The sequence below is a fragment of the Heteronotia binoei genome, chromosome 1 (genome assembly GCF_032191835.1).
Source record: "Heteronotia binoei isolate CCM8104 ecotype False Entrance Well chromosome 1, APGP_CSIRO_Hbin_v1, whole genome shotgun sequence".
Classification (NCBI taxonomy): domain Eukaryota; kingdom Metazoa; phylum Chordata; class Lepidosauria; order Squamata; family Gekkonidae; genus Heteronotia; species Heteronotia binoei.
Genome location: NC_083223.1, coordinates 42,065,162 through 42,209,340, shown reverse-complemented (window position 1 = coordinate 42,209,340; position 144,179 = coordinate 42,065,162). Strand labels below are relative to the sequence as shown.

The 144,179-nt window shown below is 43.6% G+C and overlaps 1 protein-coding gene across 1 annotated transcript; it reads right to left on the bottom strand.

The window, feature by feature from the left end:
* Positions 1 to 64,989: 64,989 nt before the first annotated feature.
* CYRIA (CYFIP related Rac1 interactor A) lies at positions 64,990 to 131,576 on the bottom strand. The gene is made up of 12 exons (XM_060233669.1): positions 131,523 to 131,576; positions 127,310 to 127,345; positions 94,418 to 94,497; positions 87,596 to 87,717; positions 86,512 to 86,617; positions 85,509 to 85,645; positions 85,331 to 85,408; positions 84,241 to 84,357; positions 84,067 to 84,146; positions 77,025 to 77,151; positions 75,206 to 75,276; positions 64,990 to 65,363 (listed from the first exon to the last, which is right to left on the bottom strand). The coding sequence occupies exons 3-12, from the start codon at positions 94,485 to 94,487 to the stop codon at positions 65,300 to 65,302; spliced, it is 972 nt and encodes a 323-aa protein (XP_060089652.1). The 5' UTR covers positions 94,488 to 94,497; positions 127,310 to 127,345; positions 131,523 to 131,576; the 3' UTR covers positions 64,990 to 65,299.
* Between the last annotated feature and the right edge of the window lie 12,603 nt (positions 131,577 to 144,179).

Below are 144,179 nucleotides of genomic sequence, written 5' to 3'. Positions count from 1 at the left end.
AATTTCCGTCGCACAATTTGCAAGTTTGACTACCAAGTTCAGAAGGTCTAAATTTTCTCTCTCAATTAAACTTTGTTCTGTTTTCTTCTGAGCTTCCCAGGCCCAGATATAAATTTTTGAAGAATTTTTCCCCTTTAAAAAAATGACGAAATTTTTGACCTCACCAATTTAAAATCTGACAGTCAGGTTCAATAGAGCAGGGCTTGCCCTTTCCAGCAAGCCCAATTTCGCTGGTTTCTGAGCCCCCAAAGCAAAGATATTTAACAAAAAAGTCTTTAAAAAATCCAAAATGGCGGCCGCGATTTTTTCTCCTTTTAAAGATTTTTTTTCCCCTTTTAAAATCACCCCAGGAGCCCACCAATAATGTAGTCAATAGTTCTTATCTTCTTACCCTTTTCCCTGTCGTTTCTGTCACTTTTTAAAGTCCCAAATCTTTTTAAAACGATGTTTTAAATTGGACCTCCCAGCAATGGCTGCCGATGTTTCTCTATGATGTAGAGTAGGCTTTTTTCTTTACTGCTTCCTGTCTCTGTCACCTTCAACCTTATAGATTGCTTGACGCACTTCCTGTCTTGCTCAGTAGAGTTAGAGGACTGTTCCAGTATATTCCTGCGCAGTATGGTTGTTTACATTCCACAAATCGTAAGTAGACACAACAATGATTTCTCTTCAATTTTTAGCAGTTTTTAACACTGTCTTTTATGTCAAAATAGTCCAAACTTCACCCTTCCCTTCTTCTACTTGCAAGTTTTATATTTTCCCCTTATTTCCACCTTTAAAACGTCTCTTTAGTCTGTAAATAGCTCCGGAGTGAAAGAAGAGTTTCTGTACCTTTTTTCCTCTGTTTATCCAAGTTCCACTGGTCTTCCAAGACTTTAGTTGTTTAAAAATGTCCCAGAAGGTTAGGATCGTGACGAGCTTATGCCAAATCCATGGCTCTGAGAGATCTTGCAGACGATAATTTTGCAAACTTCTGAGACTCCTCAAAGCCTCAAAGGACCCTTCTCCAAAGCTCCTTTTCAGCCAAGGTAAATCTCTTCTAAAGTTTTTAGTGCAAGTCTTGGACCTTTCTCTCACTGAGAAAGGTAGGCAGTGGGCTTTGGTTTGCCCTCCACTACCCCGAACAAGACCTTCAGCTTGCTCCCGTTACGAGAGACAACTCAGCTCGCCATTTTCCTCCCCGGAAGTCTAGCATAGCCAGCTTCAAGAGGGGGTTAGATAAAAATATGGAGCAGAGGTCCATCAGTGGCTATTAGCCACAGTGTGTATATGTATGTGTATATATATAAAAAATGTTGGCCACTGTGTGACAGAGTGTTGGACTGGATGGGCCATTGGCCTGATCCAACATGGCTTCTCTTATGTTCTTATGTTTAAGTTGGACACAGGGTGGGAGACCGAGATGTAAGGAAGTGAGAAGCAGAGAGGGAAAGAAGTGGAACTGAAGTTTGTAGCAAGGGAAGGGAGAAACAGGAGTCAATCTGAGTGATGGAGGAAATGGGTGAGATGGGATTTTTGCTCTGCTATATATCTTCAGGATTCCTCATGTCTTTCCCAATTGATTTGGGATGTGTCCAGGCTGACAGCAGGCCTTGCTGCTTATTTATTCAGAAGAGCCAACAGTTCCCATTAAGAGTGTTCAGGACCAACAAATGTAGACTGGTTTTAGTTAGTTGCTATGGGCTTCCTGAAAGAACTCTGGACTGTAGTTGGCCAAGGATGCAGAGTCTTGCATTACCATTCCATGCTCCTATTGTTCAACAGCCAATAGGAATAATAGCCACTCTTTAAAGATGGGCTTTGAAGAGGTGAGTGATCTCAGTAGGGTATAATACCACACAGTCTATCTTCCAAAGCAGCCATTTTATCCAGGGGAGGAGGAGGAGGAAGTTGGTTTCATATCCCACCCTTCACTACTCAAAAGGAGTCTCTCAGTGGCTTACAATCGCTTTCCCTTCCTCTCCCCACAGCAGACATCCTGTAAGATAGGTGGGACTGAGAGACCTCTGAGAGAACTGTGACTGACCCAACATCACCCAGCTGACTTCAGGTAGTAGAGGAGGAGGGTATTGAACCTGTTTCTCCAGATTAGAGTCCTGCCACTCTTAATCACTGGACAAAACTGGCTCTCTCAAGTGATCTCTAGTCTGAAGATGAGTTGTAATTCTGGAAAATTTCCTGGCCAAAACTGGAGGTTGGTAACCTTAATGATCCCATAAAGTATGAATTGGGCAATGTGTGAATTTTCAATGTGGGTTCTGCTTCCATACACTCAAACAAGAATGCTGTTTTTCAAGACTTTGCTATTTTTGTGACAAGTGCAGATTTCAACCCAGGTTTCCCTCCAATACACCAAACTACTAGCTATCTCAGTGGAAATCTTAAAAGGTTGGGCCCCATTATGTATTAAGTGTGTTATGTGTTACTGTTGTTGAGCTTGAGGAAGGTGCCCATTACTTTCTAGGATCATGATGCCTACATTCCAACTGGCTGTTTTCTTGGAACTGGCCATATGGGATGAGAGGTAATTCTCCAGGAAATGCAAATGAAGGATCCTGGAGAGCAAAATGGGATTGGCTGGCACCTGTCTGGACTCACTATTTAACAGGCCCTATGTACCAAAAGCTTGCGGCACTGAGAGAAGCAGATATAACCATCTTCTTTCCTTCCCTCAGCATCCATCTGTGAATCTTGAAGAGGCAATGACAGACATTGTGAAATTTATTGGTGGCTGCACTGGTGGCTGCACTGAAAAGGGCAAGGGAGTAAAATCAGCTCTCCTGCTTATTCTGCCTCCAGTGTTTCCATTTGTGCAAGAGGTTATGTTCACTTTTCCCTCCTCAGCGCAGCCACACACACTGCAGGGCTTCATCTGCACACATCCTCTAGCCCTTGATGTCACTGTTTTGAAGTTCACAGGAAGCTGATGGGGAAATGGGAAGGGGAGTGTAAGCAAGGTCAGCCTCTACCAGCACCTTCCATCAGTGATATATAGACTGCAACTCATTATAATGTGTATTGTCCCCCACCCCCCAAAAAATCACATTTGCTATTAGTCACATGGTAACTTCAAATATATGACACACTTTGGGGCATGGCCAGAGTTTGGTATTAGACCAACTTCCAGATAATTTCACTAGGAAGCAATTTCAGGTATCTGCACAGGGAGATAGCAAATGGTTATTGAATTTCTGAAACTCATGTTTCACTACAGAAAAGACTGCCTTTTTTCATACTTGGTGCAATTAAAAGTTTATTTTTAAAAAAAAATGCTTGTAGGGTTCCTATAACTGAAAACCAGCACCAGAACTCCCACAGATTTTAATGCATTTAGGCCAGGCTTCCATTGCATCCCCAAGATAAAATATTTCCTCTTGAGAAATATTTGAGAGAAGTGCATCCCATAGGTGAAAGCCATCTATAGATAAGTTGATGCAGAAATGTACAGAAAGGTTGAATTTATCCTAAATGACTATTTGATGGGAAAGGGGAACCATAATAAAAAATGCTCTGTCCAAATAACTAGAGATTTAATGTTAAGGAAATACAATTGCTCTGAGCCAAAGCCCTGCTTTCTGCTTCCCATCATGTTTTGTAGGGAGCTGAAAGCAGGGGTCATGAACTGATATGAACTGCTTTGGTTTGCGAACCAACCTCTGGGTTCATATTGGTTTGTAATTTGGTTCGTGGGTCAGCCACGAACCATGAACTGAACTGCAAAAAGGTGGTTCATGTCCATCCCTATTTCTGTAAAGTATCATTTCAGTAGGAGTTTCATATATGCAAGGGTCTGATTTGCATCTCCCATCTCAAAGAGATGGTAACAGTGCTTTTTTAAAGTCAAATGCAGTGAACAAATGTACTGCTCTCACTGTTTTTGTCCCTGACCACTAAGAGCCATGGGGGGGGGGTGTGGAAACTTGGCCACACCTATAACATTTATAGTCCATTGAGACAATTCCCGCACAATATATCTGAGAACTGTGGCTGTCAAGATGAATCAAACTGAACCAGGAATGAATCTCTCCTTTTTAAAAAATCTCACAATACAGGGCATTTGCACAGACCAAATGAAGGGGAGTCTGGGTTTCAAGCCATAAGGGTTGGCAATTTATCTAAAACACATTCCCTGCCTTTTAAAGGTATTAATATTTAGCCTACCCAAGTGATTTCAGTGACTGTATATTTAACAATTCAATTAGTCATTCCCAAGTGAAGCATGCTAATTGATTACTTTGCAGCATCCAGTGGTGATAAAGTTAATGGATATTTTTGTTGAGTAAATTGGCTTCTGCTCTTAATATCACTTTCTGGATATCTGCTCTCAAGCAAATGGCCAGGCAAATTTCTATAAATAGACCAGTGCCTGGCAAAACGAAGGGATGGGTGTTTCCTGATATTGTAGATTTCTACTGGTTTTAATCTTGGCAAGTGTATGCCCTTTGAGCCACCCTTGTGCTTTGCAGGTCAGAAGAAATAACTTGGGAATTAAGGTACTGGACATAAAGCACAGAAATAGAAACTCATAAAAAATGACCTAGATAAATACCATTGGTTTATCATTTTGGGGAACTGACACTGTCCAAAAGCAGCTGAAATATATGTTCCAACTTCTGGCACATGCTTTTTACAATTAACGTGCCATCAATTCTGACTCTTTAGCTAGGATGCTGAAAAATGCACACTAAGCCATACTGACTGAAGGGATCATTGCAGGAACTGAAGACTTATGAATTGTTGTTTTTTGAAGGACTGCGTATGGTTGCACTGCTCCCCACATAGGGGCAAAAAGCAAAGAGAGGAGTCAGGAATTGCCTTAAATTCCTGTTTGGCTCCCATTTCTGTCCATCCATGACAAAGAGTTCATTAATTCTGATGAACACTCCTCCATCACCTATACAGTCTTCCAGAGCTTTTTTTGTAGAAAAAGCCGAGCAGGAACCTATTTGCATATTAGGCCCACACCCCCTGACATTACCATTGTTTCACACAGGATGTTTTTGTAGTAAAAGCTCAGCAGAGACTTATTTGCATATTAGACCACACCCCCTGACACCAATCCAGTCGGAACTGTGTTCCTGTGTGTTCCTGCTAAAAAAAAAGCTTTGCAGTCTTCCTACATATCACAGGAACATTAGATGCAGGGCTTTTTTCCTGGGGAAACACAGTGGAATGGAGTTCCGGAACCTCTTTGTGGAAACAAAATCTTCAAGCAATGCTTAAAAGTTCATGAGGGGCATCCATGTGTTTCTTCTTCATTTCCTTCTTGAGAGTTCTGGCACCTCTTTTTCCAGAAAAAAAGCCCTGACTAGCTGTGATAACTATTGCAAAGCAACTGGCCGCTTTTGGCTCTTTGCCAGTTCTGCAGTGGATGGAAGGACTTTGGCCTTTTGCCAAGTATATCTGCAATACTGTTTGGAAGCAAAAAGCTGAATGAAATCTTGGCTTTTGTACCTGTTTCATCCTTTCTCCTTCCTGCAAGAGAATTGCAGCTGATGTGAATCTGAAGAAAATTCCAAGATAGGTCTATTGAACTGTTTCCATAACATACAAGTCCTACTGGATCAGACCAAAGCATCATATAACGCAGCCACCAACCAGGCATTACCAGGGGTTTTTCATAGCCCAAGTGAACCATGGTGGTCCCCATTCAATACACAAACATAATGAAACATCAGTTGGCTCATTCCAAGAGCTACAGTCCTTATGTTTACCTAGGAGAGAACCCCACTGAACATAGTGGAACTTAATTCCCAATAAGCATGGTAGAAGTGCATACATGGAATACAGTTTTAACTCTCTCCTGCAGCCTGGATCCCAGCCCCACCCCCCACTCTAGTGCCATGGGTGATCGCCTAGGTTTGTCTAATGGGTGCGTGTTTTCGGTATGCATGTGAATATGGAAGTTCTGTTTAGCAATCATGGCACATAGTTATTGGTAGATTTATTTTCCATTAATTTATCGTCCTATTTTATAATCAAAATCTGTAGCCATCACAAAATCTTGTGTCGACAAATTCTGTAAGTAAATTATAAGCATGCTGCAAAGTTTGATACAAACTTGTTTGGAGATCAGATGAAACATGTTTCTTACTGTGTCTCTCAGATACGAGCAAATTATACAAACCGAACAACGATACAAACTGAACAACTTGAGTGCCTGCCAAACAGGTCACATGGGGAATTTCCAAAGCTCTGCACGTGGGAAAATACAGCCGAAACAAACAGACTAGTAGCCATCAATGTTGTGAACAACTACTGAGATAAACACTGAATTGTATGAATTTTTACAAACATTGTTTATTTTTTACTGCTATGTATCATTAGTGGCTGATGTGCTGATTATTTTAAACAGTTTTCTGCTGCAAAAAGGGGAAAGGGAAACTCAGCTGAGCTGGGTGAGAACATGCATTGCCAGAAAGCCAATTGTGCTGTACCACAGCATTACAAATATATTGAAGAAACCTGTCAAACATCCACAAATGGCTTGATGATCAGTCTGTCAAAAAAAAAAAATCCTGTTCATGGCAAACAAGACATAAGCCAAGCCAATGGGGTTTTGACCATCCCTAATTAATTATGAATTGTGTGCAGAATTACTAGATTTTCATCTTCTAAATCTACTGACAATCAAATCTGCAAATGGGAGATGGGGAAAAATTCTCTCAATCCACTTTCTTGGCATCATGAATAACAGTATAACCTCTGTCTTTTCTTCCCTTAAGGCTATGTATAAACTTAATTCCCAGGTATGTGGAGCCCAAAATCAGATCAGGACCACAGGGAAAGGGAACCAGAAATTGCCTCAGAGAGCCACTATGTGATCCAGTGGTGCAAATAGTGGCTCTCCAGCAATCTCCAGGCTTCAGGAGAAGGCTTGTCCCTAGTCTCACATACCACAAAACCTCCACATGCCTGAAAATTGTTTGTCAACATAGATGCCCCAGAACACTTCTGGTAAAGGACACACAGGGCAGACATGGATGAGACCTGCAAACAGTGGTTTAAATAGTTAGGTCCTTAGATGCCATTGTAGAAATTCTCTGGTCATGGAAATCCTCAGCACACTTTCTTTACTACATGGCACTAAAGAACAAAATGTGCACAAGATCATGCTGCTACCCACAGGATGGATATAAATGCAGTCCTGCAGTTTTTGAACATTATATGAGACACAAACATCCTGATGTACCTTTCTTCCTTCTTTGCCTTCCAGATTTACTACTGGTTCCACATGTATTCTGTGATACCTCAGCTTCCCTCTGGTCTTGAAAATAATATTGCTCCTCCAGAAACAGGGGCATGAAAGATGATAAATCTTTTCCTAAAAGCATGACTAGGCTGCAGCAATCATTCACTTCACCATTTATATTTCTTGGTTCTAGAGGCTTTTTTATTTCTTGTTTTTGTGTCATACAAATGTAAACTAAATTATGTGCCAGATGGAACATAGGTGGGGTAAATCACTCTGCTATGCCCAGCCTTCTAATTTATGTTACCACATCCTCACAAGAACATTTTAACTATGTTGTTATACATCTTTCTCTTTTTTTGCCAGTCGGCTAAGCTAGCAGGTATAGAAGGCCCAGGAGGAGCCACAAGTCAAAAGGGAAATAAAAACAAAAGAGAACCGTTGTGGCGCTTTGCTCAAACATGCAAAGAATTCCAGCTTACAGAAGAGAACCTCAAACAATGTGTGTGAACAAGTTACCTCATCCCTGAGGCAAACCCAGCTTGTGTGGCAAATTATAAATGGGAGTCCTGATAATGACCACACAGACTACTGGGGTCAGTTTTTACTAAAGTAGCTGTGATTATATTGGATTTTTCCCCCTGTGAGAGGGATAGAAGAGGCTCTCCAGCCTACTGTGTATTCTGTCCATATGATTATTGATGTCATCACAAAACTAGATTGTGTGAGGCCTTTGAAAGAAAGAGGGTTCTTTCAGTTAATGTAGCAGAGAAGGGTTGAAGGGTCCCTGGAAGAATTAAACCACTTTGTTAGAGGCATCCACCATTCTGTGTCTTGATCTGGGGAGGTCGCGTATAGCTACAATTCTTCCTCTTTCTGCCAAAATATGGGTAGCAACATCATCTCGAGGGAGGAAGCACCAGGATTCCCTGGTGTAGCTCATGCTATAGCTGACATATGTGAGAAACCTGGAAGTACCACCTTTTCCCAAAAGGAAAGGATAGAATGAAAGGAGATAGTATTTACTGAGTTGCAATTAAGAGGCCTCCCCATTGTTATGGGAACTGACTGCAACAATAACACCAGAGGGATTGTGGCAACCCAAGTGTTTTTAACAAGACTAGCGTTATTTTTAAAAGTCCCACATAAATTTCAGCAATGTTTATTATTGCCTAATTATTGTTTGGATTCTTTGGGTTGGATCCAGACTCAATTTTCTGCTAATGTAGTGAATGCAGTAATTTCTACCAATTCCCCCTTCCTGCTGAAGACAGAAATTTGGCCTCATGCTCCTCTGAGGGATCCCTATCTCCCAGGAGAAACATTTCAGGGACATTAGTGGTCTGCAATGAAGGAAGGGGGCTGCTCCATTGGCAGGAAAGCCTTACTGTCACGTTCTCAGGGTGCAGGCAGGCAGGAGTCCAAAGCCAGTCCAAGGTCAAAGTCCAGAAAGCCAAGCAGGAGCCAAGTCACCAATGCAGAATCACAAACTGGAATCAGAAGTCAATGTCCAAAAGCCAAAAGGTCAGGGTGCCAAGGAAATCAAGCGGATTAGGAAGGCACATGGATGCAAGCCAGAGAATAGACTTGTTGTTTCCACAAGGTTACCAGGTCCTGGGTGGGAGCTATATGGGAGTCTCAATTAGTCTGCTCCCTGGGTGGCAGTGACTCTGCTAGAACTCAGGGCTGAGAGATCTGAAGCATCGGCATGCCTCATGTCTTTGCTCTGAAAGTTCTTTCCAGAGCCTGCTTCAAACTCTTGATATGGGAAGAGGAGACCTTGGAGGAGATTGATCCTCAACAGCTGACATTGGTGCCTGGAGAGTGATTGATGGGCCAGCTGCTGTTTGTTCAGCTGAGGAACTGGCTGGTAACTCTTCCAGGTCTGTTAACCCTTCCAGCTCCTGCTCATCAGGGCTCATGACACTTACTTGCAGGGCTTTTTTTGAGCAGGAACGCACAAGAACACAGTTCTGGCTGGCTTGGCATCAGGGGTGTGGCCTAATATGCAAATGAGTTCCTGCTGGGCTTTTTCTATTAAAAAGGGCCTGCTACATGAATGGAAAATTTCATCTGGATCCAACCCTTTATCTGTTACTGAGATAGTAGAACCCACTTCTCCTCCATTTCCAAACAGTTAATGGTTGTTTATTTAAAATTAAATGCCCAGGGTTGCTGCATCACCATTGGCCTTAGATAAACATTCCCTCAGTAGCCCTCTTGCCTCTGATACCCAACACAAACATTATATTACAAAAAATATATATATCATCTGCCTTGCTTCATGGACTCTCAGGGTCACCAGAGTTTTGTCACCCAAATTCCCACACTTTTTGTCTACCATGCCCTGATGGATCCTGAAGGCACCAGGGAACTACCTTGTTCCTAAGCAGACTAACACCAGAGCAGTCAAGATGTGAATTAGCATAAGGGATGGAAACCTCAGCTTAGGCCTATTATGCACATGTGTTTTGCTTTGCTTTCACCTGTTGGGTTTTCTTTTTGATTCTGTATTTTTTCCACTCTCTTCAGCACTCAGTTTGTTTCCTGTTTGCTGCTTCTTTGGGTTTTCGAAGGTGCTTTTTTGCTGGTTATTTCCCTTGCTTCACTTCCAAGCCAAAGGTAAGTCAAAAGCATACAGATTCCCTTGGACTTCCCCCACCCTGTCCCCACTTCTTGTAGGCCACCCCTCAGCTCACATCACTAGTTTCATGCTGCTTGTAAAAAAAATGGCTCCCTACTGCTGCCTGGTTTGAACTGGATATCATGAAAAAGCAGTGCAGAGCTGTCCCCGCAGAGAGCCATCAGCTGGGAAGGAGTCTTCAAGGGCATGCTGGCATTGTGGGAGTCCTGGGACAGGGCAGGTATATGTCTGAAACGACCATCCAGGGAAGTCTGAAAAGTCATTATGAGCAGGGAGGCTCTCTCAGGACTGGAGGTGTGCTGGCAGGAATGGTAGGGGGTGGGGTCCTGCTTGGAGATTTCCTGATGTGGTGGAGCTGCAGCCCAAGCTGAGGAGGTGGGGAGCTGAGCCTGTCAGTGTGCCTTTCTTTTTGTCTGCACCAAGTTCATGGTGCCCGACAGTTGCAGCATGCTAGGCAGGTTGTGCTTGGCCATGGGACAACTGGCCAGGGGCCTGGGGGGAGGAGGAGAAAGCAGAAGCTGCCCAAACATGCAGCCCACCATGGCCTCTTCACCATCACTTCCACCACCACCTCCAAAGGTGGTGCCTATTCCACCTGCTCCCTCCCAGCCCAGCTCCACCAAATCCAGCAAGGGTAGCAGCTCTTGCCAGAAGCCACCCCAAGACAGCTTTTCCAGACCCATTTTCCTGCAGCACAGAGGAACTCCAAGTGGCCAATGATCACACAGGCAGAGCTGTCCAGAGCCCCTGTGAGTACCAGGTATTCCAAGTAGGAGAATGGGGAGTCAGTAATTGGAGGAGGGGCGGTGGCTGCAGGAGGGGGAGCAGAAGCAAAGAACTTATTGAATGATCCCCCCTCCCATTTCTGACCTGTGACCAGTGATGCCATGAAGAGCACCTCTGAGCGTGTGCAGACTACTTTCCCATCTAGCTATAATCTGCCCGTGAACAGAGTTAAGCAGTTTCAGAACTGAGGGAGAGGGGTGATGTTGAGGCTGACTTCAGCCTCCTTGCTACCATTTAAACAGAGCTGGAAGATGATTATACCTACGTAGGTGGTGGGGTAGAAAAGTGAGAGTGTGATCAGGTGGTGGGGTAGAAAAGTGAGAGTGTGATGCCTAGTGCCAAGGCCAATTGGTTGGAGAGAGACTGGAAACTGGTTTCGCCAAGGTAAGCCATTCCAAATCCATACATGGCAGAATGAATTCACCAGAGGAAAAAGAATGGTGCGTAAGGCAGGAACAGAATCCAAAGTCAAGCTTAAAGGCTTATTGCTCAGAAAATCTGCAGTAAACTGTGCATACATAATGGGCCTTAGATAGGGCTGCCGGATCCAATTCAAGAAATAGCTGGGGACATTGGGGGTGGAGCCAGGAGACTTTGGGGGTGGAGCCAGGAGTAAGGTTGTGACAAGCATAACTGAACTCCAAAGGGAGTTCTGGACATCGCATTTAAAAGGGACCTCACACCTTTTAAATTCCTTCCCTCTACTGGAAATAATGAAAGATAGGGGCACCTTCTTTTGGGGTTCATAAAACTGGACCCCCTGGTCCAATCTTTTTGAAATTTGGAGGGTGTTCTGAGGAGAGGTACCAGATGCTATGCTGAAGATTTGATGCCTCTACATCAGAAAACACTCCCCCCTCCCGAGCCTCAGATATCCGTGGATCAATTATCTCTATGGAGAATCAGTCTCCATAGGGAATAATGGGGTACCCAGCTTTCTGATGACCCTGAAGCGGTGGGGGGGGGGCGTGTCTCCAAATTGGGGGGTCCCCTGCCCCCACCTGGAGATTGGTAGCCTTACCTTGAACACTACAAATTCTAATTATTGCTATAATTGTGGAGGGCCAAGACACCATAGAGTTTGTGTTGAAATGCTTTGGAAAAAAGACTAAATGCTTACTCTGCATCTTATGGAGAACCACATTCACAATTACTCTCAGCATTTACTTCCATCACTGACATGAAGCCTGCATCTCAGGGAGGCTCAGTTTACCCATTCTTCTACAGTAGCTGTTTCTAGGGGGGAAACAACTTGAAAGCCACACTGAGCAAGGGCCTTGCCACTGTCCTGAAATATGTGAGGGAAATCATATAGGTTGCCAAGCCTGGTCTGACAACCAATTGGGAGACTGGTGGGGAAGAAACATGGGGGCAGCCATCAGCAATGGCATAATGTAACTGCCAGGGAAATCTGGAAGTGACATCAGTCCTCTCTAGGAATTGTTTTACATGAGAAAAGCCAGAACTCACATCACATTATAACTCATGGCCATTAAAAAAAATCTTTCACAAGCTGTGGGAGTGTCAGTGGGCAAATGGCAACTCTAGGCAGGTGGCATGTGACATGTCAAAGAGCCACATGTGGCTTCTGAGCTACTGAGTACCACTGAACTGGTGAAACATGTACTCTTAAAAATGTAGTCCTTTACACAAAGAATCACATCATGCTAAATAATCTTGCTAAACTTTAATTATGTTGTCTTTCTATTTACAATAAAATATTTCTTTGAGTAAGAAGGGTCTCAAGCTTACACACTTGCATAAAGACTCCCGGAAGGAAATGCTTTGGAGATCTCCAGGAAAAGCCTGTTTGACCTGGTCAGTGAGTGGAGAAACAGATATGATAAAAACTCCTGGCAGCCAGAAGGAGATCTCTTTTACCGCGATGCTGACTCCAAGAGAAGATGCAGACCTCTCCTCTGGGAAGGCAGCAGTTTTTGACCGTGTGCTGGTCTAAAGGGCTAGAGGGAGCTTCGAGGTATTAGCAACTTTGTGGAAATCAGTAACTACCTAATCTCCTATACTTTAACGTCTGATAGGGCATGTATAGAGAGAGGGACGGAGGAATTGCATTTTTCCCTATTTGTATCCTTCCTTTCATCCTTCGTATTTGTATCTCTTGCTCACTTTGGTGTTGTGCTAAAAGTATGTTTGGAAACATTTTCTTTTAAATAAATACTTTATAACTTTTGATACTGACAATGGCTCTCTGTACGACATAGACCTCCACCGTAATTTGACAAGTGGCTATTCCTCCAGGGGCACACAAGGCAGTAAACTGTTCCTATGGTGACCAGTCACTAAACTGCAGGAGATACAGAGGCAAGGCCTCAGGACCTGGAAAGGAAGCTAGAAGTCCTGACCTTCCCAGAGGGCAATTCTGCACAAAGGTTAGGTGGTGGTGGTGAGCCACCCAAGAGTGGAAGAAAAGCCTCTCCAAGTGTGGAGGAATGCTGAGGAGGGCAGGGTGGAATAGGGCCTGCAGGCCAGAGCAGGCATGTTCTGCCACACGCTCATTATTACAGCCTTCATTCATATGCCTTTTGTTCATACAGGTCTCATCATCCACAAAATACAGGGTTACCAGATCCAACTCAGAAAATATCTGGGGACTTGGGGGTGGATCTGAGAGACTTTGGAGGTAGAACCAGGATACTTTCCCATTCCCTAAAATAAATACATAAAAATACAGCAGTGTAGTTCCCCTGAATACAATCTTCATTTCCTCATTCCCCAGCAGTTAAACTTCCACTAAATGAAAGTGAACACACACATCCTCACACAGCAGCCAAAATAAACACAGTTAGCAAGCACACACTTTTGTGATCTCACTGGAGCAATTTATTCACGTTGCTGAATATAACCATTTGCTGTATTTCAACCAACTTCTTCAAGCTAATAGAAAAATGAAAGAACAGCCTAGAAGGTGGAGTTTTCCTTCAAACAGAGGGGCTAAAAGCAATGTGACTCTGTCTACTCGCTGCACCCCCCTGCAGCTTTCTTCTTGATGAGATTTAAAGCACACACACATTCAGAAACACAAACAGTTGCAAGCCTCTTCTAAACCTGCTGAGATTTGAAGGTAAATTGTGACTGTTGGGGCAGGTCTCCCCCCTCTGGCCAGCTGGTGGGCAGCAAGGAAGAACCTGAAAAAGCAGAGGATCTGGACCTGTGGCATGGCAAGCTTAGCAAAATAGCCTCCCTTTTTAACTGGGGAAAACCCAATTGGATCTAACCCAGTGCATGCAGAAACACAGCACAAACTGGATTAGACCCAATCTGTTTTTTTCCAATTGCCCTGGGCCTATTCATTTAAAATATTGAGAAGATAATCATAATCCTTTAAAATTTTTGCATTATAAAGGCATCCCTCTGCCCCCATAGCAATCCTCTTGTCACTTACATTTAACTAGGGTTGCCAACCTCCAGGTGGTAGCTGGAGAGTCCCCAGGATCACAGTTGATTTCCAGGCAACAGAGGTCAGTTAACCTGAAGAAAATGGCTGCTTTGGAAGGTGGGGTCCATGGCATTATACCTCTTTGAAGTTCTTCCCCTCCCCCATCCCTGCCCTCCTCACACACACACACATCCAAATCTCCAGGTATTTCCCAACCCGGTGCTGGAAACCCTGCTTCCAACACACCCCATTATTCTCTCTTCTTCCCTAAACAAACACAGTCCTTCTGCATCCACCTTTGGGTACCCTTGCTGATCACGGTGCATAAAGTGTGTCAGCTGGGTAAGGAAACAAGCAACAGCAAGGCTTAACTAGGCAGGAGACACACTGACAGCACATACATACTAGCACAGATATATACACGGTTTAGCAACCCCCTCTGTCTTATCAGCAGAATATCGATTGTCACATTTTACGCACACAAAAAGAGCCTTTTGTTGATGAACGCAATGCAGACATCACCACCACCTGGCCAGACAGAGGAACAGGAGACTAAATCCAAGGAAGACTGCTGCTAGATAAATGGGAACAGTAGCTTGGTGGAGCGATTGCTTCCTTCTTCACAAAAGGGAAATATATATGGTTCAAGTTTACCAGCAGGGGAAATGATTACACAGACTATGTGACTGGAATGTATATTTAGACTGCTCTAAGGGTATTACTGCAGATTCACAACCAAAAGAAGCAAAGGAGATCGGCAAAAAGGTTCTTAGAGGAGTCTGATGTGCTCATAATATCTGTATAAGGTTCTGTGTACTCTAAAAAACGATTATCTGAACAAAAAAAAGACCACCAAAATCATATGCGTTATGCTGATTAAGAAAACATATTATGTTTAATTCTATTTATATTATCTATCTCACTAGCTACAGAGGAGGGACAAAGAAGGAATTTTTATGTGCTCACTGTAATTTTCTTTTAATAAATTATATTACTCATCCACTCTTCCCCAGAAAGTTCTAAGGTGCTTATACAAGTCGAATTAAGGTCTCCCATTCTACAAGCAGTTAGTTTTTAGAACAATGCTGCAACTCCAGGTGCTCCCAACCTACTAGGGAATATGTTTGCATGGTATGAAAGGGGCATACCCCAATTATGAAAGTAATGCAACAGGAGCTTAATTTCTGAAGCAAGAGGCAGGAAGACTCAGACATCCTCGGAAGAAATTGTCCTAGATCTGGGAGTCCTGAACTCACTGTGGCTACACAGAATTAAACTAGACAAGACAAGGTCTCCAGGTTCATGCCAGGCATGCACCTTCATTCTGTAGACTGAATTCCCACTGGGGAACTCCTTTCAACAGCACTTCCGGGCCCCACTTCCTGACAGGGTAACAGTGGCATGGGGAAGGAGTGGCTCCTTCCTTTCCTGTGCTGTTTTTTCCTGTCCAGAACAGAACAGGCCAGGGGAGGAGCTGGTCCTCAGGGATGAAGAAAAGCACTGTCCACTGTTTCATGTTTTTCCTTTAAAAGACCCCCCCCCCCACAAATCCACAAACAGACACATCTGGGCCGCGGTCAGACGTCCCAAAAACCCCGCTACGGGCATGAGTTGAGCCCGCAAGCATGTCGGATTTTACCCGGACGTTCACACGCCCACATCTGTGAAGCGTGCTTAGCCCGTGCCCGTCCCACGCTGATGCGCCTTGCTCGCGGATTAATTTGCTACTGCTTTTAATCCGGAACAAGACGCTTCCTGAGCGCTTCCTGAGCGCTCTGGAGCATCTGAACGGGCAATCGTTGGTGAGTCGCAACAGCGCTTCCTGCCTCCTGCTTCCCGCCACAAACAAAATGCATATCACTGCGCCATCGAAGGAAGGAAGGGGGCCTTCCGAAACGGCCTTTTTTTTTTTTAATATTTAGTTTATTGCGTAATAGCGATATATCGATATATCGAAATATCAGTAATGGCCACAGACACAAGATTTATTGCTCGACAAATTGTTACTTCCTTCCCGCTCTCGGAGTTCCTTTCGCCTCTTGTAAATAACCGACGGCGAGGCTCAAGAGGCCGAAAGGCCGCGGCGGGCGGGCGGGGAGGGGCAGCGTTTTGGAAGCAGGGCGCCGGTGGGCACCAAAGGCCGAGCCCGAGCATGGCAAGATGAGCCAGACGGGCAACGAAACTTTCCCCTAAGCCGCCCAACAAGTCGAAAAGGGGCGCGGGGAGGGGGGGGGCGGGCGGAGAGAGTTGCTATTTCTCCATTTCTTTTTCAAGGGTGCCGGCGTGTACCGCGTTACCCGAGGCAAAAGCCCCGCTTCCAGAACAAAGATCCAAGTGGGCCGCCGTGTTGGTCTGAAGCAGTAGAACAAAGCAGGAGTCGCGTTGCACCCTTAAGACCAACAAAGGTTTGTTCAGAACGTAAGCTTTCGTGTCCTCGAAGCACACTTCGTCATACGAGGAGCATACGAAAGCTTACATTCGGAATAAAACTATGTTGGTGCCGCTTGACTCCTACTTTGTTCTTCTTCCCGACCAAAGTTGCAGGCATCCCTCCCGTCTGCAGCCCAGCCACCGGAGGGTGCTCTTGGGAACGGTGGCCCTTTGAAGGCACGACGCCTCGCTTCGAAGCGGGCCCGAAAGCGCTCCTACTGCCCCTTTCCAAGTGGGACTGCCCGGGACCTTTTCGTAGCAGGACCTTGGGAATGCGTCGCGTCTGCCTGTCACCTCCAAGAGTAGACCCTTCCCTAGAAGCAAGCCCGCTCCGTGGCTGGGCTGCTCAGGTTCCACTGTGGACCTCAAGTCCTCTGCCGTGGAAGCTCACTGGGTACCACTGGGTCGGTGCCGCTCTCCCGGGATTGCCTCGGGGCAGGGCTGAAATGGAGGCGAGAAGAACGATGTAAAACCAGGGGGGTGTTGGGGGGGGCTTCATTGGACCGCCTCTGAAGCAAAAACGCCAGAAGGTACCTGCCCTTCCTCTCTGCTGCCGCGGAAGCCAAGGAGAGTTTACTCCCAGGTAGACTATTTGGGATCAAGAACCGAAATCGTCTACCTGGAAGGGGCGGGGATGTGAGGACAGCTCTAGCCGCGCTCTGCAGTGCTTCCCCAGTGGGGCCCTGTGCATCCCGGCGACGAGCTCTCCTTCCAACTGCCCGTTGTCCGTGGGCTGAATGGATGACTGGGGAGTTGCGGTTTTCCGTGAGGCCGCCGGGCAGCGCGCTCTGCAGCCACCTCCTCCTCCTCCTCCTCGTCCAGATCAAGCCCCAGCCTCAAAGGGCTCTCTGATTAATACTTTGGGGCCACCAAAAGCTCGGGGGCATAATTAGAAAAAATGTTCTCAGAAAGAATCGCTCGACCACATCTGACGTCCCGCCCTCGGTTCGAAGCAGACCACATGAAAGGGCCTGCCGATATATCGATATATCGATATATCGATAGAGCAGCCGGGGAAACAAAAAAAAAAAGGTTTAAATAGTTGGAAACCCCGCTATTGCAAACGCGGACCCACTGCAGCACGCATCAGTGCGCCTGCGCAAATAGAGAACCCGCCCAGCACTGCGCCTGCGCTTATCCGGATTGTCGCCATCTGAAAGAAGTTCCGGTAGAGCTGTGTGATCGAGCAGGGGACAGGATCAATACGGCATGGCATCGGAACTCCATGCTGTCTGATCGGGAAACAGGATGCGGCGGATTATCTGAGATACGAAATAACGGCGCTTTAAAGATGGGTTGCTGATGGATTTAATGTAAGTGTGACCGCACCCCTGCAAAGGCTGAACCTCCAGTCACTGCTTGACAGGTTTGGTTCACATGTCCCATTCTGGAAAGCAAACTCTTATGTTCACAGCCTCATTCTGGGTTCTGCTTGTTAGAAACAAAGGACAGCGGGATAGAAATACTTGGAACTGGTTGTAAAGCTATTATAGGAGCAGGGGGTTTTTTGAACAGGAGCGCACAGGAATGCAGTTCTGGCTGGCTTGGAGTCAGGGTGTGTGATTTAATATGCAAATAAGTTCCTGATAGGCTTTTTCTACAAAAAAAGTCCTGTGTGAAACAATGGTGATGTCAGGAGATGTGGCCTAATATGCAAATAAGTCCCTGCTGGGCTTTTTCTACCAAAAAAGCCCTGGATAGAAGCAGAGCAGAACATAAAATAGAGGGTACCTCCTCCATGATCTCAACATGCCAACACCATGTTTTTTTCCATTCCCAGCAAAATGCCATGGCTTGAAATATTTCACTGTTCCACATGTGTGCAAGATGGAGAGGAAAACAGTCTTAGAATTTTAAGGAAGGCAGCATGGCATGATAATATAGGGGGGGGGGATGGAAAGGCTTCAAGGCCACATGCTGTGTTTTGTGTGTTTAAGTGTTGTAAGATGATGCTCCTTCTTTAGGGATGAGCACAAAAACATTTATTAATTTTCAATTTAAATGTTCATACCTTTAAAAAAAAACATTGTTCCTACTTTGATTTCCTCACTCCCCTTTCAAATGGGATGAAATTGCTAGAGCTTTTACTCTTTACCCAAATTATAAAGAGGTTAGAGAAAGTCTTCCTATTAAAATTAAAAGTCTCACTTGCAGACCGTAGCCTTAGACAGGCTAACTCAAAAAAACAGATGGGCATAAGTCATGTATAATAGGGAGATCATGGTGTATGACTCTTCACCTATTAATACTTAAGTGTAGCGGGGAAGCATTTGCTCTCATCTTTCTCCAGTCTGCAGGGCCGCCTGTGTGTATGCCAGCACATGAGAGCAAAACACGTTTCTTGCTGTACCCGGTAGGTGCAGCCTAAGAAAACAGAATGGCAATCTTACAGGCGCTACCACACTCACCGAGAATCAAAATACAGCTCTTCTCTCAAGCCAAAACTTGATGTAAACAAGTAAAGATACACCTATCAGCACAATTTTCTTTTGTGGCAAGAATTGTGTATTACTCAGCAGATTAGTAAAGGTCCATCTTTCTTACATATCCCCAGGCACATTGTTTCCCAGGCTGTCTCTTCCTCTGACCTTCTTGAATGCTAAACCAGATAGCCAGGCACCAGAATAGAGCCCAAATCCAAAGTTTTCCAAATATTGCTGAACGTAATTAACGGGTTATTCATCTTCATTTTTCTCACACACCATCTGCTAATTGTTTATTTGATGTCCATCTGTTACCTGAGATTTTGCTTCCGTAGTTTTTTTTTAAACAATATATTATAAAAAACCAGGCACATGATGCACCCACAACAAAATGTACATTTAGTACCAAAGTATTTTTAGACTTAACCACACTTCCTATAACAATTTCATTTTTTATTTCATTCCCTCTTGTTTGAAGTAATTAAGTATATTTGTATGTGGTGATCTTCTGTTTGCTTATTTATCACTCCTGTTCCTTCTCCATGCTTCACTGCACTGCACTGGTATAATAGATCATTCATCCAGTCCCATTTCTAGATGACCGGACTGTATCCAAAACATCTGGACGCTTTTTGCTTATGTGTGTATACAAAACAGGCCTGAGATGCTATCCTGCTTTTCCATTATGTGCAGTTACAGAGTGAGCAGCTTGCAAAGTGGGTCCCTGTAGGAGACAAATTGAACCCTTCCTCCTTGTTTCCCCAAGCAAGCAAAAATTGTGCCTCTTTGCTCTGTTGCCCCCAGGCATATTACATATGCAGGCCCATTCTGCAATCTGTTCTCTCCGTATCTCTATATTGTTTTGTCACTTGACCTTCAAAAACATTGGACATCACTAGTTCTAATAGTAGTAGACTGAATGGCGTCTCTGTGGGGGATTAACCATACATTCCTAAATAGGTTCCATCAGAATCCTATTCAAGTCAACTCAGTGGGGCTTTTGCCCAAGAAAGAGAATTGCACTAGAAACCTACAAGAGAGCCACCCCACAGACAAGGTAGAGAATCAACTGGGGACTCCCCAGGTATTAAAAACAAAACAAAATGTTATAAATTAACCAAAAAAGAAGAACCATAGAAAACTAGTCTGATGAGGACTGAGAATGCTCCTGCAGGGGTAGAATGTTAAGAACAGCTGAGCATGAGTTCAGATCAACAGTGGATCCATTTTTCTGCAGACCTTTTAATGCTGAGCCACAAATGGAATTATTATGGTGGAGTCACAATAATAAACCCAGTGGGGTAGCCTGCTGCAGCAAAATTCAACAGTAATCTGGTTATTACTCTGGAGTTGGTGTAAAATATTAATGAAATAAAATCCAGTAATTTGAACCCATTAGAGCCCTATAGCAATGTGAAGAACTGCATTTTTGGGGTAAGTGCTTTACCAGGGGGCAGGACCGGATCTACATGCTTTTGTTTTTTTGGGGGGGGGGTGGGGGCAAAATTAAAAAATGATGCCCCCTTGTGGGCCCATTCTATCTTATGGGCCCATGGAATAGAATGGACTCCATACCCAATTTGGCACCCCCTCTCCGATGACGCCCGGGGCCAGAACCATCCTCTGCCCCTCCCTAGATCCAGCCCTGCCAGGGTGGTTTAAAAGTTTTTCTGTCTGGGCAGAGAACAGGCAGGAAGGTGAAAGTTGGTTCAGTTGCTTTCCAGACAGACTTACCTCAGCTCACCTTTATACATATGCTAATAGATCTAGCAGGAGAGATAATGGGTGGATTAAGCTCTCCCCCTTCTCCAAGCAGGGATTGGACACACTATGTTAAAAGGAGCACCAGGGGGAAGGCAAGCAGTTGGCAAGTGGCTTTTCCTCCTTTGGTGGACAAGGCAGTAAACAGTCTAGGGTTGTCAATCCCCAGGTGGGGGCAGGGGATCCCCCAGTTTGGAGGCCCTCCCCCCGCTTCAGTGTCGTCAGAAAGCGGGGGGAGGGGAGGGAAATGTCTGCTGGGAATTCTATTATTCCCTATGGAGATTTATTTCCATAGAAAATAATGGAGAATTGATCTGCTGGTATCTGGGGCTCTGGGGGGGGCTGTTTTTTGATGTAGAGGCACCAAATTTTCAGTACAGCATCTAGTGCCTCTCCCCAAAATATCCCCCAAGTTTCAAAACGATTGGACCAGGGGGTCCAATTCTATGAGCCCCCAAAGAAGGTGCCCCTATCCTTCATTATTTCCTATGGAAGGAAGGCATTGAAAAGGTGTGCCGTCCCTTTAAATGTGATGGCCAGAACTCCCTTTGGAGTTCAATGATGCTTGTCACAGCCTTGATCTTGGCTCCACCCCCCAAAGTCTCCTGGCTCCACCCCCAAAGTCTCCTGGCTCCACCCCCAAAGTCCCCAGATATTTCTTAAATTGGACTTGGCAACCCTGAAACAGTCCCCATGGTAACCAGGCATTAGACAGTGGGAGACTCAAAGGCAAGGCCTTAGAACTTGGATGGGAAGCTGGGAGTCCTGGCCCTCCCAGTGGGCAATTTCTTACAAAGGTCAGGTGTTGGCAGTGGTTATCCAAGAGAGAAAGAAAAGCCTCTCCAGGTGTTGGGAAAACCTTGGAGGGCAGGGTGGGCCTGCAAGCCTGAGCAGGTCTGTTCCACCACTTTTGGGCCGCACAGTGGGATAAGAACAGAGAATTTGACTGGCCAGAGATCGTGAATTTGGCATGCACATGCACAGAGAGAGCAACTGAAGATTTGTGTTTTGGGGGGGGGGGTGGAGCCGGGTTGACTGAAACAGGGTCAGATCAGACTAGCTAGGATGGAGTTAGCAGAGCAAGTTAGAATACTGAAGCTGACAAAGCAAGAGCTGTGATAAGAACGCCAGAAGCAGCAGATAGAATGATTGTGGGCGTTTTCGCACTGACCTTAATCAGCAGCAACGCCCCTCTTCACCGTGCAGGATCGGCGTGGATTTCGCACTAATTGCCACGGAGCACCCGGAAGAGCCAGAAAGTCCCGCGGCTTTTGCGGCGCAAATGGAAACTGGTTTTTGGCGGTTTCCATTTGCGCTGCAAAAGCCGCGGGACTTTCCGGCTCTTCCGGGTGCTCCACGGCAATTAGTGCAAAATCCGTGCCGATCCAGCGCGGTGAAGAGGGGCGTCGCTGCTGATTAAGGTCAGTGCGAAAACAGCCTGTGAGAAAAGGGCTGCTATGAGACGGCTTTCCTGCTAAGTGGTGGCAAGTCAATGGAGGTGGCTGCAGCTGAGTGTCCAAGCTGTCAGGACAAGGTCTGTCTTCAGGAGCTAGAGTTGGAGAAGTTGCATTTGCAGGCAGAGAAGGAGAGTAGGACCAGGAGACAGAAATCCAGAAACTGAAGATGTGAGAATAGCAGTGGAAGGAGAGAGAAACCTGCAGGCAAGAGAGGGAAGAAAAGCTGCAGGAGAGAAGGAAGAAGATGCAGCAAGAGCAGTGGATGTTCCTGCAGGCCAAGCAAAGCAGGGAAATAAAATTTACCCCAAAAGGGAAATAAAAGTTACCCCATACAAGGATGGGGAACACCCTTCAGTATATTTTTCAACTTTTGAAAAAGCAGCTATGCAGTGGGGGGTATCAGAGGTGGACTACGTTTCCTACTTCTGTAGCATTCTAACTGGGGAGCAAGCTGCTATCTACAAGAGCATGCCCAAGGTGATTTCTCCTGTGTCATGGATGGCTGTGGAATGGAGAAAACTGTGGTTATGAAGAACCAGTCCTACTCTGTGATAATTGGCCAAGATCTCCTTGGCAGCCAGTATTCGGTGAACATGGTAACAATCCACCTCACCCCACTTCAACCGGTGAACATGGTAACAGCCAAAGCCTAGAAGTGGGGTTGGGGGAGGAAAGCATCTTTGTGAAGACCAGCTCTCCACTGGTCAGAAGGGAGAAAGTGGCTCAGGTTATTGCTGGTGAAGGGGGAGCCCAGGTGACCCAGGAGCAGGAGGGCCAGCCCATCTCAAACTCTGAGGGGGGTGTCTCCCAAGCAGGGGAAAGGTGCAGCAGGGGGCTGTGGAGCTGCCCGGTGAGGAAGAGGATCCATCTTGCTACAGTGAAGTGCAGACAGAGGAAGCAGAGGGAGAGGGTGAAGATTTCATGGGAGTTCTTGAAAGCAGTAGGACTAGTGTTGGTTCAGAGGAACAAACCCATCTGACCTAAAATTGCAGCTACTACTGAGAGCTCACTTATATAGCATCATCCAAGGCAAGCCAGATTGTGGGTGGAGCCAGATCAGAAAGCATTTTGTGTTGTTCAGTGGGAGAAAACTGGTTGTCAAAATCCAGGCAGAACATTTTTGTTTAGATTGGTGCTTGGTGGCAGCAGCAGCAAGTTTTAATTACAAATATAGCATGACAATCAAGAGATTTCTTGCCTCCACCCCACCCTGTGAGCTGTTCTAAATGACACAAAAAATGGGGGAGGGGGTTACCAGATAAACAATCTGATAAATGCCAAAATCTGGCTGTTCAGAATGATCCTTTAGGTTTTGCGACACAAAAGTAAAGGCAAGTGTCAGTTAATACCTGATAAAGATCTGAACCATGTCCTGTCTTACACACCTCAGCACAATTCCCACAGAATACAGGATTCCATCAGCAGCTTGTACAGCAGTTTACTTCCAATGTTAAACACCACTAAATAGGTAAGGGGACCCAGAGCCCTCCCCAGAGAGCATCAGGAGATGATTACTCCCATTGGGGACCATGGCTGAGTGCCTGCAGAAGGTCCCAGGCATCTTCAAGTAAAGGGATTAGGCAGAATACAAGGTGAAAGACCCCACCACCACCACCACCTGTGACTCTGGAAAACCACTGTCAGTCAGAGGAGATGTTGACAGAAATGGCCTGACTCAGTATAAGGCAGCTTTGTGGGTCATATTGCAAGGAATCAGGGCTGCTGCCCTCAATACCATACAGGCCCATGGATGCTGAGTACATAGCACCACCTCCTGAGGGGAACGGGTGATGACATTGTGGCCAGCAGCAGGGACTCTTCACCAACCAGCCATTTGCTTGTTTACTACTGAGGTAGGATCCCTGGGGCTTCCATGGGCCCCTCACAACTTTTCCAACTTTTCCACCCCTCACAATTTTTCCAGCAGGGGCTGTTTCAAGGCAAGTGGGGCAGCTCATTGCTTATCTTTCCACTGTACCACCATCACCAAGTGAAAGCTGATCTAGCAGCACAAATTCTGTAATGCAGTGCATCACTCAAAGAAGAGACAGGGCAATCCTAAATATGCAGTTGAATCTGTTTTAAGCACTGAGTCTGCCATGAAAAGTCATGATGTGATGTCACCCCAGAGTCGGGAATGACTGGTGCTTGTACAGGGGACTACCTTTACCTTTTTACTGGTTTTATCCAGTTGAACAAAACAAGTACATTTCAAAATCATTTCAACCTCATTTTTCCTTGCTTCTAATGAATGATTATTGTCCCCATTTTTTTTTCTTACAGAACACAGCCATGAGAGGGCTACAATTTAAAGAGGAGACTGGTGGGGAGGGAACAACTTAGTTGTCCCTTTGTGTTGTTTTTCCACTAAAAATTGTCACACGCACACATCCCAACTGCTTGTACACACACTGTGGAAAAAATAGGGTGGTGTGTAGTTCCGCTATAAGCAAAAGCAAGAATGCTTTAAAAAAAAATCCTTCCTTGAACATTTTTCTGCCCACCTCTAACAAATGTTTAACTGTTAACATAGCTTTTAGATTATGTCTTACTTCTTCAGGAAAAGTCACCTCAGAATTCACACAGCTGACCTCTCTAGCATTCCTCACATTGCTTCCATCAAGCCTCTCTGGCAGGGATCCATAAACAGTCAATTTACCGGACATGAAGAAGGTTTTCTATGACACCTCAGGTTAGAATTCAGCCTAGGTTTAGCTAAGCTAGGCCATAAAACATTTTCTTAGCTTGTTGTTCTTAAAATTGAGGACAGTGATTTCCCCTTCCTGCCTGATGGATGGTATCAGGCTGCTTGATCAGAAGAGTCAAAGGAGGGAGCGTTTTCTATACATTGTTTGTGATGGTGAAAGAGGTTTTATTTGATCATTGTTCTCTTTTTCAGTATGAATAGCTATTTTTCTTCATTAGCCATAGTCAGGTGGGTCCCCCCCCCCCCCGCTTGGCACATGAGATTTAGATTTTTCAAAGTTCTTCCTTCTGGTCTGGGCTTCTTTGCAGCATTTTGGTGCTAGAGATATATAATCTTATATGCCGTCTCTTCTAATCCTGACAAGAATACAATAAATTAGCTGCCATTTTCCTGGCCTTTAATATTGCTCTAAAAAGGCCCACCTCATTGGAGGTCTGGTCCTGCTAGTGAGTCATTTTTATCTTCTATGTAGAAATTATTTGAAGGATCATGTACAGTCATAAAAAGCATGATTTAATTTATGTTCACCAAGAAACGTAAAGACAATTCATTAGCTACAAATTCTTCTCCCGGGTTATCAGCATCTTAAAGAGAATCGCAAAATATAAAAAGAGAAACTTAGAATGTCTATCATATAGACATAGAGGTTTTAAACAGTCTTCTTTCTTTCCAAAGAACACAGAGAATGATAGTTCTGTGAGAGATGTCTTAGCATCCCTAATAGAAACATCTTTATTCAGTCTCAGTTCCCATAATTCATCGAGGGAAAGCAAGGACAGCTAAACCAATATAAAACCAGTATACTGCATAAGATGGGTATGTTTAACCTTCACAATTTCAGCAAAAAAACCACTGCTACTCATCTAGAGGGCTGTAAAATCATAACTATAAACTTTACATTCTGGTTAGTCACATGGTATCCTAGAATCTATATGATGAAGAGTAATTTCATGGGCAATAACTGCAAGTACCATATAATAACAGGTAGGAAATGTTTCTCAGACCCATTATCTCAAATGTGACCAATAAAACATATTTTTTTTAAAGCAGGAACAGCAAAAATTTTAAATAGTTCACTTGAGGAATACCAACAACTGATTTTGTGAACGGCCCTGTTAAGATAATGTGCTGTATAAGGATAACCTCAGTCATTTATTTAACTTTAATTTTAGGCATACCTAGTTACCTTTTAGAACAAAATAGGAGTCAAGGAGCACCTTTAAGACCAACTTAGTTTTATTCAGAACGTAAGCTTTCGTGTGCTCTCTAAGCTCTCCTTGTCTGATGAAGTATGCTTAGAGAGCACACGAAAGCTTCCGTTCTGAATAAAACTAAGTTGGTCTTAAAGGGGCAACTTGACTCCTATTTGTTCTGCTATTTCAGACCAACACAGCTGACTACTTGGATCTAGTTACCTTTTAGTTACAATATTGTGAGAATGCATATATGAGCAGAATTTAGGAGGTACAGAATTCCAATTTCCAGTGCATATTCTCCTACAGACTGACAAACTCCCAAACTCCCATATGCTAATGTTGTTACCCTTTAACCATAAACCTTTATTCATACTACACTTCACTGATGGCAGTAACACCAGACGTTGTCAACAGCATATTCCTGCTTCTGTGGTCCCAGGGAAGCTGCATGTGTAATTGCCCTATAGCAAGTCAGACCACTGATCTTCAAGGTCACTAGATGTCTGCTGTGACGGGTTGTAGAAGAGGGATTTGACTGCTAACAGTAAGGCTTCATCCCCTTCAGAATATTAAAGCCCTGATGTTCTGGTTCAAACAATTCACCATTAATACCATCAGCAGCAACAAATCATCATCAATATAACTAATTCTCAGCATGGCTCCTGCTGTGGATACTTAAATGCAAAGATTGGAGCCATGAACAAAAAAGACAGATTTTTCTAAAACTCCAGGTTTACAGAAATACCTGAAATCTCAAAACTAAATAAATAAGTAAATGGGTGAGTTAACACTCTACACCCCCCCCCCCCAATAATAGAAGCAGTGCCAGTAGCTTTAATAAATATATATGCTAGGCAACTGCAGAAGTGTTACCAGCATTCAAATCTGTTTCCCTCAGTAAAAGGCAGGGCCCTTTCAAGGGCAGTTTTGTCCTTTGAGGGAGGTTTTTTTTGGGGGGGGGGGGGTGGAATCGGTTTTGTCCTTTGAGGGAGGTCTTTTGGGGAACAGATCTGACAGCAGCCACCAGGTAAATTGATACCATAAGACTTATATGAATTAAGTAAAGGTAAAGGTGCAAGCACCTGTCCTGTGCAAGCACCAGTCGTTTTCAACTCTGATGTGACGTTGCTTTCACAATTACTTGCTACTTTTCAACAGCAGCCCCCCTCCCACAAAAGCCAGTGTGGAGCAATGATTAGAGTTTCACATTAAAATCTGTGAGACCCAAGTTGAAATAAATACTGTGGTCTGCTATGGCAGGTTGCTGTGTGAGGAGCCAATCACATACTCTCTCAGCCTAACCTGCCACTCACAGTATGATTGGGAAGATAAAACGGAGAAGAATGGTGTAAGCCGCTCTGGGTTCCTATTGTGAAGAAAGGTATAGAGCATAAATGAAGTAAAAAATAATAAATATAACTGAAGATGGGGGATAAAAGTTTAGGTAGGTTGGTGGTTGGGTAGGAAGAATAGAAAGAAGAAAGCATGATAAAGGGAAGGGCTATGGTGGCTGTCAGGAGATGGGAAAGAGGTGGCTGTCAAGAGGACAGAAAGAGTAATTAGTGTGGGGAGGGGAATACAGGGGAAAATGAATATCCCTCCACAAGTTCTTATGTTCTGATACACAGCTTTAAAAAGGGATTAGGCAGATTCAATGAGGAGAGATCCAACAGGGGCTACTAACTTCTATCTACAGAGGCAGCAGATTTCTGAATACCAGTGCTGGGAGAAAGCAATAGGGGAGGGCTTCCATGCCCTGTTTGTTTGGCCCTCCAGGACAACTGCTTGGCAGCTGTGTGAAACAGTACATTGGACTAGATGGAGCCAACAGGCTGTTTTAATTTAATTTAATTTTATGAATTTATATTCTGCCCTTCCCGCAAGCAGGCCCAGGGTGGATTACAGACCAATATTTAAGCCATTCGGCTTCACAGCAGTACACAGATAAATAGCTAAAACACATTAACGCAAATAAATTTAAAAACAAATTGCACAGTTGTCATGTGCACAGTTTCCAGAACATATGCTGCTGGACTCTATTTGATCTGGGCCGCAACAGAGTAGCATCTTCAGCGGGGGAGGGGGGCAACTTTTTTGTTGGATACCTGCCATCTCAGCCAGTGGCCTTGCAGTACAGCTCCATTTTACAGACCCCGTGGAATGGTGGTTTGTTCTTATATTGTTACACCACAGCACTATTGAACATATGAAGCTGCCTTATATTGAATCAAACCCTTGGTCCATCAAAGTCAGTATTTTCTACTCAGATTGGCAGCAGCTCTCCACGGTCTCAAGCTGAGGTTTTTCACACCTATTTGCTTGGGCCCTTTTTTGTTGGAGATGCTGGGGATTGAACCTGGGACCTTCTGTTTACCAAGCAGATGTTCTACCACTGAGCCACCGTCCCTCCTTTTAAATTGGGTTTCGTGGAGCTGCCATGGCCAGAAAGTGGAGCTGCCATGACCAGGCAGAAGATGCTGCTTGCTGCTGCTCTCCTTTTTCACTGTAGTGGCAGTGCCCAGCAACCAGTGGAGCCACTCACCACAAGGAGCAGCCAGGCAATAGACCACCACTGAGTGAACAGGAGGCAGGGGAAGTGCTCCTTTAAGGCCAGGGAGGAAACATAGATCCATTTTATATATTGCCTAATGAGTTCATTTGTGTTGCCTTTTGCATCAGCCTTGTAGACTCTGGTTGCAGCCATGCTGGCCTCAGGCAGCCCCTTGACCAATACTCCCTCTAAGCAGTGGAGTCTTGTGAGCAAAACTTCTACTTTGTGAGCTACTGGCATTAAAGTTGTGAGCAACTGCAAAAATTAGTTTGCTCTGGGGCCATTTTTTCCTGAGCTAAGATAAAAATGTGTGAGCCAGAGGCTAAAAAACTGTGAGCTAGCTCACACTAACTCAGCTTAGAGGGGACACTGTCCCTGACCCTACCAAACAAAAATTGTGTCTGTGGGCAACTCTAATCTTCAAATTCTGGCTATGGCCCTGCAGCCAGAGTGTTCCTGGCTATCAGGTAGACTGAAAGTTGAAGATGGGGAGGAGATAAAGGTAGATTGGCTGGTGGGTGGGAAGGAAAGAAGAAAGCAGGAAAAAGGGAGTGAGTATGGGGGATTTCAGGGAAGGGACTCAGGAAAAAGTGGATGAGTCTCTCCATAAATCATTGCTTGTCCTATTTCTAATTATGAGCCTGGCCTGTATATGGATTAATAGATGCAGATAATGGGCTCAGTTACAGACAGGAGTAATTTTTCTACAAATTCAGGGGTCAGCAGCTCAAACTCTTGCTGTTGTAGGTTCTTTTCTTTAAGGAAGTGACATGTCACTAAGTACATACGCACAAGAGCAACTTGAATTATTGTTTTAGCATTCTGACATAAATCTGCACTTGGTTTGCATTTGGATCACTGGCACCTGTTCAAAGCATCTCTAAGACCATTCGTGCTGTAGATACCTTTGCCTGATGTTCTGTTTACATCCTACTTGCTCCTTCAATACATCATAACATAAAGTTCTGTGCACAGAAACTCATTTGGTTCTGGAGCCATAGGCTGCAGACCTCTCTCTCTCGGCTTGACTTCGCGAACGAAGATTTAAGAAGGGTGCAGTAGTCCATGTCTGCTGCAGGCTCGCTGGTGGCTGACAAGACCAATGCGGGACAGGCAGATCCGGCCACAGTGGCTGCAGGGAAAAGTCTGATTTGGGGTTGGTGCTGTAGCAGTGCGATTCTTCCTCAATCTCCTTTTGTCCTCAAGACCAGCTATGCATGCGTTCTCAAAGGAAGAGACAGCCTGGTGGATGGTGTGCCTCCATGCTTTGTGATCTGAGGCTAGGTCAGACCACTGGTGATGGTTGATGCGACAGGTGCCAAGGGATTTCTTCAAGGAGTCCTTGTACCTCTTCTTTGGTGCCCCTCTATTTCGATGGCCGGTGGAAAGTTCACCATACAGAGCAATCTTGGGAAGGCGGTGGTTTTCCATCCTAGAAATATGCCCTGCCCAGCGCAGCTGCATCTTCAACAGCAGTGCCTCGATGCTTGTAACCTCCGCCCTCTTGAGGACTTCAGTGTTGGTCACAAAGTCACTCCAGTGGATGTTGAGGATGGTGCGAAGGCAGCGCTGATGAAAGCGCTCAAGGAGTCGCAGGTGATGATGGTATAAAACCCACGATTCGTAGCCGTAGATGAGGGTTGTCATCACAACCGCTTTGTAAACATTGATCTTTGTGCCTTTTTTCAGATGCTTGTTGCTCCACACTCTTTTGTGCAGTCGGCCAAATGCACGGTTTGCCTTTGCCAGCCTGTTGTCAATCTCCTTGTCGATCTTGGCATCTGAGGAGATGATGCACCCCAGGTAGCTGAACTGCTGGACTGTCTTCAGAACTGATTCACCCACAGTGATGCAGGGAGGGTGATAATCTTCCTGGGGTGCAGGCTGGTGGAGAACTTCTGTCTTCTTCAGACTAACTTCTAGGCCGAATAGCTTGGCAGCCTCTGCAAAGCAGGACGTCATATGCTGCAGAGCTGATACCGAGTGGGAGACGAGTGCAGCATCATCAGCAAACAGTAGCTCTCGGATAAGTTTTTCCATTGTCTTGGAGTGAGCCTTTAGTCGCCTCAGGTTGAACAGGCTGCCATCGGTGCGATAGCAGATGTAGACACCATCGTCATCATCTAGATCTACTGCGGCTCTTTGAAGCATCATGCTAAAGAAGATCATAAAGAGAGCTGGCGCGAGATCGCAGCCTTGCTTTACACCTGTGCCTATTGGGAAGGGCTCAGAGAGGTCGTTGCAGTGTCTGCTGCAGACCTAAGCAACCCTGAAATAACCCTACGTGACCCATAGAAATAATTTCTACTCTTTCCATTCGTGGCTAAAGAAGCCAAGAGAGTGGGCCTCAAAGCTGAGAGTCAACCAAGCTACTCTACTGATAACAGGGCCTGTAATGTACTGAGTTCGAAGCATGAGGATGCCAGGAGAAAGTTAATTCAGCTCTTTATTCAGTGATTCAGCATAGCAAAGTAAAAACAGAACTGGCTTTCAGGGCCAACGGCCATGCTTATATGCATGCAAATAACACCACCCAAAAACCCATTACAAACAACTGCATGAGTGGCCAACGGTAGCTCTCCAGATGTTTTTTGCCTACAACTCCCATCAGCCCCAGACAGCATGGCCAATGACTGGGGCTGATGGGAGTTGTAGGCAAAAAACATCTGGAGAGCTACTGTTGGCCACCCCTGAGCTATAGGTTAACAGCTGGCCCAACGATCCCTGATAGGCCTCCTTCCTGCATCCAGGTGGCTATTGTTCTGGGGTCTCAAGCTCAGCCAAGTCTCTGCTTGCTCTAAGGCCAAATTCCAGTCCCAATACATAACGCTCCTCCCCTCATAGTTTCCCAACACCTAACAAACAGAGTCTCTGAGATGTGCTGGTTTCCGCCGCTCCTGGTTGGACCTACAAACCACACTGGGTACGGCCGAGGAGTCAGGTTCCCTTGTTGGAGTTGCTAGTGGAAGGCTGTGGCAGTGGACTTGTTGAAGGGTCCCCAATGTCAGAGGTACCCAGTGTGGTTCCTCCGATTCCTGGCAGCCTGGCTGGCCGGGGCATGGAGAGCAAAGCGCAGTGGCTGGGGGCAAGGCGAGGCAGGGGAGGCGAGGTAAGGGGGGCCGGCCGGCCGGCCGGAGCAGCGGTGGCAGCCAGAGGATGAGTGGTGTCGGGACATCAAGAGTGCAGCAGCAGGTGGCCCTGCAGGGCCCGGGGCCGTGGGGCTTCCGGCTGGTGGACAGTAAGGACTTCGAGCAGCTGCTCACCATCTCATGAGTAAGGCAGCCCCAGTGCGCATGCAGAGCACCAGACACCCGCCTGCTGTCCCCCCAACCCACCGGGATGCCTCCTTTCTCAGGGGAGGGGTGCGGTGCTCTGGCATGTTACCGTGGGGGAGCCAGAGGACAGCTGGGTGGGCAGGAGGGGAGTACAGCTTCAGGGAACTCCGGCGCTGCCTGCCCCAAACCCATGTGTGGCTGGCTGGCTTGGTGGCAGATGGGCCTCCGCAGTGAACTTGTTCACTGCTTCAGTGGCGAGAGCCTCTTCCATCGCAACCTGGAAAGTGGGATCCTTCTTGGCGAGGAGCCTCCATTGTATTCTTGCATCCCGGAGGCTGCACACTAGCCAGTCCTGGTGGGCTTTCTCCAGATTGCTGAAGTTGCAGTGGCGGGCTGCCCTTCGGAGAGCCATAACGAATGCCATAATCGACTCCCCCACTGCCTGGTTCTTTCCGTAGAACGCATGGCAGGCCACTATAATGGAGGGTTTGGGCGCGAAGTGCTTTTGAAACCAGTCCAAGATGGTCCAGTATGGCGTGTCTTTGAAGTTGGCCGGTGCCAGCAGGAATGGGTGATCTCGAATGTTGAGCAACAGCAGATGTGGAAGAAAGTGGCCCACTTCTTCGCATCATCCGTTATGTCCGCAGACTCCAGGAAGAAAGCGAAGCGGGAGGCATAGGATTCCCAGTCCTTGGTGGTGGCATCAAACTCATCGAAGTGTCCTGGAGCGGCAGCCATGTTATTCGGCAGTGGTGATGCGATGTGCGGTGCTGGATGCAGGGTTCAGCGATACACAGTGCGGTGCCGATGGCCGGGACTTCTCACTCACCAGGATCCCACCTTCATTGCCAGTGTAATCTACTGAGTTTGAAGCATGAGGACGCCAGGAGATAGTGAATTCAGCTCTTTATTCAGTGATTCAGCATAGCAAGGTAAAAACAGAACTGGCTTGCATGCTTATATGCATGGAAATAACCCCACCCAAAACCCCATTACAAACAAGTATAGGTTAACAGCTGGCCCAAGGATCCCTGATAGGCCTCTTTCCTGCATTCAGGTGGCTATTGTTCTGAGGTCTCAAGCTCAGCCAAGTCTCTGCTGGCCCTAAGGCCAAACTCCAGTCCCAATACATAACAGGGCCATAGTCAGGATTTTAGAAGCCGGTGGGGGGGGGGCGCTTTTAAAAAAGTCAGGGGGCACCCTTTCCCATCCACTGTGGGGCTTGCTGCTTCTCAGAAGCTTTCTGGGGTGGGGGCAAAGCTAGAGGCTCTGAATGTGTCAGTCAACCCTAAAACTTTGGAGTCAAGAAGAGACTACACCTTGCGTGCAAGCAGGGGGGTTTCTTCCACCTCCCTCTCCCCACTCCACTTTGCAGCCAGCAGCTCCATCCATCCCCCCTCCGTAGCCAATTCCATGTGGCTTCCTCCACCTCCCTCCTCTCCACCTGCTGCTTTTGCTGCTGCAGTGCACTGTGCCCTGCTCAGCTTTCCCAGCTCCAGCTGCCACTGATGCTGCTTCGCTGGCTCAGCCATGGCAAAAAATAAAACAAAAAAAGCAAGCTGTGACTCCGGAGGGCCCCCTGGGGGTCAGAGGGCCTTGTCAGTGGCTACAGGCCTGGCAGATAAACTGGAAGTTACACTCAGGACAAACACAAATCATCTCTCTACCGTTCACATTATATCTCTATAGTTCTGCTCACCCTATTTCATTGCTGAGAGACAGCCAAGAGAATTTTATAATCTCTTACAGTAGAAAGATGTTGACACATTCTTCGCATATATCATACAACACCCAAAGGCCATGCAACAGAAAATGAGTCAAGACAGATTATTACACTGCAATCAAGCTTTTTTTTTGCTGGGGGGGGAGGACACGCTGCCCACATCTGTAATCAATGCATCGACAAAACCGATAAGCGGAGCCCTTAGCAGAACCGGGGAAATAAACCAGCCCTGAACATAAATAGTTTCATTCTGTAAAGCTTACTACTGTAACAGGCTGGCAAGAAGCAATAATTAACTGTAGACATTCAAATAGTGCAAAGACCTTCAGAATATATAAACTCTAATTTACAGGCAGAATGGAAGCACAACAAGAGACAGAAACTAAAGGAAGCAGTCTCTGAGTTCTAAACAGCAGAAAACACACATCACAGATCCCCTTAGAATTCAGATGGACTAAACACAGGCCTCAGATTCAGCAGGAGCTCACAGGAACACAGCTCCGGAACCTTTCTGACACCACAATCCTCCTCATCCCCACCTACCTACCTTGTGCATTAAATAGTAGGTGCAGTTGCATAACAATCCCTGGATTAGGAAAGTGGGCAGCCAGCCAGCCAACAGGGGATTTGCCATGCCTCCAGCAGCCCTCATTAACCCCTGGAGAAGCCTGCACCATCCTTTCTCATGTGATTTTGGGCAGCAGGTGGCTTGCTGGCCTTTTGACTGGGGCGGGGTGGCCCAGGAGAGCCCCAGGCAAGTGAGGTCTGCTTGGGCTGGCTGAATCTCTAGCCAGCCCAAGCAGGCCTTGCTTGCCAGGGTTCTCCTTTCTTGCATTGGGTTGCTTTTGGCTGGGGGGGGGGGCAGCATATACTAATGAGTTATGCTAATGAGCTCCACCATCTATTTTTCTACAAAATGACCCCTGACTAAACATACCATATATCAGTATTTACATTTTAAAAAATGGCTTGCAAGATCACTTCAAGGCTGAAGTCCACTTACTGTTGTCTTCATTTCTCCCAGAAAGCCAGATGGTTCAGTCTTAAAGGGGCAGTAGCACATAAACAATAGATATAAAAGCCTAACTGTATTGCGGGTAATACACCCGCCCTCCTTTTGGCTGAGCTGCATATAGCTCAAAGAGCAACCCCACCCTACAGTCCCAGGACAGATGAAAACTGGGCCACAGGGGAAGCTGCTAGGGAGTGGCTGTTGCTAGGCAATCAAGCTTGATTCTGTCAGTAAAAGGCAGGAGAGGAAACCCTTTCCAGACCTATTTTGGCCTTTGAGGGAGAACTCATTGGGGTCAGTCCTGACTTGGGTTGCCAGCTCCAGGTTGGGAAATTCCTGAATATTTTGTGGTGGAGTCTATGGAAGCCAGAGATTAGGGAGGGGAGAGGCCTCAGCTGAATATAATGCTACAGAGTCCACCCTCCAAAGCTGAAATTAGATCAATTCTCCTACAGAAAACTGCCACCTTGATGTGTATACTTTATGGTATATCATAACATAACCATGCCAGGCAAAAAAAAAAAAAGATTGCTCCACAAGCTCACACTGATGCTAAATGCTGTAAGGCTGAATATGACAGGAAAAGGTGGCAACAATGCACTACAAACAAAAGGAATGCTGAGCTTCAGCATTTGTGTGACCATGCCCCTCATAATTATTCTTCATTATCTCCATTGTGGGCCTCTTACAGGGCTTTGAGCCACCACGGACATGGGGACGAACACACAAACACATTGTGGTGGTGGTGGGGAGCCAGCATCTGTTTCAGCTGCAGGGTGGGTGGGAAGAAAGCAGGTGTGTGCATGTGTGGAGGGGTGAGTGAATGCCAAGGGTGGGTGGGTGAGAAGGCAGCAAGTGGGGGGGGGGGGTGAGTGAAGGGCAAGGGTGGGTAGGTAGATGGGAAAACAGCAAGGGTGAGGGGGGTGAGTGGATGTCATGGGTGGGGGAGTAGTGGAGTGCCAAGGGTGCAGGGGTTGTTGAGAGGAAGAGGTGGGTGAGGGGTGGGGGCTAGTTGGAGGAGGTGGGAAGTTGTGGGTTGTGGGTGGGAAGATACCAAGTGTGGGGAGATTGAATGCCTTTCTTTGCATGGGTGGGCAGGAAGACAGCAAGGGGACGGGGTCTTTGCCCAGAGCCTCTTTCTAGAGCCTATTTTATTTCCCTTCACAACAGGCCTTATTCCTAGTATATTCATAAATCCACAGATTCCTGGAAATATATATACATTCAAAAAATCCTGTTAGAAGTCCATAAATAGGAGCTGATATAAAGAATTGTGAAACAAAGTTTCGTTCTAAACAGAAATTAATCCGTGCTTCAGGAACTTCACCCTTCCAAAATAAACCGGTAGAAATACCAAACAGTCCTTCAATGGGACAATGTTGTGTCCAGATTCTTGTACCTGTTTTATAAAGAGAGGCACCCTGTCTCTTCTCTGTCCCGGCCAATGAACCTGTTGGCCTAAAATGTTCGTTTCCCCAGTGGCTTTATCCAGGTTGGGACAGACCAACATAATTCACTGAAGCTTAAAATTCATATTAATCATAAACCAAACCAGCTATTTTTCCTTGCTTGTCAGTTTCTTGTCAATTTCAGTAGCCATAAAGCTATGGGGGAAAGGAATACTTTCCAAAATTGTAATTTCTTCTGTCATCTGGAGATCAGTTGTAATTCTGGGAGTACTCCAGGCCCCAACTGGAGGTTGGTAACCCTGGTTTACCTATAAGAATTGTCCTGCATAAAGGTCTCTGGAACAGCAGTTCCATGGGGCTCTGGGACTAGTGGTTGTTGTGCAGGAGAATTCTTGTAGGTAAGGCTTGAAGGCCCAATGAAGATGCACCCTTTCACTGTTTACTGCTAAGACATAAATTTTGAGAGGAAGGAAGGAAGCACAGAGCTCTCAAACAAGCTGGGAAAGTCTCTAGGCATACCTCAGTATAAGACGTACTAAAATGAATGACAAGATGGTCCATAGGAGCAGAACTTGGATGGTCCATAGGTTATAATGGGAGAGAAGATTGTCCATTGGCTTGCATGGGCTTCATTGACATACAAGTCAATGGACAATCTTCTCTCCCATTATATCCTATGGACCATCCAGGCTCTGCTATTGTTTCCTATGGACCATCTTGTCATTCGTTTTAGTACGTCCTCCTCAGTATACCAAGGCTCTGTGGGGGGTGATCTTTAAAATGATTTATCTGAATAGAGTCCTAATGAGCTGGTTTTCGGAGACCTCATTTAAAAGGAAATCTTAATTAGCAGCACGTAAGAAATTTACAACCTAAAGCACACACAGAATTGTCAGATGTATTCTTTAAGGTTTTAACTTTGTCAGCAGCGATACTGAGGAGAAATAGCAGCTAGAGCCTAATGGTGCCTATTACACAGAAGTAAGTTCCATTGATTCTCAATAGGACTCAACTTCTCTAAAGACGTTTGCTCTGCTTCGCAGACTTATTGTCACAAAAATATTGGCCAGGAAGGTGAAGCTGGATTTTTTTCTTCCCTGAGTGATCCAGGGCATACAGGATTCAGTGTTAGCTGTATTGTTCCCTTGGGCCAAAGATGGTGTGTATGTCAGTTACTGGATAGGAAAAGCCCTGGGTTAAAATAATAATGGTGAAGAGGAAAAACTCCATGGGTCACAGCGCCAGAACATGGCTTACATTTCCAAGCTGTCTCGCCTCTGTGCTAAATGGAACCTTTTGCTGTGTGTCTTCGGAACTTCAGAGTTGTGCCCCCCCCAAACCTTTCAGGAAGTTATGTGAAGCTTTTTCACAGTCCATAATTTAAACGATCCCATTGGGGGTGCCTGTGTGTGAGCGGAGGACAGAGAGAGCGCATGCCCTAGCTGCCCTGCCGTTGATGGGGAAGAGATTAGGCCTGCTGGCTGAGACGCCCGAGCAACATGATAGTGAAGATAACTCAGCGGAGAGCGGATCCCTGAAATGATTTCCCCCCCCCCCCGCTCTCTCCTCTCTCCCTTTTTTACAAAATTGCAGCAGTTAAAAGGAATGTTTTCCTTGACAGCCCCCCTACTAAACTGGGATTAACTTCAAGGCTCCAAAGTGGGAACAGCTCCAGAGTGACCAGTAACCAAGACAATAGACAATGCTGCTTTCTTTAATCTTGGGCCTGCTGAAACAGCCCCTTGACAGGTGATGGATTAGCAGAAACTAACACAACTTCCTAATGTCTTCATAGAAACACTGTATGGTTTATCTTCAGGCACACTGTGGCCATTCTTTTGCCTCCTGCAAGGCCTGCTTTCCCTAATCCTACTCTTTCCCTCTTGCAGCTGAGTCCTTCTCCTTGGTTTATCCTTCTCTCTCTCTCTCCAAGGCCGCCAGAATCCCCTTAATCAGCATCTAGCCGGCTGCTGTCACAGCAGGAAAATTGATAGGATCTGCATTGCAGATGAATCGCCAGAGAGCCAGTTTCGCTGCTGAGGCGTCGTCATCCACTGAGCACGGTTGCTCTCAGCATTTCCCTTTGTGTTCCACTGAATGTCTGCACAAACATGCAGGTTGGAGGCTTTCAGCTGTTGGTGCCAGCCAGTTGCAGCACTGTTGACAGATGGTGCGGTCTCATCATCATAAAGTAGCCATGTCATCTCCATCTAGATGTCAAGAAATGGGGATTAACTGGTGGCCTGCACAGTTTCTGGAGCAGGAGTCTGCAAGCTATGGCTCTAGAGCCAAATGTGGCTCATTTGAATACATAGGGTACTCGCAGACTGAATTTCTGAGTCACTGCCCATTACTTTTTGAGCATTCTTGGAAAACAGGTGAGGAGCCAGTAGGTTTGAGGCAGACAAATGAGGTCCCCATCTTCAAGAAGGAGGAAAAGGAGGATCCGGGTAACAACCATCCATCAGCTTGATTTCTATACCTGGAAAAGTTTTAGAACAAATCATCAGTCAGTCAGTCCTGGAACATTTAGAAAGGACAGCTGTGATCACTAAGAGCCAGCATGGGTTTCTCAAGAACAAGTCATGTCAGACTAACCTTATCTCTCTCTCTCTCTTTTTAAAGTTACTACCTTGCTGGATCAAGAGAATGTTGTAGACATAGTTCATCTTGATTTTAGTAAGGCTTTTATTAAGGTTCCACATACTATTCTTGTTGACAAGTTGATAAAATGTGGTTTGGATCCTGTTACTGTTAGGTGGATTTGTAACTGGTTGACAGATTGCACCCAAAGAGTACTTGTTAATAGTTCCCCATCCTCTTGGAGAGGAGTGACAAGTGGAGTGCCTCAAGGATCTGTCTTGGGACCTGTTTTGTTCAACTTCTTTATAAATTATTTGGGTGAAGGAATAGGAAAGGAAAGCACCAGTTGTTTCCGACTCTGGGGTGACGCTGCTTTCACAACGTTTTCATGGCAGACCTTTTTACGGGGTGGTTTGCCACTGCCTTCCCCGGTCATTACACTCCCCCCCCCCAGCAAGCTGGCTACTTGTTTTACCGACCTCGGAAGGAAGGAAGGCTGAGTCAACCTCGAGCCAGCTACCTGACCCAGCTTCCACTGGAATTGAACTCAGGTCGTGAGCAGAGGGCTCCGACTGCAGTACTGCAGCTTTACCACCCTGCGCCATGGGGCGTAGGAATAGAGGGAATGCTTATTATATTTGCAGATGACACTAAATCAGGAGGGGTTGCAAGTACAGTAGAAGACAGAGACAGGATACGGGATGATCTTGACAGGCTGAAAACTGGGCTAAAACAAATAAAATGAATTTTAAGAGGAATAAATGGTTGGAGTGGTTCCTCAGTGGAGCAGGCTTCCTTAGGAGGTGGTGGGCTCTCCTTCCATGGAGGTTTTTAAACAGAGGCTAGATGGCCATCTGACAGCAATGCTGATTCTATGAATTAGGCAGTTCAGGAGAAGGAGGACAGGAAGGGTTGCATCAGTGCTTAGTTCTCATGGTCCTTTCTTACAGCCCAGGGAAATGCTGACTGACACTTGGGGTCAGGCAGCAATTTTTCTCGAGGTCAGTTTGGCAAGAGATCCTGGAAGTTTCTGCCCAGCCCTGGCACTAGGGGCAGACCCCTGGGCCACACTCCCCACAGGCTCCCTCATCACATGTGCAGCACGATGTCATCACCAAAAGTGACATAATCGCAATGGATGAGCAGGGGGTGAGGGAGCGATGGGCAGCACACAAGAGTGCTGCTGCGCCGCTGCTTTCTTCTGCAGTATGCTCTTCTGAGGCTTCCTTGGAAATCTCCAAAGAGTGCACTGTTTTAGCAGTGCCTGGCCACTTTCAGGTTGAAGGCGGCCAAGTGGCACAATGGGAAGGTGCCCCTCAGCTGCTTTCAACCCAAAAGCTGCCAGGCACCACTAAAACAGTGCACGCTTCTGAAACTTCCAAGGAAGCCTCTGAAGAGCATACTACACTGTGTAGAGCTTTCCCAAGCCTGCCTTCAAAGTTCTTTCATAGAGTGATTGGCAGGACATATAAAATTAAATGCTGAGAACCACTGCCCTAGAGAACCCAGATTCACTGTCTCTGCCCACACTTTTTGGCAGGGGTCATTTGGTAGAAAAAGAGGCTCCGGAGCTCATTAGCACAATTCATTTGGATATGCCACACACCTCTGACAATCTCCGGAAGGGGTACTAAATTATATCAGCTCAGCATCTACCTCAAAATGCTTCTTAAATTATAATTGTCATAATAAAACCTGACTCCCATCATGCTTTTAAAATTACTTTCTTCTATGTGGCCACAGTGGCATGATGAAGATTTCCATCTGTCTGCTGTTTTATACATTTTGGTTATTTTCCCATTTTTTGTCCAATCTTAGTGCTCAGCAAAATTCTCACAGGGGATTTGAACAATGGAACCCAGAGCCCAGAAGCAAGGGTTTTTTTTGGGGGGGGGGGGGGGTTAAGAAAGAAGGAAAGGAAAGGTCCCCTGTGCAAGCAACAGTCATTTCCGACTCTGGGGTGACATTGCTTTTACAACCTTTTCACGGTAGACTTTTTATGGGGTTGTTTGCCATTGCCTTCCCCACTCATCTACACTTTCCCTCGGCAAGCTGGGTACTCATTTTACCGACCTCGGAAGGATGGAAGACTGAGTCAACCTTGAGCCGGCTACCTGAAAACCGAGCTTCCACCGGGGATCGAACTCAGGTCGTGAGCATAGCTTAGGACTGCAGTACTGCAGCTTTAACACTCTGTGCCATGGAACTCTTTAAGAAAGAAAGACCACAATAAAATTTAGAGGTTCCAGAGCTCTGCTTTGTGGCAATGTTCACTAAGGAGAGTGAGTGAGCAGCCGTGGTTGTCCCTCTCTCTCTCTCTCTCTCTCGGCTTGGCTTCGCGAACGAAGATTTAAGAAGGGTGCAATAGTCCACGTTTGCTGCAGGCTCGCTGGTGGCTGACAAGACCAATGTGGGACAGGCAGGTCCGGCCACAGCGGCTGCAGGGAAAAGTCTAATTTAGGGTTGGTCCTGTAGCAGTGCGATTCTTCCTCAATCTCCTTTTGTCCTCAAGACCAGCTATGCGTGCGTTCTCAAAGGAAGAGACAGCCTGGTGGATGGTGTGCCTCCATGCTTTGCGATCTGAGGCTAGGTCAGACCACTGGTGATGGTTGATGTGACAGGTGCTAAGGGATTTCTTCAAGGAGTCCTTGTACCTCTTCTTTGGTGCCCCTCTATTTCGATGGCCGGTGGAGAGTTCGCCATACAGGGCAATCTTGGGAAGGCGGTGGTTTTCCATCCTAGAAATATGCCCTGCCCAGCGCAGCTGCGTCTTCAACAGCAGTGCCTCGATGCTGGTAACCTCTGCCCGCTTGAGGACTTCAGTGTTGGTCACAAAGTCACTCCAGTGGATGTTGAGGATGGTGCGAAGGCAGCGCTGATGAAAGCGCTCAAGGAGTCGCAGGTGATGACGGTATAAAACCCACGATTCGGAGCCATAGATGAGGGTTGTCATCACAACCGCTTTGTAAACATTGATCTTTGTGCCTTTTTTCAGATGCTTGTTGCTCCACACTCTTTTGTGCAGTCGGCCAAATGCACGGTTTGCCTTTGCCAGCCTGTTGTCAATCTCCTTGTCGATCTTGGCATCTGAGGAGATGATGCACCCCAGGTAGCTGAACTGCTGGACTGTCTTCAGAACTGATTCACCCACAGTGATGCAGGGAGGGTGATAATCTTCCTGGGGTGCAGGCTGGTGGAGAACTTCTGTCTTCTTCAGACTAACTTCTAGGCCGAATAGCTTGGCAGCCTCTGCAAAGCAGGACGTCATATGCTGCAGAGCTGATACCGAGTGGGAGACGAGTGCAGCATCATCAGCAAACAGTAGCTCTCGGATGAGTTTTTCCATTGTCTTGGAGTGTGCCTTTAGTCGCCTCAGGTTGAACAGGCTGCCATCGGTGCGATAGCGGATGTAGACACCATCGTCCTCATCTAGATCTACTGCGGCTCTTTGAAGCATCATGCTAAAGAAGATCGTAAAGAGAGTTGGCGCGAGAACGCAGCCTTGCTTTACACCTGTGCCTATTGGGAAGGGCTCCGAGAGGTCGTTGCAGTGTCTGACTTGGCCTCGCTGGTCTTCGTGTAGCTGGATGATCATGCTGAGGAACCTTGGGGGACATCCTAAACGTTCCAAGATTTGCCACAGGCCTTTCCTGCTAACGGTATCGAAAGCTTTGGTAAGGTCGACAAAAGTCACATACAGACCCTTGTTCTGTTCCCTGCATTTCTCTTGGAGCTGCCTGAGAACAAATACCATGTCGGTGGTGCTCCTGTTAGCTCTGAAGCCGCACTGGCTCTCTGGGAGGAGTTCTTCTGCAATGGTGGGCACCAGTCTGTTCAGGAGTATTCTGGCAAGGATTTTGCCTGCGATGGAGAGCAGGGTTATCCCCCGGTAGTTGGAGCAGTCCACTACCTACCTATGCAGACGCCCCCTTCTCTTCATCCAATATCACCCCACTTGCCCAGGTGCATTCTATAAAAAAATGTGCACTATTAGGCATTGAAAACATTAACCCAATATATTACGGAAATTTTGAAGACTCATTCTCCATTTATATCTGGCTCCAGCTTGCTCTGCCACATGAGACATGACACAGGCAGAAAGAAGTGAAAACTGAATGACAGAAGGAGAGAACTACAACAGCTGGTCTGCTGATACAATGGGAGGGGGGGATAAAATCTTTCTCCCTCCTCTACACATCAGCTGCTCACTTTGCCTCACTTTGAACAATTCCCTCGACATAAACATGAACAGAGGCTGTTCTGTAGATGCTTGTCACTGTTCCAGTGTCCTTTGCAAATGTCTTGACTCAATTGAAAGAAAATCAGGAGAACACACCAATAAAATCAATAAGCTTTATTGCAAGTCATTAAAAAAGCAGTTCAGGCTTAAACACAAGCAATATGAGTAGGCACTTACAAAACGAAGTCTAGCAGGTGAGGACATGTATTCTGGGTCTAGGATTGGTGGCCACCTTGAGATCCAGAGGGGAAGTGGGGAGGGGAGGACTTCCAGTTCCCTGTCAAGGGGCAAGATGTGATCCAAGAGATGATTCCCAAAGAAAAGCAGGGCTCCCCCCTCCCATCTGAGTGTAATTAAGTCAGATCTTCCAAGGTGTGACTTTTGGCCTGTGAACAGCAGAAGAGTGATAAATATTTGACATGAAACTCTCCACAGTGTTATTCTTTACGCTTGGATGGCACAACAGGAAATAAGCTGTTGCTTTAAATTTACAATAAGCTGTTGGTTTAAATTTACAACAGGGTGAAATGCTGATGTTTTAAAACTGTCAGGTTGAGCAATGCAGAGTCCAGCTCAGGGGAATCAAATCATCCTTGAGAAGGCGTGTGGAGTTGGGAACGCCATGGTCTTCAGACAACCTCCATGCCATGAAATGCTTCAACTGCCCATATCTGCACATTAACCCTCTATTAGTGACACAAGACACAATGGTGGAGGAAGAGGAGGAGGAGTATTTATCGTCAGATATTTGACTGCAATTCAAGAACTAACCAAGTTCTTGGGAATTGCAGATGTATCTTCTCAGGATTCTTTATGTTCCAACTTCCAAGGAACACTGTCTTCTGGAGCTGAGCAGGTATTCAATGCCCAGAACCTCCAGTTGCTTCTTGAGACTTCTAGGCACTGCTCCAAGTGCTCTGATGACAACTGGCACAATGGTTAACTACTTCTCCCAGAGGTGCTTGTAGGTCTTGGTATTTTGTGGTGTTCTCCTATTCTTTCTTTTCCATTAAGAACATAAGCCACTGATAGACCTCTGCTCCATATTTTTATCCAATCCCCCCTTAAAGCTGGCTATGCTTGTAGCCTCCACCACCTCCTGTGGCAGTGAATTCCACATGTTAATCACCCTTTGGGTAAAGAAGCACTTCCTTTTATCTGTTTTAACTGGACTGCTCAGCAATTTCATTGAATGCCCATGAGTTCTTGTATTGTGAGAAAGGGAGAAAAGTACTTATTTCTCTACCTTCTCTATCCAATGCATAATCTTGTAAACCTCTATCATGTCACCCCGCAGTCGACATTTCTCCAAGCTAAAAAGCCCCAAGCATTTTAACCTTTCTTCATAGGGAAAGTGTTCCAAACCTTTAATCATTCTAGATGCCTTTTTCTGGACTTTTTCCAATGCTTTAATATCCTTTTTGAGACATTCTGCTGTCTCCTGGGACTGCAAGCTCAATTATCAGAACTGTATTTCTCATTTTTTCTATAATTGAGATATCAGGGGTGTTATGTGCCAGATTATAATCTTCACAAAGATTCCAGTGCAACATATGGTTTTTCTGCACTAGACCTTTCAGCCCTGTACATTCTACACTACACTTGAGTACACCCATGTTTTTATCTCGCTTTTCCCCTCCATTTCCACATTTACTTGATGTCACCCTAGTTTTGCCCTACAGTTGTCCCAGGATATATGGATGTTGTCATAGCCAGAGATAAATGCATGTCATGAGTTGAACTCAGAGAAAACCCAGGTTGAGGTGCAAGTGCCGAAAGAGCCATAGGTGCAATTCTATTGTAATGTTCTTTATAGTCAGTTTGAGCAATTTTACTGCAGGCACTAATCATTTGATTGACTGTCATGTTGCATCTTCCAAAACACAACATAGAAAGCTAGGCAATTGTGCAGTTTTCTTGCTTTATGTAATGAAGGATGTTTTTGCTCTACTCAGAGATTCTGTCTCCACCCATGTGCAAAGTGGATCTGGTTTGCAGCATCAACATGGATCGATCTTACCTTCCCAGTATGCTTTAGAGAGAGCCTGAATTATGCTGAATGTTCCTCAAGAGGAAGCAGTAGCAACAGCCAGTGAGATCATTGCTCTTGTTTCCAGTAAAATGTTAACAGCTGCAGAGACAGGTGAAGAGCAGATCTGATTTGCCAGAGAGCAGCTGAAGGGGCTGGGCTGAAGCCAAACTATTACATTTTATACATGGCAGTCCTCCTCCCCCCCCCCCCCTCAGTTTCTGTGCCTTTCCTGTTCTAAGAGTGACAGAATGCCTTCATTCTATGCGCATCTGCAAATGCCCACACATTATGTGGTGAGCACATGGATTTCAAGCAGCTGAAGCTTTAGCTTTCAAGAAGTAGGGGTTGAAGCTTTTGTCCGATATTTATTAAAAATTTAACGCCTGGTAGAGACAGAGGCAGCTACGTTAAAACATCCCTTGTGACATTTGACAGGGAGAGCTTTGGAATCCACAACATTTAGGTGTACTTTGTTTAGAAGCACTGTACAGGAAAGCAGTTGGCTTCCATTCAGACCTCCAAATTGGGTGCCTTTTCATGGTTCTGTGGAAACTGCATGGTTTCCCTGTGTATCAAAGCAGGAGCAGACAGTGTCAGTGTTTGTAAATTAAACAGCTTGGAATCAGAGTCAGGCAGCAAGCTGGAAGATTTCTGAGATTGCTGTAAAACATTTCACCATCTATGAGCCTTATTGATTTCAGCCACATTGCTTAGCTTCTTGATAAAACCCCAGAAGTCTTGAGTGAAAGCAAATTGCTACAAACCCCAGCAGTGTGTGGTAAATGAAAGCTACCTCACGAAACATACACCACAGGTAAACAGATTGCACTTGGTAGATCAGCATCTGTGAGATGCAGTAACTTGATTCTTTGAGGCCTGGTTTCACTGGTAGCCAAACAAGAATCCCTCAGGAGAACTGGTAGAAGCCCATGGTTGCCAACTTCCAGATGGTAGCTGGAGGCCTCCAAGGATTAGAACTGATCACCTGGAGAAAATGACCACTTTGAAAGGTAGGTTTTTTTCTGACATTATACCCCATTGAAGTTGCTCCCCTCCCTAAAACCTGCCCTCCTAGGTTCCACCCCCCACCCCCCCCCAGATCTCCAGGTATTTCCCAACCTAGAGCTGGCAACCCTATTGAGGCCTCATGGCAGCTTCAGAATTTTGGGATTGCAACAGTCATCATAATCCATGCAGCAACTTTGTTCTTCCCAGCAAGGCCTCTTGTCAGCGCCCCCTTAGTTGAAGGCACATTCCAGGTAGGGTTGCCAGCCTTCAGGTGGGGCCTGAAGATCTCCCGCATTTACAACTAATCTCCAGGTGGCAGAGATCAGCTCCCCTGGAGAACAAGCAGAAAGACATTAGAAGGCACACCCTCTCATCACTCCCCCAGTCCGTTTTCCTTGTCAAGGTCTTAGAGGCGTTGCCTTCTGCTGCTTTTTGCAGTCTGGACTTTGGGTGGAGTTGGGGGCATTGTTCTGTACAACTTCTCTTAGAGAGAACAAAGACTGTGTTTCCTGGATTATTTATGGTTTCGTAGGAGTAACCCTTCCTCAGTCTTCTCTCAATGCTGCTTTTACTGGAGCTGTTATCAAAATAGCCATAAATATCACGACATTAACCACCACCATCTCTTCCCACTCGCACATTATCTCACCTACCCACAGTACACTGAATTCATTCATGGATCAAAAAGCAGTAGAAGGCAACTGCCTCTAAGACCTTGACAAGGAAAACGGACAGGGGGAGCGATGATAGGGTGTGCGTTCTAATGGTTTGCTTCATGTATTGTTTTATATTGCACTAAATGCTTATTTGCACACTTTATGTGTGAGAGTAATAATTCAACCAGTGCAGTTTTGAATTTTGCCATCGTTAATACACTGCTGCCTGTGTTATTGTATCCCCTGGAGAACATGGCTGCTTTGAAGGGTAGGCTCTATGGTATTGTATCATGCTGAGGCTCTTCCCCTACCCAAACCCTGCCCTCTCCTGGATCAACCCCTAAAGCCTCAGTTTTGTCACATCTGTCTATAACTCTGGCTCAAGCACAGAGCATGCTGGGTAGAACCAAAGTATAACCAAATGCTGCTAGCTTACTCCCTCTTCCTTCCCCCCTACTTCGTAGAGCTCATCCTGCTTTGAAATGGTAATGTGTGAAAGTCTTATCTGTGCCTTCTCAGCCCAGGCTTGTGGGAGAGGAAGGAACCTGAGAGCATCAAGGCCATACTGGCTTCTAATCAACATGAGAATGTATTTGTAACATCTATGTGTGAATGTCCTCTGTACCACCCCCCCCCCTCGTAGGAATCCTTTTGAAGTATACCTTATATGCAATGTATCTACTGTATGATCTTTAGTCTTTTCAAGACCTGGCTTAGGCCACAAGTAACCAGTATCAATAAAATAGAGTCTTTGTATCCATACCGACTCATCATTGAATCTGCAGACTTGACAAGTTTGGCAACTCTGATTCCAGAAGGGTTCAGGATTGGACTTTACAGTATCTGCTCTATGCTTGTGGTTTTCTGGGGAAGCTGAAAAACAGTTATTTTGGAGAGCTTTGGAGGCTGTAGGAGCCCAGGCAAAGAGGGAATAACCTGGAAGGACCTGTTTTTGATGACTGGAAAAGTTCCATGTCAGTTTTATGCTCCACTTTTCCCCAGGGTGTGAAGGTTGCTTTCACCTTCCTCTATCAAAGAGTGAAAAATAATAATAATAAATACTAATCAGTGTTCTCCTGTTCATTTTTATGATGACAAAAAACACACATAGGACTTTGGGGGATGTATTAAAAACCAATTAATTAATAATGTACATCCCTATAAAACACATTTTTTGCAACACCTCTGTAAACAGGCTAGGATTTTTATCTTCATACTGCAGATGTGGCATTGAAGCTGAAAGTGGTTTCCAGAAGGTCACAGTGGGTTTGTGGCTAAAGCCAAATTTGTACCTCACTTCCCTTGGTTCTCAGTGTACCATGTTAACCACAACATCAAAGGCATTAAAGCTGATGGCTCTGAAGTATTCATGCCAAGGAGTCAAACAAGCTATGTTAACACCAAAGAAGTCCAAAATGAAGAAGGTATTGTGTGTGCTTTACCAATGTTGTTGCTGTATAAAGCTCTCTTGTTCGCCTCCCAGGTTTTGAACAAACATGGAACAGCCTTATAGCAAATCAGACTATCAGTTTCAATATTGTCTATTCAGGCTGGCAGTTGCTCTCCGGGGTCTCAAGAAGAGGTCTTACATAACACCTAATACCTGATCCTGTCAACTGGAGATACCAGGAATTGAACCTAGTACCTTCTGCATGTCAAGCAGAGGCTCTTTTACTGAACCATGGCCCTTTCTTTGTCTCAGGCCCAGGGCTGGCAGCAAGTTTTTTTGGTGCTCTAGGTAAGGCCCCTCCGACTTCCTGCCCTGTCATCTGTGCCCTTCCTTCCTGTGCCCATGAATAAAACCAGACCAGGACCCTGCCGCTGCCTCCCTGCCCACATCTGCCCTGCCTTCAGCCCAATCTGGAGCTGGACTACTGACCGCAAGGTCCTCTTCATTCATCCAAGCTTTCTATCCAGCGTTCTGTTAGGGTTTACAGATACTTTAGCAGAGTTGTGTGGAGAGAACCACACATAAACAGCCAGGCAGACGGTTTAGCTTAAGAATGTTTGCACGTACTTCCCACTCAGGCTAGGTGTCAATATGTATAGTGACCATTGAAGCAAAGCCCTAATAGGCTAATCCATATATTTGGAAGGTGGTCTGGGGGAAACAATTTGGTCAGTTTTTATTGCCCTTTGTGTAAAGCCCTCAGATCTCCATGCAGTTATTGGACTCAAGAGAGTCAAGATGCAGTCTAGAGACTAGATAGGATAATGAATCCTTCTTTTGTTTTCTAGAAATCCCAGTAACCCTTTTCCTCATAGTAAAAGTAAACTACTTTATTCTTAAGCTAAACCATCTGCCTGGCTGTTTATGTGTGGTTCTTTCCACACAACTCTGCTAAAGGTATCTCTAAACCCTAACAAAAGGTTTTGGACCGCAGTAAGCTTCATAGCTGCGCGCAATAAGCCAAGGCAATTAGCTAAGAAAGGTAAAGAAGAGCTCAGGTCTATTATTCACGGATTTGCATCTGAAGGAATTCCTTCCCCATCACTCGTGGTCGCTGGCTGGCTGCTTGGGAACAAAGAACGGATTCTCTTTGATGTCCCATTGGAGAAGAAGACCCAGACAGAGGCAAGCGCCTGTGAGTTCTGCCAGAGCATCTTCCACTGAGGAAAGTATGATGTTACAGCCACCAGAGCAGGTTGTATACAATATGGAAAATTCCCCCAAGTTAAGCATCCCAAAGCTGAGCAGGGATAACTTCCTTTTATGGAAAATGGGAGTTGAGTGTGCTCTGGGTGTGCAACAGATAAAATATGTGCTGGACTATGTAATTCCGGAGGATTTATCTCAAGAGCGTAGAGATAAATTTGATACAGACGAGCTTAAAGCCAAGCTGCTAATTCTAAGTTCTCTCTCATCCCAAGAGACAGCCATTGTTGTTAATTGTGACCACGTAAAGGAGATTTGGAATAATTTGAATTCAAAGTACGGGCAACACACCTTTATTCAGAGGCAGTATCTGCGCAAACGCCTCCCTCAGTCTTGCCCCAGGGGATGATATCTCAGATCACCTAGATAGAATTCTGGCTCTTGTAGCTGAATTAAGATCAGCAGGAGGTACAGTTTCCACTGAGGAACTGCAGACAGTCATTGTCTCTTCGTTTCCAGAATCCTATGAGAGTATTTTGGCGCCAGTTGAATCCAGAGAAGAGATTGATATTGATTTCACGATTGCATATTTGAGAGATTTGAGTGTTAAACGGAAACTCTCTAAAATGTCAAGCCAAATGCTAGCATTGGCTGCGAAGGAGGAGAGAGGGGGCAGAGATCAAAGGATCTGCCACCGGTGCCAGAGGCCAGGGCACATAGCAAGATTTTGTAAATCAAAGCAAGGCAGATCTAATGGTGATGGCCCGGCCTTCTCAGACAAAGGAGGAGGAGGTGTGCCTCAGCAGGGGGCCAAAGGCTCACAGACAAAGGAAAAGCCTCGTGGTGCTGAAGTTTCGTTCATGTTAAGGGCTGATGACTATGCAAAGAAAGCTTTTTTGCTGGATACTGGGTCTTCCACACATATATGCAGATTTCGTCAATGGTTTGTTTGTCTAGATGAAAGTGAGCGGAGAACTCTGAAACTTGCTAATGGTGATGTTTTGCAAACGGATGGGGTTGGAGCCGTGAAGTTTTCCGTCTACTCAAAAGATGGGCAGCTGATTGATGTGTTGTTGAAAGACTGTGTTTACTCTGAGCAAGCAGATCAGAATTTAATCTCTGCAATGAAATTAACAGATCAAGGAAATGTGTTTTTGATTAAAGATAGAAAATGCACCATTGCCCACTCAGGGAGTGACGTGATTTTTGAAGCAGAAAGATTTGATGGAGCTTACTATCTGAACCCTGTAGAAGTGGGTCATATCTATAATGTGAGATCTGTTGAGAAGTCACTGAATACATGCAAAGAAAAGTTTGCAGGATGTGGCCAAAAGCTGCAAGCTTGTGATGTATGTGAGAAGGGGAAAGGCACAGCGCCACCCTTCGGCAAGAGAAAGCCAGTGCACAATGAGAAGTCTCTAGAGACTGTAAAAGGTGATGTGATGAATGCAAAGACTATGTTATCTAAAGAATGCAATGCTGTGCATATTTGTGAGAGCAGTGTACCCCTAATACCTGAGAAAATAAAGCCCACAGTGCAGGAAGATCAGGAAGCTGATGCAGGAATGTCTCTCACTGAAATGGCCGATTGGCTGACTGCCAATAGCGCCGACCCTCAAGGTAGGCCAGAAAGCACCCCAGAAGCAGAAGGGGAGGCAGATCAAGCTGGGCCAGAAGGGGAGACAGGCAGTACTGTGAGGCAATCTCAGAGGAGCAACTAGGGTGTACCACCTGCCAGATATGGACTTTGTAATGTTCTGCAAACTGCAGAAGAATCCTCAGACAATGCGAAAATCCCAAGGGAGCTGATTGTAAAGTATGCCACTCTCAGAACCCTACTGAGTATAGCAGCACAGAAAGGAATGCATGTGCAGCACCTTGAGACTGAAAAGGCAAACCTCAAGGAAAATTTATCTCATAAAGGACTGAGTGAAGTGCTAACTGCTTTTCTGCAGAAGCAAGGGTTCCAGTAAGGGAAAGTAGAACCCAGCCTGTTCTTCAAACTGAAGAATGATAAATGCCAGTATGTACTGATGTCAACTGATGGACTGTTGTTATGCTGTCAATGTTAATCTGATGTGCAAGAGATAGTTGACAAGCTGAATGCAGAAGTGGAAGTAAAACGTTTTGGAACTTTGAACCACTATCTTGGAATACAGATAGAAAGGACAGAGAATGGAGGTTTTCTTCTGAGTCAAAGAACCAAAATTCTCAGTCTTGCTAAGGCACTGAGCCTGGAAAATGTCAAGAGAGCAAGTTTCCCACTTGACCCATCTTACCTCAAGCTGGAAGATGGCGTGCCTCTAAAGGACAATCGTCTGTACAGAGAGACCATTGGGAAACTTTTGTATCTAGCTCAACTCATCCGACCTGACATAAGTGCAGCCGTTGGAATCTTGAGCAGAAAGACAAGCTCACCTAATCATCATGATTGGAATGCAGTGAAGAGACTTGTTAAGCATCTTATTGGGACAGCTGATCTGAAACTGAAGATCACAGCTGATGACGACCCAAGATTGGTTGGATACATGGACGCTGATTGGGCCGAAGACACTACTGAACGCAAATCAGTTAGTGGGCATCTGTTTTTCTACGGAAGCAACCTGATCAACTGGACAAGTCGCAAGCAGAGTATAGTAGCTATGTCCTCAATGGAAGCTGAGTTTGATTCTGCAGCAGGTGCCTGCAATGAGCTTGAATGGATCCTACACCTGCTGAGAGACTTTGGAACAGAAGAGCCTATTCCAGTAACCCTGTTTGAAGATAACACACCTTGCCTAAGTTTTATCAAGAGTGAAAGTGTCAAAGGCAAGACCAAGCACATTTCTGTACGATACCACAAGGTGAGGGTGTTGCAGCAACAAGGAATGATTGAAGTAAAGTTTTGTCCTTCAGAAGAAATGATTGCTGACATCCTGACCAAGCCACTCACCAAGAAGTTTGAGCACCTGAGAGAGAAGCTGAAACTTCATGACTTCAGTTCGTGAACTTGAGAAGGGGATTGTTGGGTTTCTATTGCAACTTCACTTCCTGTTGTCATGAGTTAATTAAATGAATGTATATGTATGCTGATGTTTAGCCAGTGAGAGGTATAGCCAATGAGAATGTTTGCACGTACTTCCCGCTCAGGCTAGGTGTCAATATGTATAGTGACCATTGAAGCAAAGCCCTAATAGGCTAATCCATATATTTGGGAGGTGGTCTGGGGGAAACCATTTGGTCAGTTTTTATTGCCCTTTGTGTAAAGCCCTCAGATCTCCATGCAGTTAGAGTTTGGACTCAAGAGAGTCGAGATGCAGTCTAGAGACTAGATAGGATAATGAATCCTTCTTTTGTTTTCTAGAAATCCCAGTAACCCTTTTCCTCATAGTAAAAGTAAACTACTTTATTCTTAAGCTAAACCATCTGCCTGGCTGTTTATCTGTGGTTCTCTCCACACAACTCTGCTAAAGGTATCTCTAAACCCTAACACGTTCCACTGGTGGCCGGTACCAGAATTTCACTGCGCATTCACGTAGTGTCCGGCGGAGCCCCCAGCTGTCCTGAAGCTTAAGCACCAGGTGTGAATGGGAGGGACCCCAAGAGGCTTAGTGTGATGCATCTGGCCCTGCCCTACGTGGGGCTGGGCTGCTGGTGATTGGTCAGTGAGGTGGCAGCGCCTGCTGCCCATTTCCTGCTGGCCTGTCAGTGGCTTGATGCCACTGCAGCAGCACTGCGTGGGCAGGAGAATGCAGCACAGGTCTTGGATGCTATTCTGCTTCACCTCCCTCTGGGTGTTGGGCATCGCATACTATATGTACTCTCAAGGGAAACACCGCGCTCGTCAGAGGTGGCAGGAAGGATGCCACCTGACCACCCACTTCATGGTTACTGCATAGCAACAATCTGAGGTGGGTTAAGGGTGGCATGTTTGGACAAATCTCTCTGGAACAACTAACACCAGATAAATTAGAGGTGTGGCCAGATTGTGTCAAACTTGTTGTCTGGCTGCAGCCGCGGCGCAACCATAGCGATGATAAAGCTTGAAGATGAAATGATGATATTATATTGATAAAGACTTAAGTTGACAACATGGATTTGGCAGCAGTATCCTCGAACTATTGGTTACGATATAGCATTATCTCTTAGCTATAGGAAGGGTGTCTCAGTTGACCTGATGAGTGCTAGCAGACAAAGTGCATAACTGGTTCCTTGAACTAGAGGACAAAGACAATCAAGGTTTGCTAAGAGCCATGAGGATCCCTCACTTCCCAGCAGATGCTAATAATGACATTGTGTACAGATACATTTCATTTGTCTCTTTCTTCTACCGTCAAGGAAACATTTCTGCATCAATATAAATGGAGACAGACTGCTTACTACACGGGGGACTTTGCTCACTTCTTTAAATGTCTGCCTAAAGGCTGAATAGCAATGACTGTGGCTTGCTTTGCATATTCTGTGGGTTGCTGTAGCGACACCCCTAGTTACTGACTTGTCCTGTTGCTACAGAATGAAGATGGGTTCTTCTATTCATCCACATATTCCTACAGCATTTTTGGCACATCATTCTATTTGTGTTACAGAAGTAGGTGGCTTATTCCATTTTCTCTGTCCTTACAGCTAACACACATTGATAGCAGTGATGTTTGCACTGGTATTCAAACTGGTAATGCATTTTTTATAAGATTTCCTCCCTTTTTGATAGGGGAAGGTGTTCTGTATTTTTAAAAATAAAATAAAGATAATTATTTCTCAATATACATTCTTTATTCAGAGTTTTTGCTTTAAAAAAAACAATAATGTATGTGCCTGTTGTATGTTAACTCCTGCCAAAAATAAAACAAAATGACAACACCTTCCCCATTTTATATGTCAAAATAAACATGTTAGAATACTGTTTCTCAGTGAAGAAAATAACATGGAGGGGTTGTGGTTTGGTGGTAGAGCAGAAGGTCCCTGGTTCAATCCCTGGGATCTCTAATTTGGAGGATGAGGTAGCAGATGATGTGAAAGACCTCAAACCAGAGACCCTGGAGAGCTGCTGCCAGTCTAAATAGACAACACTGACTTCAATAGACCAAGGGCCTGATTCTGTATAAGGCAGCTTCATGTGTTCAATGCACAGCAATGCAATCATTTACTCCTAACAGCTGCTTGTACAACAAATGAAAGCAGCAAAACCTGACCACCCACAGACAAAGTAAGGATTTCCACATTCTCGGGAGACTCTGCAGCTGTGGATAAAAGTATGGCAATGAACCAAAAGAAAAGTGGCTTGAGGAGAACTGAGCACATTTTAGGAGGTGTGGCATGTGGAGCACAGCTGAGAGTCAATTGAGTGAACCTGCTCAAGTGCATGAGAGCTTTTAGAGTCCAGAAAGGGGGAGGTGATGCTGAGGCTGGAAGATCTGCAATTTACTCTTTTCCACAATTCTTCAAGGGTCTATGGGTTTTGTCATAGTGACAATCCAACCACATTAAAATCTGGAAGAACTACGTATATAGTAAAAAAAATCCTACGAGCTTACTTCTGTTGAAGAATTCCTGCTTACTAAAAAAGATTCTGGGGAACTTTCTAGAATAAATGCTCTAGTTCTAGCTATGGCAGGAACACTGCCCGTCACTTAGCTTGGCACCAACAACAGAGTCCTCACCTGCCAGATGTGAGGGCAATTATGGGGCAAAAAAAAATGGAAAGACAAGGCTGGGCTATTTGCTTTCTAAATCTTGAGGGAAAGCTCATCGTCTGGTGATTGCCAAAAAACTGGGACAAGACCTAATACCCTCCTTAGGCTTGCCTTAAAGCAATAAGAGAGGCCAATGAGGACAGGCTCACCTTTGCTCCAGGCAGCAAATGAGCAAGTTAGGGGGAAAGGAGGTCTCAAGGGAGCTGCAAGCAGTCAGTCAGCCAGGGAGAAAAAACAGACTGGCAAAAGAGGGAGATAAATCATTATTCAATTCAGGACAACTCTAATCTTACATTTCATAGCATGCTTATTGTCACTTTCTCTTCAGTGAAATGTTGCAGTTTGGGTCAGACAAAGACTTGAAAAACTTGGATTCAAATTCCCACTCAGCCATGAAGCTCATTGGGTGACCTTGGGTCAGATTCTCTCCATCAGCCTGAACTACCTCACAGGGTTGCTGTGAGAATACATCAGAGAACAATGTATGCCAACTTGAATGAGGGGTGGTATAAAAATACAACAGACAGGATGGCCATCATATTTATGACATTTTGAAGTCTGCCCTTCTCTTTGGTACTCTGGAATAACTGCATTAAAAATGCTCTTTTGTTGATGTAGCAGAGTAACAAAATATTGCATTATATAGCAGAGCAACAAAAAGAGCAACACTATGTTATTTTGTGAAACCCCTTGAATTACACAGCAGTGGCCAGGATACGTTTGTGTGGATGCCCCCCGCCCCCCAATGTCTCTTCACTTTCATCACTTTCGTTCTCTAGGTTGTTTGTATTCCCATTTCACAGCCTGATTTCACTGCATAAAGGGCAAGGAAAGTTTACTGAACAGACAGACCTTAGAGTCTACAATATCAAACAGTGAGGTGACCTCAAAGGAAAACATATTCCTTCAGGGGGGAAAGGGGAGGGGAGGAACCCAAACCAAAACAGAAGTAGAGGTTTCCTTGCAAGCTCTGGCTGTTGTACCCACCCGTATCTGCCTCTGCGGTAACACATGTTTCATATGAGCCGATATTAAGATGAATTTTAAGTACAAATAACTAGATACAGCTATGCAGTAGGAGGGAATTCCTCCTGGATGATGTAAAGTTTCTTAAGCAGTCAAATTAAAAATAGCACATTAAAAAACCTGACCAGTCAACTTGGCTCTGGATCCAACTGACACATTTGGGAAACATTATCAAGTTGGGGGGGGGGGGGGAGAGACATATCACAGTAAATCTGCTCCTGTTTATATACCATTTTATTATTCATTTTTGACATGTTCCTTTTTTCTTCCACCAGTTCCTTCCCTGCCTTGAGCAAATAAACATTACCATCGGCTGAAATGCAAGACAACAGAGTGGGACTTTCCTTGCGTTCCCCTCTCTCTTGCCACAAAAGACTGGAAAAGGTCTAAATTGAAGCAAAAACAAATGGCAAAATGACTGTTTTGTTCTGGTTTCTAAGAAAGAAATGTGAAAGTGACCAAAGCTTTGAGGTGGTTGAGAGGATTCAGCTAAAAGAAAAGAAGGGGAAGGGAGGGGGGTGAAACTTGATGTGGAACAGACAAGCCAGGTTAATAGTGACATGGGATATCTTGCATACGGCATTTTATACAGAGCAGCCCACAGCAAGATATTGCTGGGAAATGACAGTGGGACTGCACATGTTTTGCAGATCCAGTGATAATAATATACAGTTTCCTAAAGCAGTGATTTCTGCAAACCTAGCCTGTGTTAGGTCTCTTAATTGCATTAAGAGACTAATCAGATTGACACAGCTGCCTTTTCTCAAGCATGACCACTGGTCTACTGAGGACATTGTTGTCTACTATGATGGGCTCTGGCTCTCCAGGGTCTCAGGCAAAGGGCCTTCACGTCACCTGATACCTGATTCTTCTTAAAACTGGAGATTCTAGAGATTGAACCTGGGACCTCTGCATGCAAGGCAGACCTACCACTGAGCCATAGCTCTTGCAGATTTATCAAAACATTAAGCCATGACTAGCGATGTAAAATTTCCAGAAATTTTGAAGCTACAGGGGGAAAATCCCTCCCCAGGTTTTTTAATATTTTTTTTTTGAAATTTCAGGAAAAATGGAAACATGCAATACATATTGTCCTATCAAACATATGCAACACATACTGTCCTATCAAACTAATATTACTGCTTTAACCACATAAAATGCTTCTTTGATAACTTAGCATACAAAAGTACAATATTTGATATATTTATAAAATTTAAGTTATTAATGCGTTAGTTTTGTATACGGAAAATTGTGAATATACCCAGTACTTGAGATGAAATTGCAAGCTGATGCACCCCATGTCGAACTCATTTGTTGAAGGACAGATCTGACAAAAATGGGACTTCGTGGGGTCAGAACATGTGTGTAATACAATATGCTGCCAGGTAGCAGAGATATGTACTTTAAAAAGGACACAGACGAACACCATTGAATATATTTTTTACTTAAAATATAATGTTTGAAACTCTTGCAATATGTTTAAAATGCAAAGGTGGGCGAATAGTGTGATTTGGCAATATAATTTTTAAAAATAAAACATCAAGAAAAAGCACAAGGGCCACAGTAAAACCTAAAAAATATAAAATGCTCTGAGCCTAGGAAAATATGAAATGGCTGGGCATTGCAACTTCTCTCCCCCAACCCAGGTCTACTCAGACTAGCAATGACTCTCCAGTGTAATATCCTGCTTTAGCTGTGGGTTACCAGGTGAAAGAACTCACTAGGCACCAGTTCTCATGTCCATTCAGCAGAGTCAAGCTGGCTCAAAAGGACAAAACTCCAGGAAGCAACTCCAGGAAGCAACGGCTTCAGCTGGCCATAGGAATGCTGGAAAGTGAAACTGAGCTCCACTATTGAAACACACTGCAGGACAACGTTGCAAGAAAAATGTGGAATCTATTTTCCATTAAGGTCTCCAGGCCCTATCTATCTGGGTGCAGAGACGTTAATGGAAAATTTGTTCTGCATTTTCTTTGCCACTTTGCAAGCCCAGAAGAACTCTAACCAGAGACCCTGGAGAGCTGCTGCTAGTCTAAGCAGACAAGGCAGGAGGAACTGGGAACTTGAGCAGCCCTGGAGCTTCAAAGGGTGAGGACAGGAGAAGACAACAGCTGCAGACCTGATAAAGCTCTGTGTGGGCCAGATTTAGTCCGTGGGTCAGACATTTGACACTCCCGCTCTATGTTCTCCCCATGTGCCTTTAATTTTAGCTATCTAGATAGAAAAAGCTAACTTCTCAATGAAACTTTCCATTTTCCTCTGAGGGTTTGGTTCAGTTTCTGCTCCACCTTCTTCTGATCTTTATCCCTCCTGCAAACTATGACAATAAGCTGCTTTTTACCCAGTCTGTGGGTACACGTGTCACAGTGGTTGAGGGAGACATGAAATGGTAAACTACAAGTCAAGTCAAAGGGACAACAAAAGGTACACAACAGCTGAAAAAAGCCCTGAATGCTCCCTTCATGAAGGTCAGGTAATGTTCTAGGTTCAGAAATGCACCCTCGCTTTAAGAGCTACACATGCCTACCTTGCCTTTAAAAACATTTAAATCTTTTGGGGAAATTTTTTTTTTAGCACTCCCCCAAATTTTCATTTTTTTCTATTGGATTTTTAAAAAATGGCCCGTGGGGGGGGGGGAGAGGCTTTCCCCAAAATTTTTTCCAGCACATCTTGAGCCATGACTAGCAAAGCAGGCTTACATGACAGAAGTGCTTGCAGAGATGATGAGTTTGGAAAGTGACCTCATGAAAATAAAGCTATTTTCAGATGTCTTAACTGGTCAGTTTTCTAACCCCCACATTAAAAACAGCTGATCTATATTGCTTTTATGACAACTGGGGACATTTAACTAGATGACCCTGGAGGTCCCTTCCAACTCTATGATTCTCAAGGATTAGTTAGTCAGCTGGGCCTTGGGATTCTTTCACTACATCAAAATCTGCAGGGTATAAAGGTAACAGCTAGCTGGTGCATGGAAGGATGACAACAGTATCCTGCCTTTTAACCACAAGGTCCCCTATGTACCTTACATTTTAAAAGAAGTACAGCATGGCATTCTGACCCCTTCTTCCCAAGACTATGGCTCTTGAATGTCCCAAGAGCCAAGCATTAAATCACGGCCAAGCTATCTAAAGCCTAGGTCCCACATAGTTCTAGAGCTTCTGCATGATGGATGCTAGGATCACACTTGCTACATATGAATCCTTTTGATTCTTGTATACCATAGTGCAAAATGGAGCTTTGTATGTAAGGCCCAATCTGTGCAATGTGTATTAGTTATCCTTTCCTAGTGCAAGGATCACACAGATCAGGCTTAAAAGAACAGGCCAAGTCCTTATTTCAATGTGGAATTTACCATGAGATACTATACAGATCCAGAACCAGGGAGGTACAATCCCCTCTACCATGCAAATAGAAAAGGACACTTGTAAGACCATTTTTGGTTGCTTTCACATGGACATCTCACTCCAAATTTCTGTTAAAATGGTAACCCGCCTGCCCCAGCTTTCAGAGAATTTTGTGCAGTTATCCTCCTTTCACATTTTCCCCTGCCTTGCTGTATTTTTTCCCCAAAAAACCAGTTTTGACATGATCTTTCTGGGAAGACAGTTTGGTCATTATGAGGATGGGTAGATGCAGTTTTGGACTTCCTCACCTACAATGGTGACCTTTTCCCTCTGTACCCTTCACTACTCTCTACCAGCACTGGCTGGCTTTTTAAAAACCTAGTTGTTGCTACACTGCTGGAAGATTACAGAGATATTGCTACTACTAATTTTCTTTTTTGTAAGCCCGCAAAAAGCCCCCAGGCGAAGTGGGGAGGAAGACTGGTGAGCACAGGGGAAATACCAAGGAAAACATGGAGAACCTTACTCCCCTTGTGAATGATCATGGCCATTATGAATCCCTCAGTGTTCACACCAGCGATGAGCGCGCAACAGGAAGAAGTCAAATTTGATCCGCAATAATAGTGCTGGAAGAGTTTCAGATTGTTTTCCCTTTGCATTCTGTTTTTGGCAGCCAAAACAATTCAGATGGAACTGGATCACAGAAAGGATTTAATGTGTGCTGAATTATATGTCAGTACAAATTCAGCTAACCTAAAGAGTCTGTTGCCTTCCTGTAATTTTAATGCTCCAGCTCATATGAACATATGAAGCTGCCTTATACTGAATCAGACCTTTGGTCCATCAAAGTCAGTATTGTCTTCTCAGACTGGCAGCGGCTCTCCAGGGTCTCAAGCTGAGGTTTTTCACACCTATTTGCCTGGACCCTTTTTTGGAGATGCCAGGGATTGAACCTGGGACCTTCTGCTTCCCAAGCAGATGCTCTACCACTGAGCCACCGTCCCTCCCCAATTTGACATTTTAATTTAAAAGCTCATTTGACATTTTAATTGTTAGTATTGTAAACTGCTGTAAAACAGCAGCTTAGAAATAAATAATTACAACAGCACAATTCTGAGTGGGATCTCTTCAGAAAGATGGTTCCTTTCACTTTAACAAAGTTTGAATTAGTGTTGCAATTTATTTGCCTCTATTTCATTTGTATATTGTCAGTTTTACATCTTTAAATTCCAACATTTTAGTATAGCAACAAAAGACAATCCAAGTAGTTATTTAGAGAACAATTAAAAAAACCTTCCTTTGAAACCTCTATACAAACATTTTAAGTAGGCATTGAAGTGTATGAATAGTGAAACCACATAACAGATTTTTGAACTTTTTTATTATACAGAAGGGAAATTACTCTCTTCTTTAGACTTTTATAAACAGAACTCCCTTGTTAAAACTTTAATTCTGAAGACAGAAAGTATCTGACCAAGCACTTATTTGTAAGAAAAATCAACACCACATATATGCGTGTATATTGATTCATGCAGAAAGTGAATTTCCATGTGAAAACAAAAATGGAAATTTGAGTGTCTACACCATTTGAGTTGCAAGCCCACTGGGGAGGGGCACTACCTGTATTTTATTCAAGCAATACTAACTTCTTTCCCAAATTTTTGTGAAAGAAAAACAGTGTGCTACATCTATGCAGCAGGATCCAACTCTGTATACTGCTCTGACCGGACAGAAATGCTCTGATCGTGCCTCACTGCCCCCCTCCCCGAGAGCTGTTTTTCAAGTATTTTAAACCTTGTTGTGCTTTCTGTAAAAACAAAGGATGAATGTATGATTTATTCAACAAACATGCCTGCAGCACTTTAAAGTTTAAAAAGGCCAAATAACCCAACTTGAACAATGAAAACATTGGTGGAGAGGGGAAGGGGAAGAGGCAAAACACTCAACTGAATAAGGGAGCTACCCTAAGTGAGTCTACTCAGGATCCAGTCTCATGTATTCAATGGGATTTCCTCCTAGGAGAGGAACATTCCATTCACCACTCTTTGTCATTTGCCTTTTGAAGCCAGGGCCACCCCACTGGGGGAGAATACACTATAGCTCCTGGAGGGGGTTTTCTTTTTTTCCTTTTTTTGGTATATCTGTATACATCCATCTCATTATCTTACATATAAAATACTACATGTGAGGAATGGTTCCTCTGAAAATTAAGAGCCTGTGAAAGAACCCAAGGATGGCTGACCAAATACTTTGCTTTACATCAAAGAGCGCATCATGTCATGCAGGGTCAGCAGTAAGCAACACTAGCAATAATAATGATAATTATTATTATTCCAGAAAAGGCTCCTAGTCAAACAAAAGCTGCATAGTGCTAACTCCTATCACAGATAGAAAAATAGAAAGCTATCTCTGCCTCAAACAGCATACAGAAAGGCCCAAAAAGATTATATCCCAAATATTCTACATGAAATCAAACTGACATCAGTACAAACACTCCAAAACATCTGGCTTCTAGAAGAGGATTCCTAGTCTAGAGTGCCTTACTTCTCTAAAACATTATGGACCCAACTTTGCACGAAGTCATGGATGTGCACTCTAGCCAGCATGACTAATTCAGGCCAACCTGCCCCCTCCCCCCGAGAAATGGCTGTGCTGCCATCTCTACAGGGTCTAAATATATAAATGCCAAACCTTACACACAAAAACAACTAGCATATAGTTCTGAAAAATCTCTTAAGTTAACCACAGCTGCTGCATATCACTCAGAAGACACATTCAAAAGAACTCCAGTGGGAAACAACACAAATTCAGTGAAGGATCTTGCTTCTTGGAAGTGTCACATTTGGTAACTCTGGTCAGCCAAGAACTGAAACGCAACTCTCAGGTTTCACACAGTGGCCAACTGTTGAACACAGCAGTTAAAGGGATTGAATGGCATACTTACATACAGCTTATTTCCCACACAATGGGACTCCTTTTTATGTCTCTTCAGTTCTCACCCTTTATTATTCTCTAACTACCTACAATTTCAATATTGCAAAATGCCACACCTGACATGCCACATAATACACAAAATTCAAGAGAGTCAAAGCTGCGCAAGGTATGGGCAATGAAAGCTGCCTCTTGTTCCTGAGCAGAAGAAAACCTGTTTATTTTTTTAAAACAGAGGTAAGAACTTTGTTCTTATATTAGTCATATATCTAATTCTCAACATGCCCTCATCTGTGGATCAGGCCACATATATAGAGAAAAAAAACCAATTAATGGTGGGTGGGTATGTGAAACTCTCAGGTTTGCAGAAAAATCCTGAAAGTTAAAAAAAAATTGAGATATATGTTCAGTCTCTCCAAACATGGCCTGCCATGGGAGACAGAGGAAGGCGAGCTGCCGTGTGAGCCACATACAGCACTGCAAGTGGGCAGGGAAGTGGTGGAGAGTGGCAGCCACCACCACTCCCCACAGAGCTGTGGGAGAGGGGAATGGGCAGTTGGGTAGAACAGTGGGGAGGAGGAGGATAGGCAGGTGGAGAGAGTGGGAAGGAGAGGGATGGGTGGTTAGGAAGGCAGAGCAGTGGAAAGCAGGGGGATGAGTGGGTTGGCTAAGATGAGGGAGGGGGCAGGGGTTCTCCATAACCCATAAAGGCAAACAGGTGAGCAAGTGGGTGGGTGGGGGGAGGATAGGATCCTCTTGTGAGTCTTGTGGGTCCCCTGCTGTTGGTGGATATTTAGCAACCACAGTCCACTGCAAGCCATCTTCTGCCAGGCAGTGTACAATCTTGGACATTTTGTGAAGGGTGGCTTCACATGTAGTTATGGTACTCATCTTCTCTCCACAAGTTTCCCCCACCACTAAGAAAGAAATGGCACATATGAACAGAGATACCACATTTCTCCTTAGCAATATACCTCCACATGCTATGGCAAAGACACGCCATATTAATTTATTCACATATTTGCGAATTACAAATCTATTACAAACATTCAAGGCAGTATGGTTGCTTCTGAGAAAAATTAATCTCATGGGAATAGTTATCAGAGTAGTTTCCCATCAACACAACAAACAAGGTGGTTTTGACTTAAATACTGTGTCACTCCCCAAAAGAAATTTGCTCTGCTTTGGCCAGAATCTTACCGAGCCACTCAGCTCCTTGGAAGCTTCCCATGTGGTTCTGCACTCCATGTAATTCTTTTACTCAGCAGCAATCATACCACATGAGGACATCGGGAGTTTCATCTTTTAATCACTCCAAAATGGTAACTAAAAAGTAGACAAAAATATTAACACTTTTTGACCTGCCACGTGGTTCCCTGCTCTGTTCAGGGAAGCTCAGGGCATTGAAATGCATCATAACAGCAAACAATAATATCAAGATGTTATGTTACAGTAGCTCAAAGTGAGCCTCAATGGATCTGGAATGCCTGCTAATGAACCTTAAAAACAGGACCAAAAATTCATAGCACCTTGGGGATCCCCTGTTGGCTCCACTGAGAGTTATACACAGTATAAGCTAGGCCTGGGCTAAATCCAATGCTGTACCTGAAAAAAATATATATAGTGGTATCTTCCATCAGCATGCACACAGCTCTCTGCAAAGTCAGGAAAAGCACTAAGAGAGAAGCCAAGAAAATGCACACACACAAAGCCACTCGGTGCTGCCAGCGTGCTCCAAGGCATATAAAAATCAGGCAAATATATATACAGCTAAGTTGCTGACATCTGATTGGTCCTCTGTGCAGTTTCACATATTTATTTCCATAATTTACACTCCACCTGTCTGCCAAAAGGCAATCTAAGCAGACATAAAAACCACAGAAAGAATTAAAACTGTTACTAAACAATCATTTATGCACATTCAGGACTCAGGGGAAACACCGCCCCCCCACCTGAAGTCTGAAGGGGGAGACTTGAGGAATTCCTCCGCAGGAACTAATTTTTTTAAAAAAGGAATGTTAAAAAACTACTAAGGCTTTTTTCAGATATGCTGCAGAGACCATGGCTTAGCATTACAGAAACAACTGGGACGGAGCTTCAGTCTTGCTCACATGGTCCTTCATCTGCCCATGTGCCACTATTACTTAATGGCTTCCTTCTTTCACTGCACAAACAGTGATTCTGCCCCCTTCCCACCCTTCACAGAAGCCTCCCAACCTGAGCTGCTATTACCCCACACAGGGTATATATACAGGGCAATGCCAGGTATAAATTTCCCTGGTGTTAAACAGAACTGCTGGGGTAGAGTAGAAAACAGGGAAGATCTGTGGTTGTCAGACCCTTCTGCTAACAAATAACTGGAGCCAACTCATGGCTTGTGCATTCCTCAGTTCTCAATCTGGATTGGCAAAGAAACAGCAAACACATTTAACCACACTACACCAAATTGGTGTAGTGGTTAAGTGTGTGGACTTTTATCTGGGAGAACCGGGTTTGATTCCCCACTCCTCCACTTGCACCTGGCTGGAATGGCCTTGAGTTAGCCAAAGCTCTGGCAGAGGTTGTCCTTGAAAGGGCAGCTGCTGTGAGAGCCTTCTCAGCACCACCCACCTCACAGGGTGTATTGTGGGGGGAGAAGATATAGGAGATTGTAAGCTGCTCTGAGTCTCTGATTCAGGGAGGAGGGTGGGTATAAATCTGCAATTCTTCTTCTTCTTCAAACCAGAGCGTGCCTGTTCAGATGCAATGAGAACCAGGCTGAGTTCACAGGGAAGCGCACTGGTTAGCTCCACTGGTTGTGATACACTCATTCCACTCTACCACTCCTGTACCCAATAGCCCAGCTGAAGGGAGAACAGGAGACTTCTTTTCAGAACCACAGAAGTTTCCATATCAAAGTCTTCTCAGGTACATTCTCATATGTGGAACTGCTCAGAGATCACCACAACAAAAACAAATTTACTGCATACATTCACAAAAGCATTAAAAAAACTCAAGGCACATAGACAATTATGTCATTTACACATTCAAATTAAGGTACCTTTTTAAATTGTTGAAGAGTAAGAATAGCATAAACTGATGCTCTGCCATACAGAGTCAGCCACTTTATTAATACAAGTCCACATACTGTAGCAACAGTTGTTATGTTATGTAAATACACATATGTATTTAAACACCACACACTATTAAATTATGTAAACAAACATCTTGTCTAAATGATACAAAAGTCCACTTGTCCAAAGAGGGCACTACTGAAGCATTGCTCGAACTTGTCTTGAAGTTGATTCATCATTCAGGTGTTTTGTAGTGAACCTAGAAGTCACAAAAGAACAGTCAAAAGGGAACCATGTGGAAATACCTGTAGCAATTTCCAAGCATTTTTAGTTGTCCTGACAGATCAATAGTCTAACGCACACTGAAGGGTTATTCACACTATCTTCTGCCAAGGCCACTTTAGCAAGAATTAAACATTACATTTGGAAACTATGAAAAAGATAAAACTGCTTACAGTGCTAAAACAAAATAAAAGCTACTTATGCACCCAAATTAAACAAAGAGTTGCCTATTATGATCCTAATATCCTGTTATAGGTAGTCTGGGTAATGATGAGCAATAAATATCATCCATAGATTTATTTATTTATTTATTTATTTTATTTAGGATTTATATCCCGCCCTTCCCATGAAGTGGCTCAGGGCGGCTTACAACAAAGAGTCAAACATAAAATTAGACTAACATTTAAATATATAAGCATTTAAAAAATTTAAAACATTTAAAACCTTAGAAACATTAAACATCACAGCAGAATATATAACAGGAGTCTGGTAAAGCTACGCTTAGTTTCTCATCAGTTAGGTGTGGGCTAGCCGGAAGAGAGTTGTCTTACAGGCCCTGCGGAACCGAACAAGGTCCCGCAGGGCCCTCACTTCCTCCGGCAGCTGATTCCACCATGCAGGGGCCGTAACAGAGAAGGCCCTATCCCTGGTGGATTTTAGGCGGGCTTCTTTTGGCCCGGGGATAGCGAGAAGGTTTTGGGTTCCCGATCTCAGATTGAGATGGGATCTGCCATTCACAGGTTACGTGGAAGCAAAAAGACCTGTAACTGTAGATCTTCGCATGGTCAACTATGCATTCACACTCATGGGATAAAGCGCCTGTGCCGATCCCTGAATTGGATTTTTCGCACTCAGCACCTAGTGAGCATGCGCAGGAACCCCAGCACGCATGCTCACCAGAGCCAGCACGAGGATCCCGCCAGTTCCTTCCTGACCGCTGGAAGCCCCTAAAATAGGGAGACTGTCAGCAGTGGAAAAGGAGGGCGGATAGTGTGAATGCATAGATGACCATTCGAAGATCTACAGTTACAGGTAAGCAATCTGTCTATCTTCTTCATGGTCTCTGTGCTTCACACTCATAGGAGATTAGCAAGCCAGACATACCTGGAGGCAGGAGCAGACGGTCAACCATAAGAGGCAGCTTGCAGCACCACAGCTCCCAAACGAGTCCTCTCCTGAGCATGCACATCCAGAGCATAATGCTTCATGAAAGCATGTGGAGAGGACCAAGTGGCAGCCTTGCAAACGTCCATCAAGGAAACACCCTTCAGGAATGCCACTGACATCGCCATCGCCCTAGTACAGTGTCCACGAATGTGTCCAGGCAATGGCTTCTTTGCCAGCAAGTAGCACAATTTAATAGTTTCATTAAGACAAAATTCTAGAACCCAACTTAGGAGTAGCATAGGACACAAAGAGATGCTGGTCCTGATGAAAGCTCTTAGAGCGACTCAGATAAAAAAGTAACACACGCTTAACATCCAAGGCGTGCAACCGACGCTCCTCATCCAAAGTAGGTATAGGGTAAAACATAGGTAACCAAACTGCCAACTTAAGGTGAAACTGGGAAACCACCTTAGGGAGAAACGAGACATCAGGAGCCAACGAAACTCCGGACTCGTGAAACACTAAGTATGGATGGTCACAACGCGTAGCCATGAGCTCCCCCACCCGGCGTGCTGATGTAATCGCCACCAGAAATGCAGTCTTCCAGGATAGGAGCTGTAAGGAACAGGTTGTCATTGGTTCAAAAGGGCGGCTGGTCAACCTATCCAAAACTAACGGCAAATCCCACAACTGTGGGGGTGATCTAGACGGATGATGCAACCTGATTAGTCCCTTCAGGAATTGCTTTGAATGAGGATGAGCAAACACCGAATGCCCCTCAACCGACTCATGTTGAGCTCATGTAGCTGATAAATAAACTTTCACAGAAAAAAAAGGAAAGATCAGCATCAGAGACAAAAGAAAATCAAAAATTACAGGTAACCCCACCTGTTGGGGTGAGATTGCAGTGTCAGGCAAAAACTGGACAAATCTTTCCCATTTCCTTTCATAGGAAATATGGGTAGACAACTTCCGACTATTCAGGAAAATGTGATGGACCCTACTCAAAAATTCGCAGGATTGATGAACCACGCTGTCAACTTTAGGTGAGGTACACTGTGGTGAAACACCTGCCTTTCCTGGGCCGAAAGAGGGTCTGACTCTGCCAGAAAATGATGAAAAACTCCCCGCACTAGGTGGAGCACAATCAGAAGTCAGTTCTGCCGAGGCCACCACGGCATGATTAGTATGCACCTCGGTTCCTCCCTCTTTATCTTGTTGACTACTCTTGTCAGCAGCGGAAGAGGCGGGAACAGGTAAAGAAAAAGACCCTTCCACTGGAACATTAGACCATCCCCCAAGGAAGCCGGATCCATCCCTCCCCTTGTGCAAAACAAAGGACACTTCCGATTCAGGGCTGTGGCAAAGACATCAATCTGAGGAACTGAGTTCCCCAGAGCTGGAACTCAGGTTGAAGGAAATGCCACTGTATCTCCCTTTCGTGTGGAGACGCGGCTCCTATGCTCAAGGAATCTGCCTGGAGATTGAATACCCCTGAAAGATGAGAGGCCTTCACATAGATGCCCTGATCCAAACATCCCAACCACAGCTCCATCTAGGGTGACCATAATGTCTGAAGGCCAGCCAGGGACACCTTGGGGGGGAAGGGGGGAGGCAGGGGTGCCGCCGGAAACAGGAAGTGACGTCACTTCCGGTGACGTCACTTCCGGTGATGTCATGCCACCGCCGGAAACAGGAAGTGACACCACTTCCTGTGACATCATTTCCCCGCGTCACCTGCCGGAAACGGGAAGTGACATCACTTCCTGTGACATCACTTCCCCCAAATGACATCATTTCCCCCAAATGCCACTGCCAGAAACAGGAAGTGACTTCACAGCACTTCCTGTGACGTCCCCAAAAATCCCACAAATATCACCGCCGGAAACAATTTTGTTCTCATATCCTGTATATACTTCATCAGTATATGGGATAAGGCACTTTCTCAACTGTGCTGCATAATGCAGCCTATTTATTTTGTCCTGTTTGCTCTGTTGGCTCTATCTGCGCCACCTTCATCACTTTCGGGGTGTGGATCCCCCAGTGGGGTGGTCTCCCGACTCCCTCCGCCGGCTGTTTCTGATAGCCCTGCGCCCCCTCTTTCATTTGATATGTGTCCCGTGCGGGTGCCACCCTCCCACCAGGAGATGCCGCAAAATGAGCCCCCTTGAGGCTTATGGCGGCAGGGCTCGGGGGAAGCGAGCTAGACTGCTGTTCTTTTGAGGGGTTATAGAGTGTTTCGAGCCCGTCCCTGTGGCATCGGTCCCATCACTGTGGGACCCAGGGGGCCGGCGCAGCGGCCCGCCGAAGCAGCCTGTCACTAATAACACAGGTCGAGATGCAGGACAGGAACCCGGAAGTGACCGACAGGCTGCTTCAGCGGGCCGCTGCGCCTCTGGAAGGCCTTCCGGGACCAGCGCCGGCTGCTCCGCAGCCTCCGCTGGTTGCTGGAGGCCCTCCAGAGTCTCTGGAGGGCCCCCAGTGACCAGCGGAGGCCGCGGAGAGGCCTTCGCTGGTCGGCGCTGGTCCCGGAAGGCCTTCCAGAGTCTCTGGAAGGCCTTCCGGGACCAGCGCCGGCTGCTTCGCGGCCTCTCCGCGGCCTCCGCTGGTCGCTGGGGGCCCTCCAGAGTCTCTGGAGGGCCCCCAGCGACCAGCGGAGGCCGCAGAGAGGCCTTCGCTGGTCGGCGCTGGTCCCGGAAGGCCTTCCAGAGTCTCTGGAAGGCCTTCCGGGACCAGCGCCGGCTGCTCCGTGGCCTCTCCGCGGCCTCCGCTGGTCGCTGGAGGGCTTCCAGCGACCAGCGGAAGCCACGGAGAGGCCTCCCTCACTCGCCGCCTTCCCCGCCGGCGCCCGCGGCCCACCACCTCCGGGGCTGGCTAAACCGGGACCTCTAAATGGTCCCGGTATAGCCAGCCCAGGAGGCGGGAATAGGGGGCCAGAACCGGGACATTCCCGGGCGCCCGGGACGGTCTGGCCACCCTAGCTCCATCGCTAGAGCACAGAGTTTCAGGAGACTGTCCCACCCTGTCTGTTGACGTAACAAAGGGCTGTAGTGTTGTCCGTCAGCACAGCCACAGCCTTTCCCACTACTAAGGGACGGAAGAACCGAAATTAATTGCCAACAGTTCCAGATACTTTATATGGCAAAGGGTCAGCTGTGGCGGTCATGGACCCCCCCACACACAGGGTATCTATGTGAGCGCCCCATCCCCATAGGGACACATCTGAGGTGATCGTAACTGTTGTTACAGGCAGATGGAAGGGAGTTCCTTGACAGATGTTGTCTCTGAAAGTCCACCATTCCATGGACCAGAGGATTGAGGGTGGAATTCTGAACTTTTTCCGAGGTGAGTCCTTAGGGGACGAAATTTTCTGAGTTGAAGCCCTCGCATGCAAAGCTTCACAAACAACAATACACTTGTAGTCATCAAAGATTTCAGGTTTTCACGGCTGGTAACATCATTAGGGTTTGTAGAATCTTTCGGGCTCAAGTGCCGTGTTCTACTGGAGAAAGTTTTCCTTCCAGACGTTTCGTTCTCAGCTGTGGAGAACATCCTCAGTGGCGTTGCAGCCGGCTTGTAGTCGCCGACTTGTAGTCGCCACCATCAGTCCCAGCAGCCACTGCAACTGTTGTGCCGTGCCCCATTTCCTGACTTGAAAAAGGTGAATGAGGGTGATAATGTCCATTGTTGAGGCTGTTGAAGCAGAAAAGCACGATGAAGGGCCGTGTCCAAAAGAGCCCTGATAAATTGAACTTTCCTTGATGGTAGCAAATGAGACTTTTTCATGTTGACCTGCAGACCTAGGGTATGGAGAGTTGTCACAATATGGCTGGACAGATTCTCTTTCAAATCCGCCACAAGGAGCCAATCATCTATATATGGGAAAACGACTATGCCTTGAAGCTGGTGCTGCTACAACGTTCATCATCTTGGTAAACACCCGCAGTACAGTATGCAGGCCAAATGGAAGGGCTTTGAACTGAAAATGATTGGAGCCTATCACGAACCTGAGGAAGTGCCTGTAAGATGGATGGATGCTGACATGGAAGTAGGTATCCTTCAGGTCCAAGGTCGCCGTCCACTCTCCTTGGCTGATAAGGGGAAGGATTGTTTGTAGAGTGGATGTCCAAAATTTCTGGTACACAATAAACTTGTTCAGATTTCGAAGGTCGATAATTGGTCTCAGTCCACCATCCCGTTTGGGGACTAGAAAATAACGAGAATAGAACCCCCCCGTTCCTGGCCGCTGGAGGAACAGGTTCTATGGCTTGTTTCTGCAAGAGATCGCTCACTTCCTTTAGCAGAGGGTGTGGGGGGGGGGAGGAGGTGTGATGACAAAAACTGACTGAGTTGGAACCTGAACAAAGTCTATCTTGTAACCCTCTGTTATAATGCAGAGAACCCATTTGTCTGTGGAGATGGACTCCCATGCAGGTAGGTGGTGGCGGAGACGGATGGGAGAAGAAGGGGCGGTGGTGTGTACAGCAGAAAAGTCAAAGGCCCTGCTTCGGGGGGGCGAGACCCCTTGGGCTTATTGGCAGCTGTAGAAGCTGAAGCGAACTTGGACTTATTCCCCCAATAAGGGGATCTGCTCTCAGTCTGCGATGAGCAAGGTCTCCAAGATCGGTCAGGGGGAAATTTCTGATAAGGCCTCTTGGACCAGGACTTATGCCACTGCTTAGGTTTTCCAGCCCGAAAAGACGTAAGAATGCCAAGGTTCTGCGAGGCCTTAATACTCTTATCCATTTCCGGTAGAACACTATCAGTAGTCGAACTAAAAAGACCTTCACCTTCAAATGGAAGGTCTTCCACATAAGCCCTGGTGTCAGGCTGAAGGGCTGTCGAGTGCAACTAGGAGTGCCGACATAAGGAAATGGCAGATGTTAGAGTCTTAGCAGAGATGTCTACCATGTGTTTTGATGCAGCCACCTGTTGTTTAGCCACAGCAAATCCCTCCCTTTGCAGTTTATTCATCAAAGACCGCTTATCTTCACTCATAGAGGACAGCAGAGGTGTGAGTTGTTCCCAAATCAAGTACTGGTAGCATGCCATACAGGCAGCATAATTAGAAATTTTGACTCCCAAGGCTCCCACCGAGTAAAAATGTCTGCCAGCATTATCGGTCTTTTTACCCTCTTTGTCAGGAGGGGAAGAGTGAGTCTTGCGAGCTTTTGAAGATGAAGAGACCACCACCGAATTGGGCTTGGGGTGACTGAAGAGAAACTCAGCACCAGCCTCTTGGACACGATACATGTGGTCTAGATGTCGCAAAGAGATCGGTGTGGATGCCGGCTTTGCCCATAGCTCCTTCACTGCTTGCAAAATGACCTTGGTCACCGGAAGAGCCACAGCTGTTGATGTGTCCCGCTGTATCAAACACAGTATCATCGATGACTGGCTGCGACTGGACCACTGAGAGCAAAAGAGATTGAGCCATACACTTCACCAGGTCCCCATACGACTTGAGATCCTCCGAGGGGGATATCGGGAGATCCTCTGTGATGTGAGAGTCCGGAGAAGGTTCAGCCTGCGCCTTGTCTGGATCATTGGTACCAACCTTGGAATCTGACATCGACAAATCCTCTCTCATCTCAGAGTGTTCCGATAGCAGCGGGGTCGAAGCGCGCTTGGGTGGGCTAATCGATGCCGACGGGTGGACCTGTGGGTCCCTAGGCCTCTCCTTACGCCTCTCAGGAGGAATCGCTGCTGATGCAGAGGGTGTGCAACGGATGGGAGAATGATGTGAGACCCTTGAGAAATGAGAAGCTTCAGAGCGTTGATCCCATTCCGGCAGATCGCAAGATGGGTACCACAGATATGGCAACACGTATGGATAAGGTCCAAATGAGCAAGGCCACTGATGCTGGTCCCACACCGGTGGTGGGGGGAACCTGCAAAGCGAAGCACTCGACTCAGCCTCTCTACTCCAAAGATGTCCCGTGCTGGGACGATGTGGTGCTAGGGCTTCGATTGGCGCTGAAGCCTCAATCTCCGACATCGAACCGCTGTTGCTCCGCAGACGCGAACCCACCAAGAAGAACGAGTTTGCTGGTTCAAGTCGATCTCCTGCTCTGACCCCGAAAGGTGGGTCGGCTGTGACCCAAGCCTGCCCGACACAAATTGGACTTCTCCGGCAGCTGGGTGATGCAAGGATTTTTCGTGGTGGAGTGTTTTGTGCCGAGGCAGAATCTGTAGAAGCATCCCTAGAAGGGGAAGGAGTGTGGGAAAGTCTGTCTGACTTTTTCCACTTGTCCTTTGATTTATGCTTCTTTGGGAGGGACGACTGCCCCCACCCCCCGAGTCGTCCCAATGCTTCTTCAGCGGGGTAAACACCACTACCCCTTTAGAGGGTTGTTTTGCAGGTCAATCTCGTTCAGTCGGTATAACTGTCGACGCTTGAGAGGACAGACCCATTGAGGCTGAGGCTGTGGACTGGGTTGCATCACCCATCGATGTCAAATGGCCCGATGCCATTTTAGGCGGTCGAAGAGTCGATTCAACTAAAGCCGCCGACAGCCTGGCCACTCAATTTTTCCTTGTTTGTTTGGAAAATTTTGAGTAATGTGGGCACAATTCAACACGGTCTCCCTCACCCAAGCACAACAAGCAGAGGGAGTGACCGTCTGGGGGTGCAATCTTACTTCCACACTTCAGGCAGCGTTTGAAGAACCCCCAACGTTTTTCCATAGGCAGTGGGAACGCGACAAGGGAGGGGAGAAAATTGCCCCGAAGGGCAAAGTCCAACTAAAGTCTCTCTTTCTCTCTTTTTTTAAACAACAGTGATGGAAAAAGAAAAAATAGATGGGCAAGAAGTAGGGAAAAAACGAGAAAAATTGGTAAGCACTGACCGGAGCACTGAAGAATGATCCTATCAACGCGGTGGTCAAGAAGGAACTGATGGGATCCTTGTGCTGGCTCTGCTGAGCATGCGTGCTGGGGTTCCTGTGCATGCTCATTAGGTGCCGAGCATAAAAAATCCCTGGCTTCTTAGGTACCGATTCGGGGATCGGCGCAGGCGCTCTATCCCATGAGTATGAAGCACAGAGACCACGAAGAAGATAAACTGTTATAGGGCTACTGCTCTAACTCAGCCTTGCTGTACTGCTAACACATTTACTTCCCTCTCTTCTGCTGCTACCTACCTGTTTATGATCCCATACCAACTGCTACCAGCTCTAGCACTCCCTCTTTCCCCATCTTGAGACATTATCTCAACCCCATCTATCAACACTTTGAAAATTTGTTGCAATCTATCTATGAAGATCACTTCTACCCATGTGAACATTCTAAACCAGAGGTGTTGAACTCATTTGTTATGAGTGCCAGATATGACATAAATGAGATCTTGTTGAGCTAGGCCATGTGTATCATAAAAAATAGTGCCAGGTAACAGAGATATAAACTTCATAAAGGACACAGACAAGCACAATTAAAGGTTTTTCTTAGACTTAAAACATGCTTAAAACATTAGTATTCTTGCACTACGTATATAACAGTCTCTAATAACTGACACCTCTTGCTCTAAATTACTGCATCAAAATCTGGAGACAATATCTGTGCTGCTGCAATCTTGAGTATGCTGTTCAGGAGTGTATCTGTAAGTTGCAAACCTATTTTTAATTTAATGACATTCATTACAGAAATATCATGGTCAATGCTTTGAGCCTAAGACCCAGAGGAAAACATGAAATAGATGGGCATTGCAAGCTTTTGTACACAAGTTGCTTCTTGTGCTGGTCAAAAACATGTGAAGGAACCAGACTGGGGGCTGTTTGTCTACAAAACTATAGTCTTCCCCAGAGAAATAACTGCAACTCCTATGAGGCAGTGCAAGAATAGAGAGACAGCAATATATAGTGGTCAGTATCAACCTACTTATTTGGGAAGACTATGTTAACATCTTCAGTCTACAAAGGAAATATGCTGGATGAACTTGGTCTGGACATACATTCTCAGCCTAATCCACTTGACTGGCTTATTATTATTATTTCTCATCTAAATAGTTCACATTTATTTCCTACTGAGAAAGACTGGATCATGAAGGCATGAATACAGAGAAAAGAGAGAGGCAAAACCCAGTTATACCCAGGAGACCCCTGACATAATGTGCCAACCACACACACGGGACTGGCAGGAGCCCTCTGGGGGCCTGATTTGGCCCCCAGGCTGCACTTTTAACACCCCCATTCTAAATAAATGTGACATATACAGGCATTTAATGTATGAAAACAGTCTAGTCCTTCTGTGACATCTTTTGCAACATGTATAAACTGATATTCTTTTTAACATGAGACTGAATGTTAGAATTTCTGCAGGCAAATAATATTTTCTGCTACTGAATGATCGTTTCTCTCATAAGTCCTTGCGTCCCCAACCAGCTCATGCATAGAATCCTTTGTTACCTTCCTTTTCTATCTGTTATGCCAACCAAAGATTCCATTTAAACTCATAAGAGGCATGGAAAGATCTCTGAGCTGCAATCTGGCAACCCTAATTCTACCACACAGATAAGAAAAAATAAAAAACCCTTCACATTACTAATATATATATATATATATATATATATATATATATATATATATATATATATATATATATATATATATATATATATATATATATATATATATTTACTAATACTAATACACATTACTGATATATATATATATATTTAAAAATACAGAATCAATGTAGCAAAAGAATTGTTGGTACCTGAGAGCATTCAACAGTCCTTCAACTGTGTCTGGAGGCTGTTCCCTTAAAACTTTTATGCAACCCTTCATCTGGAAAAAGAAAACATGTAGGCATTTAAGAATATTAAAGTGGGGAGGGGGATCTTGTTTCAGACAGAACCTGTGGATAATTTACTGAATAGTGCTCCAAATTGTAGGTGAGATCAAAAGAATACCTCCTTTGTATCTATTCTGTTGGAAAACAAAAGAAATCAATATTTACAATGAGTTTATATCCTTGAGCATAATTTGGTGCCTTCATGTTGGTCAAAAGCAAAACTTGTTAGCCAGGGTATTCTACTTAGGCTGATTCCACACTCAGCTTTCTCTGGGGCAGGCTTCCGTTTCTGGGCAGAGCAAACTGGCGATTTTGCACCAATTGCGTTTTTTCAGGTTTACACTGCAGCCGGGCAAATTGCGGGTTTGCCCCACGCAAAATGCGGAGCAACTGGTGCAAAATCGCCAGTTTGCTCCACCCAGAAATGGAAGCCTGCCCTGGAGAAAGCCTTAAATTTATTTATAAAAGATGTATCTTTTTTTGTTAGAGAATGTCTGAGACCTTCTGCATAACCTAACTTATCCTCTTTGGCTGCCTACCCAAAGTCTTCTCATCATATTCTTTTTTGAGACATTTAAACTCCATAAAGCATGCCAAGTACCTAAACAGACTACCATCCTGCCTACCACAGGGTTTCTAGTCTTCCTGATCAAGATGATCTCCCTACTTTTTTTCATGTAAGATTATTTCATTTTATTTTCAAAATTTATATCCTGCCTTTTTGCCCTAACAAAGGCCATGAAGGTGGCTAACAATTTAAAACATACATGACAAAAATCACATTACAATAAATTCAAAATCAGTCTTACAGACATAAGCTTAAATCCATTGATGTGCAAACAGAAACATTAACAGACTTAGTGCAGTTCAGCTTGTGAAACATCTTGTGCAACACTTAGCACTTCCCTCCCTATTTGTTATAATGCCCAGAAACTGATTGTGTATAAATGGAAATACAGGTAGGGATACAATAGGTTTGATTTTGGGCAAGTGGCTACCATGCTCTTTTTCTTGTGTTTCTACATGCACAAAAGCTTTAACATAACTGTGCTCAATTCAACCTACTGACTGGATATCTTAATGCATCCTTTAATGGTTGAAATGAATTCAACTACATAAACAACGTAGAGAGGCAGCAATTCACAGTACTAGTCAAATCCTGTTAAGGATCTCATTTTATTGCATCACTGGATGTATGCATTATACTGCTCTGATTGCAGTGTTTCTAATTGTATAATCCACCTTGAGTCTCAGCAAGAAAGAATATAAATGAAGTAAATGAACAATTGCCCTGATATTAAACTGAGTCTGAACTGATTTCCTCTAAGACAGCCAGACAGTCATAAAGTTCTCTTTTGTTCCTAAATAATCATTTCCTGATGATGCAACTTTGAAGGCTTACTTAAGGAACTTCCCCTCCTGCCTCCCTCCAGACACTTTTCAGTGAATTCCAAATGTGTTTTTCCTGCCAACATGCCACCCAATGTTCTGTGCCCAAGGACTACCCTTAGGCTATTCTAAACTTTTAGAATGAACCAAATATTGCAGTGGATACAATCTTCCTCCAAGGAGCCTTCCTCCAACTTTAGATATATTTCTAAAGCTGCACAAAAAAAATAAAAAAGAAAAAAACAGACTGACACATGAAGCTAGATTACCAATAAAGACATGACTGAAGTGTCTCCTTTGTACCACCTATAAAACTTTTGCTCAGCCAAGAAACCCTCATTATTATTCTTACATCAATCTTCGAGGCCTTGGAGAAAGCTCCCACAGGATGGACGTGGTCGTAGAGAATAATAACACCGACCATGACTCTCATGCAGAACATAAGGGTCTCTTCACTAGTGAACCTACTTCTGTATTCTCTGGAAAACAAACAAAACAAAATCAATCGTTACTTTTATTTTGTATTTCAAATTAGAAATAATTCATTTTCAAAGCAGTGTAAAGTGAATGCAAAAGATCTTTTTCAAAGAGACTATCTTTTGTATCAGTGACTCCTCAGATTTGGCTAAAAATAATGAAATAGGGGGATTTGGGATAAATCATAAACAGGAAAGCAAACATCAAACATTTTGCAATAAATACCAAATGCAATTTTGGAACAGTACTAGTTGTGGCATTTCCAGTATGGTTATGAAATGGCTACTATCTTAAGCATTACGCACACAAACACATACTCAGAATTTATTCTACTTTTGCTAGTGAAAAAGCCAGCTAGAGGAAGGATTTTTAAAAGCAGTATGCAGTTTCACAAAGAGCAATTTCTACTTGTGCAGGGCACTGGTATTAGAAGGCTGATCTAAATTTTAATAATGCAGTCAAAGAACAGTATTTCAAAGTGAGGAATGGCCAGCGGTAATAACTGTATGGTGATCGTGCCATACCCAGTGCCATGACTTGTGCAACAATCCCCACGTTAACAGAACAGAGCTTAATTAGAGATTAACTCCACTGATTGGCTTGCTGAATACTTGCCACTTTACCTTGATTTTCTTCTACTGCCACTGCATCTGGTTTAGACTAAGGAACCATTTAATAATGCAGCCTTTACTTTATAATATAAACTTGTGAGAAATGGGTGCCTTGATTATGATGAGGGTTAGGCTCAAAAAACACAGTTGTATCTCCAAAGATCTACAGGGACTGTCAAACAATTACTTTCAGCAAGCATGTCCATTAGAGAGATAGCAGAGGGTTTAATTTTTAAAGAATGAATATGTTTGCATTGTCTATATACAACCATGTCAGTGTGTGACTGAGGAGCACAAGGTTCATTAGGTTCTTCTGACAGAATGACCAATCTCCCAACATCAAAGCTTGTAAAAATACACAATTGATTCAAAGGGTAGAGTCATGTGGAAAGTGACCTGTTTTAAAGATCTTTGACCCTTTTTGTCCAACTATATCTTTTCCCCTCCCTTTTCCAACTTTAAATATTTGTCAGAAAGGATAAAGCCAGGACACTACCTCTTATCAAAAAACAAAAATCAGACAAATTTTCCTTCTTATAATCACGAATTGCACAAAAGCTAAGCAACTGTAATTACAGTTTACTTGTACTTCAAAATATGTGGATCATGAACCATTTAGTCATTGCTAAGTATCAAGATGTCATGCAATGTTTCTTTCACTAATTAAAAAGAAAATATGTACAGTTTATTTAGCATTTCTTTTGATTAAAAACACACTAAAAGTGATCTCCTAAAACAATACAATATTAAAGTCAAAGAATCATAGAATCATAGAGTTGGAATGGACCTCTAGGGTCATCTAGTCCAACCCCCTGCACAATGCAGGAAACTCACAAACACCTCTCCCCTAAATTCACAGGATCTTCATTGCTGTCAGATGGCCATCTAGCCTCTGTTTAAAAACCTCCAAGGAAGGAGAGCCCACCACCTCCCGAGGAAGCCTGTTCCACTGAGGAATCGCTCTAACGGTCAGGAAGTTCTTCCTGATGTTGAGCCGGAAACTCTTTTGATTTAATTTCAACCCATTGGTTCTGGTCCTACCTTCCGGGGCCACAGAAAACAATTCCACACCATCCTCTAGATGACAACCCTTCAAGTACTTGAAGATGGTAATCATATCACCTCTCAGCCACCTCTTCTCCAGGCTAAACATCCCCAGCTCCTTCAACCTTTCCTCATAGGACTTGGTCTCCAGACCCCTCACCATCTTCGTCGCCCTCCTCTGGACCCGTTCCAGCTTGTCTATATCCTTCTTAAAATGTGGTGCCAAAACTAAACACAATACTCCAGGTGAGGTCTTACCACAGCAGAGTAAAGCGATACCATCACATCATGTGATCTGGACACTATACTTCAGTTGATACAGCCCAAAACTGCATTTGCCTTTTTAGACACCGCATCACACTGTTGACTCATGTTCAACGTATGATCCACTAAGACCCCTAGATCCATTTCATACATACTACCACTAAGACAAGTCTCCTCCATTCTATAACTATGCATTGGATTTCCCTACCAAATTCAGAACTTTACATTTATTCCTGTTAAAATTCATTTTATTGATTTTAGCCCAGTTTTCCAGCCTGTCAAGGTCATCCTATATCCTGTTTCTGTCTTCTTCTGTGTTTGCAACCACTCCCAATTTAGTATCATCTGCAAATTTAATAAGCATTCCCTCTATTCCTTCATCCAAATAATTGATAAAGATGTTGAACAAAACAGGTCCCAGGACAGATCCTTGAGGCACTCCATTTGTCACTCCTCTCCAAGAGGATGAGGAACCATTCACAAGCACTCTTTGCGTGCGATCTGTCAACCAATTACAGATCCACCTAACAGTAACAGGATCCAAACCACATTTTACCAACTTGTCAACAAGGATAATATGTGGAACCTTATCAAAAGCCTTACTGAAATCAAGATAAACGATGTCTACAGCATTCCCCTGATCCAGCAAGGTAGTCATTTTCTCAAAAAAAGAGATCAGGTTAGTCTGACATGACTTGTTCTTTTTTTTTTTTTATTATTTAGCTTTAATTGTATTTTTAAACATATACCTAATATGTACATAAAAGAAAAGCAAAAAACAAAAACAGAACATTTCGATACAGAAAGTAAAGCAAAAGGATTAACATCATCCTGCACCACTCAATTGTTTACAAAAGGAGGTGAATTGTGGTTTAACACCCACCACCAAAAGTTTAATATCCATCAATTATCTAAAAGAATGTAACACAAACTTTAAATCATAATAAATAAAGTTCACTTTTTATCCAACCAATTATATACTTTCTCCCATTTCTGCTTCGCTTCACTTTTTGGTGTTCCTTTAACCATACTGGCTAAGATGTCCATTTCGGCTACTTGAAGAATTTTTTGAATTACCTCTTCCTTTTGTGGGACAACCTTTAACCTCCAAACTTTAGCATATAAGATTCTTGCCACGGTCAAAATGTATACAGAAATATTTTCATCTTCACGAGGAACAATCCCTCTAACAAATGAAAGTAACATAGTTTCTGGCTTAAAAATAATATTTACTGTAAGTATTTCTTTTAACATTCTGTGAAGTACTATCCAGTAACTCTTTGCTACATGACACGTCCACCATATATGATAAAAGGATCCTGTCATCCTTTCACATTTCCAACATTTGGGAGATATAGACTGACTAATCTTATTTAACTGCACCGGGGTAATATACCATCTGTGGCATAATTTGAAAAAATTCTCTCTGAAGTTGACAGGCTTTATAAACTTATAATTATTTTTCCATAGTAATTCCCATTGTTCCAACGTTATATTTCTTTTCAAATTTTTAGACCATTTTAACATAGTTTCCTTTACCACTTCCTCCTCAAGCTCAATTTGCATTATATAATTATAAATCTTCTTAATATCTTTTTCCTGTCTTGTGGCTAAAATTAAATCAAAATCAAAATTCTCTTTAGTGAAGCCTAATACTCTATCTTTATTATATTTTGATAACACTTGTGTCATTACCCACCAATCCATTGTGATTCCGCTTACCTCTAAGTCCTCCTTCTTTCTAATTTTGGTGTTTTCATCCAATAATTCCACATACCTAATCACTCTTCTAGAAGACCATAATTGAGGTAGAGTTGAAGCTTCCACAGGAGAGAGCCACCTAGGCATTTTATCATATATTTTCCTATTAATTTTAAACCAAACTTCTTGGAGAGACTTGCGTATTAAATGATTTTTAAAGTAGTTTTGTGGTTTTTCCGTGTACCATAGATTTGCATGCCACCCGGCCTGCAAATCATATCCTTCTAGGGCTGACATGACTTGATCTTGAGAAAATCATGCTAGCTCTTAGTAATCACATCCATTTTTTCTAAATGTTTCAGGACCAACTGTTTGATGATTTGTTCTAAAACTTTTCCAGGTACAGACATCAAGCTGACGGGTCGGTAGTTACCCAGATCATCTTTTTTCCCCTTCTTGAAGATGGGGACAACATTTGGCCGCCTCCAATCTTCTGGCACCTCTCCTGTTCTCCAAGAATTCTCAAAAATAATAGCCAGAGGCTCAGAAATTACATCCATAAACTCTTTTAGAACTCTTGGATGCACTTAATCTAGCCCTGAGGATTTAGTTTCATTTAAAGAAACTAGGTGTTTATGTACTACTCCTATGCTGATCCTGTGTTGGAACTTCATACCCTCCTTATATGTTCTGCTTTTGCCATGTTGAGCACCGTTTCCCTCAGAAGAGAAGACTGAGGAAAAGTAGGAATTGAGCAATTCTGCCCTCTCTTCATTACCTGTTACAATTTCACTTTCTTGCCCTCGCAATAGGCCCACCATGTCCTTGCCCTTTTTCTTACTCTGAACATAAGAAAAGAACCCTTTTTTGTTGTTTTTAGCATCTTTGGCCAGCCTAAGCTCATACTGAGCTTTAGCTTTCCTAACTTTTTCTCTACAAGCAGTGGTGATTTGTCATATTAAGCCAGTACATAAAACATTAGAGGCTTAATCACCACTCTGGAATGTGTTGCATGGTCCCCAAAGGACATACAAGAAACTTCTTTTTCATCTCCCCCAGCATTGGCTTTGATGCCACAGAAGATTTCTGTGGATGAAAGGCATTTCCATTTGCAGAGTGTGATGTTCTTGCCGACTCCTGTAGTAGCCCAATGGCCACAAAAGGCTGCTCCTACACAGGAGAGCTCTGCAGAACAGCATGAGAAGGGAACTGGGGGAGGGGGGGGGGGAATCGCCAAAACTTCCTCCTTCCACCCAGAGAAATCTTCTGGGGAGTCAAACCATTGCATTTGTACATGCTCAAACACCATATTTCCCATATCTACAAAAAGCATGCTGTGCCACACTAGGGTAGAGGTGAACATTGGATTCTGTGGGGAACCCTTGGTATGCCGCCTATTAGACTGAATAAAGCCCATGAGTGTTAAACAATATATACAATGGATAAATAAGAGAAAAATGAAACAAAAATACATAATTAAGAAGAAAAACTGTAGTATAAACAACATTGTTAACTGGAAAGCAAGAATGATCCATAATTTGGAAAGACTGTTAAAACTAAAAAGGCTCTGATCTATTGCAGACATTTCGTGGTAGATTTCTTCAAACAAGGAATTCAGCAGTGCTACTGCTGCATCCCGCATGTCCCAGACAATCTAAATTGTGTAAAAGGGGCCAGCACAAGATGTTAATAATAATAATTATTATTTATTAAATTAATGAATCGTCTCATCCCGGCCAATGCCGGGCTCCAGGCAATGATGCTGAGCTCTAGGTGATGTAGGCTACCATGGGAAAAAAAAGCCAGCCTAATGTTTTGTCCAGTCTTTCTACACTGGAAACTCAGTGGATGATGTAACATCATCCTGTGTTTCTATGGCCTTCCAAGCAGTAGCCAATAAAATAGAAAAGGGACTCATGCAAGGCTGCTGACTACAGCGATGCCATTAAAATCTGAAAATGATTGTTCTGATAAGCAAATGTATATTTTTAATTAAAATACACATTAAAGTGTATTTTAATTAAAAATACTTGCTTTCAATAACACTTTTCTGTTCATAGTTTGACCTGAGAATATAGTGTGTGTGTGTGTGTGTGTGTGTGTAAAGCAGTCAAGTCACAGCCAACTTATGGCAACTCTCTCATGGAGTTTTCAAGGCAAGAGATGTTCAGAGGTGGTTTGTCATTGCCTGCTTCTACGCAGTGACCCTGGACTTCCTTAGTGGTCTCCCATCCAACTACTAACCAGAGCCAACCCTGCTCAGCTTCTGAGAACTGGCGAGATGGAGCTAGCCTTGACCATCCAGATCACAGCAAACTGAGAATATTACAAACTTTTTTTAAAAAACGGAATTTCTTCTAAATGGCACTCCTGCAATATACTTTTAAATAATACTATTGCACTCCTGAGGAATAGGAAAAAATATTTTTAAAAAGTACATAATTTTCCCTCCATCAAAATCGATATTTCTTACAGACAAAAGATGTTTTAAATTAAAAAACCTAAAACAATGATTTCAGATTGGAGAAAAGCATGGTTGGTGAATGGGCATCATTTAAAACCCATTATATACTAATCTCCAGAAGGTTCTGTTAGATAGTCTTTCCTTACTGTCCCACATTCAAGAAAATAGGATTGATTGCCGTTTCCTACTAAATGACAACATAATCGATATCACAAAAGCTGTTGCCAAATTCTTGGTTGAAATTGTCAAAAATTATTCTAAGCAGGTTTTATTGTGATCTTAATCTTAGTTTAGCCTTTTATACTTTGAACTGACATATCTGTTTGGTTGACAAGTCTCTGTATATCTCTTTTTGTTATGCCAATAAAGGTGTGATTGGATCGGATAAACTGTGAGCCAATTTAGAACTCTCAAAATGCAAACTGTTTGCTTCATCTTGTAATTGATGAAGAATTTTCAATTTGTAACAAGGGAAGTTTATCCCTTGGTCACTGAAAGTGATGAGATGGAAGCATTGTTACCTACAGGTTACACACTGGTTTCTTTTGTCCTACTGTAGCCTCCCATCAAATATATTTTGTGTGTTTTTAAAGTGTCATGCAGATTTTTTTTTTGTAACAGAAAGAACATAATGATTGCACATGGCACAGCCTCCAATGCCTCTTTCATATCCCCTTCTCCTCTGTGAAATAACTATTGGCTATCTCCAGCCTTACAGTAAAATGAGCTCCCTAAAAGTTATAAACTACATTAAAAAAAACTTTTAATAATCTTTGCACTGTTACACCAAAAAAGGAAAACATGTATTTCTGCCTCTTTTACAGCTAACTTACGGTGTTTCCAGCATGACTTTACATACACTGGCCATCGTACTTAGACAGTCTGTCGTATTCTCAATTGGTAGGGTTTTGTTCTAGGAAAGTTGAAGGGAAAAAAATGGGTCAGTCATTTGGTATATCTTAGTGGTCCATTTTCTAATTTCAGAACATATATTGTAGTTTCATCACCTCTGCAACAAAGCGCATTGTAGCATTGCTCAGCGTTTTCAACACAGGTGTAGCTTCTGCATAAAAGAGGGACATTCTGTTGGCCATCTCATTATTCACTTCATTCTCAATTTCGAGCTGAAGGAAACACAAGGAAAAGCTAGTTAAGACAACTTGTCCTGCTGGCTGCCACAAACACGGAGACAGCCAGTCACACTGATGAGTAATTATGTTCAAAGCATAGTCTAACTTTGGACCTTTCAGAGGTCAACAATTCGGAAGGTTGCACTAAGTTGGAAGAAACTTGACAGCACTTAACACACACAACACATTGATGGGTGGGGGACTGCTCTGTAGGCTGGTATGCAGAAGGTCCAAGGACTGTTAAAGGATCTTGGGAAGTAGAAGTCAAGGAAAAGTGATTCTCTGACATACTGGAGAGAAAGATTGCTGGTCAGAGTAGACACTATTGAACTAGACAAACCATTGGTTTGACTTGGTTTGAGGAACATTTATCATGGTTACATATCAGCTAAGTTCACATTCCTTGATCAGCACTCTTCCTTGACATAAGGCAAACCACTTTTCAAACTGGGGGGAATTTTGGCATGAAGATGAGGAGATAACAGTTCATTATTCAAAGTAAAAGAAGGAAAAAATTACTAGGTATCTCCAAGCCTAAAGGGGCACCTACAGCTTTCCGGATCCTAGGAATTACAATAAATTAATGTTTCCTTTTACAGTCTCTTAATAGCACAGTTGCCACATCTATGGTTTCTTTTCAGACAAAGAACTAAAACTGATAAATTCTTACCATAAATAAGGACCTGAAACTGTGTATAAATCTTATCCTTGGGACTAACATGTATATCAGTTGCTAAGTCTGCCAGCCAAAAGTCTTGCCACCTGCTGGCATGAAAGCTCTATCTGTGATAACTGACCCCTAAAAGTACATTTGCAGTACCAGGCTCTTATAGGAACAGCTTCTAGGTATACTGTGGTGTCAACACGTTTATGAACTCCGCCTTCAGTGTCAACATAGTAACAAATATCAAATACTACTTTCTGGTATAGAATAAGCTTCTGAAAGAAAAAAAAACACTTCACTTACATGCATATTGTTTATTCTGTTGCGACTTATTGTCCTCCTATAATAGCTGAAGTCATTCTGAATTGCTGGGTTCCTCATCTTTAAAAAAATAAATGATTAAGTCAATAAAGAAATCAGCTTCCCAAACCACTAGCACAGAATAAACATATTTCAGCATCCCATGCCACTTTCTCCTAACCTTGAGTTCATCGAAACGGAGAGTAAAATGCAAGATGGCAGCAAACTGCTTAGCAAGGGCCTGTTCACGCTCTAAGTGCTGTGTTGGTGTATAGGGCGGACAGGTCAATGATTCCAATAAACTTTGCAGTGCTTTCTCTGGAAAAAGAGTGTATGGCGGGGGGGGGGGGGGGAGAGAAGAAAATGAAATTGCACAAACTTCTTTCATTGATTAAAATGCCATTTTCAAACTTGTGTATACCAATATTTGCAGTGCTGTTTTACTGGGCAGGTCAACTGTTAAAGGCTTCAACACTTTATAAGCAAAACTCTGCATCTGGCTTTTATTTGATTGTCTACACACACATTAGTTTACCAGTCATTATTAGAGAAAAAGCCTTTTGCATTATGTTCTTTTTGAGAATCTGGGAAAATGGAGTCGTTCATAACAGCTGGGAACCAACATGTTTAACAAATAAAATCACTGAAGGACCCATGTCTAGCTAATTTTTTTTTGGGGGGGGGGTGAGGAAGGGAAGAACCTTCAAGTTCTTTAATTGCACTGAAAACCAGTCCACACCTGTGGAAAATGCTTATGGCAAGTCCCTCCAGGCTAATACCTGCTCCCAGACACTTGTATGTAGACTCTACACGCAGAGGCTCTTATATAAACCACCCTCTTATTCTGTTTATCTTTTGCATACCACTACGCAGGTCCATTTTCTTCCAAGTTCTCAAGACATCCCCTGTCTAAATCCCTCTTTCTAGTCTTTGCAATACAAGTAATTAAGTATTATTTTGCATACATGTGGCTGGCAGTATATAATATCAGACTTGGAGAAGTCAAAGGATTTTTTTTCACGTTAGGACTGAGCTATGGACAAGTAGCATTCAGAGGTACACACACCAGAAGGCAAAGACACTTTCAACTCAGATATCAAACTAGCATAACAGCAGTTCACCTCAAAAAGCGTTCAGAAGGTATAAGCCAAGAAATTCTATTGAGACAATAAAACAATTCTCACCTAATCTGAGGGAAAATTCATAAAATCGCTTCAACCTCACCACCAGGGGACAGACTGAATTCCAGGCTCTTTCTTGAAGCTGGATATCATTTGGGTTTTGTATTGCCTGAAGGAAAAACAGGACCAATGTCACAGTCATAATTGTGGTACAAAACAGCCAAAATTCACCACAGCATGTTCCCACATTTGAATATACCTGAAGCCAACATCCCATAAAGACTGTTCATTTATTTAAAAGGAGTTAATTCTTTCAGCAGATGCTAACAATTACAATAAAGTCCACTGCTGTTAGCCTTGCCTTTCCCTAATTTTTTCTATTGAAAATTTTTAGTTTGAGTTCCTTGAGACAGAGAATTGTTATTTCCCCCCTACGTACATTACCAAATAAAGCACCATGTACACTAAGGGAGCTGAATAAATGAACAGCAATGTAATCATGGCACCATCTTTGCAACTCAGAGAGAGATGCAGATCCCAAAGCCAAGCTGCTTGTTAAAGTCTCTTCTGGGGCGTCACTATTTGGAGCAGAATTGACAGGAATGCTTAGAAACCACCAAGGTGCAATTCTCTCATCCTACAGCAGACTTTGTCATCTGTCCTCTTAGTCATACATAGCTAAAGCAGATTTAGAAAATACTTGCAGAAATGTGTGTGTGGTGCATGTAAGAGGAGTAGCTCTGGCACGAATTCAGCCATGGGTGGAAGGATTTCTGCCCCTGAAATGTTGTTCCTAGGGGTCCCCCAAGAGCTGTATTTCAAGGATGCTCTTTGGGACATAGTGGAAGGCAGAGAAGTCACATTCTTCCACTCACAGAAACACTAGTCAGATCCAAGCGTCTGTATTTTTAATTTAACACCAGGAAGCATTGCTCTGAGCTTCAGTGAGATGACTCTTTGGGCAACTTCCTCTGATTACCTGGGTGTGGTCGCAATCTCTGAGACAAAGGGTTAACTAGATCAGGAACATTCTCATGAATCATGAACACACAGTTAATTTAAAACAAAAAATCAAACAACCCTCCCATCAGAGTAGAATGCAAAATACTGCAGAGTGATGTTGATTATTCTTTTGTGATGAACATACGTCTCTAATCTCTTGTCCAGCTCCTTTGTATGACTGCAGGTCTGACAGCATCCTCTCTGAATCCTGTAAAACAGCACTGACTTGGTTCCATACTTCCCTTTCTCCCTCTGTAGGCTGAGCATCTGAGCATAACATAAGAAAGCAGACAGTTCAAAGCAGTAGATTGCAAATGGAACCAGCATGAAACAATAATTCAGTTGACAATAATTCAGTTCACATTGAATCTGATGTGTCCATAGAAGCTTGCTGGGTGACCTTGGGACTGGTCACACAATCTCAGATTAATTTATGTCACAGTTGTTGTGGGGGTAAAATGATGAGAGCAGAATAATAAGTTGTTTTGGATCTCCACTGGGAAGAAAGGGGTACAAACAAAGTAGACCAGCAAACAAGCAGATTCAAGATTTGGCAAGGCTGCTAGGTTCTCTCAATCCTGTCCTTCGCAGCAAGCGGCCCTGCAGCCAGCAACCTTCAGGATCTTCACAAGCTTCACATTACTTAAGAGAGGGTTCCTACTACCACAGTTGGAAGAGGCACACAGTCTCAAGTACCCCTTCTAAAATGCAGTGTACCCCAAAGCATCAAACAAGCCTGCCTTTTACTAAACATTGTTACCCAGTATATCACAGTGTTTCTTTTTTGCCTGTAATGTGAACTGTGAACAGGTTGTTGGTTGTTCTACATGCAGGGCCAGTTAGATAGGCACTGTCATGATCTGTGCTGTGCTGTGAAACAGAGGCATAGTGGGCCTAGGGAGCCTGTGAAGCCTGTCTCTCAGTAGAAAGAGACAGCCTACAATCCCTAGAGCACTTGGCACTGGTTTCAGCCAATCAGCATCCAAGTAGGCTCTGAGGCGAACTGTTTAAATGCTCTTTCAGGAGACAGATGCTGTTCTTTCCTCCTGAGAGGTCAAGCAGGCAGGACAGCTGCTGTTAGGAGGAAGACCTTCACTCAAAGGGAGAGAGTGAGCAGGCCGAGGCCTGGGGCCTAACAGAAAAGGGACAGTTAAGTTCAGTCTCGTTAGGGACTTTATGTTTATTTTCCTTCACCCACGTTATTTATATAGTTTAAAGCATACTACCTGTTCACTTGCCCTTTATAGATTTTCCTGTGTAAAATAAATCTTTTTGTTGTTCTTTGTTACTCTGCTTGGCCTACTCGCCTATTTTCTTGGCCAAAGCAAGGGATCTGAAGGGCTGGGGAGGGTACTCTGGGACTTCCCAAGGGACCCTAATTCCAGAGCAGGGCAACATCAGGTGGCACCCCCACGCCCATCTGTGTCATGATAGGCACAAACTAGGATTCTCAATGCATGGACGAGACAATGGCATAGGAAGGGTTCAAGTTTGTTAGGCACTCGGATGCTTTTTGAAACAAGCAGAACCTGTTAAAAAGAGACAACCTTCGCTTGTCCCAAGAAAGAATCAGGCTGCTGGTGCTTAAAAACAAAAAGGTGGCAGAGCAGTTGTTAAACTAAATCCAGAGGGAAAGTCAACAGGAAAGGAAATGTCTCTGGTTCAGGATAGCTCATCTCTAAGGGATGAAGGGGTAGCTGTTACTGTTCTATAGTGAAATTGATTGGATTGGCCACCAAGATGGTGACAAACAATACTGACTGCCTGATGAGGTCTAGAGGCCACAGGAGGAAAGCTACAAGTCTGGGGAATTACAGATGTTTAAAAACAAATACTAGAAGCGTCTAAGAGAAAATGGAATGCTTAGTATCAGAGGAGAACATAGACCTTGTAAGCATTTCAGAAACTTGGTGAGTTGAGAATAATCAGTGGGATACAGTGATTCCTGGATATAAAATTAATCAGAAGGACAGGAAGGGAAGGGTTGGAGGTGGACTGGCTCTGTATGTCAGAGAGGTTATATGGTCCAGTAAAATTGAGAATCTAAGATAAATAAATTTGCTTAAAGAAGTGTTATGGGTAGAAATAGTGGGCCCCAAAGGAAACTTAACTCTGGGAATTTGTTATTGCCCACCAGATCAAAGGTTAGAGAGAGATTTAAAAACAGCAAAAGAATTAAGGAAAGCAGCTAAATGAAATAACTGTATCATAATAGGTGATTTTAACTTCCCACCCATTGATTGGGTCAATATGTGTCAGGAGAAAGCCAAGAGAAAAAGATTGATTCTCTCAATAATGCTAAAAAAAATTTTTTTAAGGTTTTTAGGTTTTTAAATGCTTGATTTTAAATGTAATTACGCTGTTCCGATTTTATTGTTTTATTGTTTGTTGTAAGCCGCCCTGAGCCACTCGTGGGAAGGGCGGGATATAAATCCCGGAATAAATAAATAAATAACTGTGCCATAAAGCAAATGGTCACAGAACCTGCCAGGGGGAGGTGATCCTGGACTTGGTCCTAAATAATGCTCAAGACCTGGTGAGAGATGTAAATATGATAGCATCAGTTGGGAATAGTGAGTGTGATGCTATTAAGATTAGCATTTATGTAAACAGGGAGTTGCCCAAAAAAGACCAACACAATCACATTTAACTTCTCTCAAATTAGGGGGTTGTGAAGAAAAGGAGAGTCAAATGCTTTGGGCACTTGGAGATATTTAAAACTACAAAATTCATCAAATACATTACTAGCAGAAAATCAGCCAGGGAGGCAGTGGGGCCCTTCGATGACCAGTGGGTAAAAGGATTACTAAAGGCTGACAGGGAAATGGCAGAGAAGCTGAATGTTTCTTTCTTCACTGAGGAAGATGGGAGGTGCTTGTCCACTCCACAACTGCTGATTTCAGAAGTCGGACTGAGTCACTGGGGTGATAAGAGAGGAGGTCCTACAACTGGTGGGTAAATTAAAAACTGACAAATCACCAGGCCCAGATGGCATACATCCAAGAGTTCTGAAAGAACTCAAATGGCAACATGTGCATCTCTTGACAAAAATATGCAATCTATTTTTTAAAAGGTTCCAGAGGAGATCTGGGAAATTATGTGCTGGACAGTCTAATGTTAATACTGAGTAAATTGGTGGAATCCATTATTAAAGATAGAATTAGTAGGCACATCAATGAATAAAAGCTATTAGGGGACAATATCGAGAAAGCAGATAAAAACCACAAATGAAAATGTTGGAAATGTCAAGTCTTTCATATGTGGTGAACTTGTGAAAAAACAAAAAAAGATTCTGGAAAAAAATACACTGAAAAATGTGGACCATATTAAAGTTTAAATTCCCAATGGTAACTAAACATGCTATTAGGTATTATGCCTAACAAATTACCAAATATTTTAAAAGAGATATTCAAATATATGGTGAGAATGGCTAGAACTATTTACACAGCAAAATGGAAATTGGACATCTATCTACGTTTAGAAGGGTGTGGTAACACATGCTAAATAATGCACTTTCAGTCCACTTTAAGGCACTTTTTCAACTGGATTTTGCTGTAGAAAAAACCAACTTTCAACAGTTTTTGAAATGGCAATATTTAGCATGTTTGACCACACTCAAAGAATGGAAAAATAAACTTGCTGCATATGCAGTAATGGCCAAAATAACAACCTACCGGAGAAACAGGTTTATTTTTAAACTTGAGGAGAGATGGAGTGTGTATTATGTGCACTATGTGTACAAACTTAGAATGAGAAGCAGTCTAAAATATATATGTATGTATGGTAATGAAACAGAAGTAGGATTAAAATCTGTTTTAAATTTAATATCTCAAATATAAATAGGTTCCTGATATGAGATCATCTTGATATATTTTTATCTGTTAAAATTCGAATGAATATGTCAAAGTGGCGAAAATATGTAATATTGAATACACAGTAATGATAAACCCAATGATGTAATCAAAATAGATTAATTACAAAGTTTGAAACTTAAAATGTTTAATACTATCATTTCCCAACAGAAGAAAGAATGATTGTATATTACAGATAATATCTTTAAAATTATAATGAAGGGAATGTAAGGGAAAATATTTTCTGACATACATTTTGTATTACATGACTCTTCCCAACTAACACAATTATGTTGTATAACACACACACACCATTTTCCTTTCCCATATCCCCACTGTCTTCCTAAATAAATAGATTTTTTGAAAAGCTATTGAGGAAGAATCAGCATGGACTCTCTAAGGAACAATCAACCATATTCAAAGTCAAACAAATGTTACCTCCAGCACCATGAAACACAACCTATTACAGCTAAATAATTAATATTCATTTTTCAGAAGACACAGCAGTTTTGAAATATCTGTGAGATGCTTACTACATGGACATTGCTCTGGAGCTAATGTCATACTAGGAAAAAAAAAGCGTTCTCCTCACATCATAAACAAAGGATTGGATCCTAACTCCTGCAAATGGAAAAGAGTTTGCTGAAGCTGTTGACCTCTCCCATCCTCAAGGCAGAATCCAGCACTTTTATTTGCTATGGAGCTGGGTGACTTGAAGAGGACTGGGAAATGTGTAGAACAGTGTTGACAGAAAACTTGAATTGAATCTGACAGATGTGCTATAAAGCTCATTAGAAGATCCATGAGGTGACAGTGATAGCAGCAAAGAAATGCTACTTTGCTGCTACCGCTGCACCAGCTAATTTGGGCCTAGCTCACTTTGAAGTATTTTAGCACAATATGCTGATGACATCCAGCATCTGTATTTCTTTAACCAAACCACCTAGTGATGCTGTAGAGATTCTGAACCAGTGCCTCACTTCTGTGGCTAAATATCTAAGCATGAATAAATTGAAACTGAATCCTGACAAGATGGAGGTAATGTAGGTTGAGAAGGCTGAGGGGTCTTGAAGGACACTTTGCTCCCCAGTTGATGGAATCCAGCTGATGCTTGCTGACTCATTTAAGAGCCTAGGAGTTATACTGGATCCAGCATTATTGCTGAAGAAGCATGTTAATGCAGCTGCAAAAATGCATTCTGTCTGATTCATTTGGCCTCAAAGATAAACCCCTATCTTGATGTGACTGATTTTGCCATGTAGATCCGCGCTATTTATGTAGACTACTGTAGGACATTCATCATGAATCTGCCTTTAAAGGGAACTCCAGTTGGTGCAGAACACTATAGCCCAATTACTCTTCGCAAGTGAAGCATTTCTGACATACTCATTTTGCATATATTCCATTGGCTGTAAATACTCCATAGTTACCAGTCTGTTACTGGGTTCAATTCAACGTTCTGATTATTGCCTTCAAAGGCCTTACTAGTCTTGGACACACTTTGATAGTTTTTGTTTGTTTGCATTATTTTCCAGTTTTGTTACCACAATCCTACTGCATAGTTTATTATGTCTTATGCTGTTATATATATATAAAACAGCATAAAATATATATGGGTTGCAAATGAATTTTCACAGAAATGCCCAAACAACATGCATTTATGATCACATATATTTGCTATAATCCAGTGAAAGATGTAGTTAGAAAATGTATCTGAAAACTAAATTTTAAAAGATATTTGTATAGTTTAGTAAAATGCAATTGAGCACTCACTTTCACTTTTTAAAATGAATGTATATAATTCTGTTAATTCAACGATGACAAGTAAGATGCCACATAAACAATTTCACATCATCTTTCATAGGCCAGGTAGATACAAAACCATTCACTAAAATTCTAAATAAATATTGAGGTAATTGTGGGCAGGCATCATAAGTTTGGTTGTTTCCTTTTGACAATGACAACCAAGTTCTAAAAAGTGTCTACTCTCATATATATTTATTTTAAATGTTTTTATGCTACCCTTCCACTCAATCAGGGTCCACAAGACAGCAAACACCTTTAATTTAAATAAAGCAAAATAATTTGCTTATAAATTCTTTTGGAATACACCACAAGCCACTTACAACAATCACTGTACATCCAGAGGTGAGGGAGGAAAGGGCTAGGAAGCATATTTTAAATATTTTTATGATACCCTTACACCTGATCAGGGTCCACAAGACAGCAAATACTTTTTTTAAAAAATAGCAAAGCAATTTGCTTATCAATCCATTTGTTTACAAATCCTGAGGGCTGCCTCACTCTTCTCTCTGATACAATTAATGTTGGAATGGTACACTACAGTGTCCCTGGTATCAGTGGGTTGGATCTAACTAGACTTTTTACTTTATTTCACTTAAATTCACATTTTACTACAACCCCTAATTTCCCATGGCTTTTCTACACACAGTTCCCATGATCCTCAACATAGCTTTTTTGGTGGTCAAAGAGGACAATCATCTCCCTTTTTCACCAACAGAGAAGTTGGTTGGATCCAACCCACTTTCTGGAAGTTCTAGCCTTTGAATTAAAACATTTTCAGATAAAAAAGCTAGCAGCCAAACAAGAAAGTTATAGCAACCCCCTGTCCAGAAAACTGCCAGATTACATGGCAGTACTGGATCATTAGCTAATAGATCATGCTAATGTGATTATGAAACATGGTATTCAGGTTTTGGATTATCTGATCAGATAGCTGTTAAGAGGACACTGGAAAGCTGTAAGCGGTGTATGCTGTATTGCCATACATTATGGTACATTACAATTTACAATTTATTAGGAATAAAAATGAGAAAAGAATGCAAGCCAAGCGGGAAGTTTTGCTCACTTTCAAAGTCAAAGAAAAAAATTGGCCCCTGATCAAACCCTATACAAGTGAGAATTTTTTAAAGATCCCCATTTGGTTCCTGAAAAATAGAAAAAGGAATAGGAAAAGTGCTCTGGGAGAACAAATATTGAAAGTATTAAGTCAGATCATTTGTATAGCTATCTGTTAAAGCAAATCAGGAGAAGGAACATTCCTTCTCAACATTTTCCTAAATCAGGGGAAATGATATTCCAGTCTTTGAACTTACTTTCAAAATCCAGGAAAAAATGTGGGTTGTTTTCAATTTCTCTGGAAAGGACTTTAAGAAGGTTACCCATACCAGCAAACCTAGTGAACACAACAAAACCATAAAGAGTTACATCTGCACAATTAGAACACGGATAAAAAGCAAAGGTTTTGACATGTTCTGCTCTTCTCATTCACACTGAAACAATAATAATACTTATTTCTGATGAAAATACAAACTATAAGGAAGACTATTAGGGAGTAGTGCAAATGGCATTCAGTGGGTGGATCCAACCACCATCCAAAGAGCTTTCCAAAAGTCTAAGAAACCTTCCTCTACATTAAGAGGTCTTTCATTGGAGGAAGTCGCCTCAGATTGGAAGAAGCCTTCAAACTTTGCTCAGTGGAGTGGTAGGATCCACCCCAGCAGCTAATTATAGGAGGAACCCCAAGCAACCAAAAAGATACACAGAAATTGCCTTAATTACTGAGGCAGGAACAAGACAACATTTCAGAACACTGAAAAAAGTAAGGTAGATTCATCATTGCCTGTGATATTTACACTAATTTCTTATTGCCTCTTGTCAAATAGATTTTGTAGATTTTTTTCCAGGGATTCCCAAATCTCTGATTTTTTTTTTTTTTTTTGCACAACAATTCTAATTAGAGATGAGCACAGTCCCATTCTTTTCCATTTGTTTCTTATACAAGAAAAGCCAAACTATTCTTATTTAGGTTTTTGAAATACACTCAATTCCGCCTTGGTTATATTACTTTTCAATATATTATTTTTACCACCTTTCTATTCACCTGCTCATGGCAGTTTACAGTGCTTCTGTATCAAACATATTTGTATTTTATTACTTCATATAACTTCAGCTCTCAAATAGCCACTCATTTATTTCTGCAATTAGGGACTAGTTGGCAGAGTTTTCTTCTTTGTTCCAGCTACTGCTATGCTACAAATGGCTTGAGGCAGTATATGTGGGCAGAAAAGGAAAGGAAAGATCCCCTGTGCAAGCACCAGTCGTTTCCGACTCTGGGGTGATGTTGCTTTCACAACGTTTTTACGGCAGACTTTTTATGGGGTGGTTTGCCATTGCCTTCCCCAGTCATCTACACTTTCCCCCCAGCAAGCTGGGTACTCATTTTACCGACCTCAGAAGGATGGAAGGCTGAGTCAACCTCAAGCCGGCTACCTGAAAAACCCAGTTTCCACTGGGGATCGAACTCAGGTCGTGAGCAGAGCTTAAGACTGCAGTACTGCAATTTTAACACTCTGTGCCACGGGGCTCCTCACATATGTGGGCAGTCAGGTTAATAAAAATGTCTGGGGGCTAGAAATTCTTGTGGAATTGTCTGGCTGAGCTAAATTGGAAATTAATTTCCATACAAGATGTTATTATATAGCCTCCAGAATCCCCAAGGTTTCAGTAAGGAAATATTTTTGAGGAATCCTAACTACAATGAAGAAAAAGTGTTCAATTAAGCTACATTTGTAGCTACAAGAAGCATTTAACATGACATCCCACAATGTCTAGTCTAGGACAGCCTCCGATGGCTTCCCCTGAAGAACAGATTCCCCTGTACATGGAGAAGTTTTTCTTATTGTTGAGAGCATGTGATTGTGAACTACAGACAAAGAACTTGAGTAAAAATCAGTTGCTGGTTTAGCTGGCCTTGGGATTCTCCCAAGATTTGGTTGACCACATTTTGCGTGTTCACAATAAATTTCAAGGAAGGCAATGGTACCATCTGAAAACCTATGTGCATATACTCTCCATATACTACATATATGAGCAGGTATGTCAAATCTTCTGAAACTGGTAACAGTTTCTCAGAATATGCAGAAACCAATACAAGTTAAGCACAATCAATTTGTAAGAGAAAAAATTGCACTCTTAAAATTAAAGTTTGTAATTTAATGCAAATAATTTTAACACGGATAAACCTCTTTCAGAACCTCACACTTGATCCCATTGTTATTATTTCACTGTCAGTAACTACTTATGCAGAAGAGTCACTGAACAAAATACAATTCCTTAAATCACGGTGAAGTTCATGCTAAAAATAAATTTGAAAAGATAATGCATCTTGGATTATAATGCAATTGTAGGCTTCCAACCTTAACTTTTAAAAAAAGACTTACCACATTATATATATATATATACACACACACATTTTTTGGCCACTGTGTGACACAGAGTGTTGAACTGGATGGGCCATTGGCGTGATCCAACATTACTTCTCTCATGTTCTTATGAGTGAAATTTGATTACAATATAAAGTGCATTTTGGTTCCCATCTCACAAACCAACCTAATACATGGTAAGGCGTTGTAAGACAAACAGTATAAACTCATATCTTTGGATATCAGTTGTTTCTTCTGCAGCTCCATGGAAACAGTTTATGCTAGAGTCACAATGTCTTACACCACAACAAGTGGAATAGAACTGGATGCCTTCAAATTCCAAACAGACCTCATACCTCCAGAAGGAGCCAACCAGGTCTTCTCAGTGTGCTCCCACTGGGGCTAAAGTATGTTTCCAGGAGTACAAAAAGGGCTCAAATGTGTCTCATACCTGATTTCCCTGTGTCACAAACACAGGTGCACTGAATCAGCAAGAAAGAAGGTCTATGATGACAGAGCAGGTTTCCATTTATATTTTTTATAATTTAAAATTAGATGCAACAGCCATATGGTTACACATGCATATATTACACTCATCATGGATAAACTGTGGCTTCCTGTCAAGTATGTACTTGGTAGCAAATCCTAGGTTTTCTGCAGAGTACTATTATAATTAAATGAGTACCCAGTGAGATGAGCACCCAGCTTGCTGGGGGGAAAGTGTAGATGACTGGGGAAGGCAATGGCAAACCACCCCATAAAAAGTCTACTGTGAAAACGTTGTGAAAGCAACATCACCCCAGAGTCAAAAATGACTGGTGCTTGCACAGGGGACTACCTTTACCTTTTTTTTGCTTTATAACATGGCACCACTGCATGCATATATTGGGAGAGAAACAGGAAACATGAAGTTGTTCCATGCACCTTTCCATAACATCAGAGAAAGATACAGCAAGATCCATTTTTTAAGTAAAGAAAACTGGCGGGGGTCAAGTAACGGGGGGAGGGGTGGGAGAAAAGTAAGATATGGGGTAGATAAATTTTTCTTTTTAGGTTGTAAGATATTGATATAGATTTGCTACCATATGTTACCAATAAAATTGTTTATAATCAAGAGAAAGATACAGCATGTCAACACTAATATGCCATCAGTGTTTTCTCTGCACATCTTCATGAACGAAGTCCTTCTCTCAGAAAACAGAATGCTAGCAAGCAGCTTATCTATGTAATTTCTGAACCACAGCTTTTGCATCTCACTCTCTTCCATGGAGATGTGCAAGCTCCCAAGTGCAACACAGGGACAGTATTCTCCTGTTCCTCTGAATCATCTGAGAAGCATCTGCTGCGTTTTTAGTACACTAAAACATCAAAAAGATTTGTGGCTCTAGGTGTTCAGGGATAATGAATCAGCTCATTTCAATCATTTGTTTTTGTTAGTAGCACTTTTAAGTTCATCTTTTTATCATAATGGGGAAAGTTGGATTGTTCAACTGTACTTTGTTAAGTTTCATGCTCCTCATTTGGCTTATCACAATAGATGTATATAATATCTATCATTCCACAATGTGACCTTTTACAATGCTTGTCTTTATTTATGGGAGGTCATTTATGGCTCTGTCAGTCCAAACATAAATCCCATGTACTTTATGGAGCCAGTTAATAAATTAATTTATGTTATTTATGGAGATGGTTAACAAATTAGAAACCTGCTTTGGGAAAGCATCCCCATCCCTAGATTACACCCCTCACTCACATAGCAATTATTGAGTCTAACCAGGGTTTCCTATAAGCAAAGATCTGAAACCTTCTTCAGGCCTTAGTTTCAGATACTGGAGGAAGAGAAACTCTAGCTGATTACACTCAGCATGAGCAGCCCTGCTCAGTTAGCCCAAAAGTTCATGTAGCACAGCACTCTGTTACCAAGGGGAGCTAATCAGAGCTTTGTGAGAAGGCACATGTAGGGTATGAAGACAACACTCCTCTTTTGCTGCTTCCTCTCCCACTGCATGTGCACGCACACACACACACAACAAGCAACTGTTATTTACCAACATACCCCTTACATTTCAGTTCCTCAACAACTCCTTTCTCTGTGATTTGACAAATGCACAGAGAATAAGAAAGTGGCTTACTTGCTTCAGTTTCCTCATCCTATCTATGATCGTATTTCCAGATCTAACTTTTGAACCATAAGGGTGAACCTTCCAATGTGTGTACAATATGGCGGCTCTGAAGCAGCACATTGGATAGCTCTGTGCAGGGCTTTTTTGTAGAAAAAGTCCAGCAGGAACCTACTTGCATATTAGGCTACAACCCCTGACATCACCATTGTTTCACACAGGGCTTTTTTGTAGAAAAGGCCCAGCAGGGAACTTATTTGCTTATTAAGCCACACCCCCTGATGCCAAGCCTGCCAGAACAGCATTCCTGCTCAAAAAAAAGCCCTGGCTCTGTGACAGACTGGAGGTCATTTAGAGGTTTAGAATGCCATGTGATAAGAGTCAGTGTGTAGCTTTAAGAGGGGTGGAACAGGTTCTAAGAAACTGAAGTTCAAATCCTCATTCAGCCAAGAAAGTCACTTAGTGATCCTGAGCTATACACTTTGCCAGCCCAATTTATCTCACAGGACTGCTCTGAACAAAAAGTGGGAAACTGCCTTGAGCTCTTGGAGGAAAGGAGAGATAGAAATATCATAAGACAGATAACTCCATCAATGCAGATGGATTCCTGCTAACCACAGTGACCAAAACCAGAATAGCCCCAACAATATTCTTCCCAACCTGCAGACTCTCCCATCCAGAGCAATACAAACTTTGACTGATTTTGTACTAGGCTTGTCCCAGTCTCAGAGCCCTTTCCCCCTGGTGCCTCTGTCTGATTTCGCACAAGCTGCTGCGGGGCTGTGACTCACCCTGCCTCTTTCTGGCAGCAAACAGAAACCAGTTTTCAGAGGAAAGAGGTGAGGCAAGTCACAGCCCTGCAGCAGCTTGTGTGAAACTGGACAGAAGCACTGAGGGGGGAGGGGGGAAGAGCTCCAAGACTGGAACCAGCCTAGTGAGAAATTGCTCTTTATTTCTGGTGGTGACACTGATCTAAATCCAGTACAATTTTGGAATTTTGCCTGCAGCTTACTGGAAAAAATCTTATGCAAAAATCCTGTATATATTAATGAATGCAGTAGAACTTAGTTTTGAGAGCAGACTGAATTCAAGTACAAGACCCTTGAAAGCCCTACTACATCATTACAGAGAGATATGGGTACTCTTCATTTTTACATGGATTCACTTAAGGTAACACTTGTAAAAAGCTCAAAGAACTGAATATTGCCATGTGACGTGCACACAGTAAAACAGCAATAAAAATAAAAGGGAAATGCAAGTTAGCACTTGCACATCACAAGCAACTTGCTGATGCTTTGGAATCCTTCGGTGTTATTGCTTCAAAAATAAAATCCTGAAAAAGCTAAATGATTATTTTAAATTAAGTTTTCTAGACCTGCCATCTACAGTTATTGGTTTCTTTCATTTCCCCAGCAAGCAAAATTGGTATAAGCAGCTTTTGTGCAAAAGATCCATAGAAACAACAGGTATTGAATTAAACGCTTAATGAGTCTGAACTAATTTGTAGAAACCGAGCTCTCTCACACCATGGGTGTTCCAAGAAAAATATTCTCCAGCGCATTAAAGTATAAGCTATTCCAACTGGGAATCATTTAGGACTTTAAATGTTATTTAAAGCAATGACAAATTATGTTTGAAAAATTAAATTGCTCAAGATCTTGATCATTTAAAAATTCTGTGCCTTGGCAACAGGGAACATTGTATGTGTGTGAGCTACCTTAATCAAGACACATGTCATGTGCCTGAACACATCTAAAACAGTGGTGAGACCACAGAAATTAGTCAAAAGATGATAATTATGAGTCTGAAAAGGCAACACAAAGCTAGTTTTCACTTAGTTTTGCTTTAATATTTTCATTCTGCTGGACTTAATCAGTTAAAAAAAATGCAGGATTAAAATTCACAGGTGTCTTCTTCTAAACAAGTAAACAAATCCAGTACACTGGACATGAAAAGAAGATGAGAACTTCACAATTTGTCGACTGTAAGATTTTGGTTTTTTGCCATCAAGTCACAGCTGACTGACAGTTACCTTTTTTATGATACAAGACATTCAGAGGTGGTTTGCCACTGCCTGCCTCCACATTATGACCCTGGTATTCCTTGGTGGTCCCCGTTTCAAATACTGATCAGGGAAGACCCTGCTTAGCTTCTGAGATCTGACAAGATCAGGCTAGCCTGCCTCACCCAAGTCAGGGCAGTATAATTATGTCATCCTGAAGACTTCTCTCAGGATACAAGCGAGAAGCTGTCCCAGGGTCTCAGTTTATCTCTCTTCTAATAAAAGAAGTTGCTCCTAAAATATGTTCAGCCAAGCCTTGTCTAGTCCCTTCCATTGCCCTAATGATAACAAATTCCAGGTTCTATATCTTCAGACTGTGGACTCATTCAAAGCATTGCTCACACCATAGATGCCTTTTCACATCAGCCTTGGTGATCCGACAGCTATGTATTGACACTGGAACTACATGTAGTAGTACTTTATTCACGGTCATCCGACCAGCTTAATACAAACAAAAACAAAATCATAAAAACAAACCCATCACCTCTTACACAAAATTCCTAACACCAACTATTGCACATATTGTTAAAACTCATAAGCAAGATTTACACTCTCAATTTCCCTCCTTTCCAACTGAGCAACATAACAAAAACGGGCAATCTTAAATGAAACATCAGAATGAGCATCAGACAGGAGGAAGGCAATCTGCTCATCCTCCGGCCTGCCCGCCAAGGACCCAAGAATTGGAGAGATTAATCTTGCCCTCAAGTCGTTGTAATTAGGGCACCGCAAAACGATGTGGAGAGTTGTTTCGACCTCATTGCAATTACAGGGGCACAATCTTTCCAGATATGGGTACCCAGCGTAACGTCCCAAAAGCACCGAAGAGAAAAGTGCGTTGAGTCGTGCTTTTGAGAAAGCTATCCGATATTTTGGGATAGTGATGTTGAAAAGATACCTGGCTGGGGACAGTACTTCGGCTTGCTTCCCTAAGAAAATGTGCGCAGAAAGACTAGCTCTAGCAGATCTCAGTTCAAGCTCAACCAACCTCAGGCGCAAAAGTTCTTTCGCATCCCTCAGTTCCATCATTGCTAGGGACTCAGGGGAGAGATCACAGAGTCTAAAATAATCTAGACACCTTTTCTCCCAAGTTCCCACAAAAGAGTCGGAAAAAATCAGATGGGGAAGGCCACCTGGCTTTGAGAGAACCCTCAGAAAGTAACAAAGGGTATTTAACCACATTGACGTCTCGATGCTTGGGACGCCAGATTCCAACCTGATGGCAGTGTTCGGCACACATCTGGGAACAGACAGAAGCTTGCGCAAGAGTTTAGTTTGTACTATCTCCAACGGCTTGGTGGTTGAGTAAGGGGCAATTTCAGCGCCATAGAGCAACTGGACCCTGGTCTTTGCAGTATGCAGCCTTAGTGCTGCAGGCAAGAATTTGGCCCCTTTGGAGATGTAAAAACGGTAGATGGCATCAGCTGTTCTTTGCGCAGATTGTGCAACATAGTTCTTATGTGCCAAACGCTTTCCCTGATAATGAAAAATCACCCCCAAGTATTTAATAATTTTTACTTGCTCAATGGGTTTGCCATTTAGAAACCAGCAATGAGCCTTGAATCGTTTGGTGAAAACTAAAACCTTGGTTTTATCTAGATTAATTTCCAACTTTTCCTGCAGACTGGTCTGGGTTAGGTGGCGAAGGGCCCTTCGCATACCAATCTGCGTCCTGGATAGTATAAGCACGTCGTCAGCATACGCTAGAACTGGAATATGCCGATCGGCGAGCTTGGGAGGATGTAAAGCCAAATCATTAAAGGAGGTTAGAAGTGAATTTATGTAGAAATTGAAAAGCAAGGGGGCGAGCACACAACCCTGTCTGACACCCTTGTTCACTAAAATTGGTTGGGTTAGATGGCCTTGAGATGAGCATCTTATCCTGATGCCCGAGTTACTATAAAGGCTAACCATAAGCAACAACAGCCGTCTGTCGATAGACGAAGCTGCAAGCTTGTCCCATAACCTGGATCTGGGTATCAGATCAAAGGCAGCCTTAAAGTCGACAAAGGCTGCAAAGAGTCTGGAGCCCTTTGTGGCCAAATATTTATCAACCAGAAATTGCAGCACCAAAGTCTGGTCAAGGTGAGATCTTCCAGGGCAGAAGCAGCCTGAACATCAGCAATAATGCCTTGAGAATCCATCCAGGCCGTAAGTTTGTCCCTCAGATGTAAGGCATACAGTTTGCTAATAGCACTTAGCAAACTAATTGGCCTATAGTTCGAGGGGAGTTCATGGCCCCCTCTTTTGTAAATGGGCACAATAATCGCCCAGCCCCAGTCGGCTGGCATGTTTGCTGTCTCGTCTATATATGTGAAAAGGGAAGCCAACGTTGGAGCCCACCAATCCCGATGCTCTTTAAGTAGGTCAGACCTAATGTAATCTCCCCCAGGGGCTTTCCCGCTTTTCACCCTCCCTAAAAGGGAGTTCACCTCCTCGCAAGTGACAGGATCCCAGGATGGAATGTCCTCTGCTAGCAACTTCGCTCGTAGGGTGGGGCAAGAGGGCTCTTCAGAGGCATATATCCTCTGAAAGTGTTCCACCCACTCTGCAGCAGTAATATGATTTGAAGCTTCTGAGGGGAAAACTTTCAATAGTGGATTTATAGTATGCCAAAAAAGCGATGAATTGTTTGATTTAGCTGCATTAATCAGGGCCTCCCAGTTTTTCTTAATAAAAGTTTCTTTCTTATGTTGGGTAAGTTCCTTGAATTGTTTTTTTAGGACTTTTAACTGCATATAGTGAGCCGTCAGTTGAGATTCCCTTGCCAGAATCAGGCCAGCTGTAACCTGCCTCTTTAAGGACCTGCATTCTGAGTCGTACCACTCGTAAGATCGTCTTTTCAGAACTGTGTTATTGTGCATATAATAGGAGAGAGTAGGTTTTAGGGCAGCAGTTATGTCATTGTAATGTGAAACAATGTTACCCTCCTTTTCCATTATCATTTTCCTGAGGCCTATCATCTGTTCACACCCCAGGAGACTCCTGATCTTAGCACTGACTCTGCTGGACCATTTTACACAGCCAGTCACAGGGCTTAAGTGGTCAGAAGGGTGATGGATCTCTCTAGACTTAAACGGCAAGGCACTTGAGACTTTGAGTGACAGTGGGAGGTGGTCGCTCTTGCATGGCAAGGAGACCCACTATGGGTCTTTCCAATGGTATTGATACTCTGATGTTTGGAGGAAGTGATGTCAGGATGGGAAGTAGCCCATGTGGACTCCTCCCAAATCATTGCAGTCTTCTGATTTAACCAAGCAGCACGGGGGGAAACCCACAGCACAGTAGCTATTTTGTTGCTAAATATAACCTAAGAAAGGTTCTCCTAAAACATTTTGGTATTCAGTAATTTCCTCTTTCTGAAGCACACTTCTCAGCTCTATGTCCCAAAGTCCCACCAAGAAGGCAGTATAGTGAAATGGCCCATGCTAATGACAAAATTGATCTACCATGCCTGTGTCAGAAAGGCTAATCCAAAGCTCCTCTCTCTCACACGCACACACACACATGGTGCTTTCACATGGCAACTGTTTGCAAGTGGATCTTGCTGTTATTGCACAAAATCCACTTACAAGTGCATTATTTAGTGTGTATGAGTGCACCCACTATCTCTGCATTGGGTTTTTGGACTGCCAGACAATATTAGGGATGGGCATAAACTGAACTATGAACCAAAATAAGTCACAAATTTTGCCCTGTTCATGGTTTGCGAATCAAAGTTTGTGACAAGTCTACCATCACAAACTTCCATGAATTTTTAAAGCAGTTCATGGTATTTCAATATAGAGAAGAAAGCCATAGCAGCTGAGAAGCGAGGAGCAGGCTGTTTTTCAGGCTTTCAGCAAACACCATTTAAAGGGACTGCATTCCCTTTCAACAGGGTTTGTGGGGCCACAAATCACAAACTAGTTTGGTTCATGAATGAACCTCCCAGATCCAGGCCTCAAATTCAGTGGGAGCTCACAGGAGCACAGCTCCTGCACCTTTCTGAGAGTTCCACCTCCTTGTCCACTGAATAGTATGTGCAGCTGCATAACAATCCCTGGATGAGCTTCACTACCTATTTTTCTACAAAATGACTGCTGCCCAGATCTATTTGGTTTGTAGTTTCTGCATTTTTCTGGGTCATGCCTATCCCTAGTATTTATGTCAGGGAGGTTATCACAGTAGTGTAGGTTTCAGGCTCAAAGCCTGGATGCTCCCATGAGCATGAACAAGAGGCATTTGTAACCTTAGGAAGCACTAGGAAATTTCAACATACTGTCCAGAGTTTAGTTTCTAGAGATTACTTATTAAAATCCTTATGCATTACCTTCTCCATTATCAGTCGTTCAAAGCTCTTTAAACCTTGGAAGTTTCTACAGCTACAAAGCCACTAATGTCAACATTCCCCTCTTGTCATAAGGGTAAACTTGGGTCAGACTGGAATCTGGCCCCTGACCCAAACTAACTTACTTGAACCTGCCAGGGTGAGCTCTCTCCATACTAGGTTCTCTTTACGGACTTACTAAATTAAACTGTTTACCAAATTAAAAATACCAAACAAAAACTCATCAAGCCGCTTTAAAATGCTAAGCTCGCAGCTGAAAGTAATTGTTCATCTTCAGATATTTACAGCATGTATCTTGTTATGCCGATGCAGCACCAGAAGCTGCCAGTCAGGAGTGAGAGAGCAGGTCATGATGACACCAACAATTTTTTGTATTCATTTCAGTGTGTTTTTAATTCATTTTCGCTCTGCACAGTGAGACTCATAGCTGCTTATTCTTGCACTGCTTAGACTTTTGAGTCTTTTGTTAAAGGAACTGCTTTTCTTTCTTTCTTCCCCAGTTCTCAGGATAAACAACCTGGGGACTAAGTTGATCAATCATGCATCTAATGAAATGGACTCTGGCTTTTGCCATCCAATATGTCTACCTTTAAAGGATCAGAAGACTCAGTTGTTTATACTGCCACAAACCAAAATTGTTTCCAGTCTCTAAAACGTTAAAATATGCACCCATTAATAATAGGGACAAATATTCCTAAATTCTGTTTTGAAAAGGTTCCCCTGAATTCTGGCAGGCAACTGATCAGAAAAGTTTCCTTGACAAGGAATTCCAGAGCAGACACACCACCACAGAGAATGCAGGGCTTCCTAATTTTGTTGTGCCTCTGGGAATTTCTGGATTTCAAAAACAGACATTGGGCACCAACACAAAATGGCTGCCATCTGGGAGGCACAGCTGACCACAAAAGGGCTGCTATGGGACTGGTATTTGCTTGTATGGAGGTTTTAAGTTGTTGTTCAGTCGCGCAGTTGAGTCTGACTCTTTGCGACCCAACAAAGTCACGCGAGGCCCTCCTGTCTTCCACCATCCTCTGACCTCAAAGTTAAGTGTCCTATAATGGTGGATCAGCTGTTTCTGAACAGGTGTCCCTGCACACATAAATGTGATTTTTACTGGGGTCTTCCAAAGACCCTCCCGCTCTGATAAAATGGAGGGAAGCCAGGATTGGCTCTATAGTTTGGGGAACAGATGCTTGAAGAAAGAAGGAAATAGGCAGGAAGTACACTGGCAGAGGCCACTGTGTCCATAGACACCACTTTGAAGATTACTGCTCTATTTCTCATCTATTTGTTGAATCCTCTGATAACAGCAGCACCCTAGAGCAATACCTTCATATGATCTCACAACAAAGTAGACGGGAACTATTTTATGTAACCAAAATCCAAGTTATTTAGTCTTTTAAATGGTAAGTAACCAATATTTTTGTGTGTTCAGAATATGGAATCAGTGTAGCCACTCTAGATGAATGTGATTTCTTTTGACTGTTTCTGGTTAATGGCATAGCTGCTATCCTCTGGAGCAGCTGAATACTTTCCAAAGGCAGCCAACAACACCATATTACAATAATCTCATCATGAGAATGAATATCAAGACAGATTTGAGAGACGTTTGTGGTTTCTGTCTTTCAGGAAGAGTCTAGCTGGCACACCTTGGCTGAGAACAGATGGGCATTCTGGGGCGGCTTGGAGATGTCCCCAATTGGGATGGCTCAAAAAGAGCTGTCCCAATACCTCCACACGCTCACCTGATGGCCGCCCCCATCCCGTCTGTGCAGCGGCTGGGCACCTCTGCACGAGAAGGCACCCCAGAACCTGGGTTCTTTTTTTCCCCCTCAGGAGACAAGTGCTCATGTGCACAAGCGCTCCAGCACTCTGAATGGTTTATTTTTAAAACCCCCCTGGGAACAGCTTTGGGTGGCTTGGCAGTTCCACACTGCCAAGTTGCCTCACTTGCACCCTTCCCTGTCCAGACAACGGGAAGCCAACTGATGGCTGGCTCAAAGATTTGCTACCACTTTGTAAGCGGTAGCCTTTTGAGCCAGTCTCAGGTGCCTGGAGGACTGGAGGAAAATGGGCAGCAGATGTTGCCATCTGCACAGATTTCTTGGGTCGACTTCAGAGGTTTCTCTGAGTTAACTAAAGTGCCAGTCTGTTATTAGCCAATGTGTGGCTTTAAAGACATCAATCAACATCATTCTTATCTGGATCGTGGTTTTATTGGTCTTCATGCAATGTTGGGGTAATATATGTTTTCTCCCTTGCTTATTGTGCTGTTACGCCAATAAAGGTTGTTGTTGTTGTATTGGTCTTCATGCCATGCATTAGTGACTTCAGCCACCTGTCCACACTGGTGTATGATGAAAATTGGATGCATTCTACCTACCGATGAAATCTAACTTCGAATATGTCTTCTCTGAGGAGCTTCTAAGGTAGGGGTGGCCAAAGGTAGCTCTCCAGATCTTTTTTTGCCTACAACTCCCATCAGCCCCAGCCAGCATGGCCAATGGCTGGGGCTGATGGGAATTGTAGGCAAAAAACATCTGGAGAGCTACCCTTGGCCACCCCTGTTCTAAGGCATTCAACAGAACAATTCCCATTGGACAAGGCACCAGTCTCTTATTATGATCTTCCAAATCTTTCCTTTGGTAGGTGTGGAAGTGCTAACTCCAGATAAATAATACAGAAGAAAGTCATGATCTATGATATCAAAACATTGCTGCAAAATCCATCACCAGTTATCCAATATGGTAAGACAATTTTTATTGCAAAGCCAGACCCAACATTAAACTGAATTGCATTTTATCTCAAGGGATTCTGGAGTTTATTTGTGAAGTGTTAGTTCATAAAACAAATAAGGAGAATTCCCTTGATCAAGCAACATGACAAAGCAATGTAAGCCTAACACTCTAGGTTCCCATAAGAGGACAGATAGCCCCTGTTTTAGAGGAAATTCTGCAAGATCATCAACTTGTGTTCTCAATGTGAAAATATATGCACCATTCTGAATGCATGGCAGCTCTACATACACATCTGAACTCCTGTTTGTCACGGGCTGGGGCCAGGCCAGGCGAAGTCCAGGGGCAGTCCAAGGTCTGTAGCTGGGTAGCAAGGAGGGTCCAAAGCACCAAAACCGAATCACAGTCCAGTTATCATAGGTCAGAGGTTCAGAAGCCGAAGTCAGGGGGTCCAGAAGTCAATGCCAGAGTCAGGGGGTCCAGAAGCCAAAGTCAGAAGCCGAGGTGGATGCTAGAACATCAGGTAAGTGACTAGTTGCTTCCACAAAGCCTTCTCTCAAAGCCCACAGCTATATAGCCCTCTGCTGTCTGTTGCCCATTTGGGCTAATTGCTGATTCAGAGGGCAGCCAGGATCCTGCTGAGACTCAAGCACCCTCACTCCTAGAAGGGCCAGAATCCTTTCAAAACTCAGGGCTCAGGGAGCGTCTTGCTCGTGAGCGTGCCGCCCTCCTCCGATCCCTGAGGTCCTGACGAAGGCGGTCACGCACATGAGCCACCCGAGAGGGCGAGGCAGGGGGGCTTGGATCTTCTCCAGCAGGAGGCAGGGGCACTGGTGCAGGTGGCAGGGGCACAGTTTCTTCTGCAGGCTCGGCTTCTTCTGCAGGGCCCCCAGCACCCATGACACTGTAACACTTTCAACCCACATGGTGTGGTAGTTGGAGTGTCAGATGAGGATCTGGACACCCAGTTTCGAATCCCCTCATTGTGATGGAAGCTTGTTGGGTGGAGTCAGCTACACACTCAGGCTAAACTCCCTCACAGAGTTGTTGTTAGTAGAGTTGTAAAGGCTCAGAAAAAAATAGAAAAGTTCAGGCTGGTGGGTTCCAGTTTTCTGGGGACTTTTTGTCCCCAATTTTTTGGTAAAATTTTAGGGAGCACTACTATATTTTCTCTTTTAGGGTCAGTAATATACTTCTTTAGGCAAGGTTTTCCACATTCAAACTGTATAGCATGGAAAAGTCTGAGGACAACTGAATGTTTTTGATTGAAAAAGAGGTAAATTTAGGGGAGCACTAAGAAATATTTATGTCGTACACATATACAACATTTTCAAAAATTGGTTTTATTTAAATGTACATAAATTTGGCAACTCTTTCACGTGCTATAATGTTTAATCATAATGCATTACAAAAGAATTCAATGTTTTGAGACAATATCTGTCCAAATAATACATATGATTTTTATTCTGCTTACAACACAATTTGTTTTAAGAACATAAGAGAAGTCATGTTGGATCAGGTCAACGGCCCATCCAGTCCAACACTCTGTGTCACACAGCGGCAAAAAATTTTATATATACACACACACTGTGGCTAATAGCCACTGATGGACCTGTGCTCCATATTTTTATCTAAACCCCTCTTGAAGGTGGCTATGCTTGTAGCCGCCACCACCTCCTGTGGCAGTGAATTCCACATGTTAATCACCCTTTGGGTGAAGAAGTACCTCCTTTTATCATGTGTTATGGTACCATAAAGTGCAGCAATTTGCAGCTCTTTCTCAATAATTGGTTATTCTTGCAGAATTTCTTATAGAAAATTAATACATTTATATATTGCACCAGCTGCCAACAGAATTCCGTTTCTAACTTCAACCAGAGGCCAGGGCATTTTTGGCCCTGGCCTCAACCTGGTGGAGTGAGGTCTTATTAGAGATCAGGCAGGGCCCTGTGGGATCTTTTACAGTTCTGCAGGGCTTTTGGGTGAGGCAGCAAACATCAAATACCATCTGGCCCCTCCTGTTATCATCTACTATAAGGTTTTCAATTTTTGAGGACTCTAGATGACAACCCCTGCCTTGGTTTAGCCAAGGGTAGGGCATTAACCATCTGACATCCCTATTTAACCCTCTGTTTTTTTTCAATTGAATAATACCAAGACACCATGGAAACAGTCTGAAGTAGCTGAACATCATCGTTTTGGGGTTGAAGATTCTTCAGTTTTTAAAGTTTGATTTTATTGGTTTATAACCCATGTTGTAACCCACCCTGAGCCCGTTCACAGGAAGGGCAGGATAGAAACTGAACCAAGTAAATAAATTAATTTCAACAATATGCCAGAGTACAATTTTATATGCCAAGCAAGTTATAAATTATGTGTTTTATGTTGCCAAATCAGTAAAAGAAGTTTGAGAAGAAACTAGTTATTGTATATATTTAAACAGGGGGTTTTTTTGTAGTAGGGACTCCTTTGCATATTAGGCCACATACCCCTGATGAAGCCAATCCTCCAAGAGCTTACAGGGCTCTTAGTACAGAGCCTACTGTAAGCTCAAGGAGGATTGGCTACATCAGAGGTGCGTGGCCTAATATGCAAAGGAATTCCTGCTACAAAAAAAGCCCTGTATTTAAATCTCCCCCCACATTTCTGCCTTTTCCCAGAAAAGGAGGGGGGGTGTTTTTTCATTGAAGCTTTATAATTTTTGCAACTATCACATCTCTAGTTGTGAGGATAAAATAGCGAAGGGAAGAAAGCTATAAACTAGTTTGGGTCCCTAAACAGGAAAAAAGTGGGGTGTAAATAAAATAAACCAGAGAAAAGAATCCTGAGTGTGCATGTGTATGTCTGAATAGCTATCCAACAGCTTTCCCACAGCTTTCTTCAAGCAGATTTGCTAATATATGCCCAAACTCCTTGCTCGATAAGTGCTGCCCATCAAGAAGCTGGTGGCAGTGTGGATGGATCAACACAAAACCTCTAATTAATCTGGAAGAATTACAGGAAACCTTAATGCTCCAGTGTTCTTGCTCTAGTTACAGCAGAAGGCACCTGAGCCTTTGGCACTCACATTCAGTACATAGTGGGTAATAAGTAAGTCCAACCAAGTTCAATGGGAACTTACTCTTAAGTACAGAGGCCTGCAGCATTGAACAGGAATCCTGCAGTATAGAGCGACAGCCTCCCCAAATTAAAGAGGTATCAACAAAAGGCACCTGTGTTCATTCTCTACCTGTTCATGAAATCCTTGAATCAGTGTATCCTGCTGACATAATACAGTTCCAGTTATTCACTACCATTCTAGGGGGGAAAGAATGGATGTATGTATCAAATTGCAAACCTTACGACACATATTATTATTAATAGTGAACAGATCACATAACATGCGGGCATATATTAATGAGCAGAAAAGTATCGCCTCTGTATTATGTCCTGGCTGTTACAGCAGAAATGTTTGGGCAACACATCAATCAGGTTTAACTAGAGGAAAATTTAAGATTAGCCAGTCCTGTTCAATCCATTTATAAAAGGCAAAAATTCTTATTGTAGTTTATAGCAAGAATGACTGCCTGCAAAATGCACAGTAATGGCTAGTCTGGCAATAATAATAATAAAAAAATCCAGCAACTGATCAAAAACTGTCCTGAAACAGAAGCAAGCACACACTGCAATTCAAAAACTGTAAAATAAAAATAATGGTATGTTTAAGTGGATCTAAATTCAGCAATAAAATCCATACAGTAATGTCCTGTTAAGGCAACTAAGTTCATACAAGGTCTGACTTTTGTATTAAAAATTGTTTGCTCCAAACCTGCAAATTTTAATCCATGACAAATTCACACCATGATTCATCTTACCCACCCCTTTAGGGTAAATATCATTTGCTTCTTTCCTAATACTAGATGCACGTGGCTGAAGTGATCTATTATAAAAAGAAAACAGACATTGTCCAGTGATGTGAGCAAAGTTAAACATATGCACAAAAGTGGACATTGTGCAGTTGTTTGGACAACCCTGCAGTGCTACATTGTGGATTTCCTGTGAAGGAGACATTTAAAACTCGCAGACCACTCTATAGACATTTGCTCATTCAACATGGCTTCACATGAAAGGGGCTTTTGGGGTGGGGGGGAACTAGCTCAGAATGAATTTTGTTGGTTATATATTGCCCTCTGCTGTTTGAAAAAGAAAATAACTGAAAAATTACCATTTAAAATTAAATTGAACATTGCTATTAGCATTATGGCACAAAAATTACAACATGCAATTGAATCTGAAGTTTGAAAACAAAAGTATAGAAATGTGTTTTAGTAATTTCTGAGTAACTCCCATATTGTTCCATACTATATTGGCAATTTCATTCAAAATCAAAATTGTTAAAATTTACAGCTTCAACAAGAAAACACAAACTTAGAAAGTTTCAAATGAATTATCCTCAGACAAGAATAATCCAATGGAAAATAGGAAAGAGAAGGACTGTAAATCGTTTGGAATATCTTAAAATATTTTCATGTTGGACAATCTACAGAAGGAGATTCCTCTATTGGAAGGGGAAAGTTTCCTCTATTGCCTACTCACATGGATACCATATCCAGTAATGCTCCATTTAGACAAAACAAACACTTGTATTCATTCTTGTCATGAACAAGCCTTAAATTTCCACTCTCATGCACATGTTCTCTCCTTCCCTTGCGTGCAGAGCTTCAGTTGAAGACCTCCTAATTTAGAAAGTCCTTCACTGAACTGTGCTGGAACATTAGCAAATTGGAGCAGGGTATTGTTTCTTCCCTATAAACAGATTCTAAACTAAGATTAAATCATAATTTAAAATCTGTTGCTGGGAAAGAAACACATTCTCATTTGTTAAAGAACCTTCATTCAGACATGAAAACATTCCCCACCTCAGAAAATTCACAGTGATTACACATGCAACAGGAGGAGAGAAGACAAAGGAAACATACAAACGAACGGTAGGGGAAAGAACCCAAGGGTTTCAGTCTCATTCACAAGGTTCAGTTCAGTCTCATTCACAATATAAACTAACTGGTTTATTTGTGATGTATGAGTGCAGCCTCCTGGCCCAATAATTCTTGCATTCAAAGGTTTAAGGCAGTGGAAGAATACCAGTTGTCCTAACACACCATAGACGTCATGGTTGGGTGATAATAGTATCATCTCTCCTCATGCACTTTAGTTCTGATTTGAGTTCAGTTCCTATGAGCCTAAAAGGCAGATGGAACTTGGAGACTATCTGTGTAATGGACAGAGATGTACCTCGGAAAAAAACATATCATATAGTTATGGTCAGTGTCCTGAAATTAATAAAAAAACCCTTTCAGCTATGTAAATTTGCACGGGTGGCAAAGGAATAAAAGCAACCCCATTCACAGTGATGTATATTAACACAGCCACTTTGTGTTGCATCCAAAGCTATGCCTTCATCTCAAAATCTTGGCTCCTATTAAAAAGAAACCTTCCCCATCCTCATGTATTCAAAATCTGTTCCAATGCCCCACTTTAACCATTTCAACACAGGCAGGCATCTAATCTTAGCAGATGGCAAAATAATATGGCAAAATTTAAATAGCAAGAGATGCTTGGCAGCTCATCAGGTTTGAAATGACTTGTTCCAAATATCCAGTAAAACCTAATAAGCTTTCTGTGTCTTGATCATACAGATGACTTACTTAAAGAGGTAGTCATCGGTTGATTGTAAGATATGGCACTGGCAGATGACAAGATGGCCTTTTTCAATTGCAGGACTTTATCTATTAAAACCAACAACTTGAGGTGTGCACAAAAGCTGCAGACAATCAGACAGATCTGGGATATGAAGCACTTCCAGAAACAATCTCCTGTTTTCTCTTTCTTAGAAGATTTCTTCATATTCTAAAAGGAATATGAAGCCTAAGGATAGACCAGCTTGTAAATAGCTATTATTTGGATCATCATTCAGGTTCAGAAGTTATCAATTATTTGGGCATTAGCCAAGGGGCTTTTGGAGGCGAGGTAGTGGACTGATTTCTATCAAAGATGCAGCACTTTACATTCCTCTTGTAAAGCATGTAATCAGGTTGAACCAAAAAACATTAAGGTTCCAGTATTCTCAATGAGAAGAAAAATAGAGTAACAGGAAATTAGTAGCCTAGCACATGAAAATCACATACACGTAATTCAATCTTCTGCATGGATCACTTGTGCAAGTTAACCAAGGAATAAAATACTGGGATGCTGACAAAAGTAGTGTTTACTGTGATTCAGGTACCACATCTGAGGCCCCTATCCCTACTCCAATCAGACAGAATTCAGGGCTTATCTGACGAGGCAAAGAATAACTTAGAAATCTTTTGTGTGAGTGTGTATTTGTGGGTGTGTGCATGCCTGGACGTCATGGCTGACTTCTGGCAACCTCTAGTGGGGCTTGGGTGTTCAGAGAGGTGGGCTTGCTACTACCAGCCTCTGTGCCCCGGCCCTGGTATTCCAAGGAGGTCTCCCATCTGAGTACTTGCCAGGGTAAGCCCTGCTTAGCTTCCGAGATTTGACACGATCAGGCTTGCCTGAGCTATCCAGGTCAGGACAGCTCAGAAATCTTTGAGAGGCCTCTGTGTTCTGCATAGTGCAGGTCAGATGAACCCCATCAATACTTGAGGTAAAGTCAGAGAGATGTGGACCAGAGGGCTATTTGATTGGCTGATCAATGGCACAGTAGTGTGGAGGGAGATCAGCAGGCAGGAATGATTGACTTTTCACCTGCTCTATAATTCTCTCCCACAAGTCTTCCACCTAAGCACATTGCTTGTTTCCTCCAGCTGGGCTTACGTCTGAGAGCAATAGCCAACTAAAGGGGTAACAACATGAAAGAGTGATTGTTGAGGAGGGAATAAGTGGATGGATAAGCTCAGGCCTCGGATTGTGGGAGCTCACAGGAGCACAGCTCCTGAATCTTTCTGACAGCTCCACCTCTTCCTTCCCACCTTGTCCACTGAATAGTAGGTACAGCTGCATAACAATCCCTGGATGAGCTCCACCACCTTTTTTCTACAAAACAACCCCTGGATAAGCTTATCTGCCATTTTCTCCTGCAAATGCTCTCAGACAGTTGCCACTAGAAGGCAACATGAGGTTAGGACCCTATGGCTGAATTCAGATGACCAATTTGAGCCAACATAGGCACAGCCCCCAGGCAGATCAGACAGGCACGCCTGCTGCCTGTCCTCCAGCTACCACTTGGGAAGTGGTAGAAAATTCTTCTGCTGTGCTCCATCTGTCTTTCTGGGCATCTGAACATCGGAGTGCACAAGTGAGGAGAACTGGTGATGTGAACCCACCAATCCACTATAGGTGTTCACCAGTATTCTTTTTTTAAAAAATGCCCAGAGCGCATTAGCACATGTAAGGCGAAAAAAGAAACCCAAATTGCTGTAAGGGGATGATGCATAATAACTGTGTGAACATGCCAAAGCCCCCTGTGCAATATACAGATGCATTGCATGGGAACGTCTGATCAGGATTTGGCCATTCCAATTTGAGGCAGCACAGTTTGGGATGCCTCTGTTGTGTGTGAAGCTACCTGTCTGTACCCAGCCTTTGTTTACCTTTTAATGTCTATTGTCCTTGTTGTCTCATTCCCTAGTTGTCTTATATTTGGTGTTCACTTTTGACATTTTAGATGGAACTGAGGGATAACTACAACAGTTACACTGATATGACTGAACTACCATTACATTTCAAATATTACATGCAGGTGGGGGGGGTAGTTGTCAAGAAGAGCTAATTGGAGTCAAGATGCATAAGTAACTGAGCAATAAATACAACTAAGACTGGAATAACAATATGGCAGGAAATGTAAATAGAAGAAAACTGGCATACAGGTAATACTCTCCATGCCTGCATGTAATGTTTGAGGAAATCTGTTACAATGCATGTGAAGAAGCAGGGCTTTTTTTGAGCAGAAACGCACAGGAATGCAGGCTTGGTGTCAGGGGTGTGGCCTCATATGCAAATGAGTTCCTGCTGGGCTTTTCCTACAAAAAAAGCCCTGTGAAGAAGTATGCACATGCTGAGTCTCTATTCTCACATGTACCTAGGATTGCATTTGGTTTGTCTTGGGGATGTTATTGGACTCTAGCTTTGTTCTCATATCTCTGCTAGCTCTTGTATTTACATGCTAATTTGCTGCTATTCATTGATCTTAACAGCCACCTGATCCTATTTCAGTTCAACTTATGCATCTTGGCCTTTCCAAAAGGATGCCCCCACCCTCTCTTTTCCTGTAAATAGGACTTAAGGAGATTCTATTCCATGGTTTGTATCGGAAGAAGTTTGTTTGCACACAAAAGCGTATACTTTGAATAAAACTTTGTTGGTCTTAAAGGTGCCCTGGACTCAAACTTTGTTCTGCTGCTTCAGACCAACATGACTAGCCACCTGAATCTATACTGCTGTGGGGAGAGGAACGGAAGGAGATTGTAAGCCACTCTGAGACTCCAAGTGAACAGCAGGGTATAAATTCAATCTCTTCTTTATATCCAATGAGACTTTTGTTCTATCTTTTTTTTTTTTTTGCAATCTTTTGTCACTGGTCAGCATACTTAGAAGCCATACACACATCGGACATACCTTTCAACAAGGTACTTCACCAAAGATAAGAGGTCAGGTTCTCTTATGGATTAAGAATCAGTTAAATGTCAGGAAGCAAAGACGATGAATAAATGGACAGTTCTCCCAATAGAGGAAAGTAAGCAGTGGGGTCCCAGAAGGACTGGTATTAGGGTGATACTATTTAATTTGTTGATAAATGATCTGGAAATAGGAGTGAGTAGTGTAGTGGCCAAGTTTGTATGACACAAAATTATTCAGAATGGTGAAAACCAAGGATGACTGTGAAGAGCTCCAAGAGGATCTCCACAAATCGAGTGACTGGATGACAATGTAGTAAATGAATTCCAGTGTTGGCATATGTAAGGCGATCTACTTTGAAATAAAAACTCCCAACTTCAAATATAGGTTAGTGAGATCTGAACTTGCTGAAACTGAGAGGGGGAAAGATCTTGGGGTCAAAGTAGACAGCTCAATATAAGACAGACCGCCAGTCTGATCCAGCACGGCTTATCTTATGCTCTTATGACACAGACTCAATGTTAAGTTTAAGAAATTCAACAAACAGGGTTTCCACATGCAGATAAACAAAAAAAGCCAACCCATAGGCATTCACTATACCAGGGGTGGCCAACGGTAGCTCTCCAGATGTATTTTTGCCTATAGCTCCCATCAGTCCCAGCCAGCATGGCCAATGGCTGGGACCGATGGGAGTTGTAGGCAAAAAACATCTGGAGTTACCGTTGGCCACCCCTGCACTATACTATTAAAACAGACTGCAGTTAGGGGAATTATCCACTAAGTGGCAATATAAACCTACCAGAGAGATAAACACCCCTTAAAAAAAATCACACTGCAGAAACATTTTTCTGAAAACAAATAGACAGGTCTCCAGGAAAGTCAATAGAACAATGTGTTTGAGTCTGACATTTGTTGTTAGAACAAATACTAACACCTCTAGGCCACTTTTAAGAATACTAAGTGGAATCTAATTAGTAAAAAGATAGAAAAGCAGCAATGATACCCCCAAAAGAAATTTCTTTTGTGTTTTCTTTAAAGTACGCTTACTTTCCAGTAAGTCATAAGTATGAAATTATCATGAAAACAGAAGGCTGCTGGTGAGTGCTATATAAAGATGCACTGCTAAACAGAAATGTATATTAAGCTCCCTTATGTTGTACTGCTTTTTAAAAAATCAGTACAGTCTTTACAATCAGCACAGAACAGTATGGATCCGTCATCTGTTGCCATGAAGGAAAAGCTGGGATACTGACAGTGCAATTTTAAACAGAGTTACACTCTTGACATCAGTGGGCTTAAAAGAGTGTAACTCCCAGGCCTTGAATTCAGCAGGAGCTCACAGGAGCACAGCTCCTGAACCTTTCTGAGGGATCCCCCTCCTCCTCCTCCTCCCCACCTACCTACCTTGTCCATTGAATAGTAGGTGCAGCTGCATAACAATCCCTGGATGAGCTCCACCACCTATTTCTCTACAAAATGACCCCTGGTAACTCCACTTAGGAGAGCACTGTAAAATACAAGGTGCTTTGGTCTGTATCTTTGAACAATGCCTGTTATCTTCCAGTGACAGTACACAAAGATCATTAATAGCAAACAAATACTCTACAAATGTGGGACCATTTCATTAACGCTAAAATGACAAGTCACTCTATTTATACCACATCTGGAGAGTTATCAAAAACCCTTCCAATCCGTTTGGTTTCCTGTTGTACAATATCTTGTAGAGAATGAGATTATTTCGAGTAATTCCTATTATCACGATTTATTATATTTTAAATGCTTAAACAATGTTCTGACATTGTTTAAAGCTGTCAATTATTCTTACTGGTATGCCAAGACAGATATTATTATGTGTCTTGTGTTAGTCTGCTTTTTACTCTTATATTGTAAATGTTGATCTAACTTTTGCATTCCTGTATTTTAAAAGAAAATAATAATAAAAAGTTCCTTTAAAAATTAATAGCAAACAGCTTTGTGCTGGCATCAAAGATTGCTCCTTCCAGCTCTGTTCCTCTGCCCAGGCCATGGGTTTACATTTGTTTTCAGGACATGAATTCCACCTTAATGCACACAGGCTAGAAAACAATCTTCAGTAGAGAGCTGGATATAACAATCTTGACTTCCCAACAAGTGTTGATAGAATCCCAGATTTGGGTAATTATCTGCAAACGAAATCCTGGTTTCACAAACTAACTGTAGTTAAAATAAACCATGGTTTAATGTTACAGCTTGGATCCACTGGAGCATTTCTGTAGACAGAAGGATTTTCCCCTGCAGTTCATGACTCTTTTACTCCCCCTCCCCTACTGCTGCATCCCAAAATCCCCCCCCCCCAAATGCTCCTCCTGGAGGGTATCCTGTCCCCCATGAGCGCCATTGGGGGATTATTTTGGGCTGCATTAGGACAGGAGAGGTAATCAAGTAATTCTCTACAGACAAATATTTTTATCCATGGAAACACACCCAGTGGATCTTGGTGTTTTTACTCCCTTCCTACAGGGCTGCAATCAGCACTGGAGCAGCGCAGGCGGCACCCCCTATCCATTTGGTGGTGTCCCCTTTTAATTTTGAGGCACCTCCACTCCAATCTTCCCTGGAACTGCTTGCAGGAACTATAACACCTTCACTAGCCTTTGTGCTTCCGGACAGGACCTCACCCATCCCCCACCAGATTGCCACCAGGACAATGCTGCTGCATTGGCCTTCCATGGTCCAACCACTCCCCTGAGCCACCCCACTCCCAGGATGCTGGCAGCAATGCTGGGCTGTGGGCAGGGGTCATTTTGTAGAAAAACAGTTGGTGGAGCTTATCCAGGATTGTTATGCAGCTGCACCTACTATTCAATGGACAAGGTGGGAAGGAGGAGGTGGAACTCTCAGAAAGGCTCAGGAGCTGTGCTCCTGTGAGCTCCCGCTGAATTTGAGACCTGGTTGTGGGGAGGGTGGGGGTAAGCTCAGGACTCCAGGAGCACAGAGCTGAGAACAGATGGGAGGAGCCAGAGGAGCGGCATGATGAAAAGTACCCCAGGAATGCTGGGGATGGCTTGGTTGTTAGTGAGGTGTCAGTGCAGAGCTGAGAGTGTGGGAGGCTGGCTGGTCCAAAGAAGCCCCAAGAGGGAGGCCAACAGCAGAGCTGGCACATGCACCCCACATGTGTGTGTTCTGGGGAGGTGGGGCAGACTTGGGTAGGGCTAGTACTGGTACCACCAATAGTCCACACATGTAGAGTGAGGTGGTGGGCCTGGGCTGGGGTGGGATGGGATGGGATGCAGTAACGGCAAGACTGGCTGCAGTTCTGGATGCAGAGGCAGATGAGCAAGGAAGTGCAGAGGAAGCTGCGGAGGGTGAGGAAATGGAGGGGGTGAGGTCCAGACACCAGCATAATGGGGTGACCTCTCCCCGTGGCTCTGCCTTTCCCAGAAGCCACCTGGCAAGCCCACTCACCCATCCAGTCTTTAAATCTTTTTTTTTAAATCTAATTTAATTTGCAGTGCACACCCCAGAAAAAAAATTCCTAGATACGACCCTGCCTTCCTATCAAGAACAGCATATCTAGAATGGCAAAATTTAAAATTACCTTTCACACATCTTACATGTCCCTGTTAGATTCAGAATTTAGCAAAAGGCTTTCCCAAGTTACCAGTTTCATCAAAAACATATGAGCTCATCAGGGGAGGGCGGAATATAAATCTGATTAAATAAATAAATAAAAAGACAACCACTGAGTGTCAGAGAGAGACTGAACTCCCGTACAAATAGAACACACAGCAGAATCCTAAGGCAGACATGTCAAACAAATGGCCTGTGGGCTAGATCCGGCTTATCCAGGGTCTAATCCTGCCCACAAACAACAGGGGGGGAACCAGTCCAAATGCAGACTGGAAGGGGCTATATTAGGGTCTCATACCTGCTGCTGAGGTCCCTCCTTTCCGCAAATGCGGGTCCTCCCCAGGGTCTTTGCCCAAATCTCCAGGGATTGCCCAACCCAGAGTTGGCAACCATAAGGGGTGAGGAGGTTCAGCCAGCCCCCCCTTGGTGACTGCCAGCTGTCCTTGGCTAAGGCATCAGGCCGAGATGTGCTGCCTGCCTGCTAAGCCTCCTCCCCCAGCCAGAGCAAGTTGGGCTCCTGCATCTGCTGCCTTGGCTGCTGGAAAGATGGCTGGCCATATGTGGCAGCCAGAATCTCTTTGGCCCCACCTCCCCAAGCCCAACCCAGCAGCTTCCTACTTGCAGACAGCCCAGGGAAGTTTCCTGCAAGCACAGGTGCCTGTGGAAAGCTGCTGGCTGGCTCTGTAAATGTTCCCATTTATGTAGGCATGTAAACAGAGTGACTGGTCAGGCTGGGAGCACTGTGCACAGCAGCCTGGGTGGGAGAGAAATGCCCAGTGCTTATGTAAGGCCTGTGGAACCAGGCTGCTGGCGCTTAAAATCAAAAAGGTGGCAGAGCAGTTTTTAAACTAAATCTTGGGGGAAAGCCGACAGGAGATGAAATGTCTCTGGTTCGGGAGGACTCGTCTCAAAGAGATGAAGGGTTGGCTGCTATTTTTCTACCGGGTAACAGACCAGAGTTGTCCACTGTGAAGGCGACAAACAATATGGACTGTCTGCCAGAGTCTCGAGGTGGCAGGAGGAAGGTGGCGGGCCTAGCTCGCCTGGGAAATTATAGATGTTTGTATGCAAATGCTAGAAGTGTTCGAAGTAAAATTGGTGAATTGGAATGTTTAGTGTTGGGAGAAAACATAGACATTGTGGGAATTTCAGAAACTTGGTGGAATGAGGAGAATCAGTGGGACACGGTGATTCCTGGATATAAGCTATATCGGAAGGATAGGGAGGGAAGGGTTGGAGGTGGGGTGGCTCTGTATGTCAGAGAGGATATACGGTCCAGTAAGACTGAGGTCAGAGAATTAGATTCACTTTTAGAAATGCTTTGGGTTGAAATAGAGGGCCCAAAAGGAAATTTAACTATGGGAGTTTGTTATCGCCCACCAAATCAAAAGAGAGAGGACGATTATAATATGATGGTAGGCTTAAAGATAGCGGCTAAACGTAAAAACTGTGTTGTAATAGGTGATTTTAACTACCCGCAGATTGATTGAGTCAATATGTGTTCTGGTCGAGAGAAAGAGATTGAGTTTCTTGATGCTCTCAATGACTGTGCTATGGAGCAGATGGTCTCAGAACCCACCAGGGGTGGGGCGATCCTGGATTTGGTCCTAAGTAATGCCCAAGACTTGGTGAGAGACGTAAAAGTGATTGCGCCGCTTGAGAGCAGTGACCATAATGTTATTGATTTCACCGTTTGTATAAATAGGGAGTTGTCCAAAAAGACCGCCACAACCACGTTTAACTTTAAAAGGGGTAAATACACTGAGATGAGGAGGCATGTGAGGAGGAAACTGAAAGGAAAGGTACATACGGTCAAAACCCTCGGGGAAGCTTGGACGCTATTTAAAACTATAATCCTAGAAGCTCAGATAAAATACATACCACGTTAGGAAAGGCACAAACAGGCAAAAGAAAGGACCTGCATGGTTAACAAAAAAAGTAATGGAAGCTGTAAAAGGTAAAAAGGACTCCTTTAAGCGGTGGAAAACCAGTCCAAGTGAGATTAGTAAAAGGGAACACAGCCTGTGGCAAATCAAATGCAAGACTGTGATCAGGCAGGCAAAAAGGGACTATGAGGAGCATATTGCAAAAAACATAAAGACCAACAATAAAACTTTCTTCAAATATATTAGAAGTAGGAAACCAGCCAGGGAGGCAGTGGGGCCCTTGGATGACCATGGGGTAAAAGGATCACTGAAGGAGGATAGGGAAATGGCTGAGAAGCTAAATGAATTTTTTGCCTCCGTCTTCACTGTGGAAGACGAGAACTTTTTGCCCGCCCCAGAACCACTAATTTTGGAAGGGGTGTTGAAAGACCTGAGTCAGATTGAGGTGACAAAAGAGGAGGTCCTACAACTGATAGACAAATTAAAAACTAATAAGTCACCGGGTCCGGATGGCATACATCCGAGAGTTCTGAAAGAACTCAAAGTTGAACTTGTGGATCTTCTAACAAAAATCTGTAATCTTTCATTGAAATCTGCCTCCGTTCCTGAGGACTGGAAGGTAGCAAATGTCACCCCCATCTTTAAAAAGGGTTCCAGAGGAGATCCGGGAAATTACTGGCCAGTCAGTCTGACTTCAATACCGGGAAAGTTGGTAGAAACCATTATCAAGGACAGAATGAGTAGGCACATTGATGAACACGGGTTATTGAGGAAGACTCAGCATGGGTTCTGCAAGGGAAGATCTTGCCTCACTAACCTGTTACATTTCTTTGAGGGGGTGAACAAACATGTGGACAAAGGAGACCCGATAGATGTTGTTTACCTTGACTTCCAGAAAGCTTTTGATAAAGTTCCTCATCAAAGGCTCCTTAGAAAACTTGAGAGTCATGGAGTAAAAGGACAGGTCCTCTTGTGGATCAAAAACTGGCTTAGTAATAGGAAGCAGAGAGTCAGTATAAATGGGCAGTCTTCGCAGTGGAGGACGGTAAGCAGTGGGGTGCCGCAGGGCTCGGTACTGGGTCCCATGCTCTTTAACTTGTTCATAAATGATTTAGAGTTGGGAGTGAGCAGTGAAGTGGCCAAATTTGCGGATGACACTAAATTGTTCAGGGTGGTGAGAACCAGAGAGGATTGTGAGGAACTCCAAAGAGATCTGTTGAGGCTGGGTGAGTGGGCGTCAACGTGGCAGATGCGGTTCAATGTGGCCAAGTGCAAAGTAATGCACATTGGGGCCAAGAATCTCAGCTACAAATACAAGTTGATGGGGTGTGAACTGGCGGAGACTGACCAAGAGAGAGATCTTGGGGTCGTGGTAGATAACTCACTGAAAATGTCAAGACAGTGTGCGTCTGCAATAAAAAAGGCCAACGCCATGCTGGGAATTATTAGGAAGGGAATTGAAAACAAATCAGCCAGTATCATAATGCCCCTGTATAAATCGATGGTGTGGTCTCATTTGGAGTACTGTGTGCAGTTCTGGTCGCCGCACCTCCAAAAGGATATTATAGCATTGGAGAAAGTCCAGAGAAGGGCAACTAGAATGATTAAAGGGCTGGAGCACTTTCCCTATGAAGAAAGGTTGAAACGCTTGGGACTCTTTAGCTTGGAGAAACGTCGACTGCGGGGTGACATGATAGAGGTTTACAAGATAATGCATGGGATGGAGAAAGTAGAGAAAGAAGTACTTTTCCCCCTTTCTCACAATACAAGAACTCGTGGGCATTCGATGAAATTGCTGAGCAGAAAGGTTAAAACGGATAAAAGGAAGTACTTCTTCACCCAAAGGGTGATTAACATGTGGAATTCACTGCCACAGGAGGTGATGGAGGCCACAAGTATAGCCACCTTCAAGAAGGGTTTAGATAAATATATGGAGCACAGGTCCATCAGTGGCTATTAGCCACAGTGTATGTGTGTATATAAAATTTTTTGCCACTGTGTGACACAGAGTGTTGGACTTGATGGGCCGTTGGCCTGATCCAACATGGCTTCTCTTATGTTCTTAAGGGAAACCATGAATGCAGAACACTGATGACTGGGAGCAGAGGAGGCCCACTGAGTCAAGTGAGCCTGCTAACCTGCTGACCCACATGTGCATGACTCTAACCTGCATCCCTCCCTCAGCACTGTAGGGAGGATTAAATTAGAGGCAAAGCCAAAATGCACACTTTCCCCAGGTTCCCTGCATGCAAGCACTGTCTTATGTAAAACCTTGATTGCCAGGCAATGGCTCTCCGTGCAGTGTAAAACATTTCCGTTAACTAGACTAAATGATCCTCTGTCCCCCCTCAATCAGCATCAGGTACACAGTATTTACAGATACACTTCACATACCATGGAACAGCATCCTGTTTTGTAATTTTGCCTGGGTGTGGCTCCAAGGCCATTCCTGGCAACATGTCCTATGACAGTAAGTAGCCAGACTTGTTCCTGATACACAGGAAAAACAGATGGGTATTTGGCTCATCTGCTTTCCAAACAGAACATATGCAAAATGAATTTTAGGCTAGCTTTTCTCTTTGATGCTCCCAAAGAGGCAGGACCAAGCATAAACGGTTTCAGGTTCTTGTTCTGATATGCATTATCCAGAAGTTCCTGAATAAGTAAGGCTGTCACATTAAAATGTCAAAAATAAGGAACATTTTGGAGAATCAGTCTCTCAGCAAAGGGCAGCCACAGTAGTTGTGTTTTATATGTAAATAGGAAGCATCCATGTTACGCCTACTGGATATACTGCACACACTTGTCAGCACCTTAAAATAACCAGTGAAGCCCTGATTTGCATTCCATTATTTATGGTAATGAAAACTGTAAAGGCAGGTAACAGAACTCTAAACTCTGGTACCCTTTTATTCGGGATTTTGTAGCTGGAGAGTTTAAACTGTCTGTTCTGAATGTCTTTTGTTATCACATTAATGAATAATATATATATATATATATATATATATATATATATATATATATATATATATATATATATATATAGGCTTATGGTTGCTGCTTTTGTGGTTTAATTTATATGATGTATCATTTATCTTTCTTGGAAATCTGTTGTTTTATAAGCTATTTTGGCTTCTGTCTTATTGAAAGTCATAAGACAACTCCTAACTATTATGAACTGTGTGTGTACTTCATTTTCACAGTTTATGCTCAGGACAGGATTTTGCTTTCAACCTGAACATGACCACCCCCACCCTGACCAGTTAGCATTTTATTATGTGCAAAATGGGCTCCTCAAGGTGATAGTTCAAGTGGGAAGGAATGGAAACCTGCTGTTTGTGGCACATGCCTCTTGTTAGATTTCTTTTCAGCAGCACTTAATGAAGTTCAACACAGCAGCAGTTTCCTTACATAGCACATACACAACGCCTCAGGGTTCTGCCAGTAGCAGCAACCACCAGAGCCCAAATTAACTTCTGAAGGTGAATGCTGGCAAATATTCTGTGCATCTTAACAAACCTTTGCATGAAAAAGACCACATCCTCCACTTATTCCTTTAAACTTTGGGCATTCATATTAGAAGCACAAAAACTTCTGTCTTCAGTGGATAAAACCACAAATGCTAAAAGAGGGACCTGTGATAATTCTACCAGGTAGAGAAGGCTGGCAGAAGGAGGAGTGTTTTGACTTTCATTCATCTTGGAGATCTCCACAATGGCTCCTTGGGGAAATGTGAAGCTTCATACAGCATTTGTCAGCGAAACCCCATGAAATACGTGAGTAGAGTTGCTTTAGCAGCAGATGGAAGAAACCAAGGTAAATCATGGTATGCAGAAGAGGTATATAAAATGAGAAACTCTGACCTTCTTTCTCTCCCCCCCTCCCCAATCTCTAAATGTCTCCACAAGATTCCTTTGCAGTCATATGCAGTACATTCAAGGACAATTGTTGCTGCCGTCAATTCTCTGAATCTGGAAAATCCCTAGACAATGAGCTGTTTCCTGCATTTGGCCTAAGATAACAGAATTCTACAAGCACTCCAAAGAAGCAGTGGGGTGCATCCAGCCATCCTCTAAGTAGCCTTCCTCCAACTTCAGCAGCTCTTCCATTGGAGATACATTCTTAGACTGGAGGAAGGCTTTATGCTTGAGTCAAAAGTAAAGGTATAGTTAAATTAATAGACTCTGCTCAGTGGAATAGCAGGATAATGGTAGGACTCGCTCCAGTTACTAAGCGCTGCTGACAGATTAGGAGACCTACTGTGTAATCCTAAACAGAACTAGACCATTCTAAACTGATTTACTTCAACAGGACTAGAATGGCACAACTATGCCCAGGTTTGCACTGCGTGGCACTTGGGGCTTGGGGGACCAATTGCAAATTGCAAGCTCCCTCCCTCCCTAGCACTTTTATAGTAGCATCACATGATGGAAAAGCAACATAAGGATTTAACTAGTATAAAAACAAAACACTGCCTGTGTTGCAAAAACAAATGAAGTTGTTCTTCTAAATTTAAAAAAAAAAAACAGATTAGGCCTGAATCAGTAGCTCTGGTATGCATATGGGCTCCAATATACTGACAAAGTTCTGCAATAGCAGGAACTAGGGTTGTTTTTTTTTTGGTAGAAACAGCTCAGCAGGAATTCATTTTCATACTAAGCCACACACCCCAACATAATCAATATTTCACACAGGGCTTTTTTGGTAGAAAAAGCCCAGCAGGAACTCATTAGCATACTAGGTCACACCCCCTGACACCAATCCAGCCGGAACTGCATTCCTGTGCGTTTCTGCTCAATAAAAGCCCTGGTATCCATTCAGATTAGCGTTGCCACCCTCCAGGTGGCACCTGGTGTTTTCCCACTTTTACAACTAATCTCCAGATGACCAAGATCAGTTCCTCCAGAGACAACGTCTGCTTTGGAGGATGGATTCTAAGGCATTATATCCTGCTGAGCAGTGTTCCCCCTAAGCTGTGTGAGTTAGCATCAGTCATTAACACAGGAAGTCCCGCCCAGCAGCAATCTGGAGTTCTACAGGGTCTTGCAATGCCTGTTGCCCATTTTAAGATCACAGCAGCTATTTCCTGCTCAGGATGTGAAATACACCACAAATCTGGGGAGGGGGGAGATTACAGTCCCTCCCCTCCGCAAACCCCACCCTCCCCAGGCTCCATCCCCAAAATCTCCAAATATTTCCCAACCCACGGCTGCCAACCCTAATTCAAATTCAAATGCAAATCCCTATGGGATGCCAACGACTGTGTAGTCATCCATATGTGAACAGTGCCCCACAAAACATTGCTGTGGGGGAAGAGATATATTTATGCATAATGATGTACACAATGCTATTCACAATACACTCTTAACAACCATGACTGCTATGAGATTTCAGGAAGCATTCAATATAGTACGTGATTTCTTACCTGGGAAAGTCTTACTTCTGAATCACGTTCAATAATCTGCAACAATGGAATTGCATAGTCACTATCTGTCTCATACAATACTCACATTTACACACAGTACAGTACTTCCAGGTGAAACTGTTTATCCTTCAGCTTCACAGACTGCACTCCTATATCCCTGTGGGCCTCTCCAAATATTAACAATTAGCAGTATATGTCGACATTCACCAGATTTATGACACTGCAACAGATACGTTTAGGTAGAGAGACACAGAAGCACTTCCTCATTGTTATTAAACAAGGTTTTGTTTTGTTTTCCTAGATATAACTATATTCCAAGAGCTGAAAATTTTATTATTTTTATTGAGATCCCTCAATTTCAATAAATATATAAAGGAGACTTTAAAAACAGTTAATTAAAATAACCCAAATGTAATACAACCAGCATAAATATAAAACACAAAAAGATCACATGTTAAATAGGGTTGCCAGCTCCAGGTGGTGGCTAGAGCTCTTCCACTATTAATTATTTATTAGATTTGTATGTCACCTCTCTCCTGCAATGCAAGGCCTGGAGGGGCTCACAACATTTTCAAAAAATGCAACTGAACTATAAAGTTCATTAAAACAGATTAAAACAGTTAAAATCGTAACCTTCTCCCAGTACCTAGAAGCATTCCAGAGAGAAAACATCTGGAAGACCAATAGCTGCTGAAAGTAAAAGGATTAGCCAAAGGCCTGCCAAAATAATTGCATCTTACATGCCCTGCAGAAGCTGGACAGGTCTTGCAAGGCACGTGTCTTCTCTGATATGGCATTCCACTAGCTTAGGATGGAAAAAAGCCCTTACCTAGAAGCAAGACGTAGTTCCTGAGGATCAGGTTCTTGAAACTGCTCAATGATGAGCACTAGCAGTGTGGGGGGTTCTACTAGGAGAGGCAGTCCTTCAGGTATGCGCCTCCCAGACTGTTTAGGGCAGGGGTGTCGAACTCATTTGCTATGAGGGCCAGATCTGACATAAATGAGACCTTGCTGGGTCAGGCAATGTTGGGCTGGGCCATGTGTGTACCGATTTAAGATTAGGTAGCAGAGATATAAATTGTATAAGGAACACAGACAAACCCAAATATATATTTTTAAAAAACTTAAAACATGCTTAAAACATTAGCACTAATTCGTCTTAAGGATGCTTTCTTTGTATTTCTCCCATGGGATCCAGGGAACTGGGCAAAGGAAGCTCTGGCTCTTTCCTTCCTTCCCCAGGGAACTGGGGGGGGGGAGCCTCAGCCAATAGAAGGAAGAAAGGCTTGGCTCAGTAGCTCTGCTATGCGATTGAGAGAGTCTGGCAAAGCAAGCTATTCCTCCCCCCTTCCTCCTCAAGGGAGGAGCCTCAGCCAATGAAGAAAAGAAAGGTTTTGCTCTGTAGCTCCTGTGCAATGGAGCAAGCCTTGCAAAGCAAGCTGTGATGCAGAAGGAAGCAAAAGAGAGGGAGAAGGAAGCAGATGACAGTCAGTTGATTGGGGGCTTGATAGAAGCCCTCCAGGGGCCAGATTTGGCCCCCAAACTGCATGTTTGACACCCCTGGTTTAGGGCTTTAAAGTTAAAACCAGCACCTTGAACCTAGTCCAGAAACAGATTTGCAGCCAGTGCAGCGATCCCAGCATTGGTTGCATATGGGTAGATTGAGGTAAGTTTGTCATTAGCCTGGCAGCTGCACTCTGGATCACTTGAAGTTTCCAAAGAATCCTTGAGGGCAGCCCAACGTAGAGTGTGTTGCAGTAGTACAGTCTGGAGGTGACTGTGGCATGGATCACTGTGGCATGATTAGGCTGGACCAAATAGGGAGCCAGTTGGCAGCCTTGTAATAGAAAGAAAAACATTGACCTTGCCACTGTGGGAACCTGCTTGTCCAACAGAAGTAAGAAATCAAGCCACACCCCTAGGCTCTTTACTGAGATCACCAGACCTAGCAGGTTTCCATCAAGAGCCAGTAATTGCAGTCCCACCAAAGACTTCCCAGCCACCTTCATCTTTGATAGATTCAAAATCAGCCAGCTCTCCTTCAACCAATCAACCACTGCACCCAGACACTGAATCAACACCAAGGGGGCTGCATATGACTACTCATCCAGCAAGAGAATGAATTGGGTGTCATCAGCATTTTGATGGCACCCAACACCAAATCTCCTGACAAATTCTGCTAGAGAGCACATATATAAACAACATCAGGGACAGGACTGACCCCTGCAGAATATCACAATCTAGTGCAGTGGTCCCCAACCTTTTTGACCCAGGGACCGGCCCCAGGGCCAGCAGGATGAGGGCACCCAATTCGGCCTCCCCCCATTTTCCTCCTCCCTCCTTCACTGCCCCCCGTGCAACCTCACCGCCGCCTCCTCCCCTCGTTTTCCTCCTCCCTCCTTCGCTGCCCCCCTGCACAATCTCACCACCTCCTCCTCCCCACTTTCCTCCTCCCTCCGCTGCCCCCCACGCAACCTCGCAACCTCCTCCCCCCATTTTCCTCCTCCCTCCTTTGCTGCTCCCCGTGCAGCCTCACCGCCCCCTTCTCCTTCCATTTTCCTCCTTCGCTGCCCCCCTGTGCAATCTCACCACCTCCTCCTCCCCCCATTTTCCTCTCCCACTTCCTCCTCCCTCCTTTGCCGCCGCCCCCCAGCCTTGCCACCTCCTCCTCCCCCCCTTTTTCACCATTTTAAGGCCAGGAAAGGGACCATGAAGCACCTCTCAAGCTAACCCCCCTCCCAGCTGATTAGCTGATCAGCAGAAAAACTGCCACAGCAGTGGCGAGTGAAACTCTCCTTGCCTCCTTCCTTCCCCAGCCTTAAAATGGTAAAAACGGGGGGGGGGGAGGCACCGCGGGGGGGGGGGGGGCGACGAGGCTGCACGGCCCGTTGCAAACAGGCCACGGCCCGGTACCAGTCCCCGGGGACCCCTGATCTAGTGCATGCAAAGAGGAGACCTGGTTTCTGACAGCTATCTTCTGAGAGCATCTCTGGAGGAAAAAGGAAAACCAATTCAAGGCAGTACCACATACCCCCAAATGAAACCAGGCAGCCAGCTGTACCAAATGGTCAACTCCATCAAATGTTACTGACAGATTTAATAAGATCAGTAGTGCCAAACCACCTCAACCTAATTGTAGGGGTTTATCCACCAGAGCTACAAGGGCAGTCTCAAAACCAGGCCTGAAACCATATTGGAAGGGGTCAAGTGCAGAGGTTTCATCCAGGAATACTTGAAGCTGTTCAGTCACTGTTCTCTCAATTACCTTTCCCAGGAATGGTAAATTTGACACTGGGCAGTAATTGGCTAGATCCTTTCTAACTAGAGATGGTTTCTTAAGAAGGGGCCTAACAATGGCCTCCTTCAAGGGCCCAGGAAAGCAACCCTGAGAGAGAAATTGATCAATATTTTATTTATTTATTTATTTGTTTATTTATAGTTTGGTCCTTAGCCTTCCCTTTTAAATACTCAAACAGAAAGAGAAAGCCCAGTTGTAACTGGTGACATAGCCAAAGCTCCTGTGCCAGTCCTAGCCTAAGGAGGAAATTTCTATGTCTATTTCCACACAGGATGCTCAAGTGAATGAATATTTACATTTACATTTTTAAGAGGGGCTTTGGCTCACTGGTAGAGCATCTGCTTGGCATGCAAAAGTTCCTGGGTCCAATCCCTGGCAGTTAAAAGGATCAGGTAGGAGGTGATGTGAAAGACCTCAGTCTGAGACTCTGGGGAGCTGCTGCCAACCCGAGTAGACAATACTGATTCTGATGGTTCAAGGTCCAAGGGTATGATTCAGTAGAAGACAGCTTCATGTATTTTTAACCATCTCAGGAATCTATGTCCTTTACGTCCCCGATCAATCCTACAGTGCTGTTGAATATTTCATATTCTACAGAGTACGCTCTTTAATATGAAAAGGATGACCTCATAATAGAAACAGTTATCTCACTTCTGAGAACTGAAAACCTTTAAAAGAGGAAGGCAAATGTTTATATGACTCCAACTGTACCTTGCTTCTGCCTGCCAGCTTCAATATACAAAGCTATAACAGAACCAGCAAAACTGGCAAGGCACATGATCAAACTACGTCAAAAGGGTAAAAAGGAGGAAATCAAAGTTTTCAAATCAGTCACACTGCACATGAAACCACAGCAAAATCCAGAAGAGGCCAGGCACAGCCAACAAGAATATATCTTAACAGATGAGATCTTACCTCTTCAGAAATTCTCCAAATCTCTTAGAGTTCTAAGCGAAGAGCAAAATCTGCCAAATATACATTTAGAACATTAGGTTACAATTATTAATGATGTGCACTAAATAAAAAGTTTAAATAATACATAATGTATAAACACATAGGTAGACAAGAAAAATATCATATTCATTTTAATTACAGTGTGGTTTAGTGGTCAGAGTGTCAAATGAGGCTCAAATCCCCAGGCTGCCATGGTAGTCGGCTGGCTTGTCTTGGGCCAGCTACACACTCTAAGCCTAACCTACCTGGCTGGGTTGTTTTGAGGATAAGATGGAGGAGGGGAGGATGATGTAAGTCACCTTGAATAAAAGAATAAAACTTAGTCTGATTAAAACGCAGGGAGTGCCTTGTAGGCTTGCACTTTCCTGCTCATGCATATTCCCTCCTCACCACTACAGCATTAACTACAGTTAGAGTTATAGGTGCACCAAATTTTAAGCTGATCATAGCTAGCTTCAAACTAAAATTTGAAACTACAGTCACTGGCTGGTATGCAAATACCAGTTCAACCTAGACTGGAATAATACTTGAGAGTCACCATGATTTTGCAAACCATACTGCGTTTGGACATTTATTTTATTTTATTGGATTTATATCTCGCCCTTCCCGCCAAAGCAGGTTCAGGACGGGACACGAATGAGAACCATTGGTGGATGTATTAAACGCACTCCAACCTACTGGCTAGCCATGTTGCGCCACATCGCTTCCCCACATCTCTGAAGACAAGATGTTCTTTGTGAATAAAGATCAATGAAAACAGAGAGTTACCTATCTACAAAGACATGGCTGACATGGGCCGATCCAGACTAAGATCCTGACACCCAGCAATAAGATCTGCACAAATCCTGCAATCACAAAATTTCAATCTAGGAAATGAATGGTTGTGAACATCAGTTCCAACCAATATCCATAACCGTCTAAACACCAGCGAAAGGCCCACAGGATTTGACTTGTCAGTTGAAATACGGAAGACAGCTAATAGAATATGAACAGGCTTTGGCACTTGTGCAGACCCGTTGTTTAGATGCAGGACCTATATATGAATGTGGTGCTGCCTGCCAAAATGTTTTCCATCTGTCACTGGAATGTGAGCATCATGCTTTCTAGGAAGATGTGGTAGAGCTCTTTGGACTCTCCCTAGCTGAGACTGAGTGGATTGAAAATTTAGATATTAATAGCCCAGGAAAGCCCAATCTTGGAAGCCAAGCAGGGCCGACTATGGCAAGTACTTGGATGGGAGACCTCCTTAGGATACCAGGAGTTGGGAGGTGGGGGTAGGCTTTATTCAGCCACCTCCCTGAATATCCTCCAGGCTCCCAGTATGGGTCAGTCACTCAAGGTCATCATGACTTCTAGGCGCACACATAGGCACACATATAAATATAAAAATACCAAAAAGAAAAGAAAAATTAGGGGGATAGCCCAATTGGTCTGCATACCTATTGTATTATATAATCAAAGAGTCAAAAGGGACCCCCAGGATCTAGTGCAACCCCCTACACAATGCAGGAAATTTGCAAGTACCTCCCCACACATACCCCCAGTGACCCCTGTTCCATGCCCAGAAGATGGCAAAAAAACTCCAGGATCCCTGGCTAAACTGGCTTGGATAAAAATTGCTTCCTGACCCCAAAGTGGAGATCAGCATTTCCCTGGGCATGTATCAACTCAGTTATATATTGTATATTGTGATATGCTTCCTGTGTGTAACTCTGCCATATGATAAACAAACAAACAAACAACTTGAATTCAAACTTCTTGCTCAGCTGTATGGGACATGAATGTTTACTTTCCATACCAGGAGGAAACACTGTTTTAGCCCTGAACTCTTGGTTAGTATCTTTTCCTTGAGTACAGAGAAACACACATAAAAAAAATAAGTTCACAAATGGCTTCCTTTGTCTATAAACAGACATCATCCTGTAGCATTGCTTGAATGGTGCTATTAGGCGGTATCAATCCATCTTGCTTCATGAAGTATTCTGGACTGAATTCCCCAGAGAGTCATGGCAAAGTTCTGATTCTCACTACATCTCTATACCCTAGTACCAGAATCAAAAGCCTAAAAGGTTTTCCACTTTTCACAAAGGTGCTTTTTCCAACCATATCCAAACTACCATGGCTGGCATCCAAAAACCTACTTTAGCCCCACCCAGCGCTGTCCTGTTTTCTTCAAACAGCAGGTCTCCATGCCATATCACAAATTTAGAAACTTCAAATTTATTTCCAGTGTAACATTTGTGGGGGGGGGGGGGGGGCTGTTTCAAAAATACTTCATATCCCCACCATGTAGGATGACGAACTGTAGCTTAAAAAACTCTTTGAGATTTGGAGGCAGTTCCTGTGGAGAGGGAATTTAAGAAGGGATTTTACCTAGAATCTGTGGTACACCATAAAGTCTGCACTCTGAAGCAGCTATTTTCTTGCTGCGGCTGGGAGATCAGTTGTAATTCTAGGAGAACTCCAGGCCCCACCTGGAGGCTCACGGACCTACTATTAGGTCCACAGAACAAATATGTGGTCCTTGGCCTACCTATTCCAACAACAACAACAAAATGAGAACAGTGCCTGGTACAGTCTAGACAACGCCTAGCAAATGTATTTAGCCACAGACAAAATGCACATTTTAAAAAGCCAGTTCAAATACTGCAACACAGCAGTCAACTCTGTGTTATGGGTGAAAAGCTTATTACCCATGCCAAGTTTGAGCAATCACACTTTACAGTCAATTTAACTTAAGGCAATGCACAGCTGCTATTTTGAAAGTTTCCTGCTGTGGAAGTTAATAATGAAGACCATACGATCAGTCTTCCAGCACACATTGATTTAAAAAAAAAAATTAAACCCTGCGTAACAGCATCTTTAAACACAAGAAAAAGCATGACTACTAGGAAAAAAAGATGTAAAAGTGATAATAACACAGCACAACAAGCCAAGGCTCTTTCAGAATTCCTCAGACAAGATTTTGATTTGGCTCCCCTTTTCCTGTCTTATTACTGCAGAGCACTGAACAATGGGAAGCCAAGAACATGCTTAACGTGGGAAAAAAATGTCCCAGTCCTACCACCCCGCTCTCATGCACCATGACATGGAGCACAGATACATCAAAACCACACATTGTACAGTGAAGCAGCATCCTGGAAAATTCAGTAAATATTAAACAGAATTGGAAGCCAGTGTTTTCAGAAGCTAAAACTCAGTTGTGCGAGTTCATGCTAATCCCTGCTGAACACTGACTCACTTGCCCAAACCACTACCAATGCAATCCTGAACAGAGTTACACATTTCCAAGTCTGTTAACATCAACAAGTACAGAAGGGTTTAACTCTGTTTAGGATTGCACTGTGAGTGTACGTCTGATGTTGTTTATGTAAACACAGCCACTGCCCCAACACTCTTTCATACACTGCAAGGCTGGAGTTCTCCCAGTATTACAACTGCAGACCACAGGCTGCATTCTGATGGGCGATTTGGACTGACACAGCTACCTCCCATACCCGGATTAAAATGGCATTTTCATATGCACACATCTGGGCCCTGCCACACACTTTTCTGTACCCTGTCTCCTGATGCCTCTCTGCCGCTTCCAAAAGCCACCAGGTACTTCCAGGTGGCAAATTGCTGAAGTGTTTCCCTATCACCTTTCACGACCTTCAGAACAGCTGGGGTGCACCAGGGAAGCGCCTGATATGCACTTGAGCAGTATGACCGTTCCTCTTGGTTATGCACACCCTATGCCTCAAACTGTGCCAGCTTTGTTCAGAGCCAGGAGACTGCTGCTGCAAGCTGCCGGTCTGAATGCAGTCACAGAGATCAGTTCCTCTTTAGGTGAGGGTGAACTCTAGAGGGTGAACTCCATGGTACAGGAGAAATAGAAGACCTGGAACTACAGCATTTCCCTGCTGAGCTTCCTCTTTTCCTCATGTGAACATAAGGAAAGCTATACTGGATCAAGCCAATGCCCCATCCAGTCCAACATTCTGTCACAAAGTGGCTAAAAAACCCAGGTGCCATCAGGAGGTCCACCAGTGGGATCAGGACACTAAAAGCCCCCCCTCCACTGTCCCCCCCACCCCCGGCAAGCACCAAGAATACAGAGCAGCATCACTTGCCCTAGACAGTGAGTTCCATCTATATCTTGTGGCTAATTATCACTGATGGACCTCTGCTCCATATGTTTATTCAATCCCCTCCTGAAGCCATCTATGCTTGTAGCTGCCACTACCTCCTGCAGCAGTGAACTCCATGTGCTAATCACTCTCTGGGAGAAGAAACGCTTCCTTTTTTCTGTTCTAACCCAACTGCTCAGCAATTTCTCTGAGTGCCCACGAGTTCTTGTATTGTGAGAAAGAGAGAAAAGTACTTTTCTCTGCCTTCTGTAACCCATGTGTAACCCAGGCACTGGAAGAAAGGGCAAGTACAGGGCTTAAGGCCTCCTTTCTTAAATCCCCCCTCCCACTCACATACCTTGACTTAAGCAAAGTAACTATTTATTATAAGAGTAAACAAAGTTTTGTACATAGGGTATGGTGCTCCCCACCCCCAAAGTACTTTCCCTTCCCAAACCAGAGATCCAGCAGTCAGTGTCCCAGAAGTGTTGCTTTCTTGATGAAGCTGGTCCAGTCGCAGTCCCTCAGAAGTAGCAGCCTCCAGTGGGAAGGAAAGTCCTCAGGGCCTCTCTCCTCGCCATCCAAAAGAAGAAGTCAGCTTCAGTTCATAGGCAGTCTTGCCAGTTTGGACTCCATCAACATGTATTTATAGTTAGGATTTTTGGTCGCAATGTGCATTACTTTGCACTTGACCATGTTGAACCTCATTTGCCACGGTGACGCCCACCTGCCCATTCTCGACAAATTCCTTTGGAGTGCCTCACAATCCTCTCTAGTTCTTACCACCCTGAACAACTTAGTGTCATCCGCAAACTTAGCCACTGCTTACCACCCTCTGCTGTGAAAATTGCCCATTTATACTCACTGTCTGTTTCCTATTAATAAGTCAGTTTTTGATCCATGAGAGAAATTTTCCTTTTACCTCATGACTATAGCACTTCCTTCGGAGCCTTTGATGAGGAGCTCACTGGAAGTTAAGGTAAACAACATCTATTGTGGTCTCCCTTGTCCACGTTTGTTCACTCCCCACCCAAAGAACACTAACAGATTAGTGAGACAATAGCTTCCCTTACAGAACCCATGCTGAGTCTTCCTCGGTAGCTTTTCTTCATTAATGTGTCTACTAATTCTCTCTTTAGTAACGGATTCCACAAACTTACCCGGTATTGACATCAGACTGACTAGCCTGTAATTTCCCAGATCTCCCCTGGAACCTTTTTAAAGATGGAGGTGACATTAGCTACCTTCCAGTCCTCAGAAATGGAGGCATTTTAATGAAAGATTACATATTTTTGTCAGGAGATCCACAAGTTCACATTTGATTTCTTTTAGCTCTCTTGGATGTATGCCATCCGGGCCTAGTGATTTATCAGTTTTCAGATTGTCTATCAGTTGCAGGATCTCCTCTCGTCACCTCTCATCACTTATGGTGACCCCATAAGGTTTCCAGGACAAATGAGTAAGTTTGCCACTGTTTTCCTCTGCAAAGTCTCTCCTGGTGGTCTCTCATAGAATAGTGTTGGAAGGGACCTCTAGGGTCATCTAGTCCAACCTCCTGCACAATGCAGGAAACTCACAAACACTTCCCCCTAAATTCACAGGATCTTCATTGCTGTCAGATGGCCATCTAGCCTCTGTTTAAAAACCTCCAAGGAAGGAGAGCCCACCACCTCCCGACGAAGCCTGTTCCACTGAGGAATCGCTCTAACGGTCAGGAAGTTCTTCCTGATGTTGAGCCGGAAACTCTTTTGATTTAATTTCAACCCATTGGTTCTGGTCCTACTTTCCGGGGCCACAAAAAACAATTCCACACCATCCTCTAGATGACAACCCTTCAAGTACTTGAAGATGGTAATCATATCACCTCTCAGCCACCTCTTCTCCAGGCTAAACATCCCCAGCTCCTTCAACCTTTCCTCATAGGACTTGGTCTCCAGACCCCTCACCATCTTCGTCGCCCTCCTCTGGACCCGTTCCAGCTGTCTATATCCTTCTTAAAATGTGGTGCCCAAAACTAAACACAATACTCCAGGTGAGGTCTTACCAGAGCAGAGTAAAGCGATATCATCACATCATGTGATCTGGACACTATACTTCTGTTGATACAGTCCAAAACTGCATTTGCCTTTTTAGACACCGCATCACACTGTTGACTCATGTTCAGCGTATGATCCACTAAGACCCCTAGATCCTTTTCGCACATGCTACTGCTAAGACAAGTCTCCCCCATCCTATAACCATGTATTGGATTTTTCCTACCTAATGCAGAATTTTACATTTATCCCTGTTAAAATTCATTTTATTGATTTTAACCCAGTTTTCCAGCCTGTCAAGGTCATCCTGTATCCTGTTTCTATCTTCTTCTGTGTTTGCAACCCCTCCCAATTTAGTATCATGTGCAATTTAATAAGCATTCCCTCTATTGTCACTCCTCTCCAAGATGATGAGGAACCATTCACAAGAACTCTTTGCGTGCGATCTGTCAACCAGTTACAGATCCACCTAACGGTAACAGGATCCAAACCACATTTTACCAACTTGTCAACAAGGATAGTATGTGGAACTTTATCAAAAGCCTTACTGAAATCAAGATAAACGATGTCTACAGCATTCCCCTGATCCAGCAAGGTAGTCACTTTCCCAAAAAGAGAGATCAGGTTAGTCTGACATGACTTGTTCTTGAGAAAACCATGCTGGCTCTTAGTAATCACATCCATTCTTTCTAAATGTTCCAGGACCGACTGTTTGATGATTTTTTCCAAAACTTTTCCAGGTATAGACGTCAAGCTGATGGGTCGGTAGTTACCTGAATCGTCTTTTTCCCCCTTGGTGAAGCTGAAGACAACATTCGCTCGCTTCCAATCTTCCGGCGCCTCTCTTGTTCTCCAAGAATTCTCAAAAATAATAGCCAGAGGCTCAGAAATTACATCAGCAAGCTCTTTTAGAACCCTTGGATGCAATTCATCTGGCCCTGAGGACTTAAGTTTCATTTAAAGAAACTAGGTGTTTATGTACTACCCTTATGCTGATCCTAGGTTGGAACTTCATACCCTCCTTATATGTTCTGTTTTTGCCATGTTGAGCAATGCTTCCCTCAGAAGAGAAAACTGAAAAAAGAAGGAATTGAGCAGTTCTGCCCTCTCTTCATTACCTGTTATAATTTCACTTTCTTGCCCTCGCAATGGGCCTACCATATCCTTGCTCTTTTTCTTACTCTGAACATAAGAAAAGAAACCTTTTCTGTTGTTTTTAGCATCTTTGGCCAGCCTAAGCTCATACTGAACTTTAGCTTTCCTAACTTTTTCTCTACAAGCACTGGTGATTTGTTTATACTCATCTTGGTTATAAGGCCCTCCTTCCAATTCCTAAAAGAGTCTTTTTTATTTCTCAAGTCTTTAGAGAGCTGTTTATGGAGCCACTTCGGCTTCTTTAGGCTTTTTCCATTTTTTCTTCTCATAGGAATCATCTGTGATTGTGCTTTCAGTATTTTGCTTTTAAGAAACTCCCACCCCTCCTGAACCCCTTCCTCCTTGGTATCTCTGACCATGGGATTTTACCCAGCATAGTTCTAAGTTTATCAAAGTTTGCCTTTCTGAAGTCCAACTTATAAGTCTGACTACATATAGCTTTTCCCTTCCCTAAGACTGTAAATTCCAAAATCACATGGTCACTACTGCCCAGGGTGCCCACTATTTCCTCTTCTTCAATCAATTCTTCTTTGTTGGTAAGAATCAAATCCAGAATAGCAGATCCCTTTGTTTCCTTCTTCACTTTCTGCAAAAGGAAGTTGTCAGCAAGACAAGTCAGGAATCTATTTGACTTTTCATTTTTAGCAAAGTTGGACTTCTTTGACTTTGACTTCTATTTGACTTTTCATTTTTAGCAAAGTTGGACTTCCAACAGATGTCTGGGTAATTGAAATCTCCCATGATCACTGTATCCCTTCTTTTGGAGAACTTTGCAATCTGCTGTAGAAGTATCTCATCCAAGTCCTCTGACTGACTTGGTGGTCTATAGCAGATCCCCACAATAATATCACTGTTATTTCTTACTCCTTTTATTTTCACTCAGAGACTCTCAACTGAGCTGCCATGCTTCACATATTTCCTCACAAGTATATACCTCCTTCACATATACTGCTATGCCTCCGCCCTTTCTCATTTGCCCGTCCTGTTTAAATAAGTTGTACTCCTGAATCCTAATATTCCAGTTGTGAGTGTCATCCCACCAAGTTTCAGTAAGGCCTATTATGTCATAGTCTCCTTCCTTTATTAGGACTTCCAATTCCTCCTGTTAGTTTCCCATACTCTGTGAAGAGACACTGGAATCCACGTTTTATGCATCCTGAGGGTTCAGTTTCTGTACAAGCCTGCAAGTTCACATTACCTAGCATATGCATCACTCTTTGCAAATCTTTAATGTTCTTATCCCCAGTTTCTGGCATCATATGAGGCTTTGAATTATTGTCTCGCTCCCCCATACAATTTAGTTTAAAGTCCTCCTTATTAGATTACCAAACACTCTTTTCCCTACCGCCGTAAGGTACAAACCATCTCCTGATAGAAGACCACCATCTCGAAAGCGTAAGCCATGGTCCAGAAATCCGAATCTTTCCTGACAACACCATCGACATAGCCGGTCGTTTATTTGAAGTATTCTTCTTTCTCGTCCTAAGCCACAGCCTTCAACAGGAAGCATTGACGAGAACACAACCTATGCGCCCAGCTCCTTCACCTTCTGACCAAGAGCCACATGGTCTTTTCTAATACATTCAGGGCTATGATGGGCAGTATTGTTCGTTCCCATGTGGATCAGCACGAAAGGATAGTAATTTGTGGGCTTGATAAGTCTTCCAATCCTTTCTGTCACGTGCTGGATGCTTGCACCTGGCAGACAGCAGACCTCTTGGGATGACAAGTTCAGTCGGCACACTTTGGGCTCCACCCCTCTAAGCAAGGAGTCTCCAATTACCACCAGCTTCCTCTTCCTATACCGGGGAGCAGAAGCTCCAGGTTTCATATCCACAGGATCCTGAGAAACTTTTTTCAAGCTTTGTGGAGGCTGGGGAAGTAGCCCTTGTTCCAATGGTTCAAAATCAGTTACTGTGGGGAGATCCTGGAACCTATTGCTGAGCAGCAGGGGCTCAGAACAACTCCCTAATTTTCTTAATCCTTTGAGTTACATTTTTCCAGGAACCCTTCTCCTGTTTTGGGTCCTCTTCTAATTGCTAAGATGCCATTTCCTCTCCCTCCTCTTGTCCTTTCAAGAGCACCTCATACATTTTGTCAAGAAAATCCTCATCTTCCTTTATACACTGCAGTGTGGACAATCGTGCCTCCAGTCCCTGTATCTTTTCCTCCAGGAGGGCCACTAACTTACACTTGCTGCAAGTGTAATTCGTGCTACTCTCAGGTAGAAATACAAACATCCCACAGTCTTTACACGTCACTGCCTCTGCTCCCTCACCAGCCATACTGCTGCAATCCATTTCAACATTTTCTTTATCTTCACTTCTCTTTAAATCTCACTACCAACTGCCACTTGAAACTACTTTTTAGTAACTACCCACCTTTCTACAGAACCCCTAGGCTAGACCCCCAGGCCAAGAGCCACAGGTCAAGAAGGGCCTCTGGCAAGGATGAGCCTTGCAGATTAAAGGCTCAAGCCCCCACCGATCTCTGACTCAACAGCCAGAGCAACAGCAGAGGGTGCGGCCAGCAATTACCCCCAGGCAAACAAGCTCTCCTCACTCAGCAACAGCTACACGAAAGACACACAAAACAAACCAGAAACCCCTTTTCAGCAGGCACCAAGCACTCCACATTTACCTCCCACAGCAACCCTACGTAGTACTCCCCAGCAGTTTTAGAAAAGCAAGTCAAGTCTCACTCACCTTACTAGCAGCTCTGTTCTAGATCCCATTCGCTTCTTTTATTGCAGCTGAGCCACTTCTGCCTCTGGCAAGGATGAGCCTTGCAAATTAAAGGCTCAAGTCCCCACCCACCTCTGACTCAACAGCCAGAGCAACAGCAGAGGGTGGGGCCAGCAATTACCCCCAGGCAAACAAGCTCTCCTCACTCAGCAACAGCTTACCAGCAGCTGTTCTAGATCCAAACAGCTTCTTCTACTGCAGCTGAGCCACTTCATCCAATTACTAAAATTAGTTTCTGAGATCTGATAAAATTGGGTTATACTTCTACTATACCATTCTACATCCCCATGAAGTAAAACTAGCACATCAAGAAGAGGCTTTGCTAAATGCTAAATACAAAATTCCTCAAATCCACTCACCAGTGACAATCAGACTGGTGACTTACAAGAACAGTATGTCCAGCTGCTGTTGATGGAATAAAGTTTTTAAAAGCTGAGGCCTAGTTGCTGAAACAATGGAGATAAACCCAGCAAAACATCTGGGTGCCCCACCAGTGCAGAAGACAGTGGGAGAGGCTGCAGCCCCACTTACCACATGATTTCCTTTACTGACTTCCACCCTAAGGGAAGCTGGCTGCTCCTTGCTTTCTACATGAATGGCTGATCATAATGGCCTCCCTTCATCCCTCTTCCTTAAAGATAGGTGGTCCTAGAGCCAATAGAACCCTATCCCCCTGCTTCTCAACCATCTGAGTGGCTTAAATTTAAGTTTCCTCTCTTCCCCCACTCATTTCTAGTTTATCCTACCACTTCTCAAACCAAATTCCAGAACATTCTCTCTCCCCGAGTTCCTGTAAAAGAACAGATAAGAAGTAACCAACAGGTATCATATATAATTTGCTAAACACTTACAACACTTTTTCCTGTACATCTGTTAATCCATAAACATTATTCCAGTATTTATTAAATTGCTGCCATTGTTCTTCTGTGTACGACTTCTGTTCTCTTAAATTCTTCATTGCAGTTTATTTATTCATCAACAGTGTGTACCACATTTTCCTTAGTCATTCTTGCATATCTTGTAAGGTTTATTTTTTGAAACTTGGGCAGCCATAATTTTCACAGCTACCAGCAGATTTTAAATTAAAATTCTAAATTTACCCAGTACCAATAAAGGTATAATTCCCTAAGAGCAAAGCACTTATCTTTATTGATATGTTTGCCAAGAATATTACTTATCAAATATTTGTGTTTTGGTATGCCTGAGCAAATTGATAACTGTGACTTCTTGTATAAAGGAAGGAATTATTTTGTAGGACCTGAGGTCCAGTCCCCTGTATTTGCACCCTTCTCCACCTTCATTTCATTTGCTTTTTTCCTGCATCCTAATTCCCTTCCCTTCTCAGTCTAAAAGGGACTTCTAAGTATTGTCTTAATCTCTCCACTTGATCCGTCCTCTTTCCACTCCTTAGGTTTGCTGCCTACCATCTCTTGTTATTTTGTAAATTATTTGATTGCAACAAAGAGTAACTCATCTTGATCTTCATTTCTTCCAACCACCCTTTTGAAAGTAACTTTTGGTCCTTATTCTGACCCGGTTTCATTATTGTGCTTTTATCCTGCCACCTTTATATTTGCCTTTTTCATATTTCTTTTTGCTTTTGATCCCCAATTCTGAGGGAGGAGGAAAGGAAAGGTCCCCTGAGCAAGCACCAGTCGTTTTCGACTCTGGGGTGACATTGCTTTCACAACGTTTTCACGACAGACTTTTTATGAGATTGTTTGCCATTGCCTTCCCCAGTCACCTACACTTTCCCCCCAGCAAGCTGGGTACTCATTTTACTGACCTTGGAAGGATGGAAGGCTTAGTCAACCTCAAGCCGGCTACCTAGAAACCCAGCTTCCACCGGGGATCGAACTCAGGTTGTGAGCAGAGCTTAGGACTGCAGTACTGCAGCTTTAACACTCTGCACCACGGGCCTTACACAATTAACCCTGCACCGAGGATTAGTAATAAAACCTTCATAGAAATTAGTATACTAAACCCAGCAGTTTGGTTGCTCTGTGACACAGAGGTCAATGTGTGAAAACACAAGAAATTTAGGGGATTCATGAAGTTCCAGAAACATGGAAAAGATCAAATTAGAAAATGTCTGTGCCTCATCAGGATCCTTCGTGCCAAAGAATAACCAAACATGCCTTAGGATTGTTGTTCCATGAGGCAATTTTGAGCGCTCCACAACAGTACCTACTAAGAGACTACACAGTTAAAGCTAATCCTCAATTACTAGCAATATATCACAGAGGATAAGATCAATACTGTGGGTAACCACTAGCAAAATTATTTAGAGAAAACACTCTGAGAACACATATCCCACATCCGAACTACTACTGATGTTTAACAGTACTGAAATTAAGTGTGACATTTCCAGGCCTAAACCCCCAATGTCCTGCCTTCTGAAATCACAGTGTTTTGATGTTTCTTTCTTTCTTTTTTTGCTCTCCCACTATACATGTCACATGGTTCTGCTTTTCTCCTTTTATGGGCAAAAAACAGAAGGAAGCCAGTCACCCTAGAAAACTGCTCACTTCAAGACAGCTGCATGAATTAAAAAAAAAATGCAAGTTGTAATGCAAG

Bases quoted from the DNA above. Each gene is read 5' to 3' on its own strand.
- CYRIA (XM_060233669.1), bottom strand. From the start codon at position 94,487: ATGGGTAACCTTCTTAAAGTCCTTTCCAGAGAAATTGAAAACAACCCA. The intron at 86,618-87,595 runs GTATGTTCATCA...TTTTTCCTTCAG, and splicing joins CTGGACAAGAGATTAGAGAC to GCAATACAAAACCCAAATGA. The intron at 75,277-77,024 runs GTAAGAATAATA...TTCTTTTTCCAG, and splicing joins CCAAGGCCTCGAAGATTGAT to ATGAAGGGTTGCATAAAAGT.